The sequence below is a fragment of the Podarcis liolepis genome (assembly GCF_965112155.1).
Source record: "Podarcis liolepis genome assembly, chromosome: 5".
In the NCBI taxonomy this organism is placed as follows: Eukaryota; Metazoa; Chordata; class Lepidosauria; order Squamata; family Lacertidae; genus Podarcis; species Podarcis liolepis.
In genome coordinates, this window is record NC_139556.1 from 82,822,982 (window position 1) to 82,967,160 (window position 144,179).

At 44.0% G+C, this 144,179-nt stretch overlaps 2 protein-coding genes across 7 annotated transcripts in view; one reads left to right on the forward strand and one right to left on the reverse strand.

Annotated features, from left to right (window-relative positions):
* Positions 1-1,013, reverse strand: part of LOC310707402 (ovocalyxin-32-like) — an 18,085-nt gene extending 17,072 nt beyond the window's left edge. Inside the window, exon 1 of the mRNA XM_083504585.1 lies at positions 723-1,013. Within this exon, the coding sequence (XP_083360711.1) occupies positions 723-980 (258 nt within the window). The 5' untranslated portion in view covers positions 981-1,013. The remainder of the gene's footprint in view (positions 1-722) is intronic.
* A 30,581-nt stretch (positions 1,014-31,594) lies between these two features.
* On the forward strand, positions 31,595-75,781 carry MFSD1 (major facilitator superfamily domain containing 1). 6 transcript variants are annotated; one of them, XM_083504235.1, is made up of 17 exons: positions 31,595-31,786; positions 32,878-32,930; positions 33,428-33,540; positions 35,136-35,178; positions 35,451-35,518; positions 35,787-35,895; positions 36,995-37,097; positions 38,786-38,884; positions 39,254-39,365; positions 42,094-42,150; positions 42,808-42,964; positions 43,757-43,854; positions 44,800-44,912; positions 47,283-47,330; positions 48,864-48,924; positions 53,473-53,584; positions 75,611-75,781. In XM_083504235.1, the coding sequence occupies exons 1-17, from the start codon at positions 31,627-31,629 to the stop codon at positions 75,764-75,766; spliced, it is 1,662 nt and encodes a 553-aa protein (XP_083360361.1). In that variant the 5' UTR covers positions 31,595-31,626; the 3' UTR covers positions 75,767-75,781. The 6 variants fall into 6 exon arrangements, 5 of the variants coding, with proteins under 5 accessions (XP_083360361.1, XP_083360364.1, XP_083360363.1 ...); XM_083504238.1 differs by lacking the exon at positions 75,611-75,781 and adding an exon at positions 62,231-62,531; XM_083504237.1 differs by lacking the exon at positions 75,611-75,781 and adding an exon at positions 62,234-62,531.
* Positions 75,782-144,179: the final 68,398 nt, after the last annotated feature.

The window sequence follows — 144,179 nt, forward strand, 5'->3', positions numbered from 1 at the left end:
TGCATGGACAGGACCCAGTGGGCTCACCCACATGGTAAACTTCTGTGTGACAGTCCGCCTTTTCTTCAGTTTACAAGTAAATTCCATAGTATTGTACATAGAGCAAGCGGAGTTGCCAACTTTTTTTCTGGTGAGTCAGACAGAAGTTTTACAGGTGAAGCTTTCTCCAGAAAGGAGCTGAACACACACACAACTGCCTACTATACATTTCTGCCACCTCAAAAGGCACAAAGGCTGGGGGGGGGGATATTAACAAGAGGATTTCCATAGAGGGAACCATTTCACAAGCAAAAGCTGTCTTGTGGTGCCTTAAGGACTTGACACATTTATTAAGGAGTCAGAAGCTGCTTTTGCAGAATAGAGTCCACTCCATCTGCAAAGGACCACAAAAGGCTCTGTTCCAGACACTGCGCGTGGATTTTGGAGAAAGCCCCTCTCATGGGTTTGGCCAGGATTGCGGGGGTGGGTGGGGGGCAGAACCTCAGTTAAGCATTTTGTACTGATTTAATTGATTTAGGGGGGCAGCCGCCCCTCCCTGCCCACGCCCATGGGCCCCACTCCCGGTACAAATGCTTACCCCACATGTTACTTAAGCCACGCCCCCTTGAGCGATTCCCACGGCGGCGTTCCAAAGCGCCGTGCCTCTGCCCATGTGCAGAGTGCAGAGTGCGCTTCCCTGTCCCCCTAGACCATTCGGCCCAAGGAGCCCTGCCCTGCCTTACCTTGGAGGACGCCTTCTTGACGTACGCCAGACTCCGCAGAGAGCTGGGCGAGCTCTGCAGGTAGTTGAAGAAGTCGAGGGCCGTCTGCGCGGGCCGGCGGGCCAGCGCGGTGTAAGGGTTCAGCGACAGTCGAAACTGCTGCTGCTGCTGCTGCTGCTGCTGCTTCCAGAGCGCTTTCGGCGGGGCCGGGTCGCCTGCAGCGGGCCAGAACAGCGCGAGCAGCGCCGCCAAGACGAGGGTCGTCTCCGAGCGCAGCATCTTCTTCCCCGGCAGGAGGCGGCGAGCGAGTGGCTGAGCCGGAGAGGCCGGCCAAGTACAAATAGTGCGGGCTTCCCTTCTCCGGAAGCCGGTCCCGCCTCCTCCCCGCCGCCCGCCGCCTGGCTCCGGCCCCAGACAGGAGGAGGCGCCCTTCGCAGCAGCGCCCACGCCCTGCGGCCTTCCGCTCGCCTCGACGGGGGCGTCGAGTAGGGCAGCGTGACCCGCGCCTGGGAGGGCTGGGGCGGATTCTCGGGAAAGGAGCCAGCGACCCCTTTCCCCCCAAACGACAACGTGGTTTAACATCATCCTGCCTTTCCAGAGGAAGAGGCACCTGTTGGATTTGGTCATTTCCAGTAGACATACACGGCAGGAGCGAGCAGCTGCTTTAAAAAGGCCTCAGTGCACCTTCCAATATTTATTTAACTGCTTCCTTTGTTTCTTGTTCGCTTTTATATAATATAGGTAAAGGTAGAGGGACTCCTGACCATTAGGTCCAGTCATGGCTGACTCTGGGGTTGCGGCGCTCATCTCGCTTTATTGGCCGTGGGAGCCAGCGTACAGCTTCCAGGTCATGTGGCCAGCAGGACTAAGCCACTTCTGGTGAACCAGAGCAGCGCACGGAAACACCGTTTACCTTCCCGCCAGAACGATATCTATTTATCTACTTTGATGTGCTTTTGAACTGCTAGGTTGGCAGGAGCAGGGACCGAGCAATGGGAGCTCACCCCATTCCAGGGATTCAAACCGCTGACCTTCTGATCGGCAAGTCCTAGGCTCTGTGGTTTAATCCACAGCGACACCCGCGTCCCTTTTATACAATAAAGGTATTAACTTTTGCATTATAGTTTAGTTATTCTGTTTCATTTTGTCTTGATTTTTTTCAATGACTGCAGTTGTAACTTTTTATCAAACTTCACTGAACAACCTTTACAAAGTGGCATTTTTATATATATAAAAAATGACTTCAGCCTTGAGTAGTTTACATTTTAAATTACAATTCCCATCATTCACAAGCAATGTGTTCTAAATTTACAAAGCACGTGTAGTCACTCTCAAAGTACTATTAATCTGCCTTTAGTGATACGTATCCCTGCTTGAAAGCATAGCAAGAAAACAATATGGGCTCCTGCTGAGTGGTACTGAACAGGATGTTATTGGGACTCCAGCTCCCATCATCCCCAGCCAACAGGGATGATGGGACCTATAGTCCCAGGATTCCCCCCCCCCATTGTTTTTATTAAATATTTTCTTGGGTTACAGAAGTACATACTACGTCTCTGGTTTCAGTTCATAGAGTCCTTTATAGAGATCTGTTATCAAAGTGAGACACTAATGTTTTTGACAGTATAAGGTTGGGGGAGAAGAGAGGTGTGTGTGGGGGGGAGATCAGGGTTGGTATTGGTGGGAGAATAGGGCTGCCATCTTTGTTCTGGAAAAATACAAGACAGGTTGGCAGTGGGCAGGCCAGGAGCAAGGGGAAAGAGGGTGTTGGGGTGATTTTCTTTTCCACCTGGTGCCAAAATGACTTCAGAGTAATCCATTACAATCTAACCAGATGGCCCCTCTGGAAGTTGTCACACACACACACACACACACTTGTAAAACTAACTGTTCTTTGCAACCCAGAGCTGAAATACATGACACACCCTTTCACACACAAGTACTATACTGCCATACATGCCGACCGGGGTAATAATAATAATAATATTAATATTATACATATTATAATTATATATGATGAGGTGATGAGCTTTGTTCCGCATGCTAAATTTCTAAAGGGGGTGGGGAATATTAGGGGACAAGGGGAAAGGGCAAGCCCTGTGGGAAGCTACTTCTCCCCTACTCTCCTCTCTCAAATATCATGTAGATAACTCTGTTCAGAACTGGGGCTTCTGGGCTACACTGGCACAAAACCGCTTGTCTCTAGAGCCTCAGGACCTGTTGCTCTTTGAGGGAAGGGGTCCAGGCCAGCACTCCGAGGCTGCAGCTCTGCAGATGGCCACCTTAACCCAGCCAAAGCTTCGGGAAAGTGGAGGCGACAACAATGTCCAAAACATTTGCCTTTCTCCTGCCCTCTCCCATTAAATAAAAATGAAAATCCATCTTTTAATTTTGTTGGTAAGAATCACTCTGCTAATAATTGCCAACATGTGTCTTTCTACTGTTGTGGAATTAATCTGGACAAAACCCAACGTTCTTGTTTTGTTCCCTGGCATTTCGCAACTAGATTTTACGAAACAAGTTGTTTTTAAAGCATCTTCAACTGTGCACACGATTTTCTTTTTTAAAGACTCATTCAGAATTCCACCCTTTCCCCCAGTCTCTGGATAATTGTTTTTCTTTACATTTATTACACACCAAGCTTGTCCCCATGCCTGGTAAATGAGGAAGGGCCAAAGCTTTGTGGTAGAGGGGCAGCTGCTAGGCATGTAGAAGGTCTTGGGTTCAAACCCTGGTACCTCCAGTTAAAATGGGAAATCTATATTCAGAGGCAGTTATACCTGTGGATACTGAATCCTAGGAATAAGTAACGGAGTTTGTTTGTCAGCTTCTTGGAGAGCATATGGAAGGCACTTTTGAAAAGAGAGTGTTTAATCCGAAGAGTCATGACCGGAAGGAAAATAGCCACTTGCCCTGTTGCCCAAATGCTTGAACAAACAATGATATATTAAGACTTAGTTTCACTTTTCTTGTGCAACACTTGGGTGTGAGTTGCAAAACAACCCTTCTCTAAGTGGAAGTTTTCACCCAAGCACAAAAACGTGCCTTTGATTGATATAGCTGGATGTTGATATAACTGAACCTATTGTCTAATTCGTCAGAGTTTTTCCTCATTGATTTACAATACATCTTGATGACTGCCAACTAGGCACCACTCTGACACAAGGAGTGATGGGCAAGGAAGAAAAGAACTGATTTTTCACAACCTGTTTTCTTTCTTTTTTTTAAGTGGGCACATTGCTATATAATTGGGCTTGTGTGTTTGAGAATTTTGGATTTTCCAGGATAGCAGATTTTACTGTCAACTGTAATAGGGAAATATTTATGGATGGACAATTTTCCACAACTTTTACAGCAAAATATGGGTGATGTAATTGTGTATAGCGTGCAGTTGAGGGAACATGAAGAAATATACCATTTACCTCATAATATGGTTGCAGAAGAAGTTTGAAACAAAATAAACTACAGGTCCTGAGAAAATAAATTGTATCTCTCTGCTTTAAAGCTCAAGCAGAAATTTAGCAGAGGAATTATCTTTATCCTCTTCTTCAATCTGCACTCTTCTACAATGTCCATTTAAGACAGGGGTAGGCAAACTAAGGCCTGGGGGCCCAATCGCCTTCTTAATCCGGCCCACGGACGGTCTGGTAATCAGCGTGTTTTTACATGAGTAGAATGTGTCCTTTTATTTAAAATGCATCTCTGGGGTATTTGTGGGGCATAGGAATTCATTCATTTTCTTTTTTTCAAAATACAGTCTGGCCCCCCACAAGGTCTGAGGGACGGTGGAGCGGCCCACAGCTGAAAAAGGTTGCTGGCCCCTGATTTAAGAGATACTTTGCCCAGATAGACACACTTAATGGATCAGTTCTGAATGATACATGAATTTATAAATGCTGGGGTCCCTTTTGAAATATGTGTGAGAAGGATCTAGCAAAGGGTTCCTGGTATGGATTAAATGGAAATGAATTTTGAATTGAAAAACTGGGATTTATCCCATGCACCTGCTTTGCATGCAGCAGGAACCAGGGCCAATCCACGGGAACTCCAAATTGTACTGGGAATGACCTGTTTGAAATCCTGGAGAAACACTGGTTGGAACAGGCAATGCTAACCTAGATCATGGGTAGGCAAACTAAGGCCTGGGGGCTGGATCCGGCCCAATTGCCTTCTAAATCTGGCCCCAGCGTGTTTTTATATGAGTAGAATGTGTCATTTTATTTAAAATGCATCTCTGGGTTATTTGTGGGGCATAGGAATTCATTCATTTTTTCTCTCTCCAAAATATAGTCTGGCCCCCCACAAGGTCTGAGGGATGGTGGACCGGCCCCCTGCTGAAAAGGTTTGCTGACCCCTGACCCCTGACTGAGTCTAATGATCTGACTCAGTATAAGGCAGCTTTCTAAGTGCCTGGCCTTTCTAATTGATTCTGTGCAAATGGATTTTGTAATTTGGACCCAGTGTGCATTGCAGCAAAGGTTATGGCATCAAGATGAGAGGCAGGAAATCCAAGTTATAGATTAAGCCATGAAGCTCACTTGGGTAGACTGTGTCTCTTAGGCTATTTGCAGTGAGGCTAGAACATCACTCCAAGTCCTTGAACGGAATACAGGCGTAAAGATTCATTACATTGGAGTTCATTCCTTTATCTTCGTTTCTTCTTTTTGCACTTTCAGAGGAAGTGTGCAGATTGCATCTAATCTAAATGAACCACCATGATGACTTTCCCAGAAATGCGGTTTTTACGCTGTTGCAAAATTGTACATTGGTTAGCTGTGCGCTTCCATTTCTCCAGACTAGCCCTGTTCCTCAGCCCCACTGCTGCTTTCATACCCAGCTCAGTTTCTGTGTTAATAAACCAAAGTTTCTGTTCTCTCTTAAAGCCTTGGCAGGGTGGGGCTCAGTTTTATAGCAGTGCTGGAGGAGCTGATTAACCCTTCCCCTCCATTTTCTAGGTCTAAATTGCCCTCCTGAAAAACTGCTAGCAGTTTTTAAAATAAGTTGGTTTTGTAAAAAGAAGCAGAAGCAGCATATTTTTATTAAGCATTTTCAATATATGCAAATAAACAAGTATAAAGAACAGTATGATTTTTAAAAAAGAATACACGGACAATCCCCCACCCCACCTTTAGGCAACAGACAGCCTTGAAACAAATAAACCCAAAGAGCAGAGGACATACAGTACATGTGAAAAAGTTGACGAGAATGACTGAATTACATTATCAGATTATACCATGTCTTACTATTGCCTTGTTTGCTGGCAAGAATGACTGCAGAAACATTTCCATGGAAGCAAGAAATCACAACCATTGATTCTTTGACCTTCGGACAGTAGGCTAAGTTCTACACAAACTCCTCCTCTCTATCCTTCATGCAGACAAGCAATGTAGAGGTAAAGGTACCCCTGACTGTATAGTTAAAGCTATGGTTTTCCCAGTAGTGATGTAGGGAAGTGAGAGCTGGACCATAAAGAAGGCTGATCGCCGAAGACTTGATGCTTTTGAATTATGGTGCTGCAGGAGACTCTTGAGAAGCCCATGGACTGCAAGAAAATCAAACCTATCCATTCTTAAGGAAATCAGCCCTGAGTGCTCCCTGGAAGGACAGATCCTGAAGCTGAGGCTCTAATACTTTGGCCACCTCATGAGAAGAGAAGAGTCCCTGGAAAAGACCTTGATGTTGGGAAAGATGGAGGGTACAAGGAGAAGGGGACAACAGACAATGAGATGGTTGGACAGTCTTCTCAAAGCTACCAGCATGAGTTTGACCAAGCTGCGGGAGGCAGTGGAAGACAGGAGTGCCTGGCGTGCTCTGGTCCATGGCATCACGAAGAGTCGGTCATGAATAAACGACTAAACAACAACCCCTGACCATTAGGTCCAGTCGTGGCCGACTCTGGGGTTGCGGCGCTCATCTCGCTTTATTGGCTGAGGGAGCCAGAGTACAGCTTCCGGGTCATATGGCCAGCATGACTAAGCTGCTTCTGGCGAACCAGAGCAGCGCACAGAAACATCGTTTACCTTCCCGCTGGAGCGGTACCTATTTATCTACTTGCACTTTGACGTGCTTTCGAACTGCTAGGTGGGCAGGAGAAGGGATGGAGCAACGGAGGCTCACCCCATCACAGGGAATCGAACCTCTGACCTACTAATCGGACACTTCAGCTAGACGAAAACACTCATGGGATGAAGCACAGCCAGGGAAGGATGTGGTCCGAGGACAGTTATGAGACTCCCCATCCTTGAATAAAAGAATTATAGAGTTGGAAGGGACCACAAGGCTCATTTAGTCCAATCCCCAGCAATGCAGGAATCTCTTGCCCAACATGGGGCTCGGACCCATGACCCAAAGATGAAGAGTCTCGTGCTCTACCAACTGAGCTACATCCATGTCGGTCAAAGGGGATTTGTGGAAGGACAGGCAAAGCTTGAGAAGAGCTCAGCAGACATTCCCTGCTACGTCTCCATTTCTGCACAAGATATAGATCAGGAAAGGAAACAGCCTGGCAGAGCTACAGACGTTTTCATTCAGGTATTTAAAAAACATTTTTTTAAAAAACCACACACCAGGCATATGTACCACGGAAGCATATTCCCACGGAAGCACTTTGTAAGCGCAAATACTATGAAAGGGAAATGGGAAGGTAGCCATTATGAAACTCTGTACATCTTCAGACTGGACTTAAATGCCTTGCGCTGATGATAAAGATGGGTTGGCAAAGCCCCCGATCAAAATCTTCATGCCCACATTGAGGTACAGACATTCATTGTCTGCGCAGTCACATTGGCATGGGAAACAAGGATCTGGCAGCTCTCGGCATCACATTTGCATCTCTCCACTCTGAAATATTAATTTGGTCCCTGCTGGTGTTCCTTTTCTCCCTTTAAAGATGTCTGGACAGCAGCAAACCCCAAGCCCTTGATACTTTCGATTTTGTTTACAGACATGGCAGCAACAATTTGTCAGGAGCCATTGTAGTCTGCTCTGAAAGGAATTTCGCTAATGAATGGGCTGTGTTGTGCTGGTGATAAGACAAACCAATGTTTGGAAGGGCCAACTGCCAGGTAGCAGAGAAAGGCTTTTTAAAGGCTGAAAGAAGAACCTGGTGACAACTCGTTCGCATTGGCTGTGGCTCACAATGTTGTCCTGGCCAGGGCTGATGCTTGCAAAGAGAAATGGGGAAGCAACTGTCAGCAGGCTTTGCGGCGATGCCTCCATTGATGCTGCAATAGAGAGAAGGATGCAAACGCTGTGATTCTTCTTGAAGTTTGGCAAAAGGAAATCCTGGGCCTTAGCAACAGGTGGGCGAGTGCCAGAGAAGCCATTTCACTTTGGTTTGCTCTGTGTCTGAATCATAGCTGTCAAGTGTCCCTTATTTGAAGGGACAGTCCCTTATTCTAGCACCATGTCCCGCTGCTGTCCCTTATTGATGGATGTCCCTTAAATGATGTCCCTTAAATTTCAAAGGATTTCTCCCTCCTTCCCTGCCGGCCAGGGAGGAGGGAGGCTCCAACTGTGTTGCTTGGCTGTGTTGCTCACCCAATAAGAAGTCTAAGAACGACTGGGGGGTGGAGCTTGCATGCCTTGTGTGTGGCTAGTTAATGCAAGCTGAGGGGTTTTTTGAATGCTGGACGCCATTTTGTTGCACATGCTGCTGCAAACTTTGCAGTGCAAAGCCAGGCCGGGGAGCCATCTTAAGTTGAGGCTGCATAAGCCTTGTGGTGCATGTGATTCAGATTCTATTCAGTTGAACCCCTGGTTACAAAGTTGGTTGGACAGTGTTCTCGAAGCTACCAGCGTGAGTTTGACCAGACTGCAGGAGGACAGGAAGACGGGAGTGCCTGGAACAGGTGAGGCTGCAGGTCCCTTATTTTGGCTGCTGGTCCCTTATTTTCAAATCTGTAAGTTGACAGCTATGGTCTGAATAACACATCTTATGAGTTAAATGCCTAAAACTAGCACCAAAATTTTGGCATGAAGGATTCAGATTTATGTCTTCTTGCTGGTCCCTCAGATTGTTTGAACCAACTAGGGTGTGCTCTTAGATCGCAGGTTTGGAAACACGTGCACTGTGCACTCTAAACCAGGACACCCTGAAGATGTTGTAGATGGCAACTCCCATCATCCCTGACCATTGGGCATGCTGGCTGGAGTCTAAAACACCCGAAGGGCACCATGTTGACTACTGCTGTTCTAATCAGTCCTTGTAGCATTAGGGTAAAAAGAGGGGGGAAAGATCCCCCTATCATATATTATTTTATGCACCCCTCCAACATTTCTCTGATGAAAATAGGGATGTCCCATTCCATAATGATAACTTTTCTATTTATACTCCACACATCTTACTGGGTTGCCCCAGCCACTCTGGGCAGCTTCCAACATGTATTAAAACATAACAAAACATTAAAAAAACAACAAAAAAAACCCTTCCCTATACAGGATTGCCTTCAGACAGCTCAGGGGCTGGATAACTCCATACCCTCCAACATTTCTCCAGTAAAAATAGGGACATTCTAAGGAAAAGTGGGAAACTGGCATGGCTTCCCTAAATCAGGGGAATCCCTGGAAAATAGGGCACTTTGAGAGTCTACCACTTTTCCAGACAAGGTTGCTTGTTTAGTGGAAATGTCTTTTGTTTCTGAAATGGGGCATCCCACCCTCCACCAAGGTGGCTGACAATCGGATAATAAAACAAACATGAAAATAATAAAATTCAATGAAACAATAGAATATAGCAGCAAGAGACAGCAAAGAACCTTGAGATAAAATCAAACAGTGCACTAAACAAACAGTGGACGTAACAAGGCGGATGGCCATGGAAGGAAAGGAGGCCGGGAGTTTCAGAGAGCCCTGTTGCCACAATGAAGGAGGCAACCTTCTAAGGCCCCCATGCCAGAGGCAGGTGGAGCCAGAGGCGAAGGTGGGTGCAGACACTAATGAAAATGTCGCCATTGTGCGTAGGCTAGCCTGGCTAGCTTCTACACACATTTGCACACTTCTCTATCCAAATTAGCAAGAGGCACTGCCAGAGTTCAAGGGCATTTCCAACCAGGCAAAAAAATCAAGGGGGGTTGGGTGTGCAAAGCAGGGCCAGTTAGGGGCGGGGCCTGGGGAGAATTCCACAGGCCAGAGTTTCCCAAACTTGGGTCTCCAGCTGTTTTTGGACTACAATCCCCATCATCCCTGACCGCTGGTCCTGCTAGCTATGGATGATGGGAATTGTAGTCCAAAAACAGCTGGAGACCCAAGTTTGGGAAACCCTGGGCCAGACAGACAGGCCTGCAAGGCCATGTTTTGGCCCTTCAAGCCTGAATTTCCCCATCCCTGCTTGAAAATACAGTGGGATAACACAGCTGCCTTTTCATTGCAAGAAAACTTACTTCATTTCTAAAGAATTATAGAATTGCCAGAGTCATGTAGAAACTAGGCTCCATCCCAGAACCTCTTTGAATTTTGGAACGCTGATTTTTATCTATTTGCTCTTCTTACTTTGCTTTCCTGAATGAATGTTTCCGAAAAGCAACGACTAGTCATGGTCAAAGAACTTGTGCAATAATTCTACTCATTGCAGTTTTGTTCTTGGAGGAACTTGGCTTCTGTATCTGACCACACTTATTGGGAAATCCAGAAGACTTATTGGGTAATAGAGAGGATGTTTCACTAAAGAACAACTCGAGATGTCTACTGGTTTTCCAGAACTTTTATAGCCATGCGGTGCTGCTTTTGAATGCTCAGTGCAGTTCGGCCCTTTAATTTTCCTGTGCATTGGTGAATGCGGACCGCAGTCTTAAAACATTTTCATTCTGAATCAAGGACGCTACAGACAAGATGATCACCCTATATGGATTACATTGTGTTAGTGCAAGTGAGAAGTCCCGTGATGTATGGCAGATGTGCATACTAGACATGAGGCGCATAACCTTTGCCAGGATTCATTGCCGTTTCTGCTGCTTCATATGACGCAAACTCTTTTATTTTCTTCTGAGGCACAGCTCATATTCAGTGCTTAAATTCCCCATATGACAGGCCCTCTGCTCCTAATCTCAAGGATTTGGAAGGGGGCTGGTTGCAGCTCTTTAGAAGTAATGAGTGTATGTTGGAATCAACTTGACCCCCTTCCCCCCTTTCCTTTTTCCTTTCTCCTTCTGTGATGGAACTCCTATTTGGGGACCTCCCTGGCTTTTTTCCGGCCCACATAGGACCAGTCTGGATAGTTGGCCTTGGTGAAGATTTGACGTTTTCATACCCAAAAAGTTTTTGATTTGAGTTTCTACTGAAATGAGGCTGCATTTTAATGTTGTATTTTAATCTTGTTTTTAAGTTGTATTTTAATCAATTGTTTTTATACCTGGTGTTAACCACCCTGAGCCTGGTCTTCGCTGGGGAGGGAGGGGTATAAATAAAATTTATTATTTATTATTATTATTATTATTTATTATTATTATTATTATTATTATTATTATTATTATTATTATTATTATGTTCCACTTCACAGACCCTCCAAGTGGTCCTCTTTTTCAGGCATGGTCCTGGATTTACAGATCCTGGAATGTCCCACTTTTTTAAAAAGGTAAAGGTAAAGGACCCCTGACAGTTAAGTCCAGTCGCAAATGACTCTGGCGTTGCGGCGGTCATCTCGCTTTACAGGCCGAGGGAGCCAGTGTTTGTTGGCAGACAGCTTCCGGGTCATATGGCCAGCATGACTAAGCCACTTCTGGCAAAACCAGAGCAGCCCACAGAAACGCCATTTACCTTCCCGCCGGAGTGGTACCTATTTATCTACTTGCACTTTGACATGCTTTCGAACTGCTAGGTGGGCAAGAGCTGGGACTGAGCAACGGGAGTTCATCCTGTTGCGGGGATTCGAACCACCAACCTTCCGATCAGCAAGCCCAAGAGGCTCAGTGGCTTAGACCACAGCGCCACCCCTATTTTCATTGGTGAAATATCGGAGGGTATGGTAGGACGTACCTATTTTCAACAGAGAAATGTTGGAGGGTGTGCTTCTTGCAGGTATCTGGTTGGTCACCATGAGAACAGACAAGCTGGGCCATTGGCCTGATCCAGCAAAGCTTTTCTGGTGTTATTAAATAAAGCCGGGATATTTGGGATGGAGGACTAGTTTTGTCCTCACTGCAACAAGTCTTTTTCAGCAGATGAGTGGAAGGCAGCTATCCCTTTCCATGCCAGGAACACAATTATACTGAACTGCACTGTAATGCACTAAACCGCAGCAGCTCCCAGCCCTGAAATACTATGGGTGGAATTGGTGGTCATTTTCAGACAAAGGAAGTGCTCCACCACCAATAAAACAAAGGGCTGCAGCCAAGGCAGGATGGGCTGCAGGCTTGGCTTAATATCCTCTGATGGGTCACCTCTTATGACATTTGGCTACCCTGATGGGCTTACCCAGTGGCAGCAGTGGTCCTTCAATTACCACGACACACTCACAATTTTAATTTCCCACTTTGTCCCCGATGTAGCATGGGGAAACAAAAAGTTTCCAAGGCATCCATATCAGATATCAGTGGTGGACCATTCTGGAGCAGTCCCCCCCCCCCCCGCTAGCTGCTTGAGGAGGTTTCGTTGTAACACCAGGTCTGTTTCAGGAACAGCCTGTGGGTGCGAGATAAAGCGGCTTACCTATCCCTGTGTTCTTGACAAAGGTCTACAGGGAGGACCAGGAAGGTGAAAGAAGAGTTTAGGTAAGGAAGTCAGACCATGGACAGCTCTGAGTAGACAGGCAAGCCGAATGCAGAGCAGGAGATTCGTATGTTGCTCCAGCAAAAATGCCACCACTGAAAAGGCCCTGTCTTCAAACATCACTCACTGCACCTCTGAAGACAGTGGTATCCAGGAAGGACCTCTGGTTTCATATGCATATAGTCAAAATCTTGCAGAGCTGTATTCTTACTATGAAGCAAAAGCTCCAACTCCCCACTCTTCCTGGCCCTGGTACTCAGAAGATCATTCACCCCCTGACCAACCGCTTTCTCTCTTGTAGCTCCTTTTGACCTTGGATTACCCAATTAAATGTGTAAATTTAATGGCTAAAGCAAGTGGAACAGCTGTTGCTCTATAGACACCTCCATAGCTCAGTCCTGTAAATCTCTTTTAGCAAACTGTCCTTGCTTCTGCTGCCACAGCTGAAGCAACATTCCCAACTGGCAAGAGAGCAGAATTGTCTAGCTTTGCCCCTTGCCAGGGAAACTCCCACCTTTCGCCTTCGATTCAGACAAAGGCATGTGCAGCCGGGGTTTTGTCTGGTTTCCTAAGTTCCTTAGCAGCCTTTTGGCAACAGCAAAACCATCCGTCGCATCACCCTCTTCCTAGCCCTGCCAGTAAACTTAGTGAGCATGACAAAGGGAGGCTAAAATATTTGCTTACAAAAAGAGATGGCTAGGAAGGATCCCCCCCATTTTGTTAAAAGAAGAAGAAAAAACACCAACACACCAACACACCCGTGTTATTAAACCTTTAATGAATTTGGCTGGTTTGAAATAAGCAGGGAAAGCAGAATAAAAAGGGGGAGGTGTTTGTGAACCCTCAGTGAAATCTATGCTTGGTATCTCTCAGGTTCCAGGAGTTTTGGGATGCCAATGTTTTAGAGAAGGGGCCCAGTTAGAGTGAGAGGGACAGAGCGCATGCTTTGCATTCAGATGGGGCCACAAAGCGTATCCATAGATCTTAAAGTCAGGAAAGTGTGCAGAAAAAGCTCTTGAGATGCGGCCATTCAGACAACAGGGTTCAGCTGTACCATTAGGCAGAGTAGAGTGAAGACTCCTCAAACCATATGGCTCACCAATCTTCTTCTGAGCCCTCCTTGAGTGAGTTTGCATGGCTCTTGGAGAATGGAGAGAGCAGTTTTCCCCTCACAGAGCTGCCATTTCCAGCGCTCTTAACAAATTGCAGCTCCCAGGATTCTTGGGGGCAAATCATGAGCTTTAAGTGTGTGTTGAACACACTTTAAATGTGTGGTGTGAATCTGTCCACAATAGCCAAAGATGACTGGCTACATGGGTGCCATGTTCATTACCTGACCCCCTAAATTTGCTGGGATTGTGGACTGTATAAACCCTTTTTGAATGAAAAATAAATGGCTGTGAAGCAGCAGCTGGTGAAAGGGGAAGGAATGGCTGAGAAAAGGCCCCTCCTTCCTGCCCCAATGCAAGAGGGCTATTTTACCACATTTTGCAGTAAGTGAGTCTAAAATGACCTATCTGTACCACTGTGGACTGCTTAACCCCCCAAATGTCAACCTCCGTATCAAAACTGGAACCTTGTAAAACGTTCTGTTATAAAACTTCAACACAGCATGAATTCTAACCTTGTTGTGGGCAGAACAATAAAAACCATATGTTCCTTTCAGGAAATGATGCGTTTCCCCACCTCTGCCACTTTTGAGAAAGCAGAAACGAGAGTTCAGCTCATTTCATAGAATCATAGAATCATAGAGTTGGAAGAGACCACAAGGGCCATCGAGTCCAACCCCCTGCCAAGCAGGAAACACCATCAGAGCACTCCTGACATATGGTTGTCAAGCCTCTGCTTAAAGACCTCCAAAGAAGGAGACTCCACCACACTCCTTGGCAGCAAATTCCACTGTCGAACAGCTCTTACTGTCAGGAAGTTCTTCCTAATGTTTAGGTGGAATCTTCTTTCTTGTAGTTTGGATCCATTGCTCCGTGTCCACTTCTCTGGAGCAGCAGAAAACAACAATTTATTTAAATTCCTTCTAGCATAAGACTTGATGCTTTCTATAGGTTACGTCTGGATCCGGGGACGACGGCAGAACCAGATATGGATGCACATTCTTTACCTCCTTGCATTATTGCCCAAACCAAACAAAGCAGAAGGCCTCAGGAAGGTATTTTTTGCCCACAAATGGAAATGGGAATTTGCCAGCACAGGACAAGGGCCTTTCCTGCGCCATTGGGCTGTGATCACCACAATTCTGAATTCCTAATGACATCAGCTGCTGATTTCTGTTAATGTCAGCACTTGGGTTCTGCACACTGGCTTCCCACAGGCATCTAGTTTGCCACTGGGAGAAGCGGATGCTGAACTACATGAACTACATGAACTACATGAACTACATGAACTACATGAACTACATGAACTACATGAACTACATGGGCCATTGGCTTGAGTCAGCAGGCTCTTCCTACCGTCTTATGCTTCTTTGTTCTTTTCCGTGGTCAGTGGTCACGGTCAACTCTATAGAGTGCCTCCGAATTTCTGACCACCTAGACTTGCTTCTGTTATTCTGACTTTGAAAACCAGCCCAAATAAACCCAATGAGTCTTAGTTGAGTGCCTGGTGCTAGGGGTGGGGCTTAAGGACCCAGAGGCTGCAACACAGGGTTTGTTTTGCCAGGGCGGGCTCTTCCACATATGGAAACCTGCATATTAGGAAGTCTGAGGACTTCACACAGACTCCTGATTCCAGCGTCTCCGCACAAGTGATGCCAGAGGTCCTAGACTCAGAGGGATTCCTGATTCACCTCCACAGCTGTCTCGCCTACATTATCAGGGGGTCAAAGTACCTTCCAGCCTCAGGAAATGCTGGTGTCAGAATCTTCAAGTAGCCCCCCATTGATGGAGTGTGTGCACTCCTGGGAAGCAGAGAACCTTGAATTCTGGGCAAACCGCTTGCAACTGGCCTGTGGGTGGGTGACCAGCATACATAAGCTCCCAGTTGAACTGTTATGTACTGAGTTGAATAGGATCCAAATGCAGCAGTCTGATTGGTCCTAGAACAATAGGATCCAAAATGCAGCAGTCTGATTGGTCCTAGAACAATAGGATTCAGAATGCAGCAGTCTGATTGGTCCTAGAACAATGCAGCAGCATGATTGGTCCGCAGGAGCCACCCAATCCAACTCCAGGTGGAAGTGAATCCGCAACCTGATTGGCCTACAGGAGAATCCAGGAATTAGCCAATCACATGGCGCCCATTGAGTAAATAATGTATATAAAGCAGATATTTTGGGGGAACTTTCATTCCTCACTACTATGCGCTGAATAAAGAGCATGAAATCCACACTCGACTCCGAGTATATTTCATGAACACTGTTCCCTGCTGGACCAGCCCAGATTATTGACTGGCTGACGCCTGGATTCAAACTAAGACTTCGCTTTGGGGATGTTGCCTGCCCTCTGCTGTGCTTGGCCTTGGTTTTACTTCACAACCATGCTATCGGGCCCTGATGTCTTGCTATCCTATGCCTCTGTAGTTTAGCCAGCCCCCTCTCCTAGCTTCCCCCTTGCCTCTGGGACCAAGCCAGGAGGAGAACATGACACTTGGGAGGCCTGAAAATGACTCAGGTCCAAGAGTCACAATTTCTTTGGAAATTGCTAAATTGTTGCCCCAGCAATTTCCTTGCGGGTGGGTATTCCTCAGCCCCAGCACAGGTGTTTCCTGTGGCAGTATAATGATTCACCCTCCCTCTAGAATTTGCTAATCTAGAGGCTCTAAGTGGCAGAGGTTTTCTATTTTCTTCACACACCCCACATTCCTGTCTTGTTTTTGTAAACTCCTCTCCTGTCATCTTCTTCTTCCTTTCACTTAATTTGCACCTTTCCCCCCTTCCGCCAAACTACCAGTTTCTTTCAACTCTCCTCCCTGTTCCTTTTATATCCACTTCATCCCTGAGGTTCCCTCTGTTATCTCCTTCCTTTTTAAGGTATCATACATGGTTCTCCCCCTACTCAATTAATCACCACAACAACTCCATGGGGTAGGTTAGTCTGAGAGAGGAAGGTGAGCTTCCTGGCCAAGTGGGAATTTGAACCCTGGACTCACAAGTCCTAGTCCAACACTCTAACCACTGCACCACACTGGCTCTCAAACAAGTTTTCATGTCCTTTAGAATTCTCATTCTGCCCTTGCAAATGCTCTGAGGACATTAACACAAATAAATCTGCAATACAAAAATCAAATCGAAATGAATGTCCGAAGTGAAAATTTAAAATATAGCAGCTAGCACTGAAATAAGAGCTAAGCTCAAATGTCGTCAAGCCCAGCAATCAAAAACACTTAAGCTGCTAAGTGGTGGAAGAAACAGATATGCTTTGCACTGTTTCCAAAAGACTAATAAAGATGAGCCTTTGCAAACTTCCCCAGGCTAGACATTCCAAAGTCTTGAGGCAGTCATAGGAAAGGCCAAAGCCTGCCCTGCTTATGAGCTTACTTCTCGCAGTGATGGGATTTTCAACAGAGCCTTTCCTTTGGGTGGGGAAAGATTTCCCAGAGGCAGAAGAGGGCTACTGGAGATCTGTTCATCCTTCCCACCCTATCTACTGACTTTAGGGAAAGGGGAACTTGTGGATCACTCCAACTTCCATGAGCTCTGGACAGCATGGGCAATGGTGAGCGATGATGGGAGTTGTATTCTATGGAGGGCGACAGGTTCCCCAATGCCTTTTTTAGTCTATCTACAGGATGCATAACTCTGGCTGCCTTTTTGGTTCTGCTGGAGTATAACCAAGGTAACATATGAAATCCACGTTGAACACTTCAGATGCTACAGAGGCACAGAAGTTATACAGGCAGGCACTGCTATTCAGAATGGAATCAGTGTGGTGCTTTGTAGTGAGTGATGCCAGATGTGCTAAGATCCCACGAAGATCAAAAAATGAGAGGGAGAAAAGTAGCTCATATATACTATCCCAGACTCCTGAATTCCCTGAAAAATGAAACAAATGGCATTGCCCTCCAAAATCCAGATCCTTCAAGCATCCCTATTTTCTAGGGACAGTCCTGGATTTACAGAAGCTGTCCTGGTTTCTGCTTTGATCCTGGAATGTCCCGCTCAGTGCTCATCTCGCTTTACAGCTTCAGGGTCATGTGGCCAGCATGACTAAGCCGCCTCTGGTGAACCAGAGCAGCACACGGAAACGCCGTTTACCTTCCCACTGGAGCAGTACCTATTTATCTACTTACACTCTGACGTGCTTTCAAACTGCTAGGTTGGCAGGAGCTGGGACCGAGCAATGGGAGCTCACCCCATCGCAGGGATTCGAACCGTCGACCTTCTTATTGGCAAGCCCTAGGCTCAGTGGTTTAGATCACAGGGATGCCCCTATTTTCATTGGAGAAATCCTGGAGTGTATGGAGTTATGTGACCTCTGAGCCAAGGAGATAAGTAACTCTACAACCTTTAGAAGACATCTGAAGGCAGCCCTGTATAGCAAAGTTATTTTTATTATGTTTTACTGTGGTTTTATATATGTTGGAAGCTGGCCAGAGTGGCTGGGGCAACCTAGTCAGATGGGCAGGGTATGATGATGATGATGATTGAATAGGACGTCCCTATTTTCATCAGAGAAATGTTGGGGGGTATGAAAATCCCAGGTGAATGTATCAACATGATACATAAATTCTGAACTCTCTTAAAGCTGTATTAGCACAGGAAGAAAACTAGAAACTCCTGTCCCAATAAAAATGGATTATTATTTATACTGACCCAGGGAAATCCTGGTTCTGGCCCCTTGATGGCAGGTAGAACCCCAACACTTGCATTAAATGGGGTTATTTAATTTGCTGCAATCAGTTTCCCATTGGTATCTGTTCTCTCTCATCAATGAGCAGGCCAGGCAAAATTCGTTTGCCCCCACTGATGAGTGGGCTGGACCAAAGCCTAATGAGAGCCTCACTGCATAACAGGACAACACAGGGCACCTTAGCAAAGAGCTGTAGTAACTACCTACTGCTGTTTCCATGCCTTGTGCTTGAAACCTGAAACTGGCTGGATAATCTGGTACAGAGCTTCTACGCAATGAACCAAGGTGTGGATTTGCACCTGCCTGACTCCCCATCAAATACTGTATAGGACTTCACACGGTTCAGGACATGTCCACTGGGATGTGAACAAACACTGGGATTGGGACGACATTATGTGGATACCCCCTACATTAATACAGAGACAGGCCTTTGCAAATCCACATTTTGTTCCAATGTGAACAAGTCCACAACTGGATCCCTGCCTTTACCTGCTCTCTCACATACTTCCATTGGTTTTGCACACCTTGTTAAGGTATAGTCAGGTGCTCCTTAATGCAACGTCCATCAGGAAAAAGTATGCATTTCCAAAGACTGTGATGGTCCAAGACGGTGGTGTGTTTGAGAAATGTGGAAGACCTTCATCGTCCTTGTAGCTGTGCAACCCTCCCCCCCTTTTTTTTTAGGATCAGGCTATGATTCAGTTTGAGTTTTCGAGAAAAAGAAGCAAAACCTATTGCCACTTTTGTAATAATGGTCTATATGGAGATACAATGAGAAATATTTTTAGAGCAACATGACCTTCCAGTTTTGTGTAACTTGCCTTCCATGAGTTAATATAACTCCATGCTTATTTATTTATTTTTTAAAAGAGCAGTTTGGTTATTAATTTGTTTGGCCTGCTTTAATTCACTTTATTCATTGTCCTTTACTATAAAAAAGCTGGGCCATATATACACATTTCTCCTAATGTAATGACTCATATTTATGAAGTTATTTGGAGCTTCTAAACCGCGGGTGATGAACTCGGAGATATAAAAATTGCAAAGCAATGCAATCTCTACGGAATGAAAATTTTAAATCAGCTGCCGAGCTAGATGCCCTTAAGGGAAATAAAATATTCTGTGGTTTTTTGTTGCTGTGTTAGCATATTTTTCATTTTCGGCCCCTGCAGGAAATAAAGATGCTGCTCTATAACACAGCAAAGGAAGCACTTGGTTTGTGGATTGGTTGAGAATTATATGCCACGAGTCCCTGCTGCTTTTTATGATTGCTCAATCAAAGTATCGTCGCTTGCTTAACTTTATTAAGTAATTTGTTCTGCCAGCTTTTTTTTTTTATCCCTCCTTTGTAACAACTGTTGGTTTTCATTGCATTGGGTAGCTGCTTGCAAGATCACCTTATGCCATATCAAATGCCACTCAAATACTTTGATCTCAGGAACTGGTGCTGTTACGGCTGCCACATAATGCTCGTTCTGCACTTGTAAGAAATTGATATTTTAGTGTGGCAGCAATTACATTTCAAAACTCCTACTGACATCAGGCAAGCGCCTCCACTGTACTCTTTTTGGCACCTGCTAAATACAGGCAAGCCTGTCTCGACCTGTGGAATCTTGACATGTGTTTTAATCCGGTCTTTTCTTCTTGCTGATTTTAGTTTTTAAAAAATGTTTTAAGTACTTGTTTTTAACATTTTACTGAAAATGTCATTGCTTTTATTCTTTTCAAACGCCACCTTGAAGCTTTCATACAATGAAGCAGTATATAAATGTTGTGAAATAAAAATAAAGATGTAAGTAAAATACTTGTCTCTTCTTTCCCCAATTGTGTAGCAATCTTAAGCATTTAACTTCCCTGAGATGCAGATTAACAAATTCACATTATTGATTGATTGATTGATTGATTGATTGAAGCTGAAGAGGTAACAGGGCTTAGTGAGCTGCAGATTTAGAGAAGCTGTTCTGGTTTCTGATTTGACCCGGAATGTCCCACTTTTCCTTTGTTGTTGTTGTTTAGTCGTTTAGTCGTGTCCGGCTCTTCATGACCCCATGGACCAGAGCATGCCAGGCACTTCTGTCTTCCGCTGCCTCCCGCAGTTTGGTCAAACTCAGGCTGGTAGCTTCGAGAACACTGTCCAGCCATCTCGTCCTCTGTCGTCCCCTTCTCCTTGTGCCCTCCAGCTTTCCCAACATCAGGGTCTTTTCCAGGGAGTCTTCTCTTCTCATGAGGTGGCCAAAGTATTGGAGCCTCAGCTTCACAATCTGTCCTTCCAGTGAGCGCTCAGGGCTGATTTCCTTCAGAATGGAGAGGTTTGATCTTCTTGCAGTCCATGGGACTCTCAGGAGTCTCCTACAGCACCATAATTCAAAAGCATCAATTCTTCGGCGATCAGTCTTCTTTATGGTCCAGCTTTCACTTCCATACATCACTTCTGGGAAAACCATAGCTTTTACTATACGGACCTTCCTTAGGATGTCCCTATTTTCATCAGAGAAATGTTAGAGGGTATGGAGTTAGACAATCCCTGAGCAGTCTGAAGGCAATCCTGTATAGGGAAAGGGTTTTTTAAAATGTTTAATGTTTTCTTATGTTTGTATATACAGTGGTACCTCTGGTTGAGAACAGAATACTTTCCTGGAGCCAGTTCACAACTTGATAAGAACACAACCCGCGTCTACGCATCTGTGCATGCACAGGTCACGATTCGCTGCTTCTGCACATGCGCGTGATGTCATTTTGCTTGTCTGCGCATGTGCGAGCGGCAAAACCTGGAAGTAACCCGTTTTGTTACTTCCGGGTGGCCGTGGGACGCAACCTGTAAACGCTCAACCAGAAGCAAACATAACATGAGGTATGACTGTATGTTGGAAGCTGCCCAGAGTTTACTGTGGGGTATAAACAGTAAACGTATCATTATGGAATGGGACGTCCCTATTTCCATCGGAGAAATGTTAGAGGGTATGGAGCTGGGAGAGTCTGGGGCACAGAGAAATCCAGAATCAGAGGGAGAAGGTGAAGTAGGCAAATGGGATGAGGGAGGCCAGGAGGAAGAGGTGAGTCAGGCTGGTGAAGAGTCACAGGTGTCTCCCCCTTCCCCACTTGGCTCTCAGAACCAGAAGAGGCGTGAAGTGGGCAGAGGTGAAGTTGGCTGCCTGCAGGAGCAGTCTCTGATTGCTTGAGAAAAGCCCTGGGGATGAGGTGGGGACGTTCGATCTCTGCAACTCATTTTCATGGACAAAGACCACCGGGAATGAGCTGCTCTGCTCAATAGGCTTGACATCCAACCATAAGAGTTAACTCCATTTTCAAACAACAGTGATTCTAATACAGTCCAGACTTCACATAAAAACCAGGAAATGATTTACAGAAAAGGGCTTAGAGAGGTGCCGGAACTGAGTTCCAGAGAGTTCCGGCTGAAAAAAGCCCTGTGCATAAAGATGTGTGGCATATCATCAATTGGAAGGTACACACAGTTCCTTTTATGCATTTTTCATGAAGGAAAAAAAGTTTTTATTGGATTAGAAGGGGCGTCAGTCAGCTGCTTTCATTTTGGCTGAAGCCCAACATAAGCAAAACAATAGAAGTGGCAGGAAGGGCGTGAATTTCCTGCATTTCTGTAGACTCATAAGGTTTGTCTTCTGCACAAGGCAGCATCTCTGAAACGGATTTTGACCTAACCTCATTATACCAATGAGGCCCTGCAGAAGTTTGCGTTTGTGCATTTAAAATGGCATGACTTTGAAGATAGACAAATGTTCCTATCTAATAGCAACAGGGTCAGAAACGAGCAGATTTGGAAAACCATTAGGTTTTTGGCCATGCTGGTTACATTGTGTTATTTTAGCTGACCTGTTCTGTTTCTGTGCCCTCCTTTTATTTCCCCTGCAACCTTTATATATCTCAACTGGCACAAAATGCTGTTATGTACCAGACAAGCTTGTTTTCCAGATGGTTTGTGCAGTTGTGCTGCGTATATCTGTGCAGATGGACCAGAGAGCTGGTGTTTCTTACATATCTATCCATTAAAAAGTTAAATAATATGTAAGAAGGTGCGGGAGGCAGTGGAAGACAGGAGTGCCTGGCGTGCTCTGGTCCATGGGGTCACAAAGAGTTGGACACGACTAAACGACTCAACAACAACAACAAGAAGGTGTCTAATAGCTAGGACAGTATCTTTTATTGGCCTAACTCAGGATGGTCCAAGGTGTGACAAAAGGGCCATACAGTGGTACCTCGGGTTAAGTACTTAATTCGTTCCCGAGGTCCGTACTTAACCTGAAACCTCAAGCACCACTTTAGCTAATGGGGCCTCCTGCTGCTGCCGCGCCGCCAGAGCACGATTTCTGTTCTCATCCTGAAGCAAAGTTCTTAACCTGAAGCACTATTTCTTGGTTAGCGGAGTCTGTAACCTGAAACATCTGTAACCTGAGGTACCACTGTATGTGACTCTCAAGGGTATTTTTGGGTGGCCTTTGGTAACATTTGATGCCACCCAAGCCCTATTGCTGCCTTACCAAAGTTGGGTAAGCGAGGTGCTGGGTTTTTGGAAGGAGAAATGAGGGATCTGACAGGATCCTAGAGTGCTCCCTCCCCCTTCCCAAAGCCTAGTTAGTGCTTTCCCTCAGTGATCCTTACAACAATCTTGGATAGCTTATTTGATCATTTTTTTACTTGAAAATTGTTCATGGATAAGTTGTACAGTATAACTATGTAAAAAAAAAGTGTCGCAAGAATGTCATTGACATCATCTCTGTATATAACTGCTGTGTACTCTTGCTTTCAGTAAAAAAAATGTTTGAAAACCAAAAGCCACAACAGCAACCTTGGATAGCAAGACATGGCTGCTACCCTCAGAATTTCTGCTGGGAAGCTGAAGATGAAAAAACGCCAGCTGGCCTAAGGACTCTTTGGCTGAAATGCTAGGTCTCTTATTAGGAAGCTGAGCACAATGGGACTAAGGTTTATTTACATCCCTCCTTTTTCTAAGTCCGGCGCTCAAGGCAGCTTACACAGATAAAACAGAACTAGCTGAAAGACGATCATTAAATTGTAATTAAGCACTAATACAATTAAAATAGTATTAAAAATCCATCAAACACAGATAAGAACAATAAAAAAAAATCACAGCACCAGCCCTTTCCTCAAAAGCAGTCAGTTCCCTGTTGGAAGGCCTGTTGGAATAGAAAGGTCTTCACCTTCTGGCACAAAGACAACAAGGAGGGAGCCAGTTTAACCTCTCTAGGGAGAGAGTTCCAAATTCTGGGAGCAACCACTAAGAAGGCCTGAGAATATGTTCAGGATTGTGCTGCTAAAATGCAAGCCCATGCATGTTTATTTAGGAGTAAGTTCAATTGACTTTGATGGCCCTTATGCCCTAGTGTGCTGGACTGCAGCCTTAGTGAGACTGGTCTCACTCATTTGAACAATGAGCGGGCAGTTTTGACATATGGGGTTTTCTTAGGTAGGTCAATAAATCCTGATTAATATGAGATTTAAAGTGGCTCCTGGCCATGGCAGACTTGGAACGAGAGTCTAAAACCTTAATTGGACAGAGCGCTTATTTGCTTTCCTCTTGACAACAGCTGCTTCCCAAAGACCAATGTAATGAAAATGCCCCCTCATGATTCAGGTGGGATATGAAGGCATTCTCACAACTCACCCTCTCATCTGTGATCAAGCAAAAACTGGAATAAAAAGAACAATGGAAGATGTTATGTGCCCGAGCTGGGCTATGTGTTGATGCAACAGTTGTATGTTCAGGACAATAAAGCTGAAAGGCTCAGAAAGGGACTGTGTTGTCTGCGTTACAAACTGGATCCTCCTGAAGGGATCAGATTATAGTCCCTATAGGTCAACTACACATTACGCTTCTAAGCCTGACAAAGGGGAGAAAGGACAGGACAAAGGAAATGTGTTCCCCATCAGTCACTTTTTGCCAGAAGTTTATGCTGCGGCTGATTTTACCTGCATTGGGTTTCAGACTTGTGTTTGCCATGTTATGTTAGGCCTGGAGGATGACAGCTTGGGATAAAAGATAGAGGAACATAGGATTTCAGGGTACTGGAAGGGTTAGTGTTAAGCACTGTCTGTCTTTCTTCCGTGCAAGTTTTCTTCACTACTTTGCACGGGGAGAAGGTGTACTTGGACTTTGTGTATGTAGCTGCAGTGTAATGTTTAGTTAGTTCGGTGACAGAAAGACCCATGTGGCAAGGAAGAAAAAGTTGATGAGTGCAGTTGGACTTGGTGTCATGTAAATGTGCATAGCTGTATCCCTTTGGGCCGCACCCTCCTATGTGCTATTTCCTAGGTCCACGGAATGCAGTGAAACTTACAAATAAAAATGCATAGGTTTTCGCTGCAAAATTGTATTGGCTACCCTCAAAAAAGCCCTACTTCTTTATTGCCGTTTTGTTAAATTTTGCAACATATTTGCTCGAGACCATAATAATTTTTTAAAAAGAGTAACTCTGAAAGCTAATAGTTGTTTCAACTGAGTATTTATTATCCGGAATGCCGAGAAAACTCTGATTGATTAGGGGTGATGCAAAAACGTGAGACTGCAGGCCCACGAATTTTATAGCTCCTATAAAGTGCTGTATACAGCTTTTGCTCAATTTTATGCTGTTAAACCAAACATTTGGTATCATATGGCACTTTGAGTGCTTTGATTTATGTAAAGACAGCAATTGCTTCAGTAATAAACATTCTAAAGTGTGGGCTTAAGAGTAGTCTACTGTATTTATTTGTGACATAAACACTTACCTGCAATGCATTTGAGAATCATCTTAGATTTAACTCATACCGTATATTAAAGACATTAAGCTTCAGACACAACAAGGTCATCTCCAAGGTAAAGGCGGCCGTGATGGAAAATCAGGCAAGGATAAAGTGGTAACTATTTTGAATTTAAACTGATGGGGGAGAGCATACTATTTCTCCTGAGAGATGTTCTTTATTGAACTGAATTGAAAAGCTATAGTGCAAGCTATTATACTTGATTTAGTATTTAACCTAAGGATATAATAGTGCATTTCCAGAGCAAATTAACTGTATCTGAAAACTGACTTTAATTATCTGAAAAGAAGAACACAGGTGACTTTGAAGTGGGCATAGTTACAGGAGATGTTTTTTCGTGGAGAAAACTCCTGCTTTTATTAAGGGCCATTAAATAGTCATTTCCTTATTTTTGGGAAACCCTGGAGTAGTTTGCGGTGTGTGAAGCATAGCTGTCAACGTTTTCCTTTTTTAAGGGAAATTCCCTTATTCCGAATAGGATTCCTCACAAGCAAAGGGAAAAGTTGACAGCTATGGTGTGAAGTGCCCTTGTGAAACTGCAATATCCCAACATTCTTTGAGGGAAAACCATGACAGTTAGTGGAGTTTAAGTTTGTAGTGTAAAAAGGTAAAGGGACCCCTGACCATTAGGTCCAGTCGTGGCTGACTCTGTGGTTGTGGCGCTCATCTCGCTTTATTGGCCGAAGGAGCCGGCATACAGCTTCCGGATCATGCGGCCAGCATGACTAAGCCGCTCCTGGCGAACCAGAGCAGCACATGGAAATGCCGTTTACCTTACCGCCAGAGTGGTACCTATTTATCTACTTGCACTTTGACGTGCTTTCAAACTGTTAGGTTGGCAGGAGCAGGGACGGAGCTCAGCCCGTCGCGGGGATTCGAACTGCCGACCTTCTGATCGGCAAGCCCTAGACTCTGTGGTTTAACCCACAGCGCCACCCACATCCCTAACTTTGTAGTGCAGGTAGAGTCTATTTGTGGACTCTCCTTCACTGGAAGTTTTTAAGCAGAGGTTGGCTGCCCGTCTGTCATGAATGCTTTAGTTGAGATTCCTGAATTGCAAGGGTGTTGGGCTACGTGACCCTTGGGATCTCTTCCAACTCTATGATTCTGTGATAGGATATTAGGGACGTGGGCCCTGGAACTGCTCGTTAAAATAGAATCCCATAACCATAAGACTTTAGGCCAGGGATAGGGGACTTGTGGCCATCCAGAGTTTTGGGACTCGCTCTCATCAGACCCACTGCTGATTATCTACACATTGCATCATGAGTGGAGAGAATTAGGTCCAGAATGGAAAGGAATTGGGGAAACGATCAAGTGGCCTCACCCTTCCTGTAGTATGGTGAGTGCAAGAGTTGTGACACCAAACACGTGAATAAAATGTCTACATTAATCTGGTGGTCTTCGTTGCTTTTCTCAATCCTTAGGCTGCATTGGCAGGATGATAGCTGCCAAAAATGGAACCTAACAAATGTCTAACAAATGTAAGGAACCATTGAAGATGACCTTGGGAGTCTCTGTAGGGCAGGTCTTTCTATAAGGAAGAAGATAAGTCTATGTTTATTTAGTCCTATACCATTCAGTCAAAACTTTAAACTGGGTTTGGTAGCCTGTAGACAGCCAGTGCAGCTCCTGAAGGAATGGTGTTATATGTCTCCATATTTACTTCCAGTACAGTGGTACCTCAGGTTACATACGCTTCAGGTTACAGACTCTGCTAACCCAGAAATCGTGCAGGTTAAGAACTTTGCTTCAGGATGAGAACAGAAATTGTGCTCTGGCGGTGCGGCGGCAGCAGGAAGCCCCATTAGCTAAAGTGGTGCTTCAGGTTAAGAACAGTTTCAGGTTAAGTACGGACCTCCGGAACGAATTAAGTCCTTAACCTGAGGTACCACTGTAGTACCTTAGAGACCAACTAAGTTTGTTATTGGTAGGAGCTTTTGTGTGCATGCACACTTCTTCGGCAGACCGACACGGCTAGATACCAGTAACTAGAACTATCCATATTTACTCTCACCCATAAAAAGTGTCAGGGATATTTTTGGTTTTTCTAGTATTTTCTATGTATATTTTATATCACATTTGGCAAAGATTGATACTTTCAAGTACGGGTGAAGAACAGTTTCAGAGTCTTAGGAAGGATCTACTTCTTCCCTCTTCCTTGTTTTCTTCTTTTATTAATCACCTTCTACGCAAGTGTATCAAGGAAATGGGCCATAAAAAAGCAAGAAACAGTTAAAAACACCACCCCCCCAGCAGATATATTTTTAAATGATGCAAAGTGAAATTATTTATTTATATGTTTGCTTATTTGTTTGATTTATATACTTAGCATACGATCTTAGGGCTGTTTACAGAATATAATCAATACAAAATCAATACAAAATAGACACCCATGATTGAGACCCTTTCACCCAGCAGGAAAAACCTCTCAGAACAAAAACAGAATGTGCATGCCAAGATCCATTAATATAATAATAACAATAATTTATTATTTATACCCTGCCCATCTGACTGGGTTTCCCCAGCCACTCTGGACAGCTCCCAACAGAATATTAAAAACACGATAAAACATCATACATTAAAAACCCTAAACAGGGTTGCCTTACATGCCTTAATATGTATCTGAGGGTAAGTGGCCAAGGTGAGAATATAATTTTTAAATGTTAGCAACAATTGGAGTTGACCTTTAAACATTTCCCCTCCCCCCAAGGACTGAGACAGCATCCAGATTCTAGAACAGGGATGAGGAACCTGCAGCCCTCCAGATGATGGAGTTGAACTCCCTTTAGTTCCAGCTAACATGGCCAATTGTCAGAGATGGTGGGAACAACATCTGGAGCACGACTCGGCTCCCTGTCCCTGAATATATACAGCCCTCCTACCCAAATTACAAACATGAGGGTGCATGATGTTAAAATTCACCAGGGGCTGGCTGGTATATGCCTGGATAGAAAAACGATTAAGCCATCCAAAGTAGAGTGGGATAAAAGCACAATAGAATAAACAAGCAAAACAGAATGCCCACAGCTGCTGTAGCAGGGGCTGTAATTTCCAACGCAGTACAGTAACAGAACCCTATTTATTCAGTAAGGTTCTGCTAGCAGAGTGCTTTGATTATGAGGCTACCAGCTTTAGTTCTCAGAATATAGATTTCACACTTGTAATAATATAAAAAGTTTTACTCGTGTTAATCATGCAAAGGAAATACGGAACACTTTGCCTGGGTTTTTCTTCAGCAAGCCCAAAGGTATACAGCTCTAGAGTGACACCATCTGTTAAAAGACCAGTATCAGCGTCTCAAAAATAAAAGATATACAGTGCTCAAGCCAGGCCTATGCAGTACCGATTTCCTCTTTTCGAGTGGCATATGATCTTATGCCTCTGGCATAAAAGTTACACTGAAAAAAATTGAATTTGCATTCTAGAAAATATGTTTGGGAGAAGGCACCGAAGATGCTGCAATTACAGTAATCCTTCCATCTCCTGAGCACACAAAACTGACCTCCTAGTAGTGCTTCCACTTACTTAGGAGCGAGTCCCAATGAATTCAGTGGAAATGACTATCAGGTAAAAATATCCATAGGACTGGGCTCCACAACTCTGATTTATTAACTTTAGTTACAATCCCATCAACCCATACTAGGCATGGTAGTCATGGGTTGAGAGTCACTGCACTTTCCTCTCCTGCAGTTCCAGTAGCTGGTATTCAGAAGCATGCTGCCTCCAACAGTTTTGGGCGATTAATTTTTTGGTATTAATTTGTTGCTAAATTAGATGTGTTTCCATAAAAAAATATAGCAGCAAGGGCAGGGCTGTCTTAAGCATATGCAGAGCTGGGGTGCAAAGATCCGCCCGGCGCCCCCTCCAGGTTGTCCAGTCCCAGGTGTGCAGGAGGGCGGACCAGCCGGTCATCTCAGCATCTTGCTGGCTCGGTCGCCCCTGAACTCGTGGCGCAGAGCCGCCCATAGCAGAAGAGCCCGCAATGGCGCTCCGAGCGACAGGCTGGCTCTTTCCCGGACTCAACTCTCGGGCCCCGGATTCTCAGCCTGGCACCCCTGAGAGCCCGGCATGCGGGTGCCCCACACCCCTAGCACTTATGGGTAAGATGGCCCTGAGCAATGGCAGGAATTCCTACCTTTTCTGACACAGGTCTTATTTTGTGTGATGTTCATTATAACAATACTAGCAATACAAAAACAAAAAACAACCAAACAGAAATTATGAACATAAATAAGGCAGGAAGAGAATAGAAATTGCTTTTAAACCTTGCCTTTACTTTTCAGGTATGTTTTTTTTCTATTTGAATAAACTAAAAACAAGTGTTTCTGGGTCATGGTGCAACATGCAGGGTTCTGGTGATGTTTTGATGGTTCTAGGCTCTGTTCCAAAGCAATGTTGAGACTGGTGGAATTTTCTGAGCTTATTTAACACCTGCTGAGAAACAATGCCACACATAGAAGTGTAGGTCTCCGGTGAGACCCTTCGTATGTTTCAGTTGATATGTCAATTTCTGTGCCATTGCAATATTCCACGTTCTGGAATGCCATCTGTACAATATTAAATGTTCAACATTGTTCCAGTGCCAGGTGAGTTTCATGTGGCAACTAATTAGTTACTTAAATGTCAAAGTATTGTTATCTCCTTCCCAGATGTTAAAGAAAAGTCGGTGTGAAAATAGCTGCATGTTTTGTTTGGTTATTTACTTATCCAATCAAATAGTGTGCTAGGCAGTTCCAGAAGATATGTGCCTCTCTGTGAACATCCTATCCAACAGAAGGTGTTGGCAGTTTTTGAGATTTGCGTCACCTTCAGTGGGGAGAGGTACCATATTTTTTATCAGTTTTAAGGAATTCTCCCTGACAGACTCAGAGCAAATTAAGGGAGCACAAGACTTCTGAATGTGATTTACCCTTAATTTTGGCTGGAAGTGGATGGGGAGAGGGGTTTAAATGGGGTGTCCTTTGCTCTAGCGGTGGATCTGAAATAGCAGATTTTCTTCAGACCAGCTTTGGCCCTATTTCTAATCTGAAAAGGCCTACAAAGAACATGCAACAGCCAGAATCTCAAGGTGGTTTTAATCTTCCAGATACAGTGGTTGCTGTTGTTGTTTAGTCGTTTAGTCGTGTCCGACTCTTCGTGACCCCATGGACCAGAGCATGCCAGGCACTCCTGTCTTCCACTGTCTCCCGCACTAGGTTAAGAACTTAATTTGTTCCGGAGGTCCGTTCTTAACCTGAAGCTGTTCTTAACCTGAGGTATCACTTTAGCAAATGGGGCCTCCTTCTGCCGCCGCATGATTTCTGTTCTCATCCTGATGCAAAGTTCTTAACCCGAGGTACTATTTCTGGGTTAGCGGAGTCTGTAACCTGAAGCGCCTGTAACCCGAGGTACCACTGTAGTAGCCTATATCATAAGGCATATTTGTTAAAAATGATTGACAATTTTCTCCTTCTATACTCTAGCTTGGGTAATTCCAGAGATGGTTTATTTAACCGCTCTCTTTGGCTAGATAGTGTTGGGGTCTAAATATAATAAAACAAAGTTTTAGCAACAACACAGGGTGTATGTTGGCTGGTCAGTTTTGATCCATATACTTGTGCTAAATATATAATGCAGATCTGAAGATCGTGAGGAAGTCTTTAGTGGAAGAAGTAGGTGGAACTGATAATGTTCAGATGGATTTTTTTTTTAAAAAAACCATTTCCTGTTTTACAGCTTAAGTACAAATAACCCATGAGTGTAGAATGGCAGTATCTTCAATTACAACATCTGTTGGTGTCTATTCATGGGCCATCTACCGCCACTGTCGGATCCTTACAGAAAACTAAAACCTAAAACTGCTGTTTGTAAATTCTTGATGGATTTCGGTAAGGTAAAAAAGTTTAGGTATGTAGAGAAGCGTGGGGGGAGTCAAGCAGAAGGCACGCTATTTAGTGTCTGAGGTGCCACATGACGAGACTCGTTTGCATTTGTGCTTTTATTTTGCATTTACCTGCTGTGAATCGCCCAGAGACCTCCGAAGGACGGGAAAACAAATTTAATAAATACTAAATCATAATAATTGACATTGTGTGGCTACCCTTCCACCCCCTGTGCACCTGCTCCCAATTTATTATTTCCTGGGTGGGGTACTACAAGGGCCAAATTTAGGTTCGATGAGGCCCTAAGCTACTGAAGGTAATGAGGTCCTTTATATGTCCAGCTGTCCTTTGTCAACAACAAATTGTTGCTGTATTTTGTGTTAAATATATGCTATACGGTAATTTATGGACCTAATAGGTATCTAAAGCTATTTGCACATAACAAATAGGAGCCTACACAACACAAAACGCTGTTGCTGTATGTAGGTTTTATTTCATTTGTTTATTTTTATCTTATATTTTGGAAATGTACATCCAGTTCCCCCCCTTCAATCTTTTTGCCCCCCCCCCCAAGAGAGTGGGCCCCTAAACTACAGCTTGTTTAGCTTTATACGTGAGGGAAATCCGAAACCTCCCCCTGCCTTGCCAGTTTTGCACTGCCAGTTGTCCTGCGCTGGCGAAGCTTTCCCACCAAGCTCTCCCCGGACGCGTGTCACGTGACCCGCGCCCTCACGTGACCGCCTCGCTCCTCGCCCCGTCGAGATGGCGGCGCCTGTGGAAGAGGAGCAAGCGCTGCTGGACGGGGACTCGTCGCCGGAGCACGATGGCTGCCCTGCGAGGAAGCCGATGTCGGCCCTGTGCGACCCGCAGCGGCTGGCTCATCGGATGCTGGTCCTGGCGCTCATGTGCTTCCTGGGCTTCGGTGAGCGTAAAGCGAGGCTGCCGCTGCTGCTGCACCCTTTCTCGCCCGGGACTGGTCTGCAGTTAAGGGGGCTCTTGGGGAGGACGGTGGGAAAACCTGCCTTGGGGAAAAACCAAACCAAACCCCGACAGCTGCTTGATCGTGGGGCCGGCAGGGCGGCGCGAAGCATGTCTTTTTCAGGAACCATTGACCTTTGGGGAGTGATCTTGGGAACGTGCCAGGAAATGCTAATTTTCTTTACTGTGTGTTTTAGGGTGAAGCTAGACCCCGCCCTGAGAACTGGGGTTTTGCATTTTAGATTGCAAAAAGAAAAAACAAAACTTGCATTCCTGGTGTTCTTTGATGATTGCTGTGCAAGCACCAGAATGGGGAAGCATCTATATGCCATGGGGAGGAAAAACCCTAAGCAAACAGGGAAGTCAAGCACCCTGTGTTTGATGACTCGCTGAAGTGGAGTTTCGCTTTTTAAATTCTCCTCCCTATGGAAGGATTTGTAGGAGGCGGTGGAAGCTTTTAAGCATGTAAAGAGGATATAGAAAACCACTTTCTGCTGAGGCAGGCATTTGATTGGTCTCATTCAGTACTGGTTATGCCAGCCTTTCCCCAACCTGCTATTCAGATGTTTAGGATTACAACTCTTATCAGTGCCATCCAGCCTGGTCCATGCCTGAATGAGGCTAATCTGAGTTATAGTTCAGAAGGTCTGGAAGCTGCTAGGCTGGGGAAAGCTGGCCTACCCTTCTGACCAACTTCCCTTCAGGGTTTCAAATAGGGATTCCCCCTCGCCCTGCCTAGAAATTTCAGGGATTGAATCTGTGCCCTTACACATACCCTTCCCATCAGAAACATTACCTGTTGCTTGAAGGCTGCTGAATCTTGAGAAGGGAAGGTGGAGGTGTAGCTGCTCCTTCTCTTGCTTCTCAGTGGACAGAAAATGGAGGGCATTTTTTCTCCTGCCTCTTCCCATTGTGGTGGTTTGGTATGATCCAAAATGTTTACCATTATTGCTATTAATACAGCTTTTCCAGGTTACTTAAAAAAAGGGGGGCGGAGTTCATGTTTAATTTTGTTGTCTTAATTTTCCTGTATAGGCAGCTATTTTTGCTATGACAACCCCGCAGCGTTGCAAACTCAGGTCCAAAAGGTGAGTGATGTACAGAATATCTGCAATATGGTGGATTTCCCCCTTTTCCCTCCAGAGAGGTTACCTTTTTAGTCATACGTTAGATTTACTAGCAGTAACTGAGAAAAAAAATACTGTGCTGATCTTGCTTAAAAAAAAAAAGGACCTATAATTAAACTGATTGCTGTTTCACTCTCTGGTAACAAGAAACATCATGGCTAAATATGATGTGATTTATGTGTTAGGTTTGCTTTTGTTTGGCCATGAATGCTAGAGGTTGATGTTCCCCACATTGCACCTCCCACCAGCCCTGATGGGTCTTTCCTGAAGAGTGACCCAGGAGCTCTGCTCATCTTTTTAGAGGGATGTGGTATAGTACCGGCAACCAGCCCCCAATGTAGACTTTCATGGTGCTGTAATGAAAAAGCATTTCACTGGATAGATGTTTCTGTATGAATGTGTCATAACACAAAGTGGTGTCAAAAGATAGTAATTCTTCTGTGTGCTCTTCCTTTTAGGATATGAAGGTGAACACAGCTGAATTCATGGCGCTGTATGCCTGGTATTCTTGGCCCAATGTGGTTCTCTGTTTCTTTGGAGGCTTTCTGATAGACAGAGTCTTTGGAATAAGGTAACTGTATAACCCAGGGGTCAGCAACCTTTTTCAGCCGTGGGCCGGTCCACCATCCCTTAGACTAGCGGTTCTCAACTTGTGGGTCCCCATATGTTGTTGGACTACAACTCCCATCATCCCTAAGCTCTGGCCTTGCTAGCTAGGGGTGGTGGGAGTTGTAGTTCAACAACATCTGGGGACCCATAGATTGAGAAAGGCTGCCTTAGGCCATGTGGTGGGCCAGACTATATTTTTTTGGGGGAAATGAATGATTTCCTATGCCTCACAAATAACCCAGAGATGCATTTTAAATAAAATGACACATTCTACTCATGTAAAAACACCCAGATTCCCAGACCGTCCGCGGGCTGGATTGAGAAGGCAATTGGGCCGCATCCAGCCCCCGGTCCTTAAGTTGCCTACCCCTGGTATAACCCATCCATCTCGAAAGTAACAACTTGATCCACGTTTTGCTTCTGCCCAAATAATGTGAAGTTTTGCTAATATTTGTTTAATTTTTCAAAACACAAGTGAGGAGAGTGCTGTTGCGCTTGGCTCCTCCCTTCAGGCTTCCACATGGCGTCTAGTTGGCTCTTGTGAAAACAGGATGCTGGATTGGGTGGGCTCTTGGCCTGATCCAGCAGGCTCTTCTTGCATTGGAGTTTTGCAGGCTTGTCTCCAGAGATGCAGGAGAGTTTTACAGTGGTACCTCAGGTTACAGACGCTTCAGGTTACAGACTCCGCTAACCCAGAAATAGTACCTTGGGTTAGGAACTTTGCTTCAGGATGAGAATAGAAATCGTGCGGCGGCGGCGGCAGCGGGAGGCCCCATTAGCTAAAGTGGTACCTCAGGTTAAGAACAGTTTCAGATTAAGAACGGACCTTTGGAACAAATTAAGTTCTTAACCTGAGGTACCACTGTATTTCAGTCCTAGTCGACATTAACTTACAACATTAGTCAGCCATGGGGTTTTGTATAGGGACAGTTCTGTGTAATAAGCTAACCATGTGAAACTCTTTGCCAGCAGAAGTTCAGGAGGAGTCATCTCTGCTTTCAGGTGTCTTTTAGAAACTGTTGATCAGACGGCCCTTTAGAACATTATTTTTTTTACCAGTCAGTTTTCCTTGATGTGCTATTGATATTTTTACCTGAAGGAGCGTCTCCACCTCCATCGTTCTGCCCAGACACTGAGAACCAGTGCCGAGGGCCTTCTGGCGGTTCCCTCACTGCGAGAATCCAAGTTACAGGGAACCAGGCAGAGGGCCTTCTCGGTAGTGGCACCCGCCCTATGGAACGCCCTCCCACCAGATTTCAAAAAGAACAACAACTACCAGGCTTTTAGAAGACATCTGAAGGCAGCCATTTTTAGGGAAGCTTTTAACATTTAATAGACTATTGTATTTTAATATTGTGTTGGAAGCCGCCCAGAGTGGCTGGGGAAACCCAGCCAGATGGGCGGGGTATAAATAATAAATTATTATTATTATTATTATTATTATTATTATTATTTACTATAACCATTGCAGTATTGCATTTTTTACCCTAACCCTTGTTATATTTTCTAGTTGCAAATATTAACATAGGTGTTTTTAAAGTCTTCATTTTCTTGCAGGTGGGGCACAATAATATTCAGCACCTTTGTCTGTATTGGACAGGTGAGTGAAACAGATAATATTCATGTACTTTTCAATGGCTAAATACAGAAAAATTAATGCTTATGTCCCAAATACGGAAAAATAAATGCTTACTATTTAACCTGCTTTTTCAGTGTAAGATTCCCTAACATTGCAATCATATACATGTCTACCTAACTGAGTTCATTGGGGCTTACTCCTAGGAAAGTGTGTAGGATTGCAGTCTGAAATATACGCATATGGCATGGCTCTAACACTTATTTGAAATGTGACATGCATTCCTTTTTTTACAGGTGATTTTTGCTGTGGGAGCAATATGTAACGCTTTTTGGCTGATGGAAGCCGGCAGATTTGTATTTGGGTGAGTTCACACCTCAGCTGTGTCTCAACATTTGCTATATACCCTGTCTCCCTCTTAAAAAGCAGGCAGCCCATACGGAACTATATGTTGAAAAATACCCTGCACTCTTGCATCTGAACAGCTGGATTATTTGCCTTTTGGTTTTCTAGTTCTTGCGTTAAGGTAAAACTTATATATCAGCATGGATACATTACTGTCATTAGAAGGCCGGTGTTTCATCCACGTTGCTTCAAATATCTGTATTCATGAACTTTCTTGCTTCATTTAGGATTGGTGGAGAGTCCTTAGCAGTGGCGCAAAATACCTATGCTGTCAGTTGGTTTAAAGGAAAAGAATTAAACCTTGTGTTTGGACTGCAACTCAGCATGGCTAGAATTGTAAGTCTAATTTTTTTTTTTGTTCTAATTTTAATCATTACTATCCTGACATTTGTCATCCATCAGTGTCAACCTTTGCTAGTAAAGTGGAACTTGCACATCCCCTCTCTGTGTCTGACACTCCCCCCCCCCAAATATGCCCAAAAATGTTGGGAGACCCTTCGAAACAGGTGGGTGGGTTTCATTGCAGGAGAAGGGGAAGCCACTTGCATAACATTGACTGTCACCCATGGTGATGGATTTTCCTGTTTACAGTGGTGCCCCGCAAGACGAATGCCTCGCAAGACGGAAAACCGACTAGACGAAAGGGTTTTCCGTTTTGGAGGTGCTTCGCAAAACGAATTTCCTATGGTCTTGCTTCGCCAGATGAAAATGTCTTGTGAGTTCCTGCGGGGTTTTTTTCCTCCTCCCCCCTTTTTCCCAAGCTGCTAAGCCGCTTAACAGCTGATCCGCTAAGCCGCTTATCAGCTGATCCGCTAAGCTGCTAAACCGCTTATCAGCTGATCCGCTAAGCCGCTAATAGCGCTAATCCACTAAGCCGCTAATGGGCTTGCTTCGCAAGACAAAAAAACCGCAAGATGAAGAGACTCGCGGAACGGATTCTTTTAGTCTTGTGAGGCACAACTGTATTTCTCTCTATGCACATTAGAGTGGGGAGAACAGTTCTTAACTAGGGACATAGGGATTGTTCTGCTTGGAGAACACCCATTGAGATTAATGGGCATGACTAACTTAAATATTTAAATTAATTTCTATAAATCAGATACAGTGGTGCCTTGGTTTAAGAACAGCTTAGTTTATGAACAACTTGGATTAAGAACGCTACAAACCCAGAAGTAGGTGTTTTGGTTTGTGAACTTTGTCTTGGAATCACATGTTCCACTTCCTGTTGAGTGTAACTTGAGCCCTCCGCTGCTATGAGAAAGCATGTCTTGGTTTAAGAACGCTTTGGTTTAAGAACGGACTTTTGGAACGGATTAAGTTCTTAAACCAAGGTACCACTGTATTCAAATATAGATCTTATTTTAAGGTTTTTTTTGGCCTATTTGTAAAATTGGTTGGAAGTATATGTTACAGTTGCAGATCATCTCTCTTCCAGGGGAGCACTGTCAATATGAACATTATGGGATGGGTGTACTCCAAAGCTCAAGATCTGATCGGTTCTACGGGTCACACCACTCTTGGCATAGCTCTCCTGATAGGTTAGTAAATGCTTTCAGTATTAACTTTGTACGAACATTTTGGTTTCCTCTATGATGAATTGGAAGATTGTGGGTTGTTAGACTCAGATTAGACCCATTAAAATTAGTGGACTTGTGTTAGTAATCACTAACTTAATGTCCCATGATTTCAGAAGGCCTTCTCTGTGTATGGCTTAATTGGATAAAATACTAAGGCTTGAAATTCAGTTCCAACTCTGTAAACCCACTTTTTTATTGTAAACTACAAAGTTAAAAGCTTCAGTTTGAGGCTAGATAATGAGAGCAATGGAGGACTTTCTGATCTTGACATCAGAAAGGTTGCTACCATGGAATCATTTTAACTCTAGATCTGAGAGAAAGAGAGAATCTCTTATTTGCATATTGCATATCTGCTGCTGTCTGGCACCATACACCAGGGACACAGGTGGCGCTGTGGTCTAAACCACTGAGCCTCTTGGGTTTCCTGATCAGAAGGTTGGCAGTTCAAATCCCCACGACAGGGTGAACTTCCCTTGCTCTGTCCCAGCTTCTGCCTACCTAGCAGGTCAAAAGCACACCAGTGCAAGTAGATAAATAGGTACCACTGTGCCGGGAAGGTAAACGGTGTTTCCGTGCGCTCTGGTTTCCATCACAGTGTCCTGTTGTGCCAGAAGCAGTTTAGTCATGCTGGCCACATGACCCAGAAAGCTGTCTGTGGGCAAATGCCGGCTCCCTCGGCCTGAAAGCGAGATGAGCACCACAACCACATAGTCGCCTTTGACTGAACTTAACCGTCCAGGCATCCTTTACCTGTTTTTTCTTTTTTTACCTTTTATACAAACTGACACAATGAAAGCAAGGCTGCATTAGAGCTGCAGCATATACATAGCCTTTGGTGAACTTTTTCAGGGCAATAAAGATCGAATGAGTCAGTAGTTTACACATGACCTGCAGCAAGTGGTGATGCAGCTGTTTCAACATCTTTACCAAACACTGAATTATTTGTGCTTAATGTACTGATCTGTGGTTTGCTCAGCACTGAACTGCACAAACATTTTAGTAAAATCTGGAACTCCTTTCCGTTTAATTTGGCAGAAGACTTGCTTTTATTCATTTATATGTGTTTATAGGATATTCATAAATATAATACTTAGTAAACTTTTGTAAATATTTGTATTTATTAGTATTTAACCATCTGACACCTTGGATTAAAAAATTAAGCTGTTTTACGGCAATTAAAATAGAAATTAATTAGAAACACACTGGATAATTGGGAAGACAGCATTATGAATAGCGTTGTGTGATGACATAACTCAGATTCTCGGACTAGAATGGTTCTGTGTTAACTGTCTTTGTGCTTCATTGTAAGTGCCATGCGATGCCAAGTTACAATGATGAAGCTCATGTTCTCTAGCTCTGCTAATGAAGGGACTGAGTCAGACATGTATGAATATCACTCAAATGATGTCACAGCTAAATTTGTGAACTGTCTATATTTCTCTAAAGTACCTTGAAATCTTTCTTGGATGAACGGCAGTATACCAATGTAGCAGTTAGTGATAAAAGTAGTGGTATTTAACGCTGGCTGCTTCGCCCATGTAAGTCATTGCTTAATTATACAGTCACCAGGTAATAACATGAATGGATTTTACAGTTCCGTAAATGGTGAGTAGCTTCTGCTGGTAACACTGAATTTCTCTGCATTGCAGGCGGTGTGTCATGTATCTTTTCACTACTTTGTGCTCTCATTCTTGGTTATCTGGATAAAAGAGCAGAGAAAATTCTTTGCAAAGAGCAGGGAAAAACTGGTAAGTGGGTGTCAGGCCTCAATAATGGAACCTTAGGCTGCAGTCCATAGTTTTTGAAAATGTATGTTTACACTGGAGGAAGCAGAGACGATCTTTTTGAACATGTTTTCCCCACTTGTCAGAATGCATGTGTAGGTTTCCCATAACGTGATAGGAAAACTCAAAACTCATTTTGAAATGACCCAACTTCACTTTTCTCACAATTCTAGAGTTTTTTTCCGTTAAGAAACTGCAGCTTCTGCTTCCCACCAGTAAAAAAAACAGCTAGAATTAGTCAATGACAGGAAATGGGGTTTGCTGATTTTAGTTGGCCTTAATATAGAAATGATTGAGTTAAAATAGCGGAACTGATGTTTCTCCTTTCTCAAGGTGAAGTGATAAAATTAACCGATGTGAAAGACTTCTCGCTGTCCTTGTGGCTCATATTTATTATCTGCGTTTGCTACTATGTGGCCGTCTTCCCTTTCATTGGACTTGGAAAGTAAGTGCATGCTTTGACAAAAGACATGCCACTTTGTAACTTGTTGCAAATGTTTGATATACCTGATTATTATTATTATTATTTATAAAAACTGTTTATGTTTTCTGTTGTTTTGATTTAGAATGTCCCCTAAAATGTGTTGCTGTTCTGGTGCTGTCGGCTGCTTTGGGCACCTCTGTGTAGAAAAGTAGCCTACGAGTTGAAGAAGTAGTAATTCCACTAGCAACACTCGGAGGCCCAAAGAGCTATATAAGGCAGGAAGCCAAATAAGGCACTCCAGCCTCTTGAAAATCTTTCTCATCCACCCTACTTTTTTCTGGCTCTGACGTGGCACCAAAATGTGCAAGCACGTGCATTGTAAGTGTGCGCCCTGTTTTTATGGCCTAGAAGTTTGCCCAACATGAACGGATGTTGCCGTTAGGTTTCCGAGTTCCAAATTTTGTGGCTCTAGAGTGTTGACTACCAAACTGGAACATGCAAGAAGATCTGGGCATGTGCCATTTCTATGACATATTCCATTTTTGGCTCAAAATCTTCTGAGGAAGGAGTCAGTGTGTCAGTTTGCAAAGTCTTGCTTAGGGGGTATATTTTCTTCAACTATGTAATCTGGTTCTGCTTTGACACTAACTTTCAGTTCTGCACTTAAAACTCGGATATTCTTCAGAATCTAATAATTATTATATTCATTCATTCATTCATTCATTCCCCGCCCATCTGGCTGGGCTTCCCAGCCACTCTGGGCAGCTTCCAACAAAATATTAAAATACAGTAATGCATCAAACATTAAAAGCTTCCCTAAACAGGGCTGCCTTCATGTGTCTTCTAAAAGTCTGGTAGTTGTTCTCTTTGACATCTGGTGGGAGGGCGTTCCACAGGGTGGGTGCCACTACTGAGAAGGCCCTCTGCCTGGGTCCCTGTAACTTGGCTTCTCGCCATGAGGGAACCGCCAGAAGGCGCTCAGCGCTGGAACTCAGTGTATCCTATTTGATACTCTTGGATTAATCTTTTAGGGAGCAATCCTAAGTACAAGGAGCTGGCGTATAAAGTTGCTGGAGATCCAAACTCTGATCGTCCCACCCGGAATGTCTCACCTTTTTTGTATTTACAGTGGCCTTAGTTTGGCCAGCTTTAGCTCAGGCATCTGACCTCTGGCTGAACCAAGACGAGCAGGTTATACCAGCATGTCTTCAGCGGAGCCAGGTTTGAGGACCTAATGCCAGCTGAGCCAGAAACCAGCCAGTAGAGCTGGAGATCCTCTGCATCCTAAGCTTCTCATGCCAACACACCTTGACATAGGATTGCCCCCTAAATGTCTAATGTGGTGCATGTTCTAGTTATCTCCCAGTTGGACTACTGCAATGCGCGCTACATGGGGCTACCTTTGAAGGTGACCTGGAAACTACAACTAATCCAGAATGTGGCAGCCAGACTGGTGACTGGGAGTGGCTGCCAAGACCATATAACACCAGTTCTGAAAGACCTACATTTGGCTCCCAGTACATTTCCGAGCACAGTTCAAAGTGTTGGTGCTGAACTTTAAAGCCCTAAAGGGCCTCAGCGCAGTATACCTGAAGGAGTGTCTCCACCCCCATCATTCAGCCTGGACACTGAGGTCTAGCTCCAAGGGCCTTCTGGAGGTTCCCTCACTGCGAGAAGTGAGGTTACAGGGAACCAGGCAGAGGGCCTTCTCGGTGGTGGTGCCCACCCTGTGGAACGACCTCCTGACATCAGATGTCAAGGAAATAAGCAACTATCCTACAGTGGTGCCCCGCAAGACGAATGCCTCGCAAGACGGAAAACTTGCTAGACGAAAGAGTTTTCCGTTTTGGAGGTGCTTCGCAAAACGAATTTCCTATGGGCTTGCTTCGCAAGACGACAATGTCTTGCGAGTTCCTGCTGGTTTTCCCCCTCCCCCCTTTTCTAAGCCTCTAAGCCGCTTATCAGCTGATCCGATCAGCAGATAAGCCGCTAAAAGCCGCTAATAGCGCTAATCCGCTAATCCGTCAATGGGCTTGCTTCGCAAGACGAAAAAAACGCTAGACGAAGAGAATCACAGAACGGATTCTTTTCGTCTTGCGAGGCACCACTGTACTTTTAAAAGACATCTGAAGGCAGCCATGTTTAGGGAAGTTTTAAATGTGGCGCCTGCCCTGTGGAACGCCCTCCCATCAGATGTCAAAGAGAAAAACAATTATCTGACTTGTAGAAGACATCTGAAGGCAGCCCTGTTTCGGGAAGTTTTTAATGTTTAATAGACTATTGTATTTTAATATTTTGTTTGAAGCCGCCCAGAGTGGCTGGGGAAACCCAGCCAGATGGACTGGGTATAAATAATAATAAATTATTTTTATTTTTATTTTGCTCCGTCTTGCTATAATTTTCATCCCCCTCCACCCACTTTTCATTTCCATTAAAAGCCAAGTGCCACAACCAGGGCTTATTTTGGGTCAGAGTGTTTTCTCCTAGCATCAGTCTCTTGAGTAACGTTATGTCCAGTCTACTTCATGCTGCTCTCACAGCTTCCTTTTCTGGGGAGTGTTAGCAGATATTTATTGTATACAATTTCGTATTCATCATTACTTAATAATTAGCAGTCCTCTTTCAACAGAGCTTTTCTTATTGTGGCCTAGTTACAAATCAGCACTATTAGAATTGCAGGCTGTTTCCCCCCCCATAGTTATTGTAAGCAGGTGTAAGATTGTAAAACTTTTTATATGGATTTTTACAGGGTTTTCTTCATTGAGAAATTCAAGTTTTCTCCTCAAGAAGCAAGTGCAATCAACAGGTAAGTGTTGTCCATTTAAGTAAAAACCCCCAAATAATTGCATTGCATGCATTTTTTCAGCTCAAGAACCTCGACTTTGAGCAGCGCACCTAAAGCAAACACACTTGGTAGGATAAAAGATCAATAAAAGAAAGTGAATATTTGCTCTGAAGCATATGTATGCAGTATACAGTTACATTCCTTCCCCTTGAATCTTCAGATTTCTTACTTAAAAAGGTAAATCTCTAGCTGTTGTGATTACAGAAAAGTGCGCCGAAAACAATACAGTCCTTTCATGTAGATCACTTCCTTAACCACCTGAAAATGGCATGATCTTCTAAGATAATATATACTATAACAAAAATGTATAGAAAAGATACAATTTAAAATGTATTTTCTTTGTGAATTGTAATTCCACCTTGCCTTGACTGCTAGTGTAGCTTTTCAGTGATAATTCGATTTTTTTATAAGAGTTGACCAATCCAGTGAAATCACCATGAATTTATCGATGGGCATGACTGCATATCACAATATATCAGGCCTAAAAAATAATTCAGGAACTGAATTTTTGCGGGTGGGGGAAAAAGGAAAGTCACAGCACACTGGAAAACCTAGAGTGGTTGTAGCGTTTTGTATCGTGATTGTCTTGCTCTTCTGAAATAACCTTCCTTTGTGCAGCATTGTCTATATCATATCGGCACCCATGTCTCCTGTCTTTGGATTCCTGGTAGACAAAGTTGGAAGGAATGTCACCTGGGTTATGTGTGCTGTAGTGATTACTCTGGCTTCTCATATAATGCTGGCCTTTACCTTCTGGAACCCCTGGATTGCCATGGTAGGCATTTTCCCCAACTTTCTTTTATCTAATTCAATAAGGCGCATCTCCCACAATAAACCGCATTTTGTGCATTATATGGGATGTAAAATAATGGATACTTGTGTGTAACCCTGATTCTTTCCTCCCAAGGATGCAACATATACGCCAGAAACTATTTTTTTATGGCAGTCCAGGCCGCTTTATGACATTAGTATACTCTGTATGAATTTTGGTACTCATCAACTCGGCAGCTGTGCTAGATGCCATTTGTTGGACGTTGCACCTCTCATACACTGTGTTATCTCTGTCGAGGAGCTTTAAATATGCACACGCTGCTTCAACTTCAGAGCAAGCTAGTGTAAACATCCCCTTAAAGGTAAAGGGACCCCTGACCATTAGGTCCAGTCGTGGCCGACTCTGGGGTTGCAGCGCTCATCTCGCTTTATTAGCTGAGGGAGCTGGCGTACAGCTTCCGGGTCATGTGGCAGCATGACTAAGCCGCTTCTGGCAAACCAGAGCAGTGCATGGAAACGCTGTTTACCTTCCCGCCGGAGCTGTACCTATTTATCTACTTGCACTTTGACATGCTTTTGAACTGCTAGGTTGGCAGGAGCTGGGACCAAGCAACAGGAGCTCACCCTGTTGCGGGGATTCGAACTGCCGACCTTCTGATTGGCCCCCTTACAACTGGGCAAACTGGATAGAAATGGGACACCTAATTTGTGAAGCCCATATAACTTGTCCCCTCTGGAGCTGTTGGTAGATCACGTTTAATGTGTGTGTGGTTTTTTGTAATGCTGTTTTCTGCAGTGTTTCCTGGGAGTGGCTTATTCCCTGCTGGCCTGTGCCTTGTGGCCTATGGTAGCTTTCGTTGTCCCTGAACACCAGCTCGGAACTGCTTATGGCTTGTGAGTAATAGATATTTGAATCTCGATACTTTGGAGTAAGGATTTGTCTTTTAAACTTTGGGATTAATAGCACGATACCGACTTGTTCTCATAAAGCACATCCTTTCACTGCAGGTCATTTAGGAATTTCATTAAGACAGTGGTTCTCAAAGGATGTGGCAGGAAGATTCAAGGGCAATCTGTATTATATTATGGGAATAATTCATGTTCTTATGTAGCTGGGGTGTTTTATACTTTATAATATGTCCCATGATCATATTGGAAAGTAGTTGTGTTCTATGTTATGAATCAAGCACTGCCAGGAGTTGTTTGCCAATGTATTTTTTATCATTTAAAAAATGGGTGTGGCAGGAGCAAGTTTTTGTACTGAAAGTATGGCCCAGAGAAACCACTGCTTTAAGATGTCTTTCACTGCACCTGGTTCACCAGTTCAAAAACATTGAAACTGGGGCTGCTCAATGGATTTTCTCGGCCTGATGCAAAACCAGTGTCCAGGGCCTTGCCCGGTTTTACAGGCCTGACTCCAGGTATATCGCTTTCAGCTTGGAAGAATAGAAACCTAGCCATCTGAAATAGCGTGTGTGTGTACCAGATCGCAGGTGTCCATGTATGTCAGATCTTGAACACGTTTTATACCTTCCTCTCATGTGGGACACCTTGAGGGTACGGTATATTCCTGCCAGCCTGTCTAGGTCAGGTTGTGGGGCTGTTATGAGTGTGTCTCCCTGGAAGTGGCGTTGCTTTGGAAGGCAAATTAACCCGCCACTTTTTATTTTATTTTACCAGCTATATCTCATTGTTTAATAGATGCATATGGCTTTTTATTTGCTCATCTGTCAGCTCGTTTGGATTTTATGAGCAAGTGGGGGCAATATCTTTCAATTGGTTTCTTTTTATTAGTTGAAAAACTGAGCTTTGTAAGCTAATCGCCTTAATGCTTTTCAGCATGCAGTCGATTCAGAACTTGGGCCTGGCCATCATTGCCATCGCAGCTGGCATGATCCTGGATTCCCGGGGCTACCTCTTCCTAGAAATCTTCTTCAGTGCTTGTTTGTGCTGTAAGTACAGTCATATCTCGGGTTACAGACGCTTCAGGTTGCGTTTTTTCAGGTTGTGGGCCGCCGAAACCCAGAAGTACTGGAACAGGTTACTTCCGGGTTTCGGCGGTCACACATGCGCAGAAGCGCTAAATCGTGCTTTGCGCATGTGCAGAAGTGCCAAATCGCAACCCGCGTGGGCGCAGACATGGGTTGCGAACGCTGCGGGTTGTGAACGTGCACCCCGCACGGATCACGTTTGCAACCGGAGCGTCTACTGTATGATGACATCTTGTTGGAATAGCTAATAATTCGCATGAAGCTATTGCTCAAAAAGAACGATGCCGAACCATGTGGTGGGTTCTGTGCTAGGCCCACAATGTTCCTCTCTCTTCCTAGACCTGCATAAAGGCCAATGTACCCTAGTTCACAGGGATTCTTGAATTTGAGTGATTTCACGTAGTGATTGGACCTGTGTGCGTGTCATGCCCTGGCTGGACTCGAGAGGGGTGGTGGGAGGCAGCAGCTGGGGAACCCCGAAAGGAAGAAGGCTCAGAGCCGGGGGATGGGTGGTGGGACGATGAGTGGTCAGAGGGAGAAGAGGAAGCAGACTGGGAAGCTGAAGAGTTAACAGAGTTAATGAGCAGGAAGAGTCTGTGGCAGAGTGAAGTCCAGAAGCAGGAGAGGAAGGAAGCCAAGAGGCAGTGATCAGGCAGCCTACTGAAGAATCCAGGGAGTCTCTCCCTCCTGCTGTGATTAGCTCCCCTTCGCCCTGTTTTCCCAGAATGTGCAGAGGTATGAAGAGGGCAGAGCAAATACAGACAAGGCGAAGAAGTCTCGGGTTGCTTGGAATAGGATGTTGGGGAGGAGGGGACTTAGGCAGCAGGGACCTTCAGTCCTCGCAGCTTCCTCATTGGGACAAGGCTTACTGGGGACAGTTGCTGTGCTCGCTAGATCTGAGCTGTTTTGTGTCTTTGACTAGACAGCTAACTTCACTGACACCTTGTGAGTTATTCCTGACCCGTTCCTGACTCCCGCTTTAACAGTGCGGGCTTAACTGGGGAGCTGCTGTAGGTAAAAGCAGGTGAAGGGGAAATGCCTAGCTTTGTGAGTGAAAACCCTGATGTTACTTATTAGTGACTGGGACCAGTGTAAATGCATAAGTGTCTAGTTGGGCTGGCATACTGATCTGAGCCACAAGGGGGTGCTACTGTTCCTCTGGGCTTTGCCGCAGACCTGTTTTGTATTCAATTGCCTTGTTTGCATTTAAATATTTGTATACTGCCCGGACGCTTCTTCCGACCACAGTATTCTGGCTATGTCAGGGAAATTCCGGATGTATGGCAGTCCTACTGTATAGGCAGTTCTCATCAAATTTAAACGGAGGAAACACAAGTCAACATTACAGTATCAAACAATTTAATCTTAAAATAAAGGCAGCAATAAAAAGATAAAATGGAGCAGCAATAAGAAGATAAAATTGAGCAACATTGCAAGTTTAAGAGCCTGAGCCAGCCTCAAATTAATCAGTTAAGAGCTGATGTAAGCAGATAGGTCTTTAGAAATAACCAATGAGGGAGCTATACACACTTCCCACATAATGTTACTTTTTTATTTATTTATGTCCTACCCTTCCTCTCGAAAGAACCCAGGGCAACAGACACAGCAATGTTAAAATATGAAAAAAACAAAACAATACAAAAACTATTCCAAAAAGCAGTTAAAAACACTTTCAACCACTGATCTTGGGCTTGTCAGGAGTCTTTAAGCCATCAAATGCCCAGGTAAACAGGAATGTGTTTAAATTTCTCCTTAAATTCAATAATGAGGGCGACAGATGCTCCTCACCCAGGTGGGAGTTCCACAAACAGTGAACTGCCACTGAAAAGTTATGGTTCGTGGGCTGTTGGGCAGTCCCTAGTGGTGGCACTACCAACAAGTCTCACCTACAAATTGTAGAGTCTGAGATGATAGATGTTAGGGATGATAGATATTTATGGGCTTTATGTGTCAACACGTATATGCTAGACCTAGTAGCTCACTTGCAGTGAGAGCAGTACTTTCAAGACCCACTGCTGTGCCCCACTTGCCAGCCTAGCAGCCACATTCTGCACTAGTTGCAGCCTCTGGATTGCATAATGTTATGGGGCCACCACTAAGAAGGCCTTGTCTCTTGTACCTGCTGGCCTGATAGACGGCTGGTGGGCTGTGAGCAGGGCTTCTCTGTCTCATAAGGGTTCAAGGAGTCCTTCATATAACCTGGCTATTTGTCTTGAGCCTATTTAATCTGCTTTCTTTCTTGATTTTTGCCTTACCGCACTGAAAACTCACTATTGAGACTCGCCTGGTTTGTATACTTGAACTTTATATAACTTCTTTTTTGCTTTTTAGTGGGCCTCATTGCTGTTGTCATGCTGTACTTTGTGAATCTCCTCAGGGGTAAGCCTCTTCATTATATTAGTCTTGCGACTAGTAAATTTCTTTTTTTAAAAAAAAAATAATATATATTTTATTTGTTTACAATCAAACAATTTATATAATAATCTCTTGAGATTCTCTGAGTCTCTTGACTTCCCCCTGTCCCCTACATGGTTCCTTATTACAATGTTTGTAACTACATATTAATCCATTCTCCAAATTTCATTTTTTCAAATCATCCATACATTATAAGTGAGTGTTAGATTCCAAGTAAAGTTTTAATTTGCTTACAGTGGTCTCCTAAGTAAATTATAAATTTTCCCATTCTTTTTCAAAATTCTGGTCTTCTTGATTCCCGAGTCTCCAAGTTAGTTTTGCCGTGTCGGCATAGTCCAACAGCTTGGCTTGTCATTCTTCCCTAGATGGGATTATTTCTTCCTTCCATCTTTGGGCTAATAGCATCCTTGCAGCTGTTGTCGCATAGCAACTCTGTCAGAACCAGCAGAGGTGGAGCAGAGATGGACAAGATGTCAAAAGTCTCCAATTGCTTGGGAAAACCTTGAAGAGGAGGGAACTGTAGGAATAGAATCATAGAATCATAGAGTTGGAAGAGACCACAAGGGCCATCGAGTCCAACCCCCTGCCAAGCAGGAAACACCATCAGAGCACTCCTGACATATGGTTGTCAAGCCTCTGCTTAAAGACCTCCAAAGTAGGAGACTCCACCACACTCCTTGGCAGCAAATTCCACTGTCGAACAGCTCTTACTGTCAGGAAGTTCTTCCTAATGTTTAGGTGGAATCTTCTTTCTTGTAGTTTGGATCCATTGCTCCGTGTCCGCTTCTCTGGAGCAGCAGAAAACAACCTTTCTCCCTCCTCTATGTGACATCCTTTTATATATTTGAACATGGCTATCATATCACCCCCTTAACCTTCTCTTCTCCAGGCTAAACATGCCCAGCTCCCTTAGCCGTTCCTCATAAGGCATCGTTTCCAGGCCTTTGACCATTTTGATTGCCCTCCTCTGGACACGTTCAGAGGACACGTTCAGAGGAAGGCAGGGACCTTCAGTCCTCACAACTGTCTCATTGGGGCAGGATCTTCTGGGAAGTGTTGCTGGGCTCTCTGGGCCTGATCTGTTGTATTTCTTTGACTAAGGAGTTAATTCTCTGACAAGAATTATCTGTGAATTTTTGCTGACCTGCTCCTAACTCCCACCCTGACATGGGGCGGGCCCAAATCTGCCTTTTATTCTTCATTTCTAAAGAGAAGGCAGAGGAATGTTATTTCCTGATCTTGGCACTGAACCCCACAGTACTTGGTATGGGAGCACTTCAGGGGAGAGCTCCTTTTGTCTAGAGCTGCTTCTGTCTTCTTACTTCCTATAACCTTCTAGATTTTTCATGTAGCACACAATACTTACACCAAGTGAACTGTGGTAAATACTTTAACGGCCCTCATGGTGTTGTACCCACAATATACATGGATTGTGACTGTTTGTAAAAACATCCATGCACTCTGTTAAAAGACATGCATATATCTTTTCTGTCGTAGGAGGTGACCTTAACTGGTCTGCAAAGAAAAGGGAAAAACTACAGAAACTAGCTGTGGCTGAGTAAGTATGTCGCTGTGTTTCTAGCCTAGAGTATGCATTGATGTATTACAAAACAATCAAGACTACAGGGGCAGATTGGTTTGGAAAACACAAAACGGTGTAGTGCCAAAGATCTAGGAACGGATATGGTAAACTTGAGTGAATGAGGCGGAAGTATTCTTCAGCAGTGGGGCAACTCTCATTCATGTCTTGTTGGAGATAGCTTAAAGCAGGCCATTAAAAAATCAGTGTTGCGGTTCACTTTTATATGGCGCAATGTGTTTTGCCAACAAATTTAACTTCTGTGTTTGAAAGGCGCATAGGGTAAAATAGTAATTGTTGCAGCGTGTTAAAAGTTGCCTGGTGTGTGATGTTTAAATATAGTCTCGAAGCAAGCAGTTTATGCGGCTTAAAAATGAGATTTTTTAAAAAAACACTTGTATAGCATTTTCATGGTGCTGCAAAAAAAAAGGACATATTTGTCTCTTGAAACGTTAGCAAGTGCTCGCCGGGCTTTGGGAAGGTGGATGGAGGGCTCTGGGATAAGCAGCCCTCCACCTTGCCTGGGGGCTGGTTCTGGGGGTTCCTCCTGGCTTAACACATTTTTGCGTATATGCCTAGACCCCCAGAACGCAACCCGAGTTACCTGTATGTTGCTGTGATCAGACTGCTACTTGCTACAGAGCAAAATTCCCAGTGTATACCATGCGGAGATTGCTTTGTATGTAAGATGTAAGCTGGAAACTCACTCTCTCTCAAACGACAAATGCAGTGAGGGCCCTTCCTTCCTGGCTAGAAAAACTGAGCTTTCATTAGCCAAATTTCCAGAGTAGTTTCGGAAAATATTTCCATTACTTACGTTAACAAAAGTTATTCAGTATTTTGATATATATTCATAGTCAAGTTGATATTGTTCTAAATAAAAAATTACAAAGGAAGCATCTGTAAATCAACCATTAATAAATCATTTATTACTGAATCAAGTAAAAAGCAAATAATTTTAAATGAAATTGAACAAGGGATATGATTGAGTGTTACCTTAACTTGACAGGGATTGGCCACCAATCCAGTAGGCTTTGGTTCTCTTTTCAGTCACCTGATAGGTGGTTCCCTTGTCAGTGCACAATTAGGAATACACCTTAAGGTTCCTGACTGTTCACTGGCGGTATTACTTGCCCTTCACATGACATCACAGGTAGTGTGTATGTTTGGAGAGAAACTGGAACCCAAATTTGGAACCCTTGAAGGTTGGATGTTCCCCACCCCTGTTCTAGATGAGAAGTTCATTTGGGATACTGGATTCTTGGGCCTCACTGCCATTCCAACTAAACTGTGACAACAGTACATAAAACATTTGACACTCTGTAAGAGAAGCCCTGTGAATGCTAAGCTCTTGGGGAAGTGTGTTGGTAACTGAATGACAGCTGGGAATTTCTGAAGAAGCCCAGGGTTCCTCAGAACAGAATTTGAAATTAAAAGAAATTAAACTCTACATAGAGGTCACTCTAGATGTGCCAGAATTGCCATATGAAAATCATTTCCTTGTAGGAAAATAGCCTGGCGATAACCTTGAGAAGAAAGCAGATGATGCTGAAATGCCGTGATGCACATGGTTATAATTCTCAGTGTTTATCCTCCCATTAATAGCTATAGGTGAAATGTGTAGGAGCACTAAACTGAGATAACATAACTTCACATAAAGAAGGAGGAGTCCTGTGTTTGTTCAAATATATTCCCCTGGAAGGTGCTTTACAAAGCAAAGATGCTGGTGAAATCAGCAGGTCATTGCAAATATTTCCTTTGAGGGGGAGGCCAGTTTGCTTTCGTGAAAATATCTAGATGCAGGTCTTTCAACATGAAGGGACCAGTGTGATTATTGGCAGAGTGTTGGGCTGTGGAAAACTAGGGTTTAAATTGCTAGTCAGCCACTGACCTCACAGGGTAATGTTGGGCTTTCCTCTCAGTCTATCATATTTCACAAGGTGGTTGTGAACTTACAAGTAGGGGGAAGAGGGAAGGAGCAACTTATATGCCTCCATGAACTTCCTGGGTGAAAGTTGGGATATAATCATAGTACCGTCATACTTCATGTTGCGTTCCGCTCTTGTTATGGACTTTCAGCTTACAAATCCGGAAATGTTTACTTCTGGGTTTGCCACCCGTGCATGCGCAGAAGCGATCTTCATGCACTCACAGAAGCACTCGATCGTGCCGTGCACATGCACAGAAGAGGCACTCTAGTTGCGGACTTTTCGGGGTGTGAATGGCACCCCGAAACGAATGACCATATATACTTGAGTATAAGCCAACCCGAATATAAGCTGAGGCATTAATTTTAGGACAAAAAACTGGGAAACGTATTGACTTGAGTATAAGCCGGTTCACCACACCACAAACCTGGTGGCAGAAGAGGAGGAAGAACAAGCAGCTCAAAAGGGCTCCTTTCGGGCTGCTCGTTCCTCCTCTGCTGCCTCTGCCGCTCGCAAGAGCAGGCTTAGGAGCCCAGTTGGGAGAGGCATGATGCAACATCGCCTCTCCCAACTGCAGTTCCTTTGTCGCCACTCGTCCTTCCGCCGCCACCCGCCGCACTCGAGTATAAGCAGAGGGAGGCTTTTTCAGCATAAAAAATATGCTGAAAAACTCGGCTTATACTCGAGTATATACGGTAAGTCCACAACTAGAGGTACCACTGTAAATAAAGCATTTGCCATATACAAGAGCTGCTTCTGGTGTCCTCAGAATCTCAAAAATACTTGCAATTTGTCTGCTGGACAAGATTTGAAATGTGTGGGAAAGACACTCTTACACTTGGCACTTTCAAATGATGGGAACATTGTCTTTTATTTTTGTACAAGTCTATTCAACATTGCAAGCAGAACCTCAAAATTCATGCCGACCATTTCCTCAGCTGTTGAAAGCTAGCTTTTCTTAAATGTTTCCCTATTGAAGACTGTGCCTTTTTGTTTTCATATTTCTTGTGAATATTTTGAAAATGGTTAGGGGTGCTAAAAATGTGTTCTGTATATTTCCAGCCCCAGCCAGCCTAATGAATTAGCCGCAGCAGAGGTTCTGCAGAGAGAAGCTGCAGCCTCATTTAGCACTTTCAAAGGAGTAAATGCAAAAAAGTATTAAAGTCTGTAATAATGTGTCACCCCACCACCGCTTTCTATACTGGAATAGCTTTACTGTTTTACATGCTTTTTTAACTGTATGCTTTAATTGCCACCTGCCATGGGAGCTTATGGCGAAGGGCAGGCAATAAATTGGATGTATAAAGTTAAATGCACCAACTGCACCTCTTGCACCAACTCCCATTGAAATGAATGGTTGGCGTATGAGAGCACACAGTTCTCCCTTCATGCTTCCCATTTATTTAAGTGAAACATGTTTCCAACTGCATTGTTCCCTTAAGCCAGAGTGGACATCTCAACATGAAAACAGTTGCTTACTTGTATCTGAAGCTTTGTCTGGGAAGAACCAGCTCCTTTGTGATGGATTCTTAGCCCCTTCTCAGTTGATATCTAAAAGCTCAGTATAGCGCCGTGACACTTCTGACAAGCGACAAAGAGCCTGTAAGCAAACTGTTACAATAACCTTTTGCTAAACTATTTCTTGCAGAAAAGAAATCTGAATAGGAAATACCTACCGGAAGTGGGGAGCGCTTGATCAGCAGCTTGGCCAGTCGAAGAGTGGTTTATTGTGTGTGTGTGGCGAAACTTTGATGCCTAGCGCTTGGACAAAGTAGTTGGAAAACTTAACTAACTTGCATAGAACTTTTTCGAGACCTGGACTTGTGTAAATTGTCAAACTTGCTTCTTTGTCAAAGCACTTTGACCGCAGTTGGAGCAAAAACTCGTGTATTTGGTGTATCTACACATCGCTGAAGAGACGGTTGCTGTTGAACTGAAGTCGTCTTCCAACTTGTTGGAGCAGATCTTTTGGTTTATGGGCTGCAGTTTTTAATCTTTCTATTGTGGAACGACGATGGTTTGCCTACTAATAATGGCACCTTGTTACTCCATTACTGTAACTTGTGTTCTGAAGGGGTGATTGCCTTACTAAATGTGGTATTAATCTGCAGTTTCTTATTTGAAATTCTGGTTTCATAATAAAAAAAACAAACATGGTAATGACTTGCAAGGATCATGAAATCTTGGTGTGGTGGTAGACTGATTTGGATAAGTTCTGCAAAAGCAAATACAATGTCATTTGAGAGAAACAAATCTGGATGGATTTTCTATCAGGCTGCTAGGCAGGCTGTCTTGGTTGGGGGCATTTGTCTCTGCTTTTGTACTGGAATTGTATTTGTTTTAAAGCATTTTTGTTGTTAAAGGCAAAGCTTAAAACTCGACCGACTGTGTCAAAACTTGCACTTTGCACTCAATTTTTCGACCTTTATAAATAAATAAATGAAGATAGTGTCTGTCTTTACTGCCTGTCAAATTTGTATGACTTACTCTGCCTCCATTTATCTGGCAGCTGCACTTAACTGTAACCCTGATCTAGGTGTAACGTGCAACGAAACTTCTGGGCACATTTGTGTTAATAGCAGTTCCCTTTTTTTTACAGAGCAAAAAGACGGGAAAAAATCAGACGTCAGAATGAAGATGACTTAGCCAAATTGCAACCAAAGAATGACTTTAGTTTGAGGAATAGGTATCTCTCCAGATTAGGTGCTCAGGTACTGATAACCAAAATATTTCTTTTTAAAAGATTGCAATATGTAATGCTCTAGATAAGGATATCTTGCCAAACCACCTTTTGCACTAAATACTAGCCCAATAGAGCAAGTCAGCAAAATGTTTAGTTGGTGGCAAAGCATATTATTTGCTTTCAGAAAATCTCAGTTAAATGGTAGCTAGGGCCACGTAAAAACTTTTGGTGACACATTGGATTTGGCTTGTCAAAGCAGTCTGTACAGATCAACTTTGTATGCTCAGCATAATGAAGTACAGTCGTACCTCGGCTCCCGAACGCCTTGGCAGTCGAACGTTTCAGCTCCTGAACAATCGAAAACTAGAAGTGAGTGTTCCAGTTTTCGAATGTTCTTTCGGATGCTGAATGTCTGACGGGGCTTCCGATTGGCTGCAGGAGCTTCCTGCAGCCAATCAGAAGCCGCACTTTGGAAACTGAACATTTCAGAAATGGAACGGACTTCCGGAACTGATTCTGTTTGACTTCTGAGGTACGGCTGTATGAGCACCCATCCAAAGTAAAAGAATTTTCTCAGGTTCACAGCCTTTTATGAGAAATGGTCACGAACCGTGGCAATATCACATGTAGCTGATGGGCTCTTTATAGGACAGAGACAAGGTGTGCTTGATTCTCTTGCCAAACTTCACTGTAGTAGCAAAGGACAAAACCAAACGTGAGATAAGTAAAGAGCTGTGAATAGACTCCACTGAAAAGCGTCACCTTTAAAGGGGTTTGAAAGATGCAGCTGTGGCGAATATGCCTTCCCACTGTACATGCCCATGGTGGGTTTGCGCTGCGCTTGCCAGGGGGTGAATATGCATGTGTGAACCTGCCCTTCCTTGCTTAAAAAATAGCCGATAAGCTGGAAATACTTGCTGATGAGATGCCTTACTCTTTCTTGCTTTTGCAGCTGCCAGACACCTATGTTTGCCACTTAGCTGCACTGGCACACAGAAGTGTGTTGAAATAGCAGAATTGTGTTCAAGATGTGGAAATGGCAGTGTGAAATTTTGTGCAACGCAGGACCCCCCCTACTCTTCTGTGGAAGAGAGCGGCAATATACAGAATGGAAAGCGGTCAATATTAGATCTTGTGCCAACAAGCATTTAGCTGACCTCTTGGAAGATTTTCAAGATGCTACATAGAATTCTATGCCAAAGTGGGTGGGATGGAACTACTTTTTAAAAAGTTTCCATGGATTTACAGCTGTTTGCAGTCACCTGCTTTACTTAGAACTCATATCTGCTTACTGTTTTCCTGCACTTCGAATAGAATTTCATAAACAATATGAATTTGAGGCAAAAAACAAAACAAAATACCTGTTCAGTATAACCACACTCTGAACTCTCATATCTTTTATTTACATTCTAGGTTTCTTTTGCTCTTAAGAAGGAAGCAGTGGAGCCTTAATTCACTAGACTATTTATTTCTGTGAAATTTTTAGCTTTTTATTAGAAACCGTTTAAACACACTACTACCTTAAAAGTGACTTCTTGAAAATGTAGGAATTTTCATATTTTGTGTTGATGAAAAGCAGAAGCATGACATTTCCTATGGAAATAGCTTAAAATGTATTTCTTCTTCTTTATTAAGGTAATGGTAGCAATAAAATGGTAAAACTTGCTGTTTCAGTTTGCTGCAATAAGAAAAGCCATTTCTTGTGGCTATAAATGAAATGGATTAAAATTCCAGGAGGAGACAGGCCTCAGGGTCATCGTCAGGCTTCTATCGCTGCAGAAATGTTTTAATATGAAGCAGTTAATAGTTAAATATTGCATTACTAGCAATGCAGTCATCAATTGGTTAACACTAGATGTTACTGGCGGTTATATAAGCTGGTGCACCTTTCAACTTGAATGTTGATCCCAAGATAGTACAGTGGTATCTTGGTACTCAAACGGCTTAGCTCCTGAACAAATCACCTCCCGAACGCCGAAAACCTGGAAGTGAGCGTTCCAGTTTGCAAATGTTTTTCAGAAGCTGAATGTTCAACATGGCTTCCGCAGCTTCCAGTTGAGTGCAGGAAGCTCCTGCAGCCAATCGGAAGCTGCGCCTTGGTTTTCAAATGGTTTCAGGAGTCAAACAGACTCCTGGAACGAACTAAGTTCAAGAACCAAGGTACCACTGTACACAAATGTATTGTGTGGAATCTTTTAGGCTACAATCCTTTACATACTTAACTGGGATCATATCCCATTGAATCTAGTAGAAATTCCTTTAGGTTGGCATGCGTACAATTGTACTGCTCATTTTCCATTATCTGAGTAGTTTAATGTTGCCTAAGCTATAACAAAGGGGCTGGCAGGTGGTGCTGTGCTAAACCACTGAGCCTAGGGCTTGCCGATCAGAAGGTTGGCAGTTTGAATCCCCGCGAGGGGTGAGCTCCCATTGCTCGGTCCCAGCTCCTTCCAACCTAGCAGTTCGAAAGCACATCAAAGTGCAAGTAGATAAATAGGTACCACTCCGGCGGGAAGGTAAATGACGTTTCCATGCGCTGCTCTGGTTTCACTAGAAGTGGCTTAGTCATGCTGGCCACATGACCCAGAAAAACTGTCTGCTACAAACGTTAGCTCCCTCAGCCAGTAAAGCGAGATGAGCACCACAACCCCAGAGTCGTTTGCGACTGGACTTAACTGTCAGGGGTCCTTTACCTTTAAGCTATAACAAGCAGTATCTACACAGTCTTGGAAACTCTGCTGAAGGCTCTGGAACACAGTTCTCTTTACTCAAGCACAAGACTTGTTTTTAGAACACACCATACCTGAACACTGATGACCTAAAAAAAAGTCATATACTCCCAAGTCAATTGGATGCATTTCTTTTACTACTTATTTCATGAGAAATAATAATAATAAAATATTTTAGAGGAAAATGTAAATTCTAAATGGATGGCTTATTTGTAATTGTAATTATTCCCCCTTCTTGCTAATAAAGCCAAATAAGCACACTAGTATGCCGCCTTTTAATATTTGTTTTCACTTATTTTATAGCAAACATACTCAGGTGGATGGGAAGTTAAGTGTTGCAAGCCAGCATATTATGTTGAGCTCTTTATGTATTATTTGAAGTATTAACAAGTTAGGGCTACTTTTATATCTGGAGAAACACTGCTGGTGGGAAATAATATGATAAAGCTATTCTTTTATGCAGATAGAGATTTTAATTCTGCCTTTTGCCCTGATATATTAATACTCTTAGCTGTGCACTGCAACTTCCCTTCTTTCCTCTTCCCATGCCCCCACCCCGCTCACTAAGAGGGGATTCCCACCATTTTCTGAGGCAGATTTAGGGGTTGCGCTGGGAAAAAATGTCATTCTAGTGGCACAACTACTTCGTTGGATACTGCCCTACTCATGAAGTTTCTCTGGTGTAAATACCTACTTCCATTGGCTAAAGAGCCAGTGTGCTGTAGTGGTTAAGAGCAATAGACTCATAATCTGGTGAACCGGGTTCGTGTCTCCGCTCCTCCACATGCAGCTGCTGGGTGACCTTGGGCTAGTCACACTTCTCTGAAGCCTCTCAGTCCCACTTACCTCACAGAGTGTTTGTTGTGGGGGGGGGGGAGGAAGGGAAAGGAGAAAGAGAGCTGCTTTGAGACTCCTTTAGGGTAGTGATAAAACAGGATATCAAATCCAAACTCCTACTACTACTACTACTACTACTACTACTACTACTCCTCCTCTTCTTCTTCTTCTTCTTCTTCTTCTTCTTCTTCTTCTTCTTCTTCTTCTTCTTCAGATTAAGCTTGATGCTACGTAAAATGACCTGGTTTTCATGAAATTGCATATAAGCAAATGGGCCAAATGCCATCCTTTACAACCTCCCTACTTGTTGATTTTCAGTTTCAAACCTTCCATTAGGTTTTGAGTTCAGAATTACTTTTTGAAGCAGGGGTGGCCAATGTTTTTGGGACCAAGGGCCTGATCTATGGTCAACTCTCTGGGGGTAAAATGGTTCTGTCCAATACCTTTTCTTCCAGGTCAAATTTTGGTGTTATTGGCCACAACGTTCAGAGAACTACTGCCAGTATCTTGAATAGCTGTCCTCAATGGTAGCCAGCGACAGCCTCTTCCTCCAGAAATTTATGCAATTCCCTTTTAAAGCTACCCAGTTTGGTGGCAGCCACTACAGAGAATTGGTTGCTTGTTATGAAAACACAGCCAGGCTGTTAAAAATGCAGTGTGCAACGTTTTAAACAAAAAGCATAATGATTTCCATAGTTTTATGCTGCGTGAGGCAGATTCCTTTTGCCCATTCAACTTCCCTGGATGTCCTTAGGTTCTAGAACTTGGCTTCATGAAAATATGTGGGTCGTTGGTCCCTTTATGAATGCAGGCTCACTTACAGTATATTATTCTGGAGGTGATGGCTGCAGGGGAGGTGTGTGTTTCTCTCTGTGTGTGTGTGTGTTCTGGCTTGATGGCTTTTGGTTTTGGGACAGCAGTCACCCAGCTCCTCCAAGTGCCGATAAATTTTCTGCTGTTTAGAAACTTGCGCCATTGTGAAGCTGGTTATTAAGGCTTTTTCTACTGAGTGCTGCCAGAAGCAAATGGGGAAACATTATACTCAAAACAAATTACTCTGTATGAATTTTATGGTTCCATTATGTCTCAATGAACAAGTTATGTTTGATGGCTGGCTTGAATTGAAAGGTAATTATCTGAAATGGCTGTTCCGTTGAACTATGGTGCTCTTTGTTTCCCCAGCAAAGCAGCTTTGCAGTCTAGGGCAGGGGCAGGGAGGGAGCCCGTTTGGATTGGACCCAAAGATCCGTCCAGCATTGACTTCCAAAACTAGATGCTTCTGGAAAGCTAACAAACAGGGTGGGATGGCAGCAGCCCACTGCTTTTTTGTCTTCTAGCACCTGTATTCAGAAGTACTTATTTGTGGTTGCTGAGTTTTTAAATGATAACATATGGGCCTTCCAACTGGGGAACTTTGAGCTTCTGACCACAGAGTCAGGTATTGTCACAGCCTCCTGAGCTTAGGCAGAATTTGCTGAGACTCTTAGTGGAGGAGGTTTTTTTCTTCATAATTTATCTTTTTACCCCCATATTCCTCTCAAAAGTATTTTCACCCATTTCCTGTAACTTCTCTGATCCTTTCACACGCAACTTGTACCTTATCCCTCCACCCAAAATGCCATTTTCTTTAACCTTTCCACATTCACTTCTTCTGAGAGCTTTCCTCTCATATCTACTTCCTTGCTATTGTTAGATTAATAATATTAAACCTTTTGTCTCACTTTCGGATTCCCTTCAACACCTCCAAGTTTTTCTTCTCTGAGACCTTCCTCCCTATCTCCTGGCTGCCTCAGCTCAACATGCAAGGAGTTTGGTGTCTGCATTGGTTCATCTGAAAGCCTGTGGTGGGGCTGGGCCAGGCAAATGATAAGGACTGGGCAGACTGCAGCACTGAGACCCACCTGTAAGTTCACCCTGGTTTGTATACCTCTTCTGAAGGCCAGCTCCCATATCACACTGTGATAGAGGACACCCATCCTCTTGGCATTCCAAACACAAGGACGCTCTGACCTTCCCCAAGACTTACATCTACCCACTGTCAGAAATGATAGTGCTGGAGTGGGCGGGTTCTGTTTTCTAGGGCAGGGTGTGTGTCTCTGTGTGTGCTTTAAGGCAGTTGGTTCAAAACTCAACTTGGTTAAAAACTTGAGAACATTCTGGTTGGGGGAATGTATATATCAGAGGCAGGGGGGCAGACTTTGTGTTTGTGCAATCTACGTTGTTTCTTGATACAGTGGTACCTTGGGTTACAGATGCTTCAGGTTACAGACTCCGTTAACCCAGAAATAGTACCTCCGGTTGAGAACTTTACCTCAGGATGAGGACAGAAATCGCGCGGCGGCAGCAGGAGGCCCCATTAGCTAAAGTGGTACCTCAGGTTAAGAACAGTTTCAGGTTAAGAACGGACCTCCAGAATGAATTATGTTCTTAACCCGAGGTACCACTGTAGAATTCCAAGGTACATCAACCAGAGCCAAGTACAAAATAGTGGCTCAGTATACATATGTCAGGGAACTGACATCGGAGCAGAGGGAGAAAGCAGTGCTTCCAGACTCTGCAGAAGAGGGAACGAGTAAGGGTAGAGAGAGAACGTCATCTGGGGAAGAATGTCCAGGTGACACCAGGAAGAAGGGAGAGGGAGAGAGCATCTCGGAGGAAAGGCTCCGAGATTCTGGCAGTGAAGCCAGTGAGGAGGGTGGAGGGGCACCACTAGGCATGCCCACTCTGTGCAGAAGGGTTACGCGCAGAGAGGCGAGGCGAAGGTTGTCCGTCAAGGAGCTCTTATGCTGGAGGAAGTTTAGGAGACGCCCACTCACGGATTCGTCGAGCGACTGAGCAGCAGCAGCACCCAGGCTGCTCAGTCAGGGAAAGACACAACTGCCCCTAAGCAGTTTGGAACAGCTAGAGGTTTACACACAAGCAACCCCAATTCCCGTGACAACGTATGCTAAAAAACTATTAATAGAGTGTCTTTGAGGAGGCAGTTGGTCAAGGAATTTGTGCTAAAACCAAGCTCACAAATTCCTTAAAACAAACATCAGCTCTTGGTCTTTCTCTCCCCCCCCCCACCTCCTTGTGCATTTTCAGCAACCAAATTTGGGTTGGGGGAAGCTTCTGTAAATGATTTTTACTTATTTACATCTATCTTATTGTGGAACCTGCAACCCTCCACATGCTGCTGAAACCCAGTTCATGTTACAGTAGCCCCAACTGGCTTGGCTGGTAGTCAAGATGATGGGAAGTGTCACCCAACAGGATTACCACAGCCCTTAAAGGCCCCTCAATACAAAAGAAGCATTTTTTCCTTGGCCAGCAAATGTTCCAAGAAAAAAAGTTTTTTAAAAAATTGATTTATTTTAACAACTGTTACACAATAAAGGAGAAAATTTTTTTTTGGGGGGTGACCATTACAATCTGAACAATACAGAAAAAAGTAACTACGGATAAGAGTAAAGACAAGGAGAAACATAACATTTAGAGTACAGTGGTACCTCAGGTTACATACGCTTCAGGTTACATACGCTTCAGTTTACAGACTCCACTAACCCAGAAATAGTACCTCCGGTTAAGAACTTTACCTCAGGATGAGAACAGAAATCGTGCTCCGGCGGTGCAGCAGCAGCGGGAGGCCCCATTAGCTAAAGTGGTGCTTCAGGTTAAGAACAGTTTCAGGTTAAGAACGGACCTCCGGAATGAATTAAGTACTTAACCTGAGGTACCACTGTAGACTGTAGCTGATTATGCTGATTAATAAAAAGTGATTAGGTAATCAGTAAAAAACCAACAACACCATTTTTAATCCTTGGACCTGTAGGAACAAAGAAGGTGACTTGTACTGAATCAGACAGTTGGCCCATTTTGCTTAGCCAGCTGCACTCACTTCAGCTTTGGGGAAGGCCTGATCGCATGAAGGAGCTGCATGAGTACAGCTATTTTCCATTCAGAGCTTTGCTGAATGCAGAGGTGTGGAGCCAGCCAGTGAAGAGCTAGGAAGACATCTCTTTTTTTTGTATGGGACAAAAGTTAATATATTTTTGTGAGAGAATATCCTGTATCCTTTATTTATTTGTTTTTTTAAAAAGGTTTCTCCATGTGAACCAGGAAGCTACTTCTCCAGATAATGGAATGACTCTTCTTTTCTTATCTCTGTAACTGCAATCTGCTGGGTGTAGTGGACACCGTTAGGCTGTTGAATACACATGTGTATTCTCCTCTATTTCCCTCCCTCCCACTCACCACCAATGCATGGCCTTGGGCACTGGCAACCCACGCTACGCCACTCCTCAAATCTTTGTTTTGTTTACTCAACAGAAATTATATAGAGTGCTTTAAAAAAAAAATCAGCTTCCAAAAGTGGTTTGCAAAAATATACACCGGCAAATAAATTTGTATAAAAATGGAAGACACTGAGGGGCAGTATTTGGTTTTTAGTCAGGTACATATCTTCCAGCAGACCACAGTCGTTCATATGGGAGGCCAGGATAATGATCACTATTTGCACAAAGCCTTTCTTGATAATCAAGATGGGCTTTTTTTTTGCTTATTTTGAAGCAGGAGGGTGAATATGTGGTGTAACTCAAGCTGCTGCTTGGGTTGTAAAGAACAAAGAGTTGGTTTGATAACCCCAGGTGGAGGTGCTTCTTGGTCTATAAATAGGCTTACATAGTGGTCCTGCATTGGGGAGGACTTTTTTGTGGCGCAGAGGTAGGTGCTTGTTGCAGCCTAAGGAGACTTGAGATATTTATTAGGCTTCATGTACAACCTAGGGAACGCTTTGCATATTTTTGCTTTCCAGCTTCCTTTCCACATCTTTGCAGTATTCACATCTAATTAGGGAAGTTCGTGAAACAAGTTTTTGATATTTAACCAGCGGGTCCCTTGTGTGAGACTGCAGGGAGTAAGATTTCTATTCATCCAGGAAAGAAAAGATGTTAAATCTGCATCCCACTTCAAATAAGTTTTTAAAATCTCTCCCCCCACCCCGGAAATACTTCAACTCATAGCATGGAATGAATTGTGGGGGAAATCAATTAAGCCATCATAGGCTGGATCTGGAATATTAACTATAACACCAACATTTAACCAGGATTAACTCCTCTTCTTCCTAGTAGGATACTATACCTTTCATGGCAGGAGCAAAATCCATCAGCTGAAACATTTTCCACCATTACAACTGCAAGTATTTCCTCTTCTGAGTTTCTGCCGATTGCAGTTAAAAATTAAAGAGTCCACCATCCAGCGAAAGTGTTGGGGAGCCCTATAAATAATATGGTACCTGAATACCAGATGTAGGACCATAAAGAATGCTTTAGCACTGGCTTTTCAGAAAACACCAGTGTTGTTATCTGCTGTTTAATACCCTACTTACCAAATAGATGGTTGCACAATAAAGGCTGTAATGGAAATCGATACTGCATACTCTGTTTCCGACACCCTCATGAGAGTCGCCTCAAAGTTGTTTCAATAATCCCAGAGATTGAAAGCGAGTGCACTGCCTCATCTGTCAACCTGTGGATCAATGTTTTCCAGTGGCCACTTCTGAGAGTCTGAATCATCATGAAATACTTTCTGGATTCCCTTGCCAGCATTTTTGTCGACAAAACCAAATTGGCTGTTAGGGCCTGCACAGTGTTTTCCGTTCCTTTCCTTTCCCTTTTAATTTGTATACCGTCTTTCTATTTTACAATACCCAAGGCGGTTTACAAGCTGAAGAAACAAAGAATATACACCTTGCAACAATCTAATCCAATACAAAAACGTGATAATAAGACATAACTTTTAAACAAGCAACTTATATCAAAGTAATATTCAACAATCCATTAGAATAGAATAGAATAATATTAAATACCAGCATATCAAAATTAAACAGAAATACACTCTTGACAATTACAATAAATAATTTCTAAACTATAATCAATAAAACAATGGCGGGTCACAGTGCATAAAATAATACAACACAAACTGAGAAGCAGAGGCTGGAGGGTGGGGCAAGGCAGGTGGAAAGAGGCCTTGCCTGATGGAGTCTCTCCCCTCACAGTTCTTCCTTCAGAAGAGCCAGTGTGGTGTAGTGGTTAAGAGCGGTAGTCTTGTAATCTGGGGAACCGGGTTCGCGTCTCCGCTCCTCCACATGCAGCTGCTGGGTGACCTTGGGCCAGTCACACTTCTTTGAAGTCTCTCAGCCCCGCTCACCTCACAGAGTGTTTGTTGTGGGGGAGGAAGGGAAAGGAGAATGTTAGCCGCTTTGAGACTCCTGAAGGGGAGTGAAAGGTGGGATATCAAATCCAAACTCTTCTTCTTCTTCTTCAGGAACAGCTCCCTTATGAGGACTCCCAGGGCTGTGGGGTGTATAACAGGGAGCATGCTGCATTTATTTGCAGATTATAAAGATTCTATACACTAGCAGTTTTAGCAAGTCTTCAAGTAGCATCTGGTTTTATTTTTACCCCAATCCAAGCCCCTTGTTCATACCCACAGCTGCAAGAACCACATTCCCACATGGTGTTATTGCTTGAGGCTGCAGTGCGTATGAGTAGCACAACTGCTTGAACGTGGCTGACTGCATGGGTCTTTCTCATGGGCTCATCCTGCTGGTTTAGCACTGAAATGCTTGCATGCCTCCAGAATAATGAAGTTCTACTTGACTGGAGGGCTTCTTAGAGCATAGCTTAGCCACTGATCCCCATTACCGATTTTCCATCTCAGTGTATTTTGGAGTATAGCCTAGAGACTCAGTTCTGGTGGAAACATTTGTTGACGTGCACTTGGTCCCATGGCTTGTCCTAAGAGTGTTGCTAGATTGGAACCTTTAACAAGCCTGTGGAGAACTGCGATGTTATTTTACATTTCAGAAGTGAAATCCCAGAGTTACTCACACTGGAGATATGTTATTAAGCCAGCCACTAGATGTCACCAGTATCCTATTAATACAAATCAATGAACCACACCACACCCCCACTATTTCATACAGAAAAGTGACAGTCTATATAAATAATGACAACTCCTGTAGATGTAATCACTGAAGTAGAGCACATCTCTTGGACTCACTCCACAGTATCACTTAATTTCCACATTATCGAGAGTTAGCTCAAGCCAAATTTGGCAACATCTTTCCCCTGAGAGAGTACGACCAGTTTTTAAAAAGTCAACGTGTGAGAGCCTTTTATTCAGTAAAGCAAAACCCGCCTATGAATAAGTCCCCTTCATTTAATGACACTACTACTTAAATCTTTTCACTAAGCATGGGATAAATTGCCATAGGACTAAAGTCTCAAGTTGGCCCAGCCATTTCTGATCAACCCAAATCCTTCTAATTTTAAATTCTGACTCAGTTCTCCTATTGTTTTTGTTTATGCAGTCAGAGTGGCAACAGCTTTGGGCAAGACAGAGGTAGCAGCATACTTGGGGGAATCTGAAGAAATGCAAAAGTTTGGGGATTATAATAACAATAATTTTATTATTTGTACACCGCCCATCTGGCTAGGTTTCCCCAGCCATTCTGGGCAGCTTCCAGCAGAATAGAAAAACATAATAAAACATCTAACATTTATAGCCAATGCCACAAAAGGACTTCCCTTTACCTTCTCTGTGTTCCCATCGACTCCTGAGGGTGCTTCTATTAACAGAGCCAGAGAGAAAAGCCCTGATAACACTTTACTGAGCAAATGGGAAAAAAAACAGTGTGCAGTTTGAGGACAAAGGAACAGAGAGCTTTTGCATTTCCTGCTTCAGACCTTGTTCGTTCAGCCAATCATATGGAGGGAAAGACTCCCGCAGAGCTACCTCAATGAAGACCATGCTTGGTCTCTGCTTGGTCACTAGCTTCACCTCCACCCAACACCCCTTGGTTGGCTGACAAATAACAGAATTAGCCTTTAAGTCACAAATAGAAAGATTTCTGCTCTTGCCTTTCCAATGCCTGCAGGCCCCCCACAGCAGATTTTGAGGGGGTTCTCGGGCTAGAGAATGGGGGAATCCACTGCACAGCTTGCTGCTGGAGTTAAATGGTAGTGTTGAATGCAGGCATTTGAAAAAGAAAAACTAATGAAGGACCCTGCCCAATAACAAGGACCCTGCGAGGAGTGAGCGTGCTCAGTGCCTACAGATGCTGACTGATGGTCAAAAGGGGGCGACCCTGAAAGCTGGATGGGATGGCTGGAAAAGGTAGATGTAGGAGAGAAATAAAACTAGTGACTGACAGAGTGGACGTGAAGGGTAGGAGCACACCATATATTTTAAGCACATCCAGTGTTCATGTAAAGCACATGACTTCCCCCTAAAGAGTCCTGGAGACTCATTTCCCCCCTCACAGATCTACAATTCCCAACAGTCATAGCAAACTATGAACTTCAATTGTGTGTTGGATATTCTTTAAATGTAAGATTAAAATACAACATTAAAATGCAGCCTCATTTCAGTAGAAACTCAAATCAAAAACTTTTTAGGGATGAAAACGTCAAATCTTCACCAAGGCCAACTATCCAGACTGGTCCTACGTGGGCCAGAAAAAAGCCAGGGAAGTCCCCAAATAAGAGTTCCATCACAGAGGGAGAAAGGAAAAAGAAAATAGGGGAAGGCGATCAAGTTGATTCCAAGCCAAAGGCCAGGTGGAACAACTCTGTCTTACAGACCCTGCAGGGCCCTAGTCTCATGAGACAGAGCGTTCCACCAGGCTGGAGCCAGTGTTGAAAAGGCCCTGGCTCTGGTTGAGGCTAATCTGACTTCCTTAGGGCCCGGTACCTCTAGGGTGTTGCTATTAAAGGACCTTAAGGTCCTCTGTGGGGCATACCATGGATGACGGATTTCCATAAGTGTTGTGTGTGCTCCTTAAAATGTATTGTTGATCCAGCATTTAGAAATAATTACTGCAATTGAAATAAAAATGGAAAATATATATATTGATGGGTAAGACTGTGGCCAGGAAACCAGTGTGCCTGCTCAGTCTGCTGTCCAGCAGCTGGCTGCCCCTGTGATCTCCCTTATTGTGCTTGTTTATCTTTAAACAAGAGTTGGACTGTACAACTTTCCAATGGAGAACACACCTATGTGAAGCAAGACACAGAGCCACTCTCATTGCTCATTCAGCATATGATATCCTACTGGGATACAAACTGTGACACTGGGACTGATCACACTCACTGCATGTAAAGAAAACACAGTCCTCTTTGAGGGGCTGTGGCCTAAAATATCTTCCCCCCTCAGGAAGATTACATGCATGCCGTCCTGGCCTTAGTTTGACTTGCCAGATTATGGAATTGACTGTGTGTGCAAGATTTTGTTGCCTTACGTTTTCTTGAAGAGGAGACAATTGAAGCCTAAATTAAATATATTTAATTTTCCGATGTGCCTGGAGTTCTGTAAACACGAAGCTATAATGTGCTCCAAATTACTGAAATGCTCTATTTTTCTAAGAGCATAATCACTGCAATTAATTGTGCTGTTTACATGTTTACAAAGCTTGCTCATGGAGCTATTATGCAGCTGTTAATGTCAGCAACGGGGAAGCCAGTTAGCTACTACTTTGCATTTGCCCTGCCTGGGCAATTCAAACTGAAGCCTTCCTGACAAGCAAGGGACCCTTACTATATTGGCCCAATTCTGCAAAGGTATTCTGGGCATGTAATGTTACCGGCATGAGTAATGCCAGTGAAATGAATGAGGCTGCTGATTGACTCATTATTGTCAGATTGTCCCAGAGCTGCAGTCAATTAGATCAGGATTTAATTGTCTTAGGTACTGATACTGCCCAGACATGTGACTCGATGATGTTCCATTCCTCAAAGGTCTTACTGATTGCCCAAATAATACAGCTGATGGATGCAACCAGTAAACAAGTGGACTGGATGTAATATCATGAGATAAGACTGTATTATGGGAAAGGCCTTGGTAATGACAGTTTAGCTGGGACAAAGTTTGTATAGTCTGTTGTAGGAAAACCAACTTAAAACTTAACAAATCTATCATGGCCAAAAATTATGAAGACCAAAGTCCACTTTAGCAGAAGTAGGAAATGGTCTCCTAGGTAGACAGTAGCAGTTGTGTGTCTTGCAGAAATGGTGGTTTTGACTCATTTCCTAGATACATTTTCATGGCTACTACTTTTAGAATACATTACCAACTTAAGGTAAATATGCTGATGGGCTGCCAATTAGCTGCGACTATCCAAGAAACAGATCTTGGGGTCCTAATGGACTGCTTGTGGAGAGCATCGGTTTGTTGAAAAGGGCAAGTGCAATGCTAGGAATTATTAGGAGGGGAGTTAAAAATAAAACAACAATTACTGTCTCAATTAAGTCACGATAAACCATGGTTTATGAGCCTGAGGACAAACAATGCACTCAGGGGCCTTTCTTGCTCATGTGCTCAGCTCCCTGTGCCTTTTTAACTGAGAAACTAGCTTAATCACTGCTTACAAGCTGGAATATGATCAATCCAATGAGGAATGAGGAAACTGCAATTTCCTCATTCAGACGTTAAAGGAAACAAGCGGGGACAGAAGTGTCAGGATCTCCGCTCGGCCAAGCTGATAAAGCTCATCTCCCTCCAGAATCGCCCTCCCGACAAATAAATAACGACCTGAGCCTTTGATGAGGCCTCAGGCACATTCCCATTCAGCAGAGAATCAAAGCAGCAGAAGTGATGAGATTTATGGCTACATTGCTATGCTTTTTTCTTACTACGCAGACAAAAATACATCCTCTTCCTGTGAGAGCAGAGAGCAACTCAACAAAGGAACAAAGGAACAGGAAACCACTAACGTCACATCCCATCTCCCGTCTCCCATGAGACTTCCAACAGCCTGGACTGTCTCTGGAATGTAAGCAGAGTCCTGTGACTCTAAGCAGCTGCACAGTGGCAAACAGAAACTAACAAGAAGCACCAAAGTGGGCACAGGAGGGCAGGAGGGAGCATGCGGGCCTGTGGCTTGTTATCGGGTTGATGAGCCATTGGCTCATTGTCTGCTATGTCTGAACCAAACTATTATTAAATAAGTCAAGCTATCACATCTCTGCAGCCATGTGTGGATTGCTTTCTAGAGGAGATAAACAGTTCAGACAAGGTTCCGAGTCCCAGAAAGACATCCAAATTACAGATGGATAAGGTTTTTTAAAAGACTTTAAAAACAGCTGATAAAACCTTTCTTGGAGGAACAATGCAGAGCCCCTTTATGCAACTCCCTGCTGAGCCGCCATCTTCTGACTCTTTTCATTATTTGTTACGTTGTCACCACAATCCAGAAGTTTTTTCCATGGAGCTAAACTGTGTCTGGACATATGGCAACCCTACAGTTTTCATATTGGGCAAAAAACCTCAACAACTTTTGTGCCTGGATTTTTACCTTTTGAAATATGACATACCTTACCTATGAGAAGTAACAAAAAAAAAAGCTGAAGCTTTTAGTTCAGAGAAAAGTTGACTAAGGTCAGGGAGTATGTGACAGAAGATTATGCAATTACAAATGGAGTAGATAAGAGATTCCCCCCCCTCCATTCTCATACTTTGGGTTGGCCAGTGCAATTGATTGGAAGTAGTTAAGGGCAGACAAAGGAAATGATTTTTGCACAATGCATGAATAACTTAGAATTTACTATCACAAGAGACAACATGGCTATCATTTTATAGCCTATGTAGACATTGCTGTCACTGGATAATCCATGGCTGCTCATGCATGTGGTCAGAGTAAAGTAGAAAGATGAAACTCTCAAAAGATCATTAGTTCCAAGTTGTGATTTTCCTATTTGCAGAAGAGGAGCTATACTGCTACATATATTTATTAACCTAAGATGTTTAGTTGACATAAGTAGGCCATTCATGTGAGTATGTAGTTACCGGGATTAGCCTGCTGGACTGATGACCTAAAGGGATGAGAGGGCTTTATGAAGGTTGAATCTATCAACATGCCTGGTAATTCAGATGCTCTAGTGTTGCATTAAGATCCTTGGGACCAACTAGGAATAATCTGCTTAATGCCATTCTAATTTGTGCCTAATGGAACTTTGTTTTGATTCTGAAGGGTACCGTATTTTTCCGTGTATAAGACGCCCCCATGTATAAGACGCCCCCTACTTTTGGGGACCCCAAATTTAGAAAATGGGCATATGCACTATCCATGTATAAGATGCCCCAGATTTTTAACCTTATTTTAAAGTAAAAAAAGTATGGTATTGACATTCTTGCTTGTCTAATGCAGAGAACCAGTAACCGTGTGTGTGTGTGTGTGTGTGTGTGTGTACACCATTGGATACAATTCTTTAGCTGCAAATTCAGGTGCAAATATAGGCATTTATTACAGATGTATAGAATCAGCTAGCCAAGATCTGACTTCCAGTTTTCCTCTGCAGAGACTTATTTAAAAATAGTAGTTTTAGTTGCTGACAAAAAAGAGAAAGATGTTAAAATCATTACCTGCGGAACCTGTCATTTAAGATCAGCAGAGCGAAAAAGATGAAGAAAGGAACGTGGAATCGTAAGGTTTAATTTAAAGTTAAGACTTATCCTTAAATATTTTATATTATTGATGTATTCTTGTGCCAATACGTTCTGACATAAATATGGCAATCCATAACGTATCGACTGCAATGTCAACATTATTTTAAAGCTGACTCAAGAAGAATACCTCATTGTTGCTGCTGATATATACATGCTAAGTTTTATGAGAGGAGCAAACATTTTTAAAACCATTGAAAATACAGCCTGGATTTAACCTTTTTCTTTCTGTTCAGTGTGAAAATCTTTCTGAAGGTTTGTATAGAGATACTGCATAACCCCTGGCCTCAATGTCTCTTGGTTGTATGTGAAATATCTTTTACATTCAATAAGGAATCTAGGGGAGCTTATCAGATCCAAGCAAAGCGCAGATGCACGTACTCTCTCACTTTATTGAAAATAGTGTATCACAATAATTTACAGGTGCAAAACTTCCTCGGAATTCTGTAGCTAGCAAAAATTTGAATGTCAGGCCATATTTCAAATGTGGTAAAATGGTGATATGCAGGCCTTGTTACCTCAATTCTGTGCCATCAAAAATGCCAGCATCTCTGCTTTGGTGTTTTAGAAGAAGAGAAGAAGAGTTTGGATTTGATATCCCGCCTTTCACTCCCTTTAAGGAGTCTCAAAGCGGCTAACATTCTCCTTTCCCTTCCTCCCCCACAACAAACACTCTGTGAGGTGAGTGGGGCTGAGAGACTTCAGAAAAGTGTGACTAGCCCAAGGTTACACAGCAGCTGCATGTGGAGGAGCAGGGAAGCGAACCCGGTTCCCCAGATTAGGAGTCTACCGCTCTTAACCACTACACCACACTGGCTCTTATATATATATCTTTTCTAAGGTCTTTATGGATTTCTTCCCCATAAGTACAAATCAGTGCCTTTAGCTCCAGACCCCAGGGATTTATTTGCCCATTATGAAGACCTGGGGGGTGTTTCTTCCATCTGTGAAGTTCCAAAGTCTTTTTATTCTGTGCCCAGCTCAAGCTGATATGGAAATTCTAGCTTGTTCAAAGAGGGATATTGCCTGAAGAGACTATCATGCAGTCATTGTCTTCAGACAACCTCGTTCAATGTTCCTGCAAATTCTCAGAGCTGACGTACACTACACTGGCACACACACACACACACACACACACACACACACACACACACACGAATTAAAATTGTAAGCATACCATATTTACAGCTCAAGTGTATAAATGTAAATATGATCTGCTTTCTGAGAAACTCTATTTGCATTTTGGCATGATTCAGAATTTGGGAGGAGGCAAGCCCAGAGCGCTGGGAATGACGTAATTATTTTTAAAAAATATAGTAGACTTCTATCCTGGCAGGTGGCTTCAAAGAGCCCTCAAGGTGCCTTGCAAAATACCGAAAGAGTACAAAGATAACTTGAGAACATGAGAGCCCTGTTGGATCAGACCAACTTCGATCAATCTTATACTTTCCCCACAGTGGTTGTCTTGTTGCCTCTGCAGAACCCAGAAGCAGAGTCTCTAAAATGAGAGGGAAAAGAAGCAGACCAAGTGCTTTCAAGAGGGACTCAGGCTGCCTTGGTTTTGCAAGCTGCACTTTGAACTGTTAGCTGGGGGAGAATTGGGTGGAATTTGTTCTCGAATGTGCTTTGTGCTGTTGAAAACAAGGCTGGCCGATGAATAAAATTCTGTATGGAGAGAAACATAAGTCTTGGGCTTATGGAAGGACCCTTCATATGATAACTTGAAAGAGGGGAGTGGGTTAATGGTGTAAGTAATAAATCAAACTTGCAAGGAGAAAACTGTCTGAGGGTACTATATTCACTTGGGGAATTAGTACGAAGAATGTAGAAAGGGTTCGGTGTGTCTTAAATAATGAATCCCAAATAATTCCAAACTAGCTAATTGTTTACAGTGTAAGAAGAAGAGTTTGGACTTGATAGCCCGCCTTTCACTCCCCTTAAGGAATCTCAAAGTGGCTAACATTCTCCTTTCCCTTCCTCCCCCACAACAAACACTCTGTGAGGTGAGTGGGGCGGAGAGACTTCAGAGAAGTGTGACTGGCCCAAGGTCACCCAGCAGCTGCATGTGGAGGAGTGGGGACGCGAACCCGGTTTCCCAGATTATGAGACTACTGCTCTTAACCACTACACCACACTGGCTCTCAATGTAAGTCTCAGTGTAAGTCATTGCCAGTTTTTATATGTGGATATCTTGTTATTTCTAATTTGCTCTCCATTACCTCCCCCCCGCCTTTTCCATTATATTAATATTTTAAGATATTATTTTAAGGGTCATCTCTAGCTAAGTTGCGCTGACAGTAGGTCCATTGAAACTGATGGATCCATGTTAGCCACATCTATTAATTTCAGTGGGTCTACTCTAAATAGAACTAACATGCTAACTTACCCAAAATTAGGGTTGCCATATTTCGAAATGTAAAATTCCTGACACCCATGAAGTGCGCAGGAAGTAGGGAGACCCCAAAATTGTTGAGCTTTTTTGGGGAACAAACCCAAATTGTTGAGCATTTTTGGGGAAACAAAAATAGTGATTTTAAGCTTATTGAGCTGTTTCCGCTGCTTTCCCCACCATGTTGCCATACATCCAGGTTTTCCCATAAATTTTACTGATTCCCCCCGATGCCAATTTTACACCTGAAAACCAGAACATGTCAGGAATTTTCCTGACGTATGGCAAGCCTACCATAAACCTTTCAACCAATTTGTGCACTGGTATTGCTGGACTGATGCTGAAAGTAGCCTTCTGTACCTATCACTGGCGGAGGAAGAGGAGAGCGGGGGGAGCGCACCGCCCCCGGCAGCATGATCCTGGTGGGGTGCCATCGCAGCTTCTCCCCCCATACGCTGGGTGCCACGCCCACAGGACACACACCAGTCCCGCCCCACCTGCTCTCCGCCCCCTGGTGCTGGAGCATGAAGCTCCGCCACTGGTACCTATGAACTAGGGGGCCAAAAATGGATTTGATTCATAAGATCTGGACTGTGATTTGCTGTCCTCCCCCCACCCTTAAGAACTTCAACTTTTATTGGGGCAGTAGCAGTTCGGAAGCACGTCAAAGTGCAAGTAGATAAACAGGTACCACTCCGGCGGGAAGGTAAACGGCGTTTCCGTGCGCTGCTCTGGTTCGCCAGAAGCGGCTTAGTCATCCTGGCCACATGACCCGGAAGTTGTGCACCGGCTCCCTCGGCCAATAAAGCGAGATGAGCGCTGCAACCCCAGAGTCGGTCACGACTGGACCTAATGGTCAGCGGTCCCTTTACCTTTACCTAGCTTAAGGTGGCAGGTGCCAAATCTTTTCTCTGTGCTATTTCCCCTGTGAAATTCATTTCCCCAAAGCTGCTGTCAGGTTTGTTGGAGGAGAATATATACTGGTAGCAAGGTACTGTGCCTATCTTTATTCCCCAGTATGGCTAATACATTTCTTTAGGATATGTGTTTGTGGTGCATGATTTTGATTAAAGCAAGTGGTACAGAGAGAACAGCTAAGTAAAACCTTCCTCAGCATCACATCTCAATCAAATTCTTCTGTCAATGAATGCTAGAAGGAGATGCGGTTTTGGTTTAACTCTTGGAACCATTTCCCCTGATGAATATGATGAAATGCAGTTGGGAACTATTTATTAGATTATAGTTGTTCCCCATTTGCTTTGACTTTTGCATTTTTTATTTTCTCTTCGCAACAACCCTCAGCTGCAACTTGTAGTTTAGAAAGAGGGACATAACTCTGCCGGACATTATCTTGAAATGCGTCTATGGTTGCATGCATGTTTGCAAATGCACATGTTGCACCATTCTCACTGTTCGGTTCTCATGCACAGTCATGCTTTATTGGCATGTTCATTCAGCCTTGCTGATCTAATAAGCAAGATCTTAGTTGGTATCGCAGCCAGGGTGCTGCAAGAAACAGGCGCTAAGGTGAACTTATTGACTTGAAGCATTTTTACTCTGCCTTCCACATACCAAGGAATCAAGCAATAAAAACAAAAATGGATTCATTCATAGAGCACTCCTATCCTCTGGGTGGTAAAGCTCTGTCGATCCCACTGATCAAGAAGGAAAATGAGGTGGCAACAGCTGCCACGCAGAGGCCACGGAGAGGCAACAGGATGCTCCTTCACTGCCGCTGCTATTTGGGACAAACGCCGGCTCACCCTCCTTCTTGAACTTGGCAGCAGCAGCCCTGGCAGGAAAAACAGGGACATTCTGGGGTCAGATCAGGAGCCGGGATGGCTTTTGTAATTCTGGGAATGTCCCTGGAAAATCGAGACCCTTGGAATGGAATGGGAATGGTGTGCTTGCAGATGGTGCCTCCAGGAATGTTAGCAGCAAGACCACTGAGCATGTTCCCCAACCCCTAATGGTGTTTACCTATCCTATTCTGGCACTAGTGATGTATGGAAGTGAGAGCTGGACCCTAAAGAAGGCTGATGGCCGAAGAATTGATGGTGCTGGAGGAGACTCTTGAGAGTCCCATGGACTGCAAGAAGATCAAACCTATCCATTCTTAGGGAAATCAGCCCTGAGTGCTCACTGAAAGGACAGATCCTGAAGCTGAGGCTCCAATACTTTGGCCACCTCGTGAGAAGAGAAGACTCCCTGGAAAAGACCCTGATGTTGGGAAAGATTGGGGGCACAGGGAGAAGGGGACGACAGAGGACGAGATGGTTGGACAGTGTTCTCAAAGCTACCAGCATGAGTTTGACCAAACTGCAGGAGGTAGTGGAAGACAGGAGTGCCTGGCGTGCTCTGGTCCATGGGGTCATGAAGAGTCGGACACGACAAAATGACTAAATAACAACAACAATTCTGGCACAGCACCTGAAGAGGGCTTCATTCTTACAACCGCTTGAACGGATCTGCACAGGACATGAATACGGATATATATGATTTAATATCACAGGTCAAGTGACAGGTCCATAACTAAGTATGGATTTGAACATGAGTCTCGGGCTAAGTCCAACACACTTATCTCTAAAGCAGCCTCTCAGCGTTTATATAAAGCTCCACTACTGTGGGAAAGATTGAATATGTGTGTGAGTGACTTCCTGTGAACAGAAAGTTGATTTGTCTGGAGAAAAAAAAAACCCAATCAGCCTGCATGATCAACAGTTAATGGATATCCTTATTAATCCACCTAAATTTGCTGACTCTTGTATAATGCATACGTGAAGCTGCACTTATACAGCCCTCATGTCAATAAAACATTGTAAATGTTGCATTACTCTGAACCGAAACAGTGGCACTCTTGGGACTTGAGATTCAAATTAGCTGATCATTAAAGGAATGAATGGAGGATCTAAAACCAATCTCCTCTTGGATAGAAAGCACGTTTGTTACGGAGCTAGGAAAAGTAATTTTTGCTCATTTGGAAGCCATTTACAAACTTTATTAGGCAATACTCAGGTGATGGATTTCAAGAGATATACCCTGTACAAGCAGCTATGGCTTGGAACGCCACAATTAGGTTAAAGGAATGAACGCACTTTCCCCCATTAATTGCATGCAAAAGGCAAAAGGAAAACACTGGGGACAAATTCATACGTTGGTCCATTACATATATACCGTATTTTTTGCTCTATAAGACGCACCAGACCACAAGACGCACCTAGTTTTTGGAGGAGGAAAACAAGAAAAAAAATATTCTGAATCTCAGAAGCCAGAACAGCAAGAGGGATCGCTGCGCAGTGAAAGCAGCAATCCCTCTTGCTGTTCTGGCTTCTGGGATAGCTGCGCAGCCTGCATTCGCTCCATAAGATGCACACACATTTCCCCTTACTTTTTAGGAGGGAAAAAGTGAGTCTTATAGAGCAAAAAATACGGTAGATGCTTTATGACGTGGGCATCTGGTTGGATGCTGTGAGGAAGCTGGAGTAGATGGTCCAGCAAGACTCTTCTGATATTCATATCTTCAGAAACTCCCAGAAATCTGGGGAACACATGATCAGAGTATTGACCAGTGCTTTTAGGGAAAAGGGCTTAATTTTTTATTTTTATTTTTGTAAAGGGAGATGTGACAGCGTTTGCCAATGGACTGAATATGAGGAACAAAGGCAAGAGAAGAGTAGGGCAATGTGTGGCTTCAATATCTCAGATATTTCTGCAGGACATGCAATTTCAGCGAAAGGAAGAGAAAGAACGAAAAAGCATTGTCTATAATTGAATTGTGCTTTTGAATATATGTAGAGCACTTATACCAGAGGCACTGGTGTGAACTAGAAATGAAGATTCCTAAACAGTGTTAGATGGGGGGCAGGGCGGGCAGGAAGGGGAAGTAGAATTAGTTTATTTGGGAGAGGAAAAAGAAGTCGGATGGTTTCATTTCAAATTAGGCCAGGCTCCATTTTGCCCATTGAAAAGAAGTGGGATGGTTAGGCTCTCCCAACCCACTTTGAGCACTGGTTGCTAAACATAAGCAGTTGCCTTATATTGCATCTAGAAACCCATTTTATATTTATGTTTAAAACTATTCAGCCAAGGGGACTTAACTCTGAATTAGATCTCAATTGTCTTATTTGATTATCTGTATCTTTGCTGTTACTTTGTACTGTGTCTTTAAACTCGGTCTCCTTGTTATTAGTATCGCCTGGGGTTGGCTATATATATATTTCAAAAAATGATGTTAGTAACAGTGACTACATGATAGCATGAGCACTGTTTCAGAGTATTTTTCATTATATCTGTTCGAAAAAAGATTGGGTATGTAACTTTTTTATCTTGCAGTTTATAATTTCTACGCTATTTGAAGTTGTTGTTATGAATGTGCAGGTCATTGTTTGAATATTTTATTTTCAGTTAATGAAGAAATTACATATCTTTCTACTTACAAGTGTTGAGCTAATTGGCTGATGAAGAATTCAGTGAAACAGTAGCTGTTATCCAGAAACACTGTTCAGCAGAGTTCAGAGTTGGACATCAAAATTGGACATTTGCTGATTATACAAAGCTTCACAGCTTGCTCTCTGCCGGGTAAAGTCTGGCACCGTGATTCATTTAACGACTTTCAGAGACTTCAGTTTGTTAGTTCTGATGTTTTGAATTATTCCATAAAGTTGATCACATTGTTATTGTTTCTGGCCATTGTGTTGCTTTTGATATTGCTGACTCATATTTTGCAACACAGGGGTTGGTTTGTTTACTACTTATATTGCATCTAGCCTAGGAGTGGGGAAACTCTGCCCCTCCAGATGTTGTAGAACTTCAAATCCAATCAGGCCTAGCTAGCTAGGAACATCTGGAGGGCCAAATATTACCCACACCTGGTCCAGCCCTCCAAATGCCAACTGATAACCTCTCTCCAAGGTCACATAGAAGTTTTCCCATTCTCCTACTACCAGAGATACTAACTGCAGGGGCGGCCCTAACATTAGGCAGGGTGAGGTGGCTACTTCAGGTGACCGATGCTGGGTAGGCAGGCTGTGGCAGTCAAATGTGCCATGCAGCCTGCCTTACAAGCCCTAAACTAGCCTGCTGCCCTCAGGTGCAATGGAGGATGCTATCCTGACGCAAGAAAGGAAGGAAGGAAAATTTGCAGTTAGGGTGGCTCCTTTACTTACCCCTCACCAAAAAAGAGGGCACAGATCTGCATAAAAATTGCATATGCTAATTGACGTGTATAGGTGCAAATTTAGAAACAATTCCTGTAATTTAAATAAAAAATATGATATACCTCCCCATAGTGGGGAGGATTAAGAATACAGGCTCACACGCATTAATTCTGCATACAAGATTGGATTAGTTAGCTAATTTTTCAGTCCATGAAGGCACAAGTAATTTCTTGAATAAAGGAAAGGAAAAACTGTGTTTCAGCAGTTCTACAATGTTGCTTTTTTGTGCCCTGTAGAGAGACCTTTTTAAGGCTTAACGGGATCCTTGACTTGTGAATGGGAAAATGATTACTTTAGTTACTTTCCAGTAGTTGCCTGGGTTTAGAAAGAGCTTCTAAATTAACAGAAAATTGGACATCATTGCATATTACCTTAGTACGCCTGATGTATTGGTTTTGTTTTCGGCAATAAGTAGCTTGTCACAATGTGTTATGACACATAATGAGGCTCTCCCCACCTCAAATAAGCTGTAGTCCTTTGAGCCAATGAAAGGGTCTGCGTGCCAGCGTAATAAGGATCGTGCATCAGTGGTGAGTTATGGACAATCATGAAGCATATTTGGGCACAATAACTTTCAACTGGCAAGTGAAGAAGCATAAACAAAAGTGTGTGTTGCTGCTAAGCTGCTGAGAAAGCTGGCCTGCTATTCTACCAAAATGCCACTGCGCCACGTGTCTTTTTTGTGTCTTTCACCCCCATGTAGTTACACACTTCTTTCTTGCTTCAAAAGCATTTCTATAGTGAATCGATCCAACTGAATCATAGCACCGAATGTTATGGCGAACAATATTTATTTGCAAGTGTCACACTGGGGTGCCTAATTTGTCCCCAAGAGAGAGGTTTTCTGCTCAGACTGCAAAACACGGCGATAAAATTCCTTGATTGATGCTGATTATCAGATTAAATGGCTTAGCTCTGGGGACAAAAGTTATAAATTACAGCCACCCAGAAGTTGTGATTGGCGACTGGAGATCTTTCCAAGTGCCAGCGGTTTTTTTTTTTAATGAGATCATATATTTTCAAGTCTCTATGATGCATCAACTTTTTGAAGCTTATCGAAACAGTGTTTTAAAATAACACTGCGTCAGCTTTTAGAAAATTCAGATACATTCTTGATTTACTTGGCCAAAGATTCAAAGACTAAATAAAACACACCAACTTTCTGTATAATGCAGTACTTAACAGCTGAAAACTCAAAGTGGGGGTTCCCTACAGGGATGTTAATTTAAGGGCAGATCCATACCACGCATTCAAAACACGTTCAATGTACATTGGCTTCCTCCAAAGATTCCATGGAACTGTAGTTTGTCAAGGGTGCTGCGAATTGTAACTCTGTGTGAGTGAGAAGTACAGCTCCCAGAATTCTTTGTGGGAAGCCATGTGTGGATCTGCCCTAAAGGTGTATCCTGGTAACATTTCCATCAATTGAAGAAAGTGGTGTAAATATCTTTTAGTGAGGTGTTTCCCCTTCGTAACTTTATCTCCATAATTTACAACTTTCCTTCATAATTTCATTTTCAGGTACACAAATAAGGCATTTCTGTTCCTGACACCAACATCCCCTTCAAATATACCCTAAGCGGTTTCAAAGAATGTTCTGGAAGCTATGTCTAAACCTCTATGATTCTGACAAAGCTGGTAAAGGGTCATATGCTCAGTAAACACTACTTTTCCATATCTAGCTTTGTGATCAATATTTGATTATATATAGACACCGTGCTGATCTAGTTTGCAATTCCTCGGTTTCTCTCTCAGCAGGCTTTGCTGGTCCTTGAGCAATGTACAGCCAGCAACTGCTGATTTATACATTTTCTGTATTGTTACACACCACTTCCAAAGGCAGATGCGAATTGGACGAGATGACTCAAAGTTTTCAGCTTCCATAAATTATGACGAGTTGTAGTTACAACTGCGTGTGTGCTGTTTAGGTAGAGGTTGGGCATAGTTTGGATAGTGGTTGTGTGGTATGTAGCATGAAACTGGGAAATAGAGAGTTTTGAATTTGGAGATACTTGTTGCATGTCAAGGACCCAAGACCTCACCCATTTCTTGAAGAAGATGAAGAAGAAGAAGAAGAAGAAGAAGAGTTTGGACTTGCTATCCTGCCTTTCACTCCCCTTAAGGAGTCTCAAAGTGGCTCACAATCTCCTTTCCCTTCCTCCCCCACAACAAACACTCTGTGAGGTGAGTGGGGCTGAGAGACTTCAGAGAAGTGTGACTAGCCCAAGGTCACCCAGCAGCTGCAGGTGGAGGAGCGGAGACGCGAACCTGGTTCACCAGATTATGAGTCCACCGCTCTTAACCACTACACACACTGACACCAATATTTTGAGTTAATAGGATAATTAAGGCCACAACTTTATTGGTTACAGATGTGAGTGGTATTGGCTTAGGCATTGGAACTGAACCAACTATATTTGACTCCTGCCTGCCATACAGGTAGTCTCACAAGGGTCAACCACCAGTAGGGGAGCCCTGTTGATGTACATCTACTGTGAGTTCCCCCAGGGTCCTCGATGGGGTCATGGCATGGCCCTTACCCAGGCTTTGGGCAGGATCCACAGCCCTGGATCCCTTTAATGAAATACCCTTAATGAGGAGGGGCAGGTGAAGGCCACAACCTCCCCTCCATAAACCAGGTTTCACCAATGCCTAACTGCCAAACCACACAAAGCTGTGATGATTGCTACGAGGCAGGCGAAAACCACATGGCTGGAAGGTGGAAGCAAGGAGAAGGAGCCCACAACCATGTGGTGGTTTAAATAGGGCAAGCCATGCCCCCGGTCGACCGGAGTGGTCAGCCAGGGGCAGTGGCGTAGCGTGGGTTGTCAGCACCCGGGGCAAGGCAAGTAATTTGCGCCCCCTAACCCGTGGATTTGCGCCCCCTAACCCTAACCCCCAGATGTTGCGCCCGGTGCGGCCGGCACCCCCTGCACCCCCCACGCTACGCCACTGGCCAGGGGGCGTGACACGGCTGGGACTCCCAGTGACATGGGAGGCTTCACCATGCCCCCCCCCACTGTACACGGGGAGTACATGTGGCCTGCCTGCAACCCCGCCCCCCTGGGAAGGGGAGCGGGCCTCCCCCCCCGCCCTGCTGTTGCTAGACCAAGCTGACATGGGAAACACTCTTTCTGCGGATTTTCAGGCAAGATAGAGTGTATGTGCCCTTTCTATTTCTCTGCAGTGGGGATAGGAAGTTTTGCGACATTAGCATGGGCGTTTCATTAAAAAGGCAGGGCAGGCTTTATAATCCTACCCCATACCTCCAACATCTTGAGTCTCAAAACCAGGACTTGCATCTTCCTGCTTGTGCTCCCATGTGAGTCATGTGACTTGTGCAAGATCAGGAAGCCCCAGTGATGCATTTTTTCTGGGGCTGTGCTCTAAAATGAGCTTTTTTGGGTGCCGCATAAGATTGTGGCCCCCCAAAAGTTCTTTTTCTGGATGAGATCTTGGTGACAAAATGGGATGTCCCTTTGCGTGGGGAGTTCCCGCCCCCCCAGTGGAAATAATGACACATGACACAATCATTCAGGTTAATGGGCCAAAAATTGGCCACAACTTTATTGGTTACAGGTGATGAGCGGTATTGGCTTAGGCATTGGTCCTAACCAACTATCCGGCTTCAGCCTGTTTGCTTGAAGGAAGGGTTAACTACCAGTAGGGGAAGGGACTTCCAAGGTGGCGCCATCAGCAATGGCGGACTCCCTCTGAACTGGAGGGACTAGCTCTGTGTGAAACGGGTCTTTTCCGCTACGGGGACCCTGCTAAAAATCACAGGCGGATGAAGCCTGTGACCATGGGACTCGGCGGGCACCCTTAGCACCCCCCCAACCCGCAAAGGAACCCACTAACGGGCTCCGAAGAGAAGAGGGGGAAGTGGCGCGGTGCTGTGAGTCAACTGCTATTTCCGTGGAGCGAAGCCGCATAGCCGTTGCCGGAGAGCGCTGCCTTTTTCCTGGGACAATTTGGCTTCTAAAATAAGCACCCGTGAGTACTTAAACTCTGAACAATCGGACTTTAAATAAGGACTTACGAGCAGAAAGGAATTGGACTTAAAAATTTACTTCAATTTGGTACTGAAACGGGAAGGTCTAAACAGGAAGTCAGCCTTCCGTTTCTTTGTAGACAGAATAAAGCAAAGACAACGTAAACTAGAGCTCAGAAAATCGCTTCTAAAGGATTGGCTTTCATCATTTAAAATCGTTGAACCCCCCTTCGGCAGCAGGAGAAGAAGGGGGATCTTTTTTGGACTGTTTAAACCTGCAGAAGTGAGTTTAAAGTAAAGTAACTTTCCACCGTCCTGATCCTGGAGCGGGGCGTCAGGACTGACGTTTGAAGCTCATTGACCAGAGACAAACGTTTTTGACAGATAGTTAAAGGAAGAGAAACATAGTGATTCCACTGTTTCCTTTCGCAATTTAAAGGAACAAATATTGACAAAATATCTCAAAAAGGATACTTTATTGCAAGAACAAATAGAAGTTCTCCCCCTAGAGGGAGACTGTGAAACTGTAACTAATTCCAGGGAGCTTGCAGCTGTCTCAGATTACAATCGTGGGAATGGACTTGGGACCTTGTAGGACAATGTATTCAGAGGCTCTGTTGTGTGATGTCTGTAAAACAAGTGCCCTACTGGAACAGTTAAGTGAGAAGATGGATTTGATGACTAATGCGGCCAGAATTTTTGAACAGGCAGTGGGAAACTATGTGGAGCCCACCCAGGAATTACCGTATTTTTCGCTCTATAACACGCACCAGACCATAACACGCACATAGTTTTTAGAGGAGGAAAACAAGAAAAAAATATTCTAAACGAAACAGTGGATGTATGATTTTTGTGGTTCATGCTGTGGCCACAGACATGTGATCTGACAGTGAGTTTGGAGTAGCTCAATGCAAAAATCCTGAGGATCCATGTGGATCCATGCTTTGTAACCACGTTTTTGCACTACTGCAGCCCCAGGCAACAGTGGGTGTGTGATTTTTTTGGTGCAAGATGTAGCCATGGACATGCTATGTGATCTGATGGTGAATTTGGGGTGACCCAGTGCAAAAAGTCTGAGGATCCATGTGGATTCATGCTTTGTAACCACGTTTTAAGTGGGGAGGGAAGGAAAAGCACTCAAGGGACAAGGAGCATGCGTGGGGTGGGTGGAGAAGGATGCTGCTAATAATGAAGAAGAGGGGTATAAGGGGAGAAGGCTCCTCTCCTCTCCCACTTTGCTCCTTTAAAGCAAGCAGGCTCTGCTTTTCTCTCTCCTCCCCGTTCATCCCCGGCTTAGCGAGCTGAAAAACTTTGCTGCTATTTAGCGAGCTAAGTGGGGAGGAGAGAGGGACAGAGAGCCTGCTTGCTTTAAAGGAGCCAACTAGACAGGAGCCGCTTACACTCGTGTAAGCGGCTCCTCTCCTCTCCCGCTTTGCTCCTTTAAAGCAAGCAGGCTCTCTGTCCCTCTCTCCTCCCCACTCAGTGGCTCTTCTCCCGCTTTGCTGTTTCAAAGCGAGCCACGGAGGAGGGAAGGAAGGGGAACCATGGATCCTCTGCTCACGACTGCAGCAGATCCCCCCACCATCCGTAGGCATTCGCTCCATAACACGCACAGACATTTCCCCTTACTTTCTAGGAGGAAAAAAGTGAGTGTTATGGTGCAAAAAATACGGTAGATCAGGAGTGTGTCCTGACAGAACAGATGAGAGAAGAGGACATTGCTGAATCTTGGGCGCCAGAGATGGAGGGAGCTGCGGCCTTGCAGGAACATGAGCTTTTGGATTTGACAAATGAACTTGGAAAAAGCCAGATTTGGAAAGATAAAGTTTGGATTGGATTGGAAATGGGGGGTTGGATAGACCCCCCCTATGCAGGGATGTTTGGACTTTCCGAGTCTGGCAATGGGCCGTGAGATGTTTGGAGCTGTGGGGGCTCTCAATTTTGGAGGGATTCTGAAACATGTTTCTAAATACCACATGGAGTTGAGTCTGGACTATGGAAAAGGGGCTGATTTGTTGAAAAGGGTCAAAAACATCACCAAGCTGGAGTTCCCACGAGTGAAAGGAGAATATGAAGAAGAGCTGTGGAAGGGACATGGAAGAGATTTAAGGGCCTCGGATATTAGGTTACCAGGTTAATGCGCTAGATCAATGGGATAAAAAGGACTGACAAAACCCGGGACCAGGAGGAAGGGACGCTGGATGAAGATCGGATTGTTTTTATTTCTCTTTTTATTACCAGGATTGTTTTATAAAATTGATGAATGTTAGAAAAATGTTGGAACGAAATTACTTGGCTCTAGTAAAAATGTTTAAAGAATTAGATAAGAATATTATGGTTGTGAGAAGTCGGTAAAAATAAGACTTAAGGTTTAAGCTTTTAAGGTTTTTTATAAGATAAGATGAAAATAGATTAAGGTAATGTAATGACAGAATACTATGAAATATGGAAAGGATTTGCTGTGATAATTATTAACCAGGATACAAAAAAAGGGAGAAGGAGGAGGTCAAAGAAAGAAGGTAATGAGAGTTGAGAACTTGAGAATGATGGATTTATTTTTGTCTGTGTGCGGTGTATTTTTGTTTTTTGAATTCATATTGTTTGATGTGGTTTGTTTTTTTCTTTCTTTTTTCTTTTTTCTTTTTCTGCTTTGTTTTTTCTCTGTAATTCAAAAATTTTCAATAAATATAATAAAAAAAATAACTACCAGTAGGGGGAGGCCTGCTGATGCACATCAACTAGGAACTCCCCCGGGATCACCGCTCAGGGGCGTGCCTTAGGCCCTCACCTCCATAGGTTTCGGACAGGGCCACACCCCCTGGAATCCTTTACCAGACTACCCTTCAAAATGCGAGGGATGTGATGGTGCTTCCTCCCCCTTCATCTACATAACAATACCCATACCAATGCCTAACCGCCAATGCCAAGGAAGTTGTGACGATTTGCTACAAGGTAGGTGAAAAACCAAGTGGCTGGTGCCAGTTTGCCAAGTGGAAAAAATTTCTACCAGGCCCCTTAAAGGCGACCAACCGAGGTCCATAGCAAGGTCAAAAGAAACCTAAAGGGCGGGAGGGTGGGGAACCAGATGAGCTGCAGCGGCAAAGAGGGAGATCCCCGGCTGCGCCAATGTTAAATAGTGCAAGCCATGCCTCCCCTAGGCCAGCCGATTGGCTGGCCAGGGGATGACGCGGCCGGGGATCCCCTCAATCGCGCGGAGGCTGAGAGCCAGCCCCCACACACGTGGAGAGGGCGTGAAGCCCGTAACTCCACCTTCTCTCGAGCTCGGAGATGGCTTTTTCCTGGGATATTTGCGGGGTATACTACCCATCTCTTATCCATACAGAGAAAGCACAGACAAATGGTGCTGGGATTAAACAACCAACTGCAGCCTCTAGGCAGCAATTCAGATGATTTTGAGAAAACTAGAGAGGTGTCCATGCCAAGGGACACCTCAACCCGTTCATCTGTCCTAATGTCCACAATTCTAGATTCCCATTTCCCCCTTGCTTAGGGTCTTTTTCCATGGTAAGACTCTGGGACGGGGGCGGGGGATATTTCAGTTTTGTCTCTACTCAGCTTATACTCTTTTTTCTTGTTCCTTATGCACTGTCATAAACTAATTGCAAATCCTTTTAGTTGCTAAGATGTAAAAAGGAAAATGTACTTTGTAGAAGATTATATCAGACGGAAACAAACAGCCGCAATTATTATAATGAATTATAATAATTGTGCCTGGCAACATGCAGCAACCTAAAAGAAATTAATTTAGCATCCTTTAAATATGAATAAGTAATAAACACTGTCATGCTCTGTGGCTCTTATTTGTTTCAATTTTGCACATATATTAAAAGCTTTTTGCAAATTTACAGGAAAGCCCCCCTCCAAACCATATACAAAGTAGAATATAAAAAGAAACAAGCTAGTTCAAGTGCGAAGCGTCACATATTAGTAAAGGCTGTTGCTTGTTCTTACTTAGAACATAAGTTCCATGGAAAGATACCATTCAATGTTTTCCAGCAGGATTTGATGGTTTGGCTACCTCTAACCTCCCTGCAAAGAAGGCAACATACAGTAAAAATTAAAACAGTACCAGCAATGAGACAATAACAATAAAGCTACTAGGATATGGCATTACGTAAGTTTAGTAAAGATAAAAATAAATCAGGAGTATAAAAGGTTTGAAGGCTACCAGCACTTGAAAAAACCCCCAGCCATTCTCACCCTCTGGATTAGGGCCTCATTGCTGCTTTTAATTTTTGGGAGGGTTCGTACAAGAAAAAGAGCTCCCTTCACATACTCTTTGTTTTAAGCGACATTTCAAAATAGGCTTTCTGCGGTGGGTTGAAAAGAAACCCTTCAAATAATGGTTGCTGAAGGCCTTTGGCTTCCTTTTAAAATTTGGTTGATCTTTTAACCTAGAAGCAATTTTGTGTGGTTGAGATTTGCTGATACTGTAGTTAGGGGAGTTTCTGTAACCCGAGAGAGATTTCTTCAAGATCTCTTAAGAGCAGAAATGTCTCATTGTTCTGTGCTATATATGGAAAAGGAGGAGAAGAAGAAAAGCCCTTTTCTCAGGTTGAATGCCAGCGCACACATTTTACCTCAGAAAATGGAATGACACTGGCAAAAGGCATTTGTCTAAGAACCAGAAAAAATGAGTCGGGCAGAGTAGGAAGAATTGAAATGAAGGGCAGAGGAGACTTGAAGGGAAGTAATTCCTCATCTTATTGAGGCCAGCCTGCTTGTAGACTTGTGGAATTATATTTATATTGATTTGGTGAAGATGTCAGAAATAACAAATAAACTGCTTCGGCACAGTAAGTAAAGCATCTGATTATTGTGCGAAAGATATTTTGGCACCCAGCAGGTTGGTTTGTCAGCAGACAATCTGCAATTCTGTCTGTGCTTCCAGGGGGAAGTTCGGAGTGTGGATAACTGCAAACTTCAGTGTTGTCATTTTGGCTTCCATTTTGGGGATCAATTTAAAGCCCACTGTAATTAACTAGAAAGGACAACATCGGGGCCTGCTGCTGTCAGACTGTTGACTCCAAATCACAGGGCCAGCGGACGCCATCTGCCCTGTGGGAAGGAAGAAGACAGGGAGAGATACAAGCAAACAGAACATCAGGGCCGGCTGCAGATGGACTGTCCTCCCCCCCCCCCCGCCCCTCGGGCCAATTTTACATTTTATATCATTTATTTGGTTTAGTGTTTGAAAAATTATAAGCTGCCTTGGTGACCTGGCAGAGATGCAGCACAAAAATTACAAGTCATTTACTTATCAAGTGATCCTACCTGATAATTCCATACCTACTAACCCTTCTAAATGTGACATGAAGCTACATGTGACCTGCAGTTGCATCCTTTCTCTCATTTTTAAAAAAAACCAAAACCACCTCAAAGAGCAGTTATAATCTTGAGCAAAGGACTGCTAGGAGCTGCATAGTTGGTCAGCTAATTAACTCCCCTCCCCCTCAGGTCATTCCCCCTCCCCCAGTGGAAAACATATGGGCGCCATCCAGTCCCTCAGCCTATCTCCACCTCCTTAAATGTTTGAAAATTCAAAACAAGTTAATCCCTACTGCAGATCCTCACCATTCCCACCATAAGGAGGGCATCTTGCTGGTATGAGGAGAAATTGCATGAGGGCAAACTACAGTGCCCAGAATTCTTTCAGGAGAAAAATGTGCTTCAGATATGCTTTAAATGAGTTAATTTAAATCTATGCCATGATGCTTTAAGCCTTCACATGTTATACTGAACACAGGTACAAGTTGTTTCCAGTGGCGGAGGAACCCTCTCTGGCACCAGGGCCGGACGTCAAGGGGCGGGGCGAACTGCCCGGCGGCACACATGCGACATCCATACGGACTGTGCATGCACAGCATCCCATACAGACTGTGCACACGTGGCAGCCCGTATGGATGGTGCGCGAGAATGGCAGCCTGGACAGACGGCGCGTGAGCGGCACCCATACTAACTGCGTGCTCGCCCTCGACCGCTCTAGAGCTGGGGGGAGGCAGTGGGCCATCCTGTCACCCCCCCCAGAGTGGTACCCGGGGCAGACCGCCCCCTCCGCCCCCCCATACGCCATTGGCTGTTTCTATGCACGTACAAGTGTTTGTGTGAAAGAGTGTACCCTGGTTGATTTGTGCAGCTCAGTTAATGGGTACACAGGTACACAGAGTGTACATTTGTGGAATGCTATGGGAACACCCCATACAGTGGTACCTCGGGTTAAGAACTTAATTCGTTCTGGAGGTCCGTTCTTAACCTGAAACTGTTCTTAACCTGAAGCACCACTTTAGCTAATGGGGCTTCCCGCTGCCGCCGTGCTGCCGAAGCACGGTTTTTGTTCTCATCCTGAGATAAAGTTCTTAACCCGAGGTACTATTTCTGGGTTAGCAGAGTCTGTAACCTGAAGTGTCTGTAACCTGAAGCGTCTGTAACCCGAGGTACCACTGTAGTCTCATTTCAAGTGTCTTGGGGTGGCAGTGGAGAAGTGGAAGCCACCAATGGATGAGGGGTTAAAGCAGGCATCCTCAGACTCGGCCCTCCAGATGTTTTGGGACTACAACTCCCATCATCCCTAGCTAACAGGACCAGTGGTCAGGGATGATGGGAGTTGTAGTCCCAAAACATCTGGTGGGCCGAGTTTGGGGATGCCTGGGTTAAAGGAAGGAAGGAAAAGCAAATGAAGAAGTTGCCCTGCTCCTTGCCCATCAAAGTACCAGAATATTGGCAACCCAAGGCAAGAATAGCAGGAAAGAGGGAAAGTACACAACAAGCTGAAGCAAGCTCCAGTTGTCTTCCTAGGGACAAACCAGAGGGAAAACAACATCTAGATAATCTCACAATTTCAAGATAATCCTGGAGAACATGTGGTGAGAATTGGGGATTTTGCAAGTGCAAAGATGCACAGCTTTGAATACTTGGTGTTAAATAACAGTCCTTAAATAAAAACCACCGGGGGGGGGGATGCACCTGAGGACATAGTTTGAATGTCATGCATTGACAATATCTGACAGTTTAAAACTGTTCATGGAGGGAGTTTATGAATAGCTTTTTTAAAAAACAAAAAAGCCACACACATTTGCTTGCATAGTTTATCTTTTGAAGTATCGATGCATCTGTTCATTGGCTATCAGAGTACACCTGAAGCAACTAAAACATACCTTAGATGATTTTGGATGCTTTGCTTTCTGCTTAAACTGCACAAGGGAAGCAAACGGCCAGATGGATTACTGCGCTTTAAGCCTTCTGTCCGCAGACTTCCATGGTTTCATGGCCATGTAAGCAAATGATTCACTCTAAATTGAATTCTTACCGACCATAAAAATCACCTTGCAGGTTGAATTTTAATGAGCTAGAAAAACATTAACAAATATGACCTATTGCTGTGGTGCGGCATTTGTGGTAAGGCCAGTATTTCTTTATGGGCTGTGGGAGGTGCAGAAAATAGCAATTCATGTTTTGGGGGGAAGTGAGGGAGTTTATTCTTGGTTAGCTGTTGCTTACCTTTTTTTTCAAAATTAGCTTTTAAGAATTTATATTTTAATTAAAGATTAACGATGTTTAATTATGCTATTACTTATTTATTTATATCGTATTAATTATTTGGTTGGAAGCCACTTTGAGGAACTTTTGTAATGGTTATGGAAATTTGAAAAATGCATTTGTTTCTCCTAGCTTTTAATTGAAAGTGGTTTTTGTGTGTGTGTTTTTTAATGTATATGATGCTGCTGGAGTTTTTATGCCATTTTGAAATGTATTATTCAGTGGCGTAGCGTGGGGGGTGCAGGGGGGGCCAGCTGCACCGGACGCAACATCTGGGGGGGTGCGCTCGCACTCTCAGCTCTCTGCCCCTACCTGGCTCACTCACTCTCTCTCACTGCAGTGCTGGCTGTGCGAATCTGATCCGAGCCGCCGGGTCGCCGCCCACTGTGGAGGGGGTGGGTGCCAGGCGTGCGGTGCGGAGAGAGAGCGAGGGACTATCTGGGGGAGGGACAGTGCAGCGGCCGCCCAGCGCAGCGCTGAGCGCGGGAGAGAACCACACCAGACCAGACCAGGCAGCAGCAAGAAGAAGCTGGCAGCGGTGGCAGGTTAGGGGTTAGGGGGCGCAAATTACTTGCTTTGCCCCGGGTGCTGACAACCCACGCTACGCCACTGGTATTATTTATTCCTGCATTGTAGGGAATTGAGCTAGATGACACTTGGGGGGGGCGTCTAAGTCTACAATTTTACAATTCTGTGATTTATTTCATTTCATTACTGCATTTATATCCCAGCTTTCCTCCAAGGAGCTCAAGTTGGCCTGCATGGCTCTCCCTCCATTTTATTCTCACAACAAGCCTGTGGGGCAGGTTAGCCCGAGAGACTGTTAATGGCCCACGGTCATCCAGCAAGCTTCATGGCTGAGTGGGGTTTTGAACCCTGGTCCCTCCGGCCTAATAATAATAATAATAATAATAATAATAATAATAATAATAATAATAATAATAATATTTTATTTATACCCTGCCCATCTGGCTGGGTTTCCCCAGCTACTCTGGGCGGCTTCAAACAAAATATTAAAATACAGTGGTCTGTTAAACATCAAAAGCTTCCCTAAACAGGGCTGCCTTCAGATGTCTTCTAAAAGTCTGGTAGTTGTTTTTCTCTTTGACATCTGGTGGGAGGGCATTCCACAGGGCGGGTGCCACTACCAAGAAGGCCCCCTGCCTGGTTCCCTGTAACTTGACTTCTCGCAGTGAGGGAACCGCCAGAAGGCCCTCGGCGCTGGGCCTCAGTGTTCAGGTAGAATGATGGGGGTGGAGACGCTCCTTCAGATATACTGTTAACCCAGTACCCATCTTCCGTGGGGGGTGTCTGTCACAGCTTCCTTTCTGGAGGGTGGACGTTAATAACGATGTGTTTCTGCCTGATACAATAGGAAATCAATAAAAGCCAGCTCTCTGCTGCTGCCTAGTGCGATCCTAGGTACTGAAATAATGCAACGCAGTGGCCTTAACCCTGGGTTAAGGCTAGAAACCTCAGCTTTCCCCACACCGCATATCGAGAGACTTACCACTTTCTCTGGCACAGAAGGATCTGAAGATTTACTGCCTGTGAAACTGCCGTGTGAGTACTTGAATCAAACGGCTGTGATTGAGTTGTTCTCAGTGGGATTCAGTATGCTGAATCATTGAGTTATCTCTCAGGGAAGAAGCGATGAAATACAGTCATACAGTTTGAACCGAACATCTACAAGAGGCCATCCAAATTCCAGAACAGGAATATATATATGAGAGAGAGAGAGAGAGTATATTATGAATAATAATTTTAGCAGTTGCAATTGATTCTGCCTAGAGAGTTTCAAAAAAGCACTGGGACTGTCTTATCTCACCCATTTCCCCCCTTTTGTGGCTGCATTAAGCCAGAGGAACTGCTAGTGTACATCCCTCCCCAACAAGTTCAGAAAGGGAAAATTTGGCAGGTGTGAACTAAAGCAATTTTCTCCCTAATTTTGAATTGAGGGCACTTTTCAGGAATTGCGAGAGTTAAAAAGTGAGTAGAGGCTATTCCCATCGTTCCCCAGGTGAGCTGGCTCCTCTCAGTTTTGTGCATGGAGGTTCGAAGAGGGCTTCTGTATGCATTCATCCCTGTGCACACTTGTAACCTTTTGTGGTTCAAGGAAACAGCTGAAGAGGGTTTATGGCAGATGTGCAGGTGATCCTCAGCAAACAAGCAAATGTAGAATGGGCTCCAAGGTGGAAAGTTTGAAAACTATTGATTTAATCAACTGCTTTGTCAAAAATACTATACTATACACTTTGGGACTATTATGGCCATAGTAAGATATGTGTACACTTCCTTCTCTAGTCTGGTTGTGCTCCCGCCCACCCTACTAAATTAGCAACTGTAAATCCATAGTCATTTGCAGCAATCCTAGACTGCCAAGCTGCACAAGGACTGTAAATCTTGCTTGGCTATTCATCTGTCTGTCTTGATATATCAGAGAAGGCTTCCACTTTTCCTACTTACTTGAACTTTCAGAGCTTGTCCTTGAAATGAATAACGTTTGGTTCACAGCTGTAAAAATAAAATCTCATTCCAGAACCGTAGAAGAGAAATTTGTTGTGCTCCTTGTTAGACCTACTGTGTGTAAACTGTATGCACTGTGACACCAGCATTCCCCTTTAGCTGCAATTTTTTTTTTTAAAAAATGACAAGACTCCCATTGAAAATGTCTGCTTTTGTGTTGTATTATTTTGTTTCAAAGGCTCTAGAAGGTTTAGCTTTCTTGTGCTATGTGAATGAATTTGCAGTTTATATATCGGTGTTTATGGTGGCCTTGCATCCTAATTTACAGAGGACAGTACAGTGGTACCTCGGGTTAAGTACTTAATTCGTTCCGGAGGTCCGTACTTAACCTGAAACTGTTCTTAACCTGAAGCACCACTTTAGCTAATGGGGCCTCCTGCTGCTGCTGCACTGCCGGAGCACGATTTCTGTTCTCATCCTGAAGCAAAGTTCTTAACCTGAAGCACTATTTCTGGGTTAGCGGAGTCTGTAACCTGAAGCGTATGTAACCTGAAGCGTATGTAACCCGAGGTACCACTGTACTCTGTTTGAAGGGCTGTCAAAGGACAGTTCTCTGTTTCTGAAAAGCTTCCCAGTCCAAGGGCTATCAAACAGTGGTAACTGGTGTCCACTAGGACTCATAGAATGGAAAGCAGGGAAGCGAACGTTAGGTGAAGCTAACTACATAGGCGCCGACTCCATGGGGCCTGAGGGGGCCCGAGCCCCCTCAAAAATTCGTTTGGGGGGGGCTCCGCCCCTCAATAATCTCGGGCGCCCCTCCAGCAGAGCGCCACCGCCGCCCCTCCCCCAGCCCAAAATGCACAGGGTCGGGCTGCATGCCTCCTGCCCTCCCTCCCGAGCAAAAGCTCCACCCAATTTCCTTCGGAACTGATTAATAGGCGCAGCACGCTCTCCCCTATTCGCTCACGAGGAGGCGGCGCCACTTTATCTGCATATTCATGAGCTTATTTATTATTCATGAGCTTTCCCGGGCCCCCCCAATATTTTTTATAAGTCCGCGCCCCTGGCTAACTACCATACTTCTAGTTTTGTTTCCATCCTCCTCCCTGTTGTGTTCTGCAAGTGCAAAACAGAGGCAAGGGAGGAGGTACAGTAGCTGACAGCCAGGGCTGGCTGGGGATAGACTGGCACTGATGAGGTAGTGCTCCATTTGCCCAAATAGACCACCCCCAGTGCTACCTAAGGACAGTACTCTAAAGAGAGAGAACCATCAGAAGTGAGATCAGGGGCATTAAATTTGCCCATCAACAGCATCTGGGCAGCAGATACACAGGTCACCTGATCAGTCTTCCCTACTATGGTGAGATGTACCGTATTTTTCGCACTATTGGACGCACCGGTCCATAGGACGCACCTAGATTTATTTCCCCCCCCCCCGCCAGGCGCGGGGCTGGGGCGGGGGAAGCCCGAGCTTCCCCCTCCCCCAGAACGGGACCCAGAGCCATGCCAAAGCTGCGCGCAGCTTTGGCATCGCTCTGGGAGCTTGCGGGGCTGGGGGAGGAGGAAGCCCTCCGCCAGCCTCCAAACCATGTCGGGAGACAGCGGGATGGCGCGCTGCGCCTCTCCCGCTGTCCCCCGAGTTTGCGGGGCTGGGCCAGCCTTCTAACCAAGTCGGGGGACAGCAGGAAGGGCGCGCTGCGCCCCTGCCGCTGTCTCCCGAGTTTGCGGGGCTGGCGACGGGGAGGAGCAGGCTTCTCCCCCCGCCAGCCTTCTAGCCAAGTCGGGGGACAGCGGCAAAGGTGCGCTGCGCCTCTCCCGCTGTCCCCTGAGTTTGCGGGGCTGGCGACGGGGAGGAGCAGGCTTCTCCCCCCGCCAGCCTTCTAGCCAAGTCGGGGGACAGCGGCAAAGGCACGCTGCGCCTCTCCCGCTGTCCCCCGAGTTTGCGGGGCTGGCGACGGGGAGGAGCAGGCTTCTCCCCCCGCCAGCCTTCTAGCCAAGTCGGGGGACAGCGGCAAAGGCACGCTGCGCCTCTCCCGCTGTCCCCCGAGTTTGCGGGGCTGGCGACGGGGAGGAGCAGGCTTCTCCCCCCGCCAGCCTTCTAGCCAAGTCGGGGGACAGCGGGAAAGGCGCGCTGCACCTCCCGCTGTCTCCCGAGTTTGCGGGGCTGGCGACGGGGAGGAGCAGGCTTCTCCCCCCGCCAGCATTCTAGCCATGTCGGGGGACAGCGGCAAAGGCGCGCTGCACCTCTCCCGCTGTCTCCCGAGTTTGCGGGGCTGGCGACGGGGAGGAGCAGGCTCCCCCCCCCGCCAGCCTTCTAACCAAGTCAGGGGACAGAGGGAATGGCGCGCTGCGCCTCTCCCACTGTCCCCTGAGTTTGCGGGGCTGGCGACGGGGAGGAGCAGGCTTCTCCCCCCGCCAGCCTTCTAACCAAGTCGGGGGACAGCGGGAAAGGCGCGCTGCACCTCCCGCTGTCTCCCGAGTTTGCGGGGCTGGCGACGGGGAGGAGCAGGCTTCTCCCCCCGCCAGCCTTCTAGCCAAGTCGGGGGACAGCGGGAAAGGCGCGCTGCGCCTCTCCCACTGTCCCCTGAGTTTGCGGGGCTGGCGACGGGGAGGAGCAGGCTTCTCCCCCCGCCAGCCTTCTAACCAAGTCGGGGGACAGCGGGAAAGGCGCGCTGCACCTCCCGCTGTCTCCCGAGTTTGCGGGGCTGGCGACGGGGAGGAGCAGGCTTCTCCCCCCGCCAGCATTCTAGCCATGTCGGGGGACAGCGGCAAAGGCGCGCTGCGCCTCTCCCGCTGTCTCCCGAGTTTGCGGGGCTGGCGACGGGGAGGAGCAGGCTCCCCCCCCCGCCAGCCTTCTAACCAAGTCAGGGGACAGAGGGAATGGCGCGCTGCACCTCTCCCGCTGTCTTCCGAGTTTGCGGGGCTGGCGACGGGGAGGAGCAGGCTCCCCCCCGCCAGCCTTCTAACCAAGTCGGGGGACAGCGGGAAGGGCGCGCTGCGCCTCTCCCGCTGTCCCCCGAGCTTGTGGGGCTGGCGGTGGGGCTCTCCTGAAGCCTGGAGAGCGAGAGGGGTCAGTGCGCACCGACCCCTCTCGCTCTCCAGGCTTCAGCGAAAGCCTGCATTCGCACCATAGGACGCACACACATTTCCCCTTCATTTTTGGAGGGGAAAAAGTGCGTCCTATAGTGCGAAAAATACGGTATTATAATTCTATTTAAATTATAGTAATTAATTCTAAATTTGCATCTAAATTCACAGTGGTACCTCAGGTTACCTACGCTTCAGGTTACATACGCTTCAGGTTACAGACTCCGCTAACCCAGAAATATTACCTCAAGTTAAGTACTTTGCTTCAGGATGAGAACAGAAATCGTGCAGCAGCAGCAGGAGGCCCCATTAGCTAAAGTGGTGCTTCAGGTTAAGAACAGTTTCAGGTTAAGTACGGACCTCTGGAACAAATTAAGTACTTAACCTGAGGTACCACTGCATATATATAAATTGGGACATGGAATTTTAATGGAAAGATCTGTGTCCGCTTTCCTTGCAGTGTATTCATTGGCCATCTTACAAGTAGTGGCTCATGTCGATATGGAGACAGCTTATATTAAGGGAAATGCAGCTGAAGTTCACTTCCTTGAGGGTGATCCTCATGGAATATATTTCATGCTATCAGTACTTCAAGCAAAGTTTGCAAGTGCTGTAACCTGCTATGTCTTAGTTTATCATGTTTGCTCTGTTTCTGAATTGTACAGGAGACTGGATTGAGACTAGATCATCTCCAGCTCCCCCTGCTCAGTTATTTTATGGTCACCAAATGATGGAATCCAGCAGAGCAGGATCTCTGTTGAGGTCCTTTCTTTATCCAGTGGGTCAGATCAAAAAGGGACTACCTCTCTATGGGTCATTTTGACATGTGGGTGAGTCCCCAAACTTCTCAATCATCCGATATAATGAAGTCAAGTGGACTGGAACCTACTTGATAGCACATTCTGAAGTTGTCACCTGCTGACTGATCCTTGGCGGTGCTTAAATTCAGTGCCAAATGCAAGCCCCACTGCTTTCAACAGAGATCAGCTCCACTTGGGACCTGCAATCCTGAGCTCCCAAGTGGGACTTATTCCATTCAGAACTGAATGTGCATATCCAACAGGTGTATTGGTGACTGGAAGGCAGGGCAGGTCTGCAAATGTGTGAGAGCCCCTTCATGCATTCATACTGAATTCCACAACATGTTGCCTGCCACAAGTTGCACTTACAGAGGCGTATGTCATCCGAAACCCATGACAATCCAATTGCTCTGTATTCTTCTCTGAAAAATAGTAATCAGCTAGTGGTGAAATAAATGGCTGTTTTCTCAGAACCATGTGAAATAGTGGTCATTGGGTTCATTTTCTCATCTAACTGCTTTAAGGTGTGAACTGATGTCTTTTGGTGCTTTGAGCAATTGAGGTCAAGTAGACACAGCAGCTGCTGCTTTGCCAGACACCTTCTTTTATCTAGCTTAAAATTGTTTCCAGTACAGTGCATTCTGGGCTGCATTCCAGGTGGTAAAATTGCAAATATCTCAAATGTAGTCAGTGCATAGTCTATATATTTAGTACCCTAGTTAGTTAGGACCCCCCCTCTCTCTGTCTGCCTGTCCATGTTTTCCAGTCTATATGGCCTTTGGGTGAATAAGAGGAAAGAGACTAACCAACATTTGTGGTTGGAAGGTGGTTTGTTTGGTTGTTGCTGTTGTTTTGCTTTTGTTGTTTTTAAGGGATGGCATCCAATTTCGTTGCACTGGTGCAATGTTGCACTAGTGTAATGACAATAAAGAATCTATCTATCTATCTATCTATCTATTTTCTGTTCATCAGTGTACAGCTAATGGACAAGTTCACATGCTACTTCTACTAAACAGTCTAGACTGCAAGCATGCCACAAGCTCAAAGGAAGAATTACAAGTGCACGCAAGCCAGTTAATTCAAGCAGTGTGGAGCCCAGTTGCAACGGCGTGTCAAGCAGTCACACATATAACATGCAGGCTCACTTCTTAGCCCTCCATACATGAATGGAGGAATGAAGAGGGAATGTGGCTTCACCCAAAATGCATGTGCGTCCCCTGCTTCCGACATCAACATGTTCAGTGGAACATAAGAAAGGAGATGAGAGTGCAGGGTTCTTGATCCTTGGAGATCCTACGTCCATACAACTGTACGTTTCTCAGTTCTCCCCTCCCACTGAAATATACTTGGAGCCCTGTACTGATTTCATGCTCTTTATTGCAGCTTGTAAAACAATGATTTAATTGCCTCCCTAAACCTCAGGCTTTTATATACATTATTTACACAATGAGTCCCGTCTGATTGGCTGATTCTGCTTCCCTCCTGGAGCCTGATTGGTCTTTTCCTGCAGGCCAATCAGTTGTTGCATTCTACAATCCTCCCAGCCTAATAAGCTGATTAACTTCCTCCTGGAACATGATTGGTCTTCTCCTGCAAACCAATCTGTTGTTGCATTCTAGGATCCTACTTGCCTATTGTTCCAGGATCCAAGCTTAGTACATAACACCCACATTCTGCTAATTCATGGACATCTCAGAAGGGCGTAGGGGTGTAGTCGACTTCCCTCATGCATATGGTATATACACAAAGGCCAAGCCCTGTAGACACTCTTCTTTTTAGGTGGGGCATTTTTGAGGGGCAGCATATAGTACCAGCCAACCCTCCCCCAACACACTGGTGAAGAGGATGCAAGGGCCAGGCAGTGACCTTCCTCCTCACTGCTCTTCCATGCAGAGAGTATGCTAACGTTATATAACGGGCCTGCCATGGTCAGAAAATTGAGTATGAGCACCGTAAGCAACAGGCATATTTTTGTTTCATAAGAGGATGATAAGGAATACCAGTGGATCTCAGAGAGAAGAAGGTGGTTGCTCCTTAGAGCAGATATTTGCAGATGCCTTTGGAAAGTCATACTGCACCCTGCTCTTTATGCTTCTACTATCCTAAACTTGTCCACAGCTGCAAATGAGGCTTTGCTTCCCTTTATAACCAAGAAGCAGAACCATTTTCAGAGCTGTGGTGGAAATCAGAAGTGCCCTTTGGCAGAAGAAAGATAGCTGTGCTCTTTGTGTCGGGGGAACTCTCAACTGCATATCTGTGTAACTGCCTGAGCTGCAGCTTCTCCGTAGCTTACTTAGCATAGCGATTAATCCATTCCTGATCATTCCCTGCCCTGCTGCCTGCCTCTCTCCCCACTGCTGGCTGCAAGCCCGAGACACGAGACGAATGCTTCATGCTTCATGCTTCCCGTGGTCTGAGACTGGTCTTGAACTTAAAACTGGGGACCCTAACAAGAGATAGCGATTGAAGTTCTGACCGTAACAAATGAGTTCTGCTCAGAGAGATGATATACTATAAAGCGTGAAGTGGTGAAATGTTTATATTCATACATTACATTTTTAAAAACAAATATTATTCTCCAGAGCTGAATCCATCACATCTCAAATAAAAAAGGGCGAAAGCTTAAATTTAAAGTGTTGAGCATTGCTTTACAGCTTCCTGGGCTCCGTGGATTTGAGACATGCAGCATGCGGACAATTTGCATATGATTAAACGTGGTATTTATGATACATTTTTTATGTTGGTATAAGTAAATGGAGTGGCACTGACATTCATTTTAGCTGTAACCAGAGGCAATGAAGACTTTGTATAACAGGCTAGTGACTTTTCAAGAAGCAAACACATAGTTATTGCAATAATTCTAGTTTTTTAACTTCAGTTATGTGAATTCTGATAACCCGGGTTTAAGATAAAAATGCTTTAAATTCTTATTTGCAAAACCTGCTGTTTGATTATTTAATTCTGTTATTGCAGATTAGAGCTGCTACAGTGTAGCAGTTAAGAGGCTGAGCTATGAATTGGGACATTTTGTTTCTGGACAGACAGGCTGAATTAATATGCAATAAATAGATAAATTCTATTTCCTTGCACTTCTTTTCCTCTGCATATATAAGTCCCCCTGGTTCCCCTGGTTTAACTTCACATCCAGGTCAGCTGGGGCAATTGCAAGAGACAGACTGATTGATCTTTTGCTGCCCTGAAAATCTGACTGAAGGACGAGGTATGAATCCCTACAACAAAACAAACACAAGACACAGAATTGAATGCTAATGGACCACAACTGCCAAATTTTGTTCCATATTAATTCTAAAAAGCACCTACTAATTCCTCTCCCTAAAGTAGTTTATTGAGTTTTCATTCAGTACAACAAAGCTTTGGATAGACTAGCCTGCAATTGTCTCCATTCTCCAGACATTCATGAATAGTTGCTATCAGACCTTTTTGGACATATTTATTCTGGTGCCTCAACTCTACTTCCTAACTGAGACCACTTAACAAGCACCATGTTAATTCCAGTTAGGCTCACACCAGTTGTCTAAACTGCTTGAGATCTGAGGGCAATTGGTTATACCCTCTTTGGGCTCTCTACCCCTTCTTCTGACCTTCCTCTCTGCAGGATCTGATTCCTTCTCTACCTGCTTTTCCTGAAGAGATGTACTTTGCCCAACAGACTTGTTTGCTTAGGATAATTCTGCAAAGTCTGTCAGATAAGCTGATAATAGATTTACTTTAGGCTCTGCTCTAGCTGTGAGCAAGAGTCCTGCCAGCAGGCCATTGGCATCTACTAAGATGATGGAACAGACCCTTCATAAAGGTGATAGTATTGTTTGAACATTGTGCTGAAGTGCCTCCATGCGTCTAGGGATGTTGGTGAATTCTGATGAAAACAGAAACGAGAGTGGAAATTGCTGATCCTTGCTTATAGTACATCCCATGTCTGGAATGGAAATCAATTCAGCTAATACGATTGGTATTCACTGTTATTGTTGCTTTCAGTCCACAAACGATACACAATTGATTACTTCCCTCCCTCATTTGTACTGTGTTTCCTTTGCATTGAAATGAATGGCATAATGTAATGGCAACATAATAAACATAATTAATTACATAAGTTGCAAAACTTCACCATAGCAGACAGAGAAATGAATAATGTAGTTCTTGGCAGAAGGTGGAATGAGGTGGAATGTAAACAGCGCTGCATGCAATGAGTACAGGGCAAAATGGAAAATGATTCCTTCTTACATCCCTGTTCACACACGCACAAATACCTGCAATGTTTTCTATTAGAGGTTGGGACCAGGTAGCTTAAGTAAACCATGTGAAAGCAGTCAAAGCATGCCTTTTAAAGGTTCTTTTTCTTTTAAAAATAAAAATAAAATAAATAAAATAAAATAAAAAGGAGAGTAAAGATGTAGTATGCATTCAGACCAAGTAACTTCTGCAAACTTCTGTTGTTTCAGTCTGATGTGTGAAGATTATGTCATTTGGAGCAAGTTACATGAGTGGCTTTTTGCTAGGTTGAAATACATATTTAATTTTTATTTACCTACCACTTAATTGACAAAAACCTCTAAGTGGTTTACATAAAAACATATAAAATATTCAAAATACAATACCAATAAAACCCAATGTTAAAAACAAGAAGACATAAAATTTATCAAAATATGGATAAAATCAGTAATTTTTAAAATATTACATGTTTTCTAGACTTGCCTAACAAAAGAGTCTTTAGTGGGTAATACAGTGAAAGACACCTGCCTAATATTAATTATGAACAAGTAAAAGAATGTATGGGACGCGGGTGGCGCTGTGGGTTAAACCACAGAGCCTAGGACTTGCCGATCAGAAGGTCAGCGGTTCGAATCCCCATGACGGTGTGAGCTCCCGTTGCTCAGACCCTGCTCCTGCCAACCTAGCAGTTCAAAAGCACGTCAAAGTGCAAGTAGATAAATAGGTACCACTTCAGCGGGAAGGTAAACGGTGTTTCCGTGCGCTGCTCTGGTTTGCCATAAGCGGTTTAGTCATGCTGGTCACATGACCCGGAAGCTGTACGCCGGCTCCCTTGGCCAATAAAGCGAGATGAGCACCGCAACCCCAGAGTCGGCCATGACTGGACCTAATGGTCAGGGGTCCCTTTACCTTTACCTTAAAGGAATGTATGAGGGCAAATGAACCTCATCTTGGAAAGGAATTCCGAACTGTGGGGTTAAATTGTGTGATTGCCAGGTGGGACAACTTTCATATGGGTTTCCCCTATAGAAGAAATAAAAGATATGTGTGCATTACAACAGCTCAGATGAAGGGATGTGTGTGAATCTTGCCTTTTCACTGTGACAGTGGTCGGTGATAGATTTAGAAACTGAATGTAGATCACTTTAAGAATGAGGCTATTCTCCTATCCATTTTTGAGCACTCTTCACACGATTGATGAGACTGCGTAAATAGCAGTGAAAAGTTCACTTTCCTCTTTTGCCACATGTCACGTAAGACATCAGCTAAGCAGTAAAAACACATACTTGAGAGAACAATGAATCTAGTTTTCTCCATAATGGCTTGAAAGAATACACACTGTAGTTATTTACATCCCCATAAATTTGCAAAATTCACTGAACAGATGGTGGATGAAAAATAAAGCTTTCCTCTAACTCTTCTATAAACTATCTCAGATGGAAGGGTTTAGGGGTTCTGCAAATAGTATAACATTTGCTGTTTCCTGGAGATAGCAATAGCAAACGAACAGTGTAATCCTTCCTATGTTTCCTGGTTGGAAATAAGTCCCATTCTGTCCAAAGGGGCTTAGCTCCAAGACAATGTGCACAGGACCACAACCAAAGGCAGAAGAGCTTACACAAGAAGGAGAAGTTAACAAATGAGAAAGAGAAAGTTGAATTGTTCAACTGGGGATGTTGGAGAGTTTTGACAAAAACATGAGGGAGAAATGGAAGGAGGGCACAATATCAAGAAAGGAATGGCAAATGAAATTGACAGAATATATAGAAATGGCAAATTTGATGAGCTGACTAAGAGATCAGGATGAAAATATATATAAGGAAGACTTATGGAAAAAATATGTAGAATATCTGATGAATCATTGTAAACAGTGGTGAAGCTTCATGCTCTGGCACCGGGGGGCAGAGAGCAGGCAGGGAGGGGGCTGGCACACACCCCGGGGGTGGGGCGCACTGCCCGCAGGGGCATGGTGCCCAGCGCGCGCGGGTGGCTGGCAGCTGCAATAGCACCCTACTGGGATCGCGCTGCCAGGGACGGTGTGCTCCCCCTGCACTCCTCTTCCTCCACAAGTGATTGTAAACACATCAAAACGTCAACAGCATTAGAATAAATTCAGCAGTAAGAAATATTTTGATATAAAATTGGGAAAATGAGAATGGGGGAGGGAATAGAATATGTAGCAGAAAAGAGTTGATAAAACGAACCATGGACGGGATGGGGAGGGAAGTCGATGATCAATGTATGTTTTGCATTTGGAATTAAAGTTGTCTGTTTAAATTTGTAAAATAAATAAATAAAGGCAAAAACACGAGGGCAGAAATTGCCGATGCTTGCTTATCCACCCCGTGTCTGTAATGGAAATAACTGCAGTGAACACTGCTGTTGTTTTCAACCCACAAACGATATTTAATGACCTGCAATTGATTATGATATCCTCCCCCATTAAAATGGTGTGGAGCAACATAATAACAATGTCATTCATCACATAATTAATTATGTAAAATTCCACAGTAGTGGATAGTGAGTCAACTAACTGCAGTAGAATGGAAACAGCACCGCATGCGATGAATATGGGAAGAAACAGAGACTGATGCCTTGCTACATCTCTTTGCTCAACTCCTATTTTGCCCCCAACTTCTCCCCAAAGGGCAACTGTTTGCAGGTAAGTAGTATGACTTGCGAGGGTACAAGACTGCAATTCAAAATTGATCAGAATTGATCCTGATGGACTACGGAATGCTGCGTGGGACTTTCCAGTGGATAGCTCAAGTGACCCTTCTGAGGCTGCCATCTCACTGTGGAATGGTGAGGGGCAAAGGGCTAGTCACATGCTCACTTCTGAGCACCCTCTCTCTGGCGCTATGGAGCCCTCAGTACCCCCTGGTATTCTAGGGAGCAGCATGTGATGAAACTGGCATAGAATTCACTCTGAGGCTGACCAAGTTAGAGTGCATAATTACACCTACCATGTGGCAATAAGGGCAGTCTTACTGCATGGCATCTATTGCATACTGCAGCAATCCTCCAGCAGAGGTTTTCTGAGTCGTCCTATTAGCTGGGGATGCTCCAATTATATGCTCTCACTCTCGATTCCTTGCATCAAACATGGGGTTGGACTCAGTAACTTACTAGGCCCTGCCCAACACTATTACAGTGGTATCTCGGGTTACGGACACTTCAGGTTACAGACGTTTCAGGTTAGACCCCGCTAACCCAGAAATAGTACCTCAGATGAAGAACTTTGCTTCAGGATGAGAACAGAAATTGCACGATGGTGGCACGGCGGCAGTGGGAGGCCCCATTAGCTTCAGGTTAAGAACAGTTTCAGGTTAAGAACAGACCTCCAGAACGAATTAAGTTCTTAACCCGAGGTACCACTGTATTCTGATACTGATAATATGAAGTTTTTGCTCTGTAATCATAATACACATTTAGGGGGTTCAATTAAAAACGTAAGATCATATGCCCATCTAAACCAGCTTTCTGTTCTCACAGAGGCCGACCAGGTGCCTATGGGAACCCTGCAAGCAGAAACTGATTGCAACAGTATTCTGCCCATTTGTGATTCCCAGAGTCGACATACTGTTTTGGACAATTGGAGGAATAACATGCCCATTGTGGCTAGTAGGCACTGATAACCTTATCCTCCATGAAATTTAATGTTTAGGCCTGGGAATTTAGGAAGGAAGCTACAGAGGTTGATTAATTGCAGATTATCAATTTGATTACCTGTATTAGATGTTATGTTCATATCATATCGCCATGTTGTCCTTCTGGCTTTTTCTTGTTAAAACCTTTGAGCTGAACTGAACTGAACATGGAATTGAAATGACGAAACTTCAATAAGTGAATAAGATAATTAGTCATCACGAATCTTTCACAATTCTTCTGTGTATCTGGCTGATAAGGTAGAAGTTCCCAAGTTCAGACTTCAAAGCCATGTTCATTTATCCAAAGTAAACGCAAGCTTTCATTCCGTAATGTATATATATATAGGAAGTTGAAACTTCATGATCCTGCAAATAGGCAACAGCACAGAAGAGCCCTCTGCTTAAGCAGGGAATAATTTATATGTTATTTTGGCATGTAATTTCACCCCTGCTGATCTGGAAACTCATTACAAGGTAGCAGGGATTGCTAATCAAGATTTCTGGGTCCCATTCTCTTTCTGATAAACCTGCACACCATTAGATCATAATCTTCAGCTGATATCAGCATGTCTCATGTCTTGCCATAAGTGATAAAATGTAACACAGTGTTCTATGGTCCTGTTAAGTATAAATGAATAACGGTAAATCATCTGGAACAAATTAACTTGTTTGGGGGTTCTCCAGTTTATAGGGTACATTCTTTACAGCCCAGAATCTTCCTGAACATGGATCAGTTTTGAAGACTAAACAGAAGAGCTAACAATAAATAAACCTATCCACCACACAGAAATATTAAAATCGGTCCTGTTTTTGGTATTTATTTCAGCTTCTGAGGTTCGTTGTCATTCGTTTTTATGAATTATAGGTGAAATTGGTAAGTAAAATATGAGTTAAACACCTGTCTCTGGCTTTTTATAAGGGATCAGGTCTTTGTCTAAGTGAACATGTAACCGCCAAGTCTTCATGAAAGGTCGATTATATCAAAAGCAGAATAGGGAAACCCTCCCCCATGCCCCACAAATGGCAGATATTGGACCAGACTCTCACTAAATCAAGCAGTTAAGTAATTGTTTACAACATTGTTGTACAAAACATTTTGTAAATTCCCGAAAGCTGTTGCTTTGTCCTGGATATTAGGCAAGTCAATCGAAAAATTGTGGCAACAACTTTTGGGTTTTCCTATATAAAAAGCTCAGAAATTTTGGGGTTTTCCTAAAAAAAACACACAACTTCTCAACAAGTTTTGGGGTGTCCTGATTTTTACTTACTGAAATATGGCAACCTAATTACACTGGTCAGGATCCTGGGAGAGACTGTGTGCCAAGAAGAAGAAGAGGAGGAGGAGGAGGAGGAGGAGGAGGAGGAGGAGTTTGGACTTGATATCCCACCTTTCACTCCCCTTAAGGAATCTCAAAGCAGCTAGCAATCTCCTTTCCCTTCCTTCCCCACAACAAACACTATGTGAGGTGAGTGAGGCTGAGGCACCTGCTGCCTCAACAAACTGAACGAGGAGGAAGTAGCACTCAGTTGGACCTGCTCCCTGAAGGAGCCTGCTCCTTAGCCTGCCACAACTGGCCAGCGAGGTAGACCATTTGGCTTCACTGCTGTCTGGATATGTCCTCAAACAGGCGTTCATTGTTGGATCATGTCAAGCAAGGTGGCACTGGCCTGCAGTGCTGCCAAACCAATAAGTGGTAAGCGGACTTGTCTCATAAGACTAGAGCCTAGTGTCTGTCACCCATTGAAGCTGAATTGGTGGGAAATTCAAGCACTCCCCCCCCCCCCAAACCACATTGTGAGGAGACTTCTATTTTCATCACCGAGCTACAGTTCCCAGAGTCCCTTGAGAAGAGGGATTGATTGTTTAAGCCACTCTGAGAAGCGGAACACTGGACGTGGTGGACCTTTGGTCCAATCCAGCAGGGCTGTTATGATGTTATTAACTGAACTCAGGCCCCATGCTGCCATTCTTTATAGTCAGCAAGAGAGTAACCCCCTGGAAAATATGACTAACCATGTTTACCACCTGAATACTGATGCTGCTAAGTTCAAGGTCACCCGGCCGTGCTGCTGCTTTTAATTTGGTATTGACCCAGCATTGTCTCCTTGAGTTCAATTTTAAGGAAAACCATCAATTAGAATAATCCAAGAGGCATCATTATAAATTGATTTTCAAATTTAAATGTCAGTGCTTTCGCGTATCACATCTAAAATGAAATGGATTTTTGTTTACTGCGGCACACGTTTAGGCTCTGTATTATTTGCCAAGAGAAACTATTGTATTTATCTGCTTTGGTTTGGTGCTCAGAAATTGCCTTCCCCCCACTCCACAACATACCCTTGCTCCTTTAAAAAAGGAATTTGTTTGGGAGAGGTTTATCTATTCATCATTCATAATGGTAATTTCTTCCTAGGCGCCTTTCCCTCCTCCCCTCAAGATTGCCTGAACAACTGAACATTAACGCCATCTGACTAGGTAATATTGTTGAAACAGACTGATACAACTTAGTGGCAAAATAGAGTTTAAATATCAAGCCATAAGGGGAAATGTGTGCAGTGTAGTTGGGCTGACCTGGCCTGAAATTCCATTTCTGCTCAGCTATGAACCTCCTCCTATAAATGTCTAGGCGATATATAGTAAGATGTTTTAACTTCCTAATGAAACAGTTCATGCACTATAAGTATTCTGAGTCCATCCAACATAGCTAAACATGAACGACATTTTAAATACAGTTTCCATTGCTGAGCACCCCTGCTGGAAAGTTCACATTAAGCCTAGGGACGTATCCCTATCATTAGACAAAGAATGTCTGGAATTTTAGTTATTATGGTCCTGAAAGTCTCCATTCAACGTGACAGTCTAATAGACTGCTAGGCCCTTGTTCAAACACAACAGCCTGAGGTCCACACACAATGTGTGTGCATCATTTTGTGTGTGTGTTGTAGCTTGGCATGGCAATGGCCTGTTGACTAACCAGGGCTCTGGCATGGAGCATGTGAAAAAAAATGAACATCTTAGTGTCAGCAGTGGTCCATTCTCTTCTTTTAACAGAACTCCGTTGGCTGAGGCCTTTTTGGATAAGCTTTTGCATTCCCTGCAGGAGATCCAAGCAACATTCTTGTGTTTAGCATGCCCGCCGTGATGGAGAGTTTCCTTCTCAGGTAGTATATTGATTGCAGAGAAATTGCATATCCTCTGTTCTCAAAACACAGAATGGAGTTACTGAGTCATGGGATTAGTCCCACCAACAAACGCTTCCTTTACTTCCAATAGCTGCAGGTATTCTGGTGGTGAGAGCATCATGGGCACCTATCATTTAGTGCCCATGACATCTCTAGTGACCAATGGCACAGCCATAGACCTCTCCCATCATGCTGGTAGCACTGTAGATCCTTTGAAAACTTTGGAGAGGGGAGTTAATTAATCCCCCCCCTTCTAATGAGCTCTTTGTCCTTTAAACACACACACACACAAACAAAACTGATAGACATCTGTACGCTCCTCCCCTTCTGCACAGACAAGTGATGGGTTGTTGCTTTTTACAGTATGAGATGGAGGAATGGGAGCCAAGTGTGCAGCAAGACTGTTCACACCAACACCCAGTTTAGAGCTCATACCATGTAAATATGGCTTTAGTGCCAGCAGATTTTTGTCTCCTTTTTTTGTCTTTCGGAAACATTCTCAATTCAGCCCTTGTATGCATAAAAATCTCTCAGCTCATATGATGATTATTTTTTATCTAAAAAAAAAAAGAATTTCAACAAGACATCACAGCAATAACATTTTAACGAGACTCTCAACTTCACCCTTCCCCACCCGTTATCATTCCCCACCCCCATTCAATAAACTTTCAATTGAACTGTCGATCAATATGCAAAACATGAAAAAGGAAATAAAGGGGAGGTGAAGGAAAGGGAGGCAAACACACATGGATGCAACAACTTAGATTTCAAATAGTTCCTGGAATCCTGCCCAAACCTTGTCAGTATACTTTAATCAATAGGTATGTTTCCCTTGTCGGAGATGTTTCTTCTGGGGGGAAAAACAGCAGAGTTATATGGGTATGTTTTATTAAAAAGAAGAAGAGACATACTGCCCATAGATATTTTTTTTAATGCATCTCCAAATGGCATTCATTATCAAGTACCTCCAAAGAGACAGGGGAGATAATAAAGCTATCTATCAGGAAGGTGTTACAATATTCTTCTTCTGTGCCACCCCATCCTCCTTTGTTTGTTTTGCCTCCCTTGCGGCTCTTCCTTTTCAGTCCTAATAAATTCAATCCCAAGCCCTGCAAGAGGCAGCTGCAGCTGGCGGTGTGCAGTTGGTTCAGTGGCCTGGCAAGAGTGACAAGAATCATGTCAGCGCCATGTTGCAATCCACGCCAGGCTGATTACCTGGCAAGATGCTTCCTGGTCACGATTGTCCTGAAGCACATGCCAACGCATATCATTTTTGTTTGGAACGCGTGTCTCTCCTAACAGACTGGTTGGCAATCCTCTTTATTACTCATTAATAAGCTCCTGAAGAGGACGTTGCTCTCTTTCTCTCTCTCTCTTCCGTGTTTTAAGTCAAGGACAAGTGAAATGTTCAATATGAATGGGCACTTTGGAAATGTGTCACAGGGCTGGGGATTGGACCCGCTTTGCATATCTGATTGCAGATAATTAACATAATTTGCATGAGCAAGTTGAATGTCAGGGCACTGTTGGCAGAAATGCCCTGTTTCACCAAGATGAATCTTGTCACCATCTGGAGTGACAAAGGACCCTATTATTTGCTCCCAGCAGATTTGCTCAAGGCAGCAACATGAGAGCCAATCAACTGCTTACCTCACGTGCCAGCGGTGCTAGACTTCTGAGGGTCCTAAAGATCAAAAACAGGTCAAGTCTTCAAGGGAATACTTTGGAAATGGGAAACCTGCAGCACGCCAGATATCGTTGGATTTCAATTCCTATCAGTCGCAGCCTGTTCATCAACAGAAATTGTGGTAGTTGCATTTCAGCAACATCTGGAGGGCCTCAGTTTCTCCATCCCTGGTCTAAGGTAAAATTCTTTGTATGTTAGGAGATAAATTTAACTCAGTATTTTTTTAGATACTCTGACTTTGCAACAATCATTCAGGCCATGAGATTATAACAGTCTGGTCATATTTAAAAATGCTTTAATTGCATGCATATGTTAGGGCACAATACTAATATTTATTTTTTTAAAAAAATAAATAGTAAAAATAAAATGCACACTGTAGTTCCCTTACTTAATGTTAGAATCATAGCATTGTAGAGTTGGAAGGGGCAGTGAGGGTCATCTGGTCCAAGCCCCTGCAATGCAGGAATCTCAATTAAAGAATCCATAACAGATGGCCATCCAACCTCTGCTTAAAAACCTCCAAAGAGGGAGAGTCCACAACCTCCCGAGGGAGACCGTGCCACTGTTGAACAGCTCCCAAGGATCAAGAGCTAAAGAACCACTCTTTAGGTCCTCAGACAAAAGAAGGCAAAATTTCACAGTGGCAGACCTGACCTAAGTGGTCCAAAACCCAGACTTAAACCAAGTAAGACTTAAACCAAAATGAAGAGGTAGAAGTTTTAGTAATTTAAAAATACCAGGCTAGAATGAAACCCGTTTACCAAATAGGGAAAATAGGAAAAGAAAATACTATTAGGAAGATGGGAAATCACAAAACAAGACAATAACAATTAAGCTAAGCTAAGGTAGCCTAATATAGTGGTACCTCGGGTTACAAACACTTCGGGTTACAAACGCTTCAGGTTACAGACCCCACTAACACAGAAGTAGTACCTCGGGTTAAGAACTTTACCTCAGGATGAGAACAGAAATCGTGCGGTGGCGGCGGGAGGCCCCATTAGCTAAAGTGGTACCTCAGGTTAAGAACAGTTTCAGGTTAAGAACGGACCTCCGGAACGAATTAAGTTCTTAACCGGAGGTACCATTGTATATTGTCATTTAATCCATGACCTCATGAGGAGGGAACACAGGTGCCAGTCAGGGAGGTAAAGACTTTCACTCCGTAACTAGCCTGACTCTTCCCAGCCCATCAGAAGATGCCTAGGTTATAACTTTCCAAAGCTGACTCCAGGATCCACATGTGACTTCACAGCTGTGGAATTTTTCCCGATTAGCAAACTGGCCATCTTTAGCCTTGAAGCTCTGGTACAGACTAGGTAGCACAGGTGTAATTAATGAGAGTGCTAGCAACTTGCTGAGAGAAAGACTGCTTTCTCATGAGCTTGCCTCTTTACTCAGAAGTCTACACTCTTGACGGAACCAGCATTTGTGAACAAGGCCTAATACAAGGCCCCTCGATATCTTGACAACTTCCTCCTTCCTGAGGTAAGCCCAACTTTGAGCTGAATTTAGTGTGAGGGAGATAGGTTTACATGTCACTCTTTCAAGAGTAGATTTGGCCTACAGGTTTCTTCTCTCCTCATGGTTCATCCTACTGGTTTGGAAGTGCTGTTTTCAGTTAAACATACCTCTGCCCCCCTCTCCTTTTAAAAAGCAGAATCAGCCACAAATGCTTGAGGGAAGAATAGTTGAATCAAGTTCAGTTCAGTTTAGTTTAAGTCTTCATGATGGTCATATCAGGTCATATCAGGTGTACAAAATGTAGTGGTAGAAACCTAAAAACAACTCTCAAAGAGGACTTTCATAGGATTCTGAGATATGGGGCCTTCCATGTTTTTAAATTGCGCATTCATGATGATTCATGCTCACGATGGTACCTTGGCAGTTCTATGTGATTCTGTTTTCAACGCTGTATGTAAAGATTTTGGGGCAGTTTCTAATTGGTACATGGCGTTGCCATAATGTGAACAATGGGTTAAATGACACAGTGCTTGGTTTCATGTCTTAAGGAGCACATCCCTTCCCTCTAGATGTTCTGAGATAAAGGTGCCAGGTGCACTAGGTTCCCATAGCAACACCAAGAAGGTGGACTGTATGACTTGCTGAGCCATTGCTTCAGGAATGTAGACAAGTATAATAGTTTCTAGGGCATTGGTTTCATTATGTCCTGTTGCACATCTGTGTCCTGATGCTGTACTGTTTGCTGTCAGGGTCTGCCTCTGAATCTGTGAGAGTTAGGGGAAGGGGCTGTGGGTTTTATACAGCAGCCTTGGCTAGTGTGGTGATAATGTTAGTGGATCTGCACATATCTTTACTTCAGTGACCAGAAGAACTATATATAGTAGATAGCAGTTTTTAGCTTTGTCTTGTATCTGGAGACAATAAACACTTTCGTTACTTTGAACGGTGTGGGAGAGGAGTTTCCCCCTTAACTGGGGAAGAAGCTGTTCTGCTGGGAGCAGGAAGTCTCTGAAGATTCTTCATAATCTGCTAGTAATCACACTGGGCAAGGTGTGTGTGAACTACCTGTTGACTTCCACAAGTGTGACTTCCACACATGTCCCATAGCTTCCTGCTGAAATCCTGTAACTTTTCCTACTATAAATGTTTGGGTGTGTGTGTGTTGTGTATTGTCCCAGAGGAACATCACGAAACAACTAACAAAGTGGAATGATCTGTAGACGTTACAGTATAAAATTCACCCCTAATACACAATTATTGCATTAATTACATGTTGAAGACAATACCTGCACAAAAACACAGGAAACACTGGTCCCCACTCTACAAAGCAGTCTGGAGGACCCCATAGCGTTGATTATGTTGGTTTCAGCAGCATTGCCAGTCCACTTCTCTCCCTTACATGCCAAGGCACCCGAGCCCCAAAGTTCTCAGGAACACAATAACTCACACTGACACAGAATATTTGGTTTATGGGTTCACATGGGCCACAGCTTTTATTGGTTACAGATGTGAGTGGTTTGGCTTGGGCATTGGGGTGAAGTCAGGCTATATATTGACTCCTGCTCATCAACAGGGAATCCCGGAAGGGTAAACCATGATAGAGGGTGCCCTATAACATGCGAGAGGGAAGGCAAGTACCTCCCTTTTCACCGAAAGGCTGTTGAGGCTCGGCTGACTGGCTGCAACGCCATACACCCAGTAAAAAGTGAACAGTCTTCCAGGTTTTCTTAAACACCAATCTTGGTTGGTGTTGTGTACTTATATGGCGGAACAAGAAACAAGACTATAACATCTTATTTGGTTGTAAGACCCTTGTCTGGGGTATTTATTATACAGATAAGGGGAAGAATGTAATTCATTTTGGTATGTTTTTAATGGCTGTTGTGGTTTTATCAAGTGCATGTTTCATTTATTCATCCTGAGCTCTCTGCACAGGTTGGCTTAAAAGTCATGTTTCCCTGACATGCAAACTTTGACCAAGAAAATAGCTACCTTTGCGTGAAAAGCAAGTACATCCTTTCCCTCTGTACATACGTGTACAGACTTGGAGCTGTACATACATCTTGCAGACTTGGAGCTGTGCAGGAAACAGTCCAGATACCACAATCAATCTATTTTTCTCTTTCATGATTTATCCTTGGTGTATCACCTGGTTACTGTTGTTCCCCAGTAACTAAGATTCAGCATATATAATCATCATTACTAGTAACCAGTGACCAACTTGTCCTCCATGAATCTGTCTAACTCTCCTTTTTAAGCAGGCATGGGGGACCTGTGATTCTTCAGGTATTGCTGAATTATAACTCCCATCAGTCCCAGTCAGCTTGACCAATGATCAGGGATGGTGGAAGTTGTAGTTCAGGAACATCTGGAGGGCCAGAGGTTCTTCACATCTGAAGCCCGTGTCTGTCACCATATTTTTGTGGTAGCCATTTCTAATGGTTAACTGTGCACAGTGTGCCCTCCTATTGTCCTTCTGAATCTCCTGCCAATCAGCGTCACTCATTTCCATTTTTATGTGCATTTACTAGCCTAAACTAAGAAGCCACAAACATTGCAACCTTTCCTCATAGGAAAATCAAACGTAGGATCTACTGCCCAATATAGCAACGACAGATGAACACTAGGAAAGTTCAATTTGGTGTGGTGCTGTGACAGCACACATAACTTTCTTAATTACTTGCACTGACAACAAACACTGTTTATCAGGCTTGAGATAAAGTGGTTTTAAAGTTAGAAATTTACTAGATCTATGTGCTAGTCAGATGGTTGTAATTTTTAGGGCATTGGTTTAAAGGGACATAAAGTAAGAGATGGAAAAAAAGGGAAGCAAGCAAGTTTTAAATTAAAGGAGGTGACATGCATTTTAATTTTGCGGGTTACTTTGCCTTGTAATATATCTAAAATAAACAGCTTCTTTCCATTTTCCCTTCTGAACCAGAGAACAGAGGTTGTTCCCTAACTGTGCCCCATTCAGTTTATTGCAAAGCCAAGGAGATGCTGAGATGGAATTGTCACATAGAGAAACAAGTTGCTGGCAGCTACCATCCTTCATGGCAAGGAGAAGCATGTAATACATTTCCTTCAGGGAGATAAACGCATCACTGCTCTAGAGATGTAGCAGGTAGAAAGGGCAGGGCGCTACCCTGTAAAAAACTGTACTTTTGCTCATTTAGGGAGGCAGTAAGAGAACAGAAGATCTTAAACTGATGGGTCCTTTTTGCATGTCTAGGGCTGTCAGGCTATATCTTTACACCGCGGTGTATCGTATTGCAACCTTAAGTATTAAAAAAAGCTGCATGACCGCTGCAGTTGTGTGCCTCAAAATATCAGCTTCTGGTGCCACACAAACAAGCAGGAGAGGCCTATTGCAAAGGTGAAGTTGACACAAATTCCTGCATTCACACATAAAATCTACTCAATGTTCTGTCAAAATTCAGAGCAGAGGTATTTTTCCTAGAAGTATTCAGATTCGGATTGACTCTCTCTTGAGTCACAAGAGAAGTCTTTGTACAGTGGTACCTCAGGCTACATACGCTTCAGGTTACATACGCTTCAGGTTACAGACTCCGCTAACCCAGAAATATTGCTTCAGGTTAAGAACTTTGCTTCAGGTTAAGTACAGACCTCTGTAACGAATTAAGTACTTAACCCAAGGTACCACTGTATAGAGCTGTATAGAGCTTCAAATGGGGTTACTCTCTTTATCAGTCAATGTTCCTTCACCCCCACAATTTCTGAAAAATACATGATACAACTTTTCTGAGCTTCGGGGATGGGGGCAGTGCGCAGAACCAATTGCACTTTCTTTTTTCTTTTTTGGATTGAACAAGGATTACAAGTTTTTAAGAGGCTTGAAAAAATATTGGGCTAGTAGATATGGGAGTATTTTTTTTAGTGATTATGTAGGTGGCAGAATGGAAGGCTAAGTTCCAGGCAACACCATTGTGGACTTTGAAAAACAGTCTGATTCATCATGAATGAGTCTTCCTCGCTGATGCTTTTTCGAACTGCAGAACAAAGGAGCAATCTAACACTTACATGCTCCCCTGATAAATTAAACACAAATTGGCTCCATTGGGGGGCAATATCCCACCACGCTTCAACATACTTGGCAATCTTTAGCATCCATCTGACACAGCAGTCATTCAATTATGCTTTCTTTCTTTCTTACTGGGGGTGGGAAAACCCATGAAAGCCTCAAGTTTGTTTACCTGGAGCTGTATCCTTGATGCCAAATGGAATGCTAGTGCAATCGGCTGATTGGCTTCCTGATTGTATGTATGGCTGCATAGCAAAAATCAGGTTAACGGGGTTGCAAACTGATTCTTCTCCCTGCAAGCATTTGACATGGAAATTAACACCAGATTTCCACTAAATCCTCCTAATTTTTCAGAGGTGGCTTTTTATGTCACATAAAATGCAAAAATCATCACATAAGGAAAGGCCAGGAAAATGGAATAAAGTGTTGTTTGAATGCAGCCGCTCTTTTACATCCTCAATGTACTTCACTCACAAGAAAACCCTGTTTAAATGGCTCACTCTTTCTGCTTTGTACTTCCAGCTCCCAGAAATCTATGATTCCTTCCTTTTTAGCACTATGCAGGGCCAAGGAGTCTAAAGGGGCTATTTAAATACAGCGGTACCTCGGGTTACATATGCTTCAGGTTACATACGCTTCAGGTTACGGGACTCCACTTACCCAGAAATAGTGCTTCAGGTTAAGAACTTTGCTTCAGAATGAGAACAGAAATCACATAGTAGCGGCGCGGCGGCAGCAGGAGGCCCCATTAGCTAAAGTGGTGCTTCAGGTTAAGAACAATTTCAGGTTAAGAACAGACCTCCGGAATGAATTAAGTACTTAACCCGAGGTACCACTGTACATCTTTACATCTCTCCCCCCCCCCCCACATGTGCTCTGGACTCAACATAAATTGGACTATTCTCATCTTAAAAACAGGAACCACTCAGAGGCTAATTCCCATTTCCTGTGCTGGGTATGTTTTATTAGTGAAAGGGCTCTAACATCATGTGAGGTTCAATCACATACTGGCAAATTCAGGTTGCGCAGTTATAGTTGATTGGAAAGTCTTGTGCAACAAGCCCGTGTCTCCAACAGATTGGACTTTTTGCAATAAGGGAAGCAATGGGGAAATACACTCAAAAGTGTGGGATAAAACTTCTTTTGATGAAACATCATTTAACCTGCAAACGAATAAGAATGAATGGGCATTAAATAGCCAACACTGTCTAATCTCTATGCAAACAAATCAGGATGAATGCTCAACAAATAGGTTGCCTTGGAGTGCCTGAAGCTTCTGATCTTGCTCATTAGTGTCTGAGGCCCAAATAATGGGTGATGAAAGCATTTTGGAAAAGCAGTTCATTCATCAAAACTATTTTTTATCTATAAACCTCTGGGGCTTGAGGATTTGATCAAGCCCAGAGTGCCTTTGACTAGAGCAAGGATGGAAAATCTGTGGCCTTGCAGATATTGGTGAACTACAACTCCCATCATCCCGTATGATTGACCATGCTGTCTGGGGCTGATGGAAGTTGGAGTCCAATGACATCTGTCAGCCACAGATTCCCCAGCCCTGCTCAGTACCATCCAAAATATCAGGGTGTGGCCAAATGAGATGCAGAAAGAGTAACATGTTGCTATTGTAGAATTAGATTCAAAATATTACCTGGGTTTAGGATGATTGCCTTGCAAATTGCTTTACAATATTCTCCCTACTTTTACACATTGGGATTGTAAAGACACAACATTTAGCACTTCACTGACTCCACCGCCCCCTTGAATAACAACCTTGTTGTTTTTCCCTGTCTCTGCAAATATCCTCCGAAAACCCTTCTGGGAGAGTGATATATGCATTATCCATTAACAAGCGTATTCAAGAGGGGCAGATTATTGATTCTAGTATAGCCACCCCTGCAAATTTTGTAAACAACTTAATTTTATGTTTGTTCCCAGGACACACAAGAAGTTGTTTCAACTTATTTTTCATCACACACTTATTTCCTCTATCACTGCTAGATTTTCATTATCAGTATTAAAAAAGTTTTTCTTTTCTTTCGTTCTCTCTTGAACTGACTGATTTACATTTGACTCTGGAGTTCCTTTGTAACTCCTTGACTAATTAGGAGTTGAAAAATCAAAGAAACAACTTTCAACCAATCCTGATTCTTGCCTCTTTGAGGTATGTTGCAAACTCTGGCAGATGCATTCCTTGTAGGACTGTCAACCAGTGAGGGAATCATCTGGTTTTAATTGGTCAATTGATGCAATTTATACATGTTGTTGCATATCATACAAACCATATTATGAGGGTCTTTTTGAGATATTAAAGAGAGTTCAAACTTTAATAATAAAAAGCCCAGTTCTCTGTAGAGATAGCTGTGCTTACGGTAAGCTCATTGAAATAGATGGACACAACTTGTCTCATTCTGCATAGAATCTGTCTGCAAACGTATCATTTATACTTGAATATTTTCTTTTGCATTCATTTTCATTCATTCTTTCAAGACATATTTTGTCTAATTATTTGCATTATTAAGTACATAAAAGCAAATCACAGAAAATGGGACAATAAAAAGTTATAAAACCGAACACTGCCTTAAAATGCCTGCTGGAATGTGAAATTCTTTTTTTTAATAAATTATTTTTATTCATTTTCCTTTCTCATAACAATTATTCAATATCATCATTTAATATCCATTTTCTAGTTTTCCCCCTCCTTGTTGACTTCCCCCAACTTCCATTTCTGGCTTGTTACACCACATGTTATATTCTGCTGTTTATTCATAATGTTCTGTTACCACTAACTGTATTTCTTGTTCTCTGTAAATAAAGTTGTAAATGTTTATTTAAATCCTGCCAACAAGTCTATTTTTTTGTTTCTTTCTGCAAGTATGTTGTAAAGGGTTCCCATTTCCCCCCCAAAGTCACTATTGTCCTTTTCACGCAGTTTGTCTGTTAACTTTGCCAGCTCTGCATAGTTCATCAATTTTTCTTGCCATTGCTCTTTGGATGGTATTTCTCCAGTCTTCCAGTTTTGTGCTATTAGAATTCTTGCTGCCGTAGCAGTGTACATGAATAATGTTCAATTTTTCTTCGGCATTTCTTGTCCTGGAATACCTAACAAAAAGGCTTTTGGTTTTCCACAAAGGTTATTTTAAACATTTTTTTCCAATTCATTATATATCATTTCCCTTTTTTTAATATATTCTTACAATCCCACCACATATGATAAAATGTACCTTCCCCTTCCTTACATCTCCAACCATTCTTTTGTTCTGTTTTGTACATTTTTGGCCAGTTTTAATGGTGTAATATACTACCTGTACATCCTTTTCATATAATTCTCTTTTAACAATATACAATCCGTAAATTTCAGGTTCACTTTCCAAAGCCTTATCCAATCCTCAAATTGTATGTTATGACCTATATCCTGTGCCCACTTAATCATTTAACTTCCTCATCTTTAGTTTTCCATTCCAACAGACTATTATACGCCTTCTTTAACAATTTAGAATTATCATCTATGATATCCTTTTGGAATTTGGAAACTGTGTAAGTGAATCCTCTCTTATTATCTTCCTTGAAGATTTCATTTAATTGCCCATAATGCAACCAACTCTGAAGGTTTTCCTTTATCTCATCGTAATCTTTCAATTTCCACTTTTCTTCTTGTTCTACTAATAAATCTCTATACGTTGGCCATATTCCTTTCATTGTTAACGTTTTAAGTGATAATGCTTTGATAGGTGACAACCACCACAGAGTTTTGGATTCCAGTAATTCTTTGTATTTTCCCCATACCCTTATCAGGGACTTTCTAATTATGTGATTATGGAATCCTTTGTGTACTTTTGCTTTTCCATACCACAGGTATGAGTGCCAACCGAATCTGTTGTCATGTCCTTCTAACTATGTTGTCTCCTCTTTTTCCAATTTAATCCAATCCCGAATCCAAGTAAGGAATGCTGCTTCATAGTAAATTTTAAAATCTGGAAGAGAAAAGCCTCCTCTCTCTTTTAAGTCTGTAAGTATTTTGTGCTTTATTCTTGGCCTTTTCCCATTCCAGATAAATTTTGAAACATCTTGCTGCCATTTTTTGAAGCATTGTCTGAAAAAGGAACAGCATTTTTTGTAATACGGAATGTGAAATTCTTAGTCATAGAACTGAAGTTCAGCAAGGAGTGTGCGTGTCTAATCTTGTGTCTAATTTTCCAGCAGAACTTAAGCAGCCTTAGAAAATGAACTGGACGCCGCCATTTTTAACTGATGCACTGAATGATAAAGTTTTCAACCCTAGCAAAATTTCAGAAAGATGGGAGTAGGCCCTAGGGTGTTAGGAAATCAACCAACCAACCAACCAACCAACCAACCAACCAACCACCCACCTCTGGCTTGTGTTCTGCTCAGTTGGTACCATAAGTCACAGAAACAAAGCTGATTTGTCAGGAGTGAATGCATAGGCATGTGGTCAAGGCATTCTCTAAGCAAGAACCACTAGCTGAACCAACAAAGAACACAGTACAGACAGGGATTTTTACACCATTATGTCAACAACCCTTCCTCAAAGCACTGTGATTAGATAGCCATTGTAAAAACAATTCCCTCTGATTAGAAGCTAAACCTGTCAGTCACAAAAGATCTCTCTCCCCCTCCCTCTGGTGATTTCCTTATTTGACAAGCTTGGGGAGAAATGATTCAGTTTTTGCAGATGCACATCTTCAGCATTTATTTATTTATTTATTTATTTATTTATTTAAAAATCTGATATCTCTAAAACATATTGAGGTATTTGGAAGTCCCTGCTTCTGTTTGAGGTTCCTTGGAGAAATCAGACTTTGGGTTGGACAATACCAAAATTCCTCTGAAATAACCCCACGTTGGTTCTGGATTCAAGATACATCTGGGATTTTTTTGCACAACCCTAGGAACTAGCTCTGCCAGCTGTCTCAAATAGGATGTCTTTCCCAACCCTGCTGTGTGAGATCCTCTGATTGGAAAGGCTGGGGATTGAACCTGTGACCATCTGTATAGACCAGTGTTTCCCAACCGGTGTTCCGCGGCACACTAGTGTGCCGCGAGACGTTGCCTGGTGTGCCGTGGGAGGGAGGCGGGCGAGTTGGGCGGCGAGAGGCGGGGCGGCGGCGGCGAGGAGAGGCCGCCCAGCGCGGGGCTCTCGCCGTCTGCCTGCCTGGCTGGCTGCCTGCGTGGCGCTGACGTCACGGGGCTGTAACGTGCCCCACATAGGCACACGCGGGGCGGCGAGCGAGCTCCCTCCCACATCCCATCGCCGCTCGATTCGGCCGGCCTACTGGGCTGTCGCAGGCGGAAGGCCTGCGCATGCACGAGGTTTTCGCGCCTTCGGGATTGCCTTCACGCCTTCCTCCTCCCGGGTCCTTGAGAGCGCGGGAAGCGGCAGCACGAGACCGGCGTTGAGCCTGGTAGGTATTGCGCTTGCCAAGGCAGTCATTTGGGAAATGAAAACTTGCAAAGCAAGCAACCAGTTCAATCTGAAGTACGTGTATGCTTAATATCCTGTATCTGAAACCTGTTCTGCCCCCTCCCCCACACTTGGTGCCATTTTCATCTACACATGCAGCAGAGTAAGTTGACCCAGAATAGTACCAATTCAGATGGCAGATGGGAGAATGACAGTGCTGAATGCTTTCCCATGTAGAACAGTCCCTGCAAATAAAAACCTAGCATATTTGGAAGAGGGATGCTAGCCTAACCATTACCTTCTATGCTGTTACTATTTTTTTATTTTTTTTTACATAAGTAAAAAGTGACCTTTCCCCATCTGGCATGGTGGTGTGCCTCGAGATTTTTTTCATGAAACAAGTGTGCCTTTGCCCAAAAAAGGTTGGGAAACACTGGTATAGACCATGTGTTCTGCCACTGATCTATGGCCTCTGACTCTTATTATAAAGAGGGATGGGGCATTGATGAGAATGTGAGATCCTTTCACACAATGGCAAATGTTGTTGCATTTCAGTTTTACTGAAATGTTTGGAAGAGAATCTCCTGCTGGACATGGAAGCCAAGTTATCAATAAAACATGTATAGTGATTTTTTTTTTTACTACATCTCCCTCCCCCCTCAGAAGGAGGTTGCTAAAGAAGGAGCCTTGAAAATGCAAGGTTTTCTCCCCCCCCCCTTCTGCTTGTTAGCTATAAAATGCGGTGAAATGTTTCATTGCAAATTACTGCCATAGCCTAATTAGCTACGGCCTGGAAACTCGACATTCTGACACAGGAGAAAGTGAGTGTTAATTTTGCTGAAATGAAAAAAAAAACAACTACAACACCCCACCACATTTATGACTGGATATAAAAAATAGCCTTAACTGACGTTCCTCTGAGCAATTTTAAAAGAAATTCTTCATTGTTAATAGTAAAAAATTCACTCACTTTGCTGAAACTATTTAGCTGATCACCTGGGTACTTTGTAGAACCTGTTTCAATATTGGGAACCTTAGCTAATTGGGTTGCAGATTCCAGTCTCGGTAATGAAACAGATTGTTCAGAAGTAACTGGAATGTCTATGCTGGTAGAATAAACTGATGATGCTTTGGAAGAGGTTGGCCAAGTTTAGAGCTGAATTAACTTTGTCACGACCTATATGATTTTGGTCAGAACTGGCAGGGCCATCAGAGGGAGAGGGTAGCTTTTATTCCAACCCTCTCTTGGAAAATCTGTGACCCATAGGGATAATATTGAGGGGAGGTTTGTAGCTCAGTGGTAGAGAATCTGGTCCCAGGTTCAATCCATTGTACAGTGGTACCTCGGGTTACATACGCTTCAGGTTACAGACTCCGCTATCCCAGAAATGGTGCTTCAGGTTAAGAACTTTGCTTCAGGATGAGAACAGAAATCGTGCTCCGGCGGCGCAGCAGCAGCAGCAGGAGGCCCCATTAGCTAAAGTGGTGCTTCAGGTTAAGAACAGTTTCAGGTTAAGAACGGACCTCCGGAACGAATTAAGTACTTAACCCGAGGTACCACTGTATCTCCAGGTAGTGCTAGAAATGTGTGGTGCCTGAAACCCTGGAAAACCATTGCTAGGCAATATTAACAGTTGTTGTTGTTGTTAAGTCGTTTGGTGTGTCTGACTCTTCGTGACCCCATGGACCGGAGCACGCCAGGCACTCCTGTCTTCCACTGCCTCCACAGTTTAGTCAAACTCATGTTATTAGCTTCGAGAACACTGTCCAACCATCTCGTCCCCTGTTGTCCCCTCAATCTTTCCCAACATCAGGGTCTTTTCCAGGGAGTCTTCTGTTCTCATGAGGTGGCCAAAGTACTGACCTAGATAAACCAATGGTCTGACTAGTTATAAGGCAGATCCTTCTGTTCCTGTATAGCTCCTGCCTTAGCTCAAAATTAGCATAATCCTCTGGAAAGGATGCTAAATGCATTGGGTTGTGTTCAGGTAACTTTTACTCAGAGTAGACCCATTGAAATAAATGGCTATGACGATGTTGTTGTTTGTTGCTTCTCCTTGTGTCCTCAATCTTTCCCAACACCAGGGTCTTTTCCAGGGAGTCTTCTCTTCTCATGAGGTGGCCAAACTACTGGAGTCTCAGTTTCAGGATCTGTCCTTCCAGTGAGCACTCAGGGCTGATTTCCTTAAGAATGGATAGATTTTATCTTCTTTCAGTCCATGGGACTCTCAAGTGTCTCCTCCAGCACCATAATTTATGATGATGTTAGGTCCTTTAATTTCAATGGGTCTACTCAGAGTAAAATTAGCTGAAGGCAACCCTATGAGTGAAATTCAATGTCGTGCTAAGGTGGTAATTCCACCAGCACAAGGATTTCTGCTCGCTAGATGGAACAATCTCTCATTTCCTCCACACTTTTGGGGGTTCTGCTGACTCAGATTTGGGGAGATTTGATATGGGGGTGAGCTGGGAAAGCAGAGTGGGGGAAAGTCCTATTGTGTTAGTGCTTCTGCTAGTGCAACAACTTAGTTGAAATCAGTCCATTGTGTGGTGTTTCAAGAGCTGATTCATTTTTCCATCCCCTATCCCTTGGGAAAACCTAAAATGATAACAGTAAACTCTTCTTTTGGGAAAGATGGAGGGCACAAGGAGAAGGGAACGACAGAGGACAAGATGGTTGGATAGTGTTCTCTCAAGCATGAGTTTGACTAAACAGTGGAAGACAGGAGTGCCTGGCATGCTCTGGTCCATGGGGTCACGAAGAGTCAGACAGGACTAAACGACTAAACAACACAACAACAACAAACTCTTCTTTGCTCACTGAGGCTACATTGCATCATTTACATAGCAATCTCAAGGGAGAGGAAGAAATCAAGGCAGAAGAGCAGTCTTTTCCCAGATGTGTTTGGGGGGATTCCCCCCTCGTTTTATTTGGCATTTTATGGTCACCTCACCCCTCACATCCACAGGAAAATGAAGTTCTCCTCCCTCAGTTTCTCTCTCTCTCTCTCTCTCTCTCTCTCTCTCTCTCTCTCTCTCTCTCTCTCTCTCCCCCCCCCCAGTACTGCTCTGCTGTTTCAAATTGTTGGTACATTTTTCAAATAAACAAAACAGACACATTTGTACAGAATATATATGGATGGTTTTAAATTATCTGTTGAAATTGTTATGTCCCACCTCTTCATCCCAAAAATGGGACCCCCACGCTCACCAAAAATCATAAAAACAACTAATATTAAAGTAATATAAAAACTAATTAAACAGAAATCCCCAAATCCCAATTGAGCCAGCCACAGTCATGGCAACATCTACAAACAAAAAATACTTAGAAAAGCAGATTCCAGCTTATTGAACCGGGAATGCTTTTCACCAACTGAACTATGGATGGGTGAAATCTGCCTATTTCTGAACTTTTGCATGTTTTGGCCCATAATTCTATTCTAGTGTTACATCAACCTACGTTGTTGTTTTAAAAAAGAAAACCCTCTCAAGATGCATACTGGTGTGTGTGTGTGTGTTAGGCTGTGGTGTACTGTAAGGACACATACAACTCAAAGGCATATTTGATCACTTAAATCAGAGGTGGGGAACCTGATGCCCAGAAGTGATTCTAGGCAGGCAAAAGCACTGAAGGTGCAGCCCCAGGGTGACTGAGTGTGGCCTGAGGAGAGTCCCAAGGCATTGCTTTGTCCATGGAGTTTTCTTGGCAGGGATACTGGAGTGGCTTGCCGATTTCTGCTCCAGGTGGGTCATGTTTGGTCAAAACTCTCCACTATGACCTGTCCATCTTGGGTGGCCCTGCACAGCATTGCTCATAGCGTCTCTGAGTTATTCAAGCCCCTTTGCCACGGCAGGGCAGTGATCTGTGGCCACCTCATGAGAAGGGAAGACTCCCTGGGAAAGACCCTGATATTGGGAAATATTGAGGGCACAAGGAGAAGGGGACAACAGAGGACAATGTTTTCAAAGCTACCAGCATGAGTTTGACCAAACTGCGGGAGGCAGTGGAAGACAGGAGTGCCTGGTGTGCTCTGGTCCATGGGGTCATGAAGAGTCGGACACGACTAAATGGCTAAACAACAACAAAGCATTGCTTAAGAAAAATAAAATAAAATATTTTCTTGGGTAACAATAGAACAGAGTCACTGTTTTCAAGTCATAGAATCGTTCAGAGTGATACATTACTATAATAGGTTGAGGGGAAAGAAAAGTGGGAAGAGAGAGGGGAGGAAAGAGGGAGACAGTAAAATTTCATTATTTTACACAGTATATGAGCAAAGCTTTTGTGTCAGCATCATGTAAACAGATACTTTATTTTTGCTGGAGATTGGAGGGCCCAGGGTGTGGTTGTCTACAGGGTGTTTTGTTTGTGTGTGAAGGGTTGAGGTGTTGCTGGGTCAAGTTATTTCGATTTGTATGCTTTCGGGGTGTGTGCGTGGATGTAATAAAGGGGAGCCACACCAGGGTGAAGGCACCCTCCTATGTTTGTCCCCATGTTAACTTATATTTGTTAGTTCGCTTTTCTAGTAGGGCAGTTTGGCACCAGTGGTCCATGTTCACTCCTGATAGATTGCTGGGAGGCATTGAGGAAGGTGCAGGGTGCTGCAGCCAGCCCTATGCAAGTACCCAGCTGCTGGGTAGGTGGTCAATCTGGCCACAGACATAGGCTGCTAATCTGAACCTGGGCAGCTATCCTTTCATCCGCCATGTGCTTGCATTTGTGCTCATTGCAGCAGCCTACCTCCATGCGCCTTAAAGATATAGAGAGTGGATTTCCCTCCCCATCAATTGCAACACAGCAGCTGCAGGTAGTTTCGCCTAATAAGCCACCTCACTGTCCGGTGTGTGTGTGTTTTTAAATGTGGATTAAGTGCAGTCAGCTACAAGGCTTCCATTATACCTGAAGAGCATTGCATACAGATCAGATCTATATATTAAGAAATGCATTAGTCACAGTGGGTTAATTTTATTCCAAGGTGTTTAAAGAAACTGTGATTCATGTTTGCATCACACCCAAATTAGGCGGCATAGTACGGATGTGAGGTAGGTGTTTAGCTTCTAAAAAGGAGAAAAGCCATTTATAAATCTCAGCATTTGTCCATGAAAAGTTGGTCACTGCACTGCAATATTTTCTGAAATTGCACAATATTAACCAGCATGTGGAAGCAATATTCTGTCCAGAGCAAAACATGGTTTTGTAGGCCTAGGATGCCATACTCGCTTCAAAAAATTCCACCAGTGACCTTTCCTAAGAAGTAATCTTGCCTTCCAAGAAGTAATCTTGCCTTCCACTAGTAATCTTGCCTTCCAAGCCCTCTGTGGCCTTGTCCCTCATCATTTCTCAGTGCTCATTCCCCAACATGTCCTTTCTTGTGACCTTTGCTCATGCAGTTCTTTACCTTCAGCCAGCCAAAGGCCTCCTGCTCCCTAAAACAGCTCCCCTCATTCCCACCTTATTGGCCCTTATGCTTGGAACTGCCTCTTAGAAGGTCTCTATGGGACTGCACCTTCCTTTGCCCCCTTTAAGTCTCTCCTCAAATCTCAACCTGTCCAGGAAGCCTTTGAATTGTCCCCTTCAAAACCAGGAGTAGGAACCATCAGACACAGGGATCAAATGTGTCTGGGCTTATCCATCTGGCCCTCAGAACTCAACCTACGCCACACCCTTCACGGATCCTACTTTACATCCCCAATGTTTTTTGCCTGGCTGAAATGTGTTCTTGAACTCTGACAATGCTATTTGCTTTTCTGGGCTTGAAATCTTCATTCTTTGCTCTGTATACTTTTGCTTTGGCCTTGACCACCACCAACATGTACCCTTCAGGTCGTTGTTCAGAAGGAAATACAGACCTCAGCCTGAAAAGATTCCCCATACCTGCCTTTGTCCACACAACTATGCCAAAGTATGTAAAATTGAAATGATCACATATTTCCCCCCTGCCTACCCATGGCTCCATTTCACACCCTTCCTGGGATAGGGACCAGTTATACATGTTCTTTGTGAGGTGCCATGTCAATAAATAAGCAATAAATAATAGCATTAAGGAAATAATGTATGACCACTTTAGAGTGTTGAGGTCATATGCTGTGCATACAAGAGAAAGGAAGATATTCTGAGCCTTGTAAAGATGCAGCTGAAACTCTTGGATGTGGAGACAGCTTGACAGTGAGGAAAATGGTGGCAAGAAGAGGGTTAAGCAGCCACCTCTCCTGCTGGTTTTTCACACAAAATGCCTCCTCCCCACACTGCTTTTGTTTACAAAATGGGTCCGTTTATGCTTGCATTTAATGTGTAGTTGGTTGCTTAGCTTTGGTATATTGTACACCAAATATTGTATACATTTAACTAACAGAATATTTTGGGGATATTGAAGAACAGATACTGCTGCTAATATCAAGAATCATGTTGAAATTTTCACTGTTCCAATGACATCTGCCCTGAGAGACAGTATTATCCTGTAAGGGAGAGGATGGCAAGGAAATGTGCTGTGTGCTAAGATGAAAAACAAACATTAATTTCCAGAGTGGTATTTGAACAACACAGCAGTACCAGAATGAAAAATTGCACGTTTAATCTGAATAACACTGGCTCACTGATCAGGGATCATTTGAATGGATCTGAAGGGCAAAAATATGAGCAATGCAGGTGTTGTGATTCTACACTCTGGGATGTTACAGAACGTTACAAATGGAAACTGCAAATAAATGTTGCTGTATAACCACACCCATTAATCCGAGGCTCCTATTTAAGGTACCAGCTAGGTTGTGCAAGGGGCTCAAATAGGCCAATTCACTCTTCTCACATCTCACTCTGCTTTTCTTTCAAGCCTTGCCCTATATCACACCAGAAATGTATGAAGGCACTAGTAATGGGCATTCAGCAGATTGCTATCAGCAGCCCCAACAAAGCTGCAGTGTTAGCAGTGCAGAAAATCATCTGATGTTTCTTGCAGTGGCGTAGCGTGGGTTGTCAGCACCCGGGGCAAGGCAAGTAATTTGCGCCCCCTAACCCGTGGATTTGCGCCCCCTAACCTGTGGATTTGCACCCCCTAACCCTAACCCCCAGATGTTGTGCCCGGTGCGGCCGGACCCCCCTGCACCCCCCACGCTACGCCACTGGTTTCTTGTGCTGTGCATAGTGCCCACATACACTACTTAATACGTATGAATGATTGAAAACCCTCTAGGCCAGTCCTATCTGACCTATCTGTTCCAGTACTCTACTCTGATTGGCCATAATTCCCCAAGCCCAAGGCTTGAACCTGGATCCTTTTGCATGCAATGAGTGTCCACTTACATAGAGTCCCTTCAGAGAGGCCAACTACAGACAAGCAGGGTTTGGGGTTGTTGTTTTTTTGTAACAACCCCATGGCATTGGTTTATGATCTAGACCTAATACAAAATGCACAAGTTCCCCCAATGCAAACTAAACTGGTGATCTCCTAATGTATTTTATTGTTTATATCATCTGGGTGGCCTCATTCCACACATTTAAAGAAATACAGATCCTTCTTACATATGTCGCCTCTTAATGAAGTAACACACTGTTAGGAGCCTCCCAAGTATCTGCAATGGCCCACTGGTCTCCAAAGCAGCTCCAGGCTGTTGCGCCTTGCTTATTCTCATAGGGAAACAATGTCTTGCTGTATTTTTGCTAGAGGAAACAAGGAATTAGAGCTGATTGTTATCATTAACTTGCATTTAAATATTCAGATTAATTATATTGTGAAAACCACGTTGTGGCAGTATTTAAATACTGTGACTTTTCTTTTGAACAAAATATTGATGGAATAGTGCAAAGGAAACTGGCAGAAGCTGACTATGCAAATAAGTTTCCGGAGGAGACCTGTTGTTTGGCCCTTAGAAAATGAAACTGGCAGTGGGATTCCCCCTGTGGGGTTTCTTCACTGGTTCAGCAAATTCATCAAGATGAGTGAGGGGTGTGCCTGTCTCCAAGTGAATGCAGTCTGAATCACAAGGTTAGGACTCTTAAATGGCAGGTAAGAGCCTAGGTTCTCATCTGAACACAGTTGTACCTAAGAAAATCTGGGTATCCCATATTTCTGCAAGATGAGATGTAGCACTAATTTGATTTACTAGGGTCCTTTAGCTACATAATGTTAGAGGCCAAGTTTTGCCTCTTTTGTTAAAATCTTCCTGTACTCAGAAAATGGTGGAGGTGGACTGCTGTTGCAAACACAAAAAGAAAATTACAATTCTCTAAGTGAATAGCGTCTACTACCCAGGGCATGGCTTCTTATGCTGCTTTCAATCTGCTTGATAAAAAGATCAGTCAGCTCTAAAATGGGGGAAGAATCAGTGATAATCTGTCACGCCTGTGATACTGTGATAGAATTTAAAATGTCATGCTGTGCTGATATAGTAGAATTTTTTATCCAACCTTTTGTTTAGCTTAACAGGACAAAAATCACACCACAAAATTACTTCTTAAGTTTGATCAAGGTCTGGCCTGCTTGTACTCGTGTGTTTGTTTCTGAAGTCTCCATCATTTACTTCCTTGTAGGATTTGAGCACTTCTTCTTTGACGATCACTCGTAGCTGAGTAAGATTGTCTTCCATAAACACGGTTTTAACAGTGAGTCTGTAAGTGACTGTGGGGGCCAGTTCTGGATCCACATGTCCTTCCACAATGGGGGCATAGGTTTCCGGGTGGGAGTTGATCACGGTGAGGGTTTGCCAAATGTGCCTTCCTCTTAGCACAATCCCTGCTTTCGTCCTGAGTTTGAGAGTCTTCAAAGCCCACGATACCTCTGGTAAAGGCTGTTCTCCAATTGGAGCACTTGCAGGCCGGTGTTTCCTAGTTGTCAGTGTTTATACTACATTTTGTTGTTGACCACCAGCATTACACTTTCTATTTTTAAGTTTGGAATAGAGTAGTTGCTTTGGAAGATGATAATCGGGCATCTTCACAACACGACCAGTCCAATGAAGTTGATGCTGAAGAATCATTTGAGCACATAACCACAACACAGAAACACAAGTCAGGCATGGTGGAATCTTTCTGGCATTTGATCGAGGAAAACCTACACAACTGACCCTACACAATTGGTTTTGGTACTCACCCACACCCACCCCTATTGTAATAGCATGGGATAGTGCCAAAAGAAAATGGTTTTGATGTAAAGAAGATCAACATGCTCTTTCTTCACCCATCTCTTTCTTCACCCATAAGCAAGAAATCCTAATTACTAAAGAGAACTTTTTCAGCAACCCACGGCAACATATTCTTATCTCTCTTCTCCCTCCCCCTCCCCCACCGATCCTCCCACTTCCTGCTTCAACTACTGTGTTCTGCTGAGGCCAAAACTTCTCAAAATTCAAACACACTGTTAATAGACTTCATCAGGTGCCTACAAGTTTCCAGGGTTTGGATGGATCATGATTTGCCCAAATGGAAATCTTGACCTTTGATGGGAGTGAGAAAGTGTATTTCCTGCCATCCACCTGTCCTGATCTGGAGTGGATTCAAATGTTTAGCACAAGGACATGATAGAGTTTCTTCATGAAGTGCCCTTTGGGCATTATATGCCTGATTGGGTCCTTAAAGCGCAGGGCAGGCTCATGTGGGTGCAGGCAGTCCTTCAGGCATGCCCTGCAAAATGTCTGAATTTGGCTTCTCAGTATGGGCACATCTTCTCATGCTCCTATTCTTCAGTGCCAGATGTGCAAAACTCTGTATGCTCTCATGGAAGAACACTGTGAAAATGTCCATTTTACCACGAGAGCCTGTGCTGAGGAGCTAATGTGTTGAATCTTTTTGGGAATGCTGCTAAGTGAAGTGTGTTCACATAGGAGGGGACCTATATCCTTCCCTCTCTGTAGAACGTTATGGGGAGAGTCAGAATAATGTTATATGGGCCTCTTATTCACATACGCCTTTGAATCTGGGATAGCAGCCAAAATGTTTAGTTAAGGGTAAATTTGTGCACAAATCTGTATTTTACTGCTTCTGTCGCCACCTGATTTCTCCCCCTCCCCTTTTTAAAAATGTAATCTCCACAGTCTCTCGTTTGGCACTGCAGGGCTGACCTGTTACTGTATTTATTGTGGTAATGCATTCATAAATTGCAGAATCCGATGGGTGCACCAGGAAATGGTTCTGCTGCATTATTATAAATGTGATAATGAGAGGCTGTATATCACTGTGAAGGGCAAAATCGTCTGGAAAGATCTGTGGTCACTGGTGCTTGTTTTTGATGTTTCAAAGCCTCTTTCTACTGTTGTTGAAAGCCTGTTGTTAAGCTGGTGGAAACCTGTATAGCTTGGCTCCCTGAAATGCATGTTGTTATTAGGGTAGTAGTAGTAGTAGTAGTAGTAGTAGTAGTAGTAGTAGTAGTAGTAATACTTTTCTGTAGGGGTTTTTAGTAGAAATTTGTGAAACCTGCAAGAGGAAGTATTATTATGCAGCTGTGTTTTCCATGCTTAAGGAACAGATTTCCATGGGAAACCCATCTGCCACTGGACCATTAACTTGTGGGAGTGTGATAGATGAGTGGTCTTCAACTGGTCCAGACTTAAGACCCACTAGACCTTGGGGTGAATGTCTACATCCTATCTCCATCCTCCCTGCTTTGTGAAAAGTTGTTTGGATGTGGTGGGTTCTTAACTGTCTTAAGCACCTTTTCCTCCAGCTGAATGCATGGTGCTGCTAACCTTCCTCCTTAAATTGTTACTAATGATGGAACCTCCAAAACATTTGTACTGGCTAACCTTTGCATGACAAATTGGTTTGGAATATTTGCAACACCAATTTAATAATATGTGTGTGTCTGTGTACATGTGTGCGTCTGTGTGTGTGTGTCTGTGTATCTTAATATTTTATTGGGTAGTTGTTGATACGTCCCATCTGTAGAACTTATTTGCTGGCGCAGAAAGTTTCAGGATTGGGTCATAAATTTGAGGGCATTATTCTTAGGCTCTTGAAAGCTTTCTGAGAGGCTGTGTTATCCCTTTCTGTAATGTGGTAGATTGAAATAGTTTCAGATGTCTGTGTGGCAAGAGCTATGGGAGTTCAGAAAATTGCTGGCCAAGCTAAATGATCTTGGGATAAACATTATGGCAGCACTCCTGTTGGGTTTCTCTTAAATTCTCCTTTCCTGAGATAAGTTTGTTAATTTCAGAAACCCTCTCTCCCATCCAAACCCTATTATAAGCAGAGACTTTTTTTCAAAAGAAAACTTGTCAAGGTACAGAACCTCAGAAACAAATGGGTTTAATTTGTTTTCATACTGCTAAAGCTGTCAAAATGAAGCAAATTGGGTGGCCATGAGAAGGACTAGTCACTTTAGTGCTGTGCCAAAGCAGGGGGAGGATAAACATTGTTTATGAAGCTTTGAAAGTCCTTCTCTTAAAACATCCTTTAAATATAGGCAACTTTGGTGAGGTTAATAAAGTCCAAGATGTACAGATTGTTTTACATCCCTGTTATGCAGAGTTCTGTATTAATCGTAGACCTTATTTCCTTTTATGTTTTATTCTATTCAATTTATCAGTCTCCTAATAACAATAAAACTCAGCAGCAAGCACAGGGTCCAGAAGTCATGATTCCAAGGCACACGACCAAGGCAAGAGATATAGAACTAAATGGAAACAACAAAGTTGCCCCAGCAGTTGTCACACTCCTTCTGCCAAGCATTTAAAGATGAGGGCAGGGTGAGCTCATGGCTTATGAGACTGTTGCATGTGCAGATGTGTATTCTGTCTAGGCTGGTTCCCCCCTACACTGGTGGTGCCTGGATCTCGGCAACAGTACTGTGTCCAGCCCCTCTGACCCCAGCTCCAGCACTATCTGCTCCTGCTCAGCCTCTTACACTGACTGATGGAAGTCCTACCCCTTCCTCAATTAGGCTTTGTGCTCCCCAGGAGGGGCAGTAAGGAGAACAGGCAGATCTGCTTCCTCCTCTTTGATATCTAGAGTCACAATTGGAGAACCTGCATCGTCCATCTCTGGGTGACAGCCTTCAAGATTCCCCTCCCAGCATGGTGTAGTGGTTAAGAGCGGTGGACTCGTAATCTGGTGAACCGGGTTCACTTCCCTGCTCCTCCACATACAGCTGCTGGGTGACCTTGGGCTAGTCACACTTCTCTGAAGTCTTTCAACCTCACTCACCTCACAGAGTGTTTGTTGTGGGGGGAGGAAGGGAAATGATATTGTTAGCTGCTTTGAGATTCCTTAAGGGGAGTGAAAGGCGGGATATCAAATCCAAACTCCTCCTTCTCCTCTTCTTCTTCCCCTTCTTCTGCTTCCTCCTTCTTGTCTTCCACCTAAGACTGCCAAACCATGCCAGATCCTGATGGAATTGAGGAGCCCATGGTGCTCCCAAGCATTCTTCTCTGTTGCCCCATAGCACCTCCCAAGCTATGCCCACCACCACACTTTGAGCTTCCACATGGACAACTGAACCCCTGAACATGCTTTCTCTGATGACTATGCACTCAGTTGCAAGCTTAGGTTTGCCTTTGTGTATTGTGTGAATGACTCCAGTGGAGGGCACAAGTAAATTTTTGGCTACAGTATAGCATAAAAAAGCTTCAGAGCACCTCTAAATTATACTGGCAGCTCTTCCATCCCCTGCAGCAACTCCACATGATGAAGGCATGAGCAATAGCCCCGTAGTGCATTGCTGCTAATAGCATTTATTACCTTATGGACTGCATTCAAAATGCCAGAAGTTTGAAAATGCTAATATATATACTTTCATGCGTTACTGCTTTGTCAGTTATTGTTCAGTTTCCACTGGGGGAAAACATTTTTTTGTTGACTGTCACAAAGTTGGCTTGGAAAAAATATCTTTTAGCCCTTCAGGGGGCTCTTTGAATGAAGACTTCACTCCTCTTTTTGTAGGGTAGGTGGTAAGACTTCTCTTTTCAACTGGTAGAAAATATAAATATAAATGTGGAGAACAAAGGCTTTTATTTTGATGATGTGGGATTTGTGAAGCCTTAAACTTTAAGGCTTAAAGGCATTAGGATAGGATCTTCATAAGATTTACCCTATGTCTAAATTTAAATTGGAGGAGTGAAAACTAGGAACCACCATGTTCTGCTGAAACTTCACTTTGCACCATTATTGACCTCTAGTGTGTGCAGCATTATTGTAATGTGTTAAAATACAAAGCTGAAGGGCAGATAAGACTGATTAGGTGTCTATTAACTTTAATTCTAAAAGGCAGGTTGTTGACAGATTTGAGAACCCAGGAACTATATTTAGTATATTTCATTTAGTAAAAAAATATACAACTGTATCTTGTTAGTAAATCATGCACGATTTGAGAGGGTGCTTTACTAGTTGACCAAGATTTGACAGTACTCCATATCTTTTCTTAGATTTATATTCTATCTTTCTTCTCTCATGGAACCTAAGGGGAGGTACATACAGGTATGGATCCCTGGCAGTTACCCTTCTAGACACTGACCAGGTGCAGACCTGCTTACCTTTAGTGAGGTGGCAGTCTCATGTATCCTTCAGACCACACACCACACACACCATAGGAGGATAGTATTGCTTTTGGTTACCAAAGGCAAAAAACCCAAAAACATTTTTGGGGAGAGGGGAATTCATGGCATGGTATGTTGATGACCTCATGCCCTATTTTGAATTATCCCTAGATAATTGGGGAGGATGGCAAAAACAAAACCACATGGCTTGTCCGAGGTAAGGCCCCAGAGTCCTCAAATGAAGATTGCCAGTGGCAAGCAACAAGGTTCAGGGTGGGCATCGTTCAGATTCTAGAGAGGGTAGAGGTTGTAGCTGCCCAATGAAGCTCAATGTTGGAAGATTCAACACAGGCCAAAAAGAGAGAGAAGTACTTCACATAGTTTAGGAGTTGCTTCATCATTTTGGTCACTCTTTTCTGAACCTTTCCTGTGTTATGTTTTCAACGTCAACCTTGTGTTTTCTGTAAAATCTGGTTTCTTGAGCTTCTTGATGAACTGCTAAGTGCAGCTTCCCTCTTCCAGCTTCCAGATACGTCTTAATTTGAGCTCATTTTCTGGGTCATCAGCTTAGTTTCTGAGTGCTTTACAGTCCCGAGGAATCCCATTTAGAAAAGGGTCATATCTTTTAATCATTGCTACCATTTCGGCTCCTTGCAGTTTTCTAACAAAGCTTTCAAATCCATGTTCATTTCCGTGACCTGGAATGCCCTCAGCTGTATAATGCTAACTGCATTGTGTCCATTGGTATATTGAATCCATACCTCATTGGTATCACCTCTTCAATCAAGATTAAAAATCAATATTAAAAGAGGTTCCAAGGTTGAGATGTTTTGATTAAGAAGTATTTCTCCAGTCTTGTAGCTCAATGGAGAGCTGAAGTGCTTAGTACATTGCACGTGAATGGTTCTACCATATCATTAAAGGTAAAGGGACCCCTGACCATTAGGTCCAGTCGTGACCGACTCTGGGGTTGTGGCGCTCATCTCACTTTATTGGCCGAGGGAGCCGGCGTACAGCTTCCGGGTCATGTGGCCAGCATGACTAAGCCACTTCTGGTGAACCAGAGGAGCGCACGGAAATGCCATTTACCTTCTCGCTGGAGTGGTACCTATTTATCTACTTGCACTTTGACATGCTTTCGAATATGAGTGCAATAGCCTTCTTTGCTGTGGTTCCCCAGCAAATAGTATTCAAAGCCATGTTGCCTCCTTTAATTTGTCCCATTATCACCACCCCACCCAGTGAGCCATCTATCTATCTATCTATCTATCTATCTATCTATCTATCTATCTATGTATCTCAGCATGGAAGTAAAGGGGGGGGGGATGAGGTTGGAGTTAAATGGCAATAGAATGGAAGAGTACAATCTGTGACAATTCAGTTAGAAGAAGAAGAAGAAGACTTTGGATTTGATATCCCGCCTTTCCCTCCCTTTAAGGAGTCTCAAAGCGGCTAACATTCTCCTTTCCCTTCCTCCCCCACAACAAACACTCTGTGAGGTGAGTGGGGCTGAGAGACCTCAAAGAAGTGTGACTAGCCCAAGGTCACCCAGCAGGTGCATGTGGAGGAGCGGAGACGCGAACCCGGTTCCCCAGATTACGAGACTACCGCTCTTAACCACTACACCACATTGGCTCTCAGTTAGAACTTAAATGCATGTAAATGACCTTTGACAGCAGTAATGTTCCAGCTTCTGTGGAAGCCTACATGTACAGAGGTCAATGTGTGTAAACTTCCACTGCTCAGAAACCCATGGACATTGGGGGCAATCTTGAAATCAAGAAATACACAAAGCCTGGCCTGTGGTTGTCTCAAAGGCATTGCCGTGTGCTATGGCAGAATGCAGGGAGAGAGCATTCAAATATTGTTTATTTGAAATATAACATTGACCATAGTTGTTCTAAAGAATTGTGCATGTGCCGTTTTGAAGAATCCACCCTGCATTTAAAAGATTCCTTTTCTGAACAGTATACAAATGATTTGCTACATCGTTGTCAGCATTGTGATATATATTACAATGCATTGTCTGCCTCCTTTGTGTATAATTTAGTGAAGCCAGTTTCATAAGGGAAAAATACAGTTAATAATAATTACATTAGACATCAGTGATAAATGGGGAAAGGGGCCATAAACCTGCCATTAGCCGCAAATGCTTTTGTGCGACTCTGTTTTCCACAATGCACCCAAGGTGAATTTCTGATGAAGTTATCTTTTGGCGCAGTCCACCACCTGTAATACGGGGATAATAATACCACATATTTCATGATAATATATATGAAGAGCTTTGAGAGGTTTAAAGCATTACATAAAGGATAATTATTTAGAGATGGGCATTTGACTAGGCAAAAAGGACTTGGTCAAATGACTGATCAAGTACCTTTAAATCACTAATGTTATGAGAATACCAAAGAAGATAATCAGAAGCAGGTTGGATGATTTGGTAATAATGGCATAGGCCTGTATCCAAAGTAATGCTAAGTCTCTGTTTCTGTTAGCACAAGCACTTTCCTTTGCACAATGGTTATTTCCCCACTCCTTCCTTGTGCACCACAATCTGCTCTGGAGTTAATATGTATTTAAACTACACCAACCCACACCCCAACCAACCAATAAATTAAAACCACAGTACAGTTTTAGAACGAGAAGGAAACAATTAATTCATATCACACCAGTGGATAAAATGTGGATTGGTGGGAAACTGGGTTGGAGGTAGTGATGTTAAATTCTCGAGAATAAGCTTTTGGAGAATTTTCTTGAGAATATTCTCGATTAATGAGGTATGTACATTTAAAGCAGCTGTGTAGACAACACAGAATTTACAGTTTGTGGAGAATATTCTCCAGAAAATTTTCTAGCAGAGAATATTCTCTGGAGAATATTCTCACATCACTTAACCTTACCTCACTAGTTGTAGGAGAGGGGGGTCTCTTATTTTTGCCCTAACTTCAGCTGCTTTGGAAAGAGGAGCAGGGATACCATTGCCCCAAAACTTCTGAACTTCTTGTCCTGCTCCTAAACTCCTGAACCGTCTGTTGGCTGTTAAGCCTGTACTGTTGCTTGCCTGAAAGAGAGCCTCTGTTTGCATATTTTGTGGTGGGGTTCTGGACAATGGGAAGTCCACAAGCAGGGCCTTAAGTGCAACCCCACTCTTCCTATTTTTGATTCCCAGCAGCTGGTATTGAGAGGCTTACCGTCTCTAACGGTGGAGATAGAACATTGCCATTGTGGCTAGTAGTGACTGAAAGCCTTACACTTCATTAATTTGTCTATTCCACTTTCAAGCTGGTGGCCATCCCTGCACCTTGTGGGAGAGAATTCCATAGTTTAGCTATGTGTTGTGTAAAGAAGTATTTCTTTTGCATCTTCCAACACTCAGCTTTATTGGGTAGTTTAAGGGTCTAGTATTATCTGTGTCAGAGAGAACCTTCTCTCCAGCCACTTCATCTCTGTTCAGTGATTTATATTTTTATACACCTCTGTCATGTCCCAAGAATAAGAGGATTGGTAGGGGGTAAAGTTGAAAGGGAGAGACCCAGATGTATGCTTGGGGATTATATGCTTATAAACCACAACAATAAGAGCTCAGCCATGATGACAGATCAGGAAAGGTACCACCAGGATGCTGGAGTGGTTAATGGGTGCACAGTTAAAGGAAGCTAGTAAAGGTAAAGGGACCCCTGACCATTAGGTCCAGTCACGGATGATTCTGGGGTTGTGGCGCTCATCTTGCTTTACTGGCTGAGAAAGCTGGCGTACGGCTTCCAGGTCATGTGGCCAGCATGACTAAGCTGCTTCTGGCGAACCAGAGCAGCGCACGGGAACGCTGTTTACCTTCCTGCCAGAGCCGTACCTATTTATCTACTTGCACTGCGTGCTTTCGAACTGCTAGGTTGGCAGGAGCAGGGACCGAGCAACGAGAGCTCACCCCGTTGCAGGGTTTCGAACCACTGACCTTCTGATCAGCAAGCCCTAGGCTCTGTGATTTAACCCACAGGACCACCTGCATCCCTTAAGGCAGTGTTTCCCAACCGGTGTTCCGCGGCACACTAGTGTGCCGCGAGATGTTGCCTGGTGTGCCACGAGATGTTGCCTGGAGGGAGGCGGGCGAGTCCAAAAAAGGTTGGGAAACACTGCCCTAGGCAGGGAAGGAGCCCGCTAAGGCCAAGGAGCCCCCTTCACCCCCAGCCCTGGCGCCGCCCCTCGCCGCCGCCATTCCCCGAGGCAGGAATCACCTCAGGCGGCCTCCCTTCCTGCCGCCGGAGGGTGGACGAACTCGCCTCCCCCTCCCCCACTCGCTCCAGGGCACCGAAAACCACCTCCCTCCCTACCTGCTGTTAAAGAACCACCATAAAGGGGAGGAGCCGCTCCGGCTGCGAGCCCGCCCACAGCCACAGCCAATAGGTGAGCCGGGTCCTTTCGGCTGTGAGGGGCAATCATTGACTCGTCGGCTTGTCACTCACACGGGCAAGAGGCGGGGCTCGGGGGTAGGATTAATCTCTCTTTCTCTTCCCCCCCCCCACGCCTCAACTCCACCGGCACCCATTTCTTGTCCCAGGAAACGGCGACGGGAGTTGGCTGAGAGCTCCTGTCGATCAGAGGGAAGTGGGCGGGGAACCGAGAGGCCATTCGCCCGGCGCTCCTGTCAGTCAAGAGAGGCGGCAAGGTGGGAATGCAGGGTATCTTCTTACCATCTGCCGGGCCCGTTAGTAGAGATAGGAAATGTGGTAGAATGACACGAGGAGGAAATGGACGGTGCCCAGGAACCTATAAAAACGCCCTTGCGCGCACAGCCCATAGAAAGCAATGGAGAAATCCCAGGATTTTACCCTGCCTGTTACTGAGCATCAGGCGCAACCATCCCCGAAGCAGATGTATCTTTCTAATTTGAGTCTTTTAATATTTCGAGTGAGAATGAGATTTATTTGTTAAGACATTAAAAATGCGCCGTTTTCTGTGGGCGCAAACTCTGCCCTGGTGCGGGAGGGCACAACGCTACCGAAGCGACTTTCATTCCTGCAACCGGTGCGGCGTTTTGCAACTCCGGATTCTGAGTTTGGGGGATCCAAACCACTCCACGATCCCACGTGCAACCTGCTGCGAGATTAACAGAAGGGTCGTAGCGCAGGGCTGGCGCGAGCCGGTTCTCAGCATCCAATACTGGACTGTCCTTGCATACTTACACACCATGTAAGTTTCTTAAGTTTCTCTTTCAAAAAGGAAACGTGGGCTAAAGCGGTGATGCCGCCTCCCACTCACTTTCCTGCTCTGGCTTCCCTAACAGTTTTCCGAGTTGCGTCACTGGATCCAGCCCCCTTTTCCACAGGTGACACGGGGCTGGAGGGAGGGAAAGAGGGCTGTACGTCGCGCACAAAGGCAGCCTCCTAGAAGCGCTCTGGGCCGGCGCCGTTTCGCCGAAGGCGCCGGAGAACCCCCACCCTCAGCTCCTTCAGAAAGGAAGCCCCGCCCCTCGGCTCCCTACGCCGGCAGGCAGCTCAGCTGACTGACGAGGACGTTCTGCGGCGGCGGCCGCCGCACAACCACCGCAGTTGCTGGCAGCGTCCGCAGCGCAATAAGTAACAGCGCCTTGTGCTGCCAACTCTTTCTCTCTCTCTCCCGCCCCCCCCGCCCCAAGCTCTCGCTCGCCCCGCATCAACATCGCCGCGCGCAGCTTCCCGAGCTCGAGGCCAGCCGCTGCACGCACGCGCCGGCTCGTCATCGGCTCCGGTTGTTGCCTTTCTCCGCCGAGGTCGGTGGACCCCGAGCCTAGGCTTCCTTCCCGCACCCCGCTTTCCGAAGACCGCACACCAGTTGGGCCAGTACATATTCCCCTCCCGTGACTGGAGCGGAATAGCCCTTTCTCTTCTTCCCCAACCCTTGTCGTTGGAGGAGTCCCTCAGTCCCTCGCTTTGCTGCCTCCTCCCCCCCCACCCCCAAAGCTTGGAGGTTCCCCGGCAAGGGGGAGGGGAAAAAATTGAAACTTACACTTTCGTACGTCCCTCCCGGCGTGACGCTGCGCGCTGACATCACGGGGCTGTAATGGTGATGTGCCTCGAGATTTTTTTCATCAAACAAGTGTGCCTTTGCCCAAAAAAGGTTGGGAAACACTGCCTTAAGGAAGCTATTAGAGGCAAATTGGACAGCTCCTCTCCTGCCCAGTACTAGGCCCTCCTGACTACTAGCATTGCTGGACAGCTCCTCTGCCTTTCTCAGAAGGCCAGAATGGGACAGCAGCCTCTTACTCTCCAAATCAAGAGTACCTTTAAGACTTGCTGCCAGTGGCACCTATGCCATAGGTTGTTTACCCTTGCCTAATCAGAATTATTATTTTAAAGGACTACATGATCAGCACAGTCATTTAGGTGAAATGCCCCCGCTCCACTGCCAGCTTCCCCCAACATGGGGACAGAAGTGATAGGGAGATGTTGTACTGTGAGACCTCTGCCTGCCTTGCCTGTGGAACAGATACCAGTCTGGTCTGTAATTCAACAAACACTCTCCACGTTCCCACAAATCCCGAGAAACCATAATATTTGACTGGTGTTCTTCATAGCTGCAATAAATAAAAAATTAGCAGGTACAGCTAATTTTACAGGATGGGAAAATGATTTTGTATATTTGGAGGCTCTGCTGGAAGTGGAAGCTGCTGGTAGACGCTGGAACCGATCCCAGCAGGGCAGGCAAGTGGGATGCTGAATCCAGTGCATGCTGAGTTAAGCTGTTTCTCTCCCCCTAAATATGCATAGCAGGAGTTCTTCTTAGCCCCAGTCAGATTGCATGCTAGTTTTCTAGAACAGGCAGATGTGCTTGGCAGGCAGATGCCATGCTCTGATTCCATTCATGTGAAACATCCCTTCTGTTTTTTTCAGAAATTGAGAGGAACGGTGAGAAACTAACCTTTTAGTTCTTCTTCTTCTTCTTCTTCTTCTTCTTCTTCTTCTTCTTCTTCTTCTTCTTCTTCCTCCTCCTCCTCTTCCTCTTCCTCTTCCTCTTCCTCTTCCTCTTCCTCTTCTTTAAAGAAAAGCAAATCTTATATAGCAAAATAAATTAACATTTCCAGTGTGGTGTAGTGGTTAAGAGCGGTAGACTCGTAATCTGGTGAACTGGGTTCGCTTCCCCGCTCCTCCACATGCAGCTGCTGGGTGACCTTGGGCCAGTCACACTTCTCTGAAGTCTCTCAGCCTCACTCACCTCACAGAGTGTTTGTTGTGGGGGAGGAAGGGAAAGGAGATTGTTAGCCGCTTTGAGACTCCTTCGGGTAGTGATAAAGCGGGATATCAAATCCAAACTCCTCCTCCTCCTCCTCTTCTTCTTTAATTATGCACTATATCACATGTTATGTTGGGGGAGGGGAACTCTGCAATGGAACATTTCCTCCAGTATTCTACCCTAGTCACTTTCAGAGATGTGGATACTTAATGGGTAGAGGATCTCAAGCCCAGGCACCAAATGTGGCCCTCCAGGCCTTTCAATCTGGCCCTTGGGATTCTCCCCAGCTGATATGTCCTCCTCAGCTACACCCCTCTCCCCTTGACTGTGTTTGCCTGGTGTAAATAGGACTCCATACAGTAGCACAGCTGATCGGCTGAGGACTGAAACTGACATGTGGGTAAAACTATATTCTGCAAGGGACATGTGGCTGCCACAAATAGCAGTAGCTCTGCATTCCCCCTGCCTCTCCTGGTAATATGTATGAAACAAGGCATTGAGATTCCCTACCCTACTTCACTTTGTTGACTGATGTGTGTCTGCATGTGTATGTGTAGGTGTAGGGAGAGCAGGGAAACTCTCTGTCTGGTTCTTTATCACCCTTCCTTTAATGGGCATTATGCAGAAGACACAAAATATGCACCCCTCCCTCATAATATGTCTAGTTTGGCTTATAATCTCATAGGATTCAGTTTCAATGAAACTTGCTCCCAAGCAAGTGCCCAGGATCGCTGTGTAAAACCAATTCCAAGGGACAGTTGGTGGGTTTGCGGAATGTGCAACATTTATTCTGAAACCTAGCAGGATTCCACAGTCATGTGGGGATGGATCCAGACTAAAACTGAAATCAGTGCGACAAATCATCCATCACGCAAGTCCCATTGATTTCAACCAAGAATTCCGACTGGCTGAATATGTTCCACCTTGTGCCAAGGATTTAATCTGAAACAGTGAAATCATGATAATGGGGTCATCTTTCTGGAGCAATGACCAATCATAAGAATGCTCCAACATTCCTCAAACAAATGATGAGATGAAAGCTCACCACTTGCTGGATTATCTTTAGAGTCAGGTAATGGTTGGCTCCTTGTCTGAGGTGTGTGAGTGGCTCAGTTCAGACTAAAGATGGGGCCAATAGAAGCATCCTGGAAGCAAAGATGAGCCACTGCTGGGCTTAAGGGTCAGCAAAACCCACATATATGTGTCAGCTTGGAGCTATTGCTAGGACTGCTCAAATTTGTACAGTCGTGGCATTGGATGGCCACAGGAAGCTGCCTTATACCAAAATCACACACTGGTCCTTCTGTCTTAGTATTGTCTACACAGTGGCTCTTCAGGTTTTCAGACAAGAGTCTTCCCCAACCCCACTTGGAAATGCAAGAGATAGAACCTGGAATATTTTAATGCAAAGCACATGCATTCTGGCCTTTGGTCCACTTCAAGCTCAGTATTGTCTACACCAGATTTCCCTAACCTAACCTGCCACCCTCCAGATGTTCTGGGCTTCAACTTGCACCAGCTGTTGAAGCTAGCATGGCCAGTGGTCAGGGAATTATAGTTAATAACATCCGAAAGGCATCAGATCTGGGAAGATTGGTGTACACCAGGGGTAGTCAACCTTTTTATACCTACTGCCCACTAATGCATCTTTCTTGTTGGTAAAATTTCCTTACCGCCCACCAGTGCTCAGGAAGGAGGATTCAGCTTGTGCCATAGAACCCCCTACTACCCACCTAGAATCCTGAAACGCCCACTAGTGGGCGGTAGGGACCAGGTTGACAACCCCTGGTCTATACTGAATGGTGACAGCTAGCCAGGGTTTCAGACAGAAGTCTTTTCCTGGAGATCTCAAGGATTGGAGTGGCAACCTTTAGCATGCTAATCATGTACTCTACCACTGAGTCTCAGACCTTCTTTAAAGAAATGCCACAAATTATTCATGAAAGGGGTAGACATTCAACTCAGTGGGTACTTCTTCAAAACAAAATTACTCCACATTAGTCTTTACTTGACTTGGTCCCACGTCTATAAAATTCGGGTGCATTGTATACATCAGTGTGGGGTGAATCTGAATATGCTGAAGCAATTTACGATGCTCACAGCACCAGAAGTTGCTGGGATTTTCAGTGGTTTAATTAATTTCAGGTGAGACTGCTGTAAATGTTTAAAATTTGATTAAAATTTTGAGCTGCTAGCTTTGATTTCAGAAAAAGGGAAGAGATGGGAAGCCAAGCATCTCTGTTGCTTGGGCACTTAAGCCAAGAGGCAAGCAGCCAGTGAACAAAGCCACTAGCAAGGCCAACATCTCCCCACAACTGCCAAGCGGCAGGCTTTGGTGCGGTAGAAGCATCCATAAATTGACTGAGCAGCTTGGAGCAGCATCATTAACTAGCCTGAAATTGGTAACATCCTTTGAATTCCTGTCAAGGGTTAGGAATCACATTTCTCCTATTGATTGAGAAAAAAAGAAAAGGGGAAAAAAGGGGAAAAATTTTCTTATTTTATAACTCATGACTTCATGGGATTCCTCCCAGTCTACCAGCCTTAGAAAATAGGTAGTGAAAGGATGGCGAACCTGTGTCCCACCAGCTCTGGCCAGTATTGCCACTGGTTAGGGATGATGGGAGTTATAGTCCAGCAACATCTGTAGAGCCATACATTCACCATTCCTCCAATAGTGTAATTGTCAGAGCAAGCTGATACATGTCAGTTTGTTGAGTTCAAAGGTATAGGATTGGTGCTGTTATGAGCCACCCCAGCTATTGTAAGATTTATCTTGCATTTGCAAAATGTCCCTTTCTAGTTGAATGGGAACCTATATGATAAATTCAGAGGTGAAGAAAAAGAACGATAGACCACATAGTGTACATGCAAAATTCAGTCTGCAGCACCCGCAGGTAGAGTTGTGAAAGGAATCCCAGAGAGAACCTTAGAGACAGGCAATATTAAGCTGGAAGGACCAATGGTTTGATTTGGTACAAATCTGCTTCCTGTATTCCTAAGCAAAAGTATAAAGGTGATACCCTTGAGTGCCACTGGTAATGAATAATAACAATTAATCATTATACATGACTAAGCCATTTTTCACCTTCTCACCCCTTGCCTTTTCCTGTAAGACCTATTGTAGTCGTTAAGAGTCGTCAACAGGCTCATCTCAGCTATCTGCTAATCTCCCATTCCCACCACCCTTCTGAGTAATACCCCTCCCCACCTTCTCACTATATAGAAGGATCTGGCAACTTCTGTTTCAGTGTATCTGAAGAAGTGTGCATGCACACGAAAGCTCATACCAAGAACTAACTTAGTTGGTCTTTAAGGTGCTACTGGAAGGAATTTTTTATTTTAACAATTAAAAAACAGACTTAACTTTTGATCCAACCTTTTTGCTATTCTAGGACAGGACAGTGAGTTCTCTGACAGTAAAATGATATATTGATAATCTGCTTCACTGGGGTTTTATGAATAACTGCTCAGTTTATCCATGGTAGGAGAGGGATTACTGTAGCATGGAGACTATAACTTTGGTTGGGCTGGGCTGAATTTTATCACTCTATGACCCTTTCCAGGCTGACAGTTTTGGAGAATTCTAGTCCATGGAAATGTTGTGCTGAGTTACCGCTTTACGGATCACCACACCTGAGATCCTGAAAAGAGGTAAGAGTATTATCATTAAATCCAATCTGCAGGGATGCTCACTCCCGAGGAAAAGAACCAAAAGGTGAGGGATCCCTACCAGTTTCCAAATGTATCCGATTACCTTAATGCCTGCCTACAAGTTTCTGTCTAGTTCAGTCAGTTTTCCTCATTTGTTCTGTCACGTGGACTGCATTAAAATAACCTTCCTCTTTTCCCCCATTTGCATCCTAGAGCTCTGGCACAACATTTATTACAAGCCAATTAAAACGAACCGCCTACAGATTGGCAACATGACATCTCGTTTCCCTCTAGAATGTTGCTCCATGCCCAATGGCAGTCCACAAAGCATATCTTGCTGTGCGGTTGTGTTCCTTAATAATACGCCTTCTCCCCCAGCTTCATTAAGGAGCATGTTTCTGTGCAAGGGGCTGTTTTAGTGTATTTCTTTCTTACAGCTGGAGGCTGGAGTTTCTGTTTTGAGTGTGTATGGCCATTTGTAAATCATACTCTTTGTCCAAAATGTTTTTCCCCTTCCTTGCTTCTCTGCTTGTAACCGCTTCCATGGCAGGGCTGTTGATAAATGCAAGATTATGATCCTTCTGAAAACCAGGAGGCTCTGTATACAAGAAGAGGAAAAATATTTGTTTGGAGTCAACCATAGATAGGTGAGAGATTGTTAGATATATATTTTTAATAATTCCTATGGTGTCTATCAGAATACAAAATGCTTACGGTTTCTGCTTATGTTTAAAATAACCCTGTGGAATACATTAAGTGGGGAGATTGCAATCTGGCAAACAGTGATTTGAATTAAGACCTCCATAGACTCAGTGCTCTAGCCCAGTGGTTCCCAAACTTTTCTGCCATGGACTTGAAAATTGCTGAAGGTCTTGGTGGACTACTTAATGATTTACCTGCCTGTTGTAATGCACTGTGCTAGATACTGTATGATTTCTAATTGTACTATTATTGCTTCTTATATATCTTCTATATTGTAGTTTATTGTATTGCAATTTTAATTCTATACACTACAAAAAATAAAAGAATCAAGTAAATGGAAATAAAAATCAGTGTGGACATTTAATGCAATTAAAAT

What these genes read in the sequence shown, in the direction of transcription:
- MFSD1 (XM_083504235.1), top strand. Translation starts at nt 31,627, where the DNA reads ATGGCGGCGCCTGTGGAAGAGGAGCAAGCGCTGCTGGACGGGGACTCG. An exon ending in CTTCAGTGCTTGTTTGTGCT is followed by an intron (nt 44,913 to 47,282) that starts GTAAGTACAGTC and finishes TTTGCTTTTTAG; the next exon opens with TGGGCCTCATTGCTGTTGTC. An exon ending in TCTCCAGATTAGGTGCTCAG is followed by an intron (nt 53,585 to 75,610) that starts GTACTGATAACC and finishes ATTTTTGTAAAG; the next exon opens with GGAGATGTGACAGCGTTTGC.